Below are 144179 nucleotides of genomic sequence, written 5' to 3'. Positions count from 1 at the left end.
TAATGAACTCCTCCTACAAGCCATTATATACCATTATAACCATTATATACTTACATTACGCAGTATCACCTATTGGTGGAGGTTTTGATCTTGTTTTAAGAAAAATAAGACTTGAAGTCAGTTCTTGCTTGTCAATAAAGGTTTTTAAAGATAAAGGGCACTTAGGGCCTTTATGAGTAGTGCAACATATTGAAGATTAAAACAAAGTTGAAGAGCTATTTGGAAGCAGAGTGTGTTGTTGGCTTTGAAAACTTTCAGGTTTCTCTGCTTAGTTTTCAAGCTGTTCTTACAGTTTATTCACCACTTGTGACAAGAATCAAAATTTGTTGACGGAATATCCAAACTCCTTTTTTCTTTATGGACGAGGCCTCTTGCTCGGGAGCTTAAGATCCAGGTTTTTGGGCTCTGGCTATGACGGTGCAGGGTTTTGCAGAGAGGTGAGATGAGGGATACAAATTCAATTTAGGTGTTTCTGCCGATCAATGACAGCAATCCAACCTTGATCTCAGGTTATGAATACCTGAGCAGATGTTTCATGTAACGCATACAGATGACACGGGCTCGACAACTTCAGAAACAGAAATCCACCTCTTAGTTCAGTGATACAGTTCAATGAGCAGTGAGGCATTAATCTCTTTCTTTGTATTTAGATTTGTGATCACAAGACGGGACATTTGACCCCTTTAAGGACATTTGGCTGCAATACTAAATATCTCTACCATCTATTGGGTCATCTGCAAGATGGTGACCAACATAACTAACCTCATTGCATCTAATACATGCACTCAATTAAAGCATAATTTGGGAAATCACCGCCAAAGATGTGCTGTATTTCATTATTTAGAGCAGTAAAACAACACATTAATAGCTGTATTCAGTGATTGCGTGACAACGAAGAGTAAAGGAAATTGATCTGGTGACATATTGCTCATATTCCGAGCTGATGTTCCGTTTTCGCGAGGCGTTCATGTGAAGTTCCCTAGCTGGTAATTCATTTATCCAATTATTCCGACATCACATGAATGCAGCACGGATGCAGAACGTCTGCCTGGCACTGTTAACAAAAGTGAAAAATAATTTGTGTATCTTCCCCCGTGATTCAAATCACTTCAAAGTTTAACGGGGTTTTCCTCGGTCCATGCTAGGCCAGTAGATGTTCCATTATCCTGCTGACAAACAAGACAACAAACCGAACCCAAGAAATAAATAGAGGCTCTCCAAAAACACAGACTGTTTTACAAGTATTTAACATTTCTGGACAAGACACGGGTCGATAATGTACAACTTTGCCTGCTCCAATGCTGACATGTGAAAAGTCAAATAAAAGTCACTAAGTTATCTGGCCCGTATGGCTGGAAAGGAATACCAATAAAAAATGATTCTGAAGTAGATGTTTACTTCTCTCACATTAATGGCATTTTTCAGTGATTGATCGACTCAGAAGCATCTAAAAAACCCAAGAACGTGGAGGTGCAACTGCAATAACTGGACAAGACTCCTGAGAAACTATAGTCTTGATATATATATTCCAAAGTATTATGATACTTGACCTTAAAAATCATTATAAAAGTATTTGAAATGTGTTACCATTAACTATATGATCACAATTCATATTCAATAATGTACATAACATGTAAAGGCAGACTCAGTTTAATCTGATCAACACAGGTGTGTGTGCAGTTGAATCAAACTTCCTGCTTCCTCCATGTATAGGAACATGTGTCTGAACAGTCTCTACTGTGATATGTGGATTTTGGGCTGCATATGCTTCATGTTGCATGCTGCATCACACTTGTTGGCTAACACTCACACGATTGAATCTATGAGTTGAAAAAAAAAAAAGAAAAGTTTTTCCACAAAAAATCATGCAAAAGCATCACTTTAAATGTTGTGTTTATCAGAGAGGAGCTCATAAGTTTCTTGGAAATAAGTCATTCAGCAGGAAAAAAAAGCATAAAAAATGAGTTATTTACAATGCAATCTTAACTGACTAAAACCAAAAATGACTGATCTTTCATAAGCAGATTTTAAAGCCATCATTTGTAAAGATAAATAGTTTTAACCGACCTACCAGAATTCAAACAAACACTTTTTGGCATATTGTTATCAATACTTTTAATTTGACCTGTTTTATCTTTTACGACCGAGTCAGAGGCACAGATTGGACATTCTACATTTGATTAGTAATGAATCATCATTTTCAGGTCGTGATCTTCCTCCAGAGTGGACACCCAGAGTCGTTTTGGAACAGAACTCTTCATTTGTGTTTGTGAACATTTGTTAAATGTGCTGCACATAATCAGCACACAGCACCACATTCGGTCTGAGTGGATTCCTGCATACTGGAATCCGAGGCTTTGCCTTTTACAGCTGTCCCACCCTGCTGTCAGACTGGAGCAGGTAGCTTGCACTCCATTAAACAAACACTGTGGCCCCTCACTTTTATTTGACATTTTATTTGGCTGTGACAAACGAGCAGCAGTTGGATTATAACATAATTTGTCTCCTCTTTATTACCGGCACAAAGGACACCATTCATTAATTATTCTGCCGTTGCCGCTCAACACTAACTGGAAAGGTCCCTCTTTGGACAGATGGCGAGGACAATGTTATTTATATCAATCAGTCCAAAATGTTCAGCGAGGATTACTATTCCTTGGACCGCTTTGATTTATGTCTCTGCACCTCACCCCGTACCCAACCTCACCGGCTCCTGCAGGGACACTTTAATCGAATGGGAATTGAAAACAAACTCGCGAGGCAGGCAATGTGTTTCGCCATGTTTATTTATACATCTCGTTTTTTCTTTTTTTCTAACCCGCAAGACTTCTAAACTAAAGTTGTTTTGCTACTGTTGTTGTTGTTGTTGTTTTCAGGAAGGGAATTTAACTTGCTAGACTATGTCAGAGAAGAGTTCACGTGCAAAAACACTCCAGTTGCCATGCGTTGGTATTGATCATTGTCTAGTTTTTATTTCAATAGTTGTTGATTGAGCCTATGGACCTCTGATGGAAGCCTTTGCATTTGCAGTATTATGAACTGGGTGTCCGTGGTGACATTTCCTGCACACAGTTAGTGACCGTTTTCCATCAGCCAGCAGTGGTTGGTGTGCCAGCGAGGGTAGGTGGAGCTAACGCAACTGAAACACTCTTTTACACACTTGGTTTACTTGGTTTGTTCAGGTTTCTTCTATTGTTGCAAATAACTATGAACAGAAAAAGACAACAGACAATGGAATAATGCTAAATGCGATCCCAAAACCCACCTGCAGGTAGCGCTTATTGCTATAGCTTCTGCCAAAGAGAACAAAACAGAGATATTTTTTATGTTTTTGGATATTTTACCTTTTATATGTAAGTTTCTTAGTTTTCAACAGGTAGGACAAGAACACAAAACAAACAAACAAACATTTGGCTCTCTTACATATTCAAATCCAAATCCATACACACAGGCAGAAGATTCAGAGGTCACATCCTATACAAGTAAGAATAAATTCAAACAAATAAGCAAAATCAAGGTATACAGAAATAAAAGTAAATCGAATAAATGGTAAAGCAGACTGTCCCAATTGAGGCAGAGCATTTTGAGCATTGATACAAACCATCTTGTGAAAATGGTGAGATATTCAAACCGACATATGACAAAAAGGGTTCCCATGTTTTACGAAAGGTATCATCATTGATACCTTTCATAATCGTATTTTACCTTTTAAAGCAACGTTCTATCTTGAATTGCAAGTCAAAAGACTGGTCCTTGTTCTACTTTATTAGCGTATCTGCCAGGGCTGCAACAAGCCTTTTTGGGGGCCCTAGGCAAAGTGTCCCCCACTTCCCCCCCATTTTGCAAATGTGCACAGCAACAATTATCTATATTTGAAAGGGACAGTTCTCACCTCAAAATCAAAAATACATATTTTTCCTCTGATTTCTAGCCATTTTCCATGGTTTTCTTGATAATAACCAAAATTGCCTGGGTAAAAAAACATGAAAAAAAGGCTAGATATCAGCTCTTAAATTAAACTCGTATGAGCTATTTTTGTTTTTTATCATTATATTTGCCCAAACAAATGTACCTTTAGTTGTACCAGGCATTAAAATTAGCAAGAAATTGAAGAAAACAATGGTGGTCTTTTCCATGACTGTATGTTAATATAGATGTTTTTGTTGTTGTTGGAGAATTCAGCCATAGAGGTGTCTGCCTTCTCTTTCAAATAGTGGGAAATATACAAGAAAGAAAACAGTTCTGACATGAAACTGCTCAAAACAAAGTCTGAGGATTACCTTGAAATGGGTCATGATTTCTAGAAAGGGACACTGTTACCAAAATGGTGATTTTCATCCCCACAAAGGAAGGGCCCTCTATTTCCATTATATTCAAGAAAAACCAGACTCTCGGCTGATATCTTAAAAACTCATACCAAAACAACTAGACTGACAAATAGCACTACAGGAAGGAGAAGAAATATATATTTTGTTTTTTTGGGGGAGAACTGTCCCTTTTAAAGCCAATTACAGACCATTAAATGCATCTAGTCTTGTTGGTTTTGCATTTAAGGCAGCATTTCAGACATTTCTTTCAGTAGAGAATATCTGATTCAGTTTTACCTGCATTAAGCAGGTTAAATGCTACCTCAGAGTCTGTGCTGCAGTTTGTAGCAGTTAGAATAATGAATGTAAAGCTGCATAATGTGCTCGTTGAGTACAAACAGAGACAGGCAGGTCTGCCCCTGACACCGCCTCTAACAACTCATCATTACCTTTCTTCTCTGCATGCAAACCAGTCCCAGAGCAACACTCGGTAGCCGGGCGCTGCGATTTACGCGTCTGTGTGGAAAGAGAAAAAAATATATTTTGTAATGAATACCATTTACGATGTAATTAGTTTTATGCAAACTAGTGAAGATGAAAGCAAAAATCTTTATAAATTATGAATCATGTTATAACTTATCAGGGGTGCTTATCATCGAGTTAACGCACCTCCCCGTTAATTAAAAATGTTCACACAGAGTCAAAGGAGGGAGATAGTTCGCCGGCAGACTCATCAGGTAGCTCTGTCTCACAGAAAAGCAATTCTGAAGGAAGCCTTTGTTCTCGCTGCTCACTCTTCAAATCTCAGATCAGGGCCGGCACTCGGGCGAGAGAGGTAAACAACAATAAGGATGCAAGACGGGGAGAGAGAGGAAGGGAAACAAATACTGACAGGTGTAAGAACATCAGCGAACACTGGCAGGAATACAGCTACAGACAGTGGACAGAAATCACCCTGACAGAAGACATGAGCTCTAGGTAAAAACCACTCTGATTCCCCCTCTTCCCCCTTCCTGAATCTACATTCTTCCAAACGTTTGCCCATTGACTAGAAAAATCTCCCTGGGCCCCTGATGGTCCCTGGCTCGGCGCGAGGATGCCCAGGCGCTACAGCAACGCTCATAAAAACTCAATTCATCAAGACGAGCGTAATTTGCTCCGAACGGAAAGCGCCACAAAAGGGGGCGAGCTTGTCAGCGAGACAGGTGGCTGGAGATCTCGCTCTGATACTGAGCGATATGAATAATAGATTCTGCTAAATGTACGCCAGGACCCGGGCTGTAAACACAGCTGCCTCCTTTCCCTTCCAAAAGAACAGCTTGGCTGGATGAGAAGCCCGAGCGCTCTGCCTCCACCTGAGGACTGGAGGGGGAGGGGGGGGCGATTAACTAATCAAATGCACGGGCTAAATAGGAGGCAAGGAGAGAAAGAGGAGACAGACAAAGGGAGGGGGGAGAGGTGCAAGTCAGAAGGTTTACCCTCTCTGCTTTTGCTACAGCGCCTAGCTGCACAAAGGATGCTGATTAGTGGCAAATTGTTGTCAATCTAAACATTTGAAGAATGAGCGGTGACATTATTGAGCACGATCACTTAACTTAAACAAACCCTAGACTTTTGATATAAAGTGTGAGAGCTATTTTTGTGTAGAATTACAAAACCTCTCAATGTTTTTTTTTCAAATGAAGTAATCAAGTCTAATTCATTTATAGAGCACCAAATTCACATATTGTTCTCAGTGGCCTTCGTAGTCTGTATAACACATAACACCATCTATCCTGACACCTTTCATTTAGAAAAAAAAACCTTGATAAAGCCCATGTCTATAATGCATCATAAACATACTAATAATGCATTCAAAAATCATTGTAGCACTATGTTATCAGCACTCATCTAAATGCTTAAGAACAATACTTCTAACACATTAAAAAGCTTTTTATAATGACTTATAAGGTCAGATATCTTAACACTTTATAATTGATGGTCGCTAACTGTTATTGTTTTTGAAAGCCAACGTCTATGATGCATTATAAACATACTAATAATGCATCATAACTTTCTTATCGCACTGTATAATTATAATTTTAACCCATCTAAATGCTTAAAAACAATAGTTCTAACATATTAAACGTTTTTTATAATGACTTATGAGGTCAAGTATTTTAATACTTTATAATTGATGGTCTCGAGCTGTTAAGCCAATGTCTATGATGCATTATAATCATACTTATTATGTTTTATAGGATTCGTAGTACCCTAATCCTCTACCCTATCCTATAATCACATTATAATGCATTGCAGTGACTTTAGCGCATATTACAGCCATGAGAATCATGATACACTATGGTCCTTTGCAACAAAAAAAAAGTGATCAGTAATTCCAAAGCATTATGATATTTGACCTTATAAATCATTATAAACTAATTTTAAATGTGTTACGATTATTGCTTTAAAGCATTATAAGCATTTGAGTGCTTATAACTATAATTGTATAGTGTTATAAGCATATTATAGGTTTATAACATTGTGTAGGTTTATAACATTATAGACATGGACTTCATAGAAAGTCTTAACAGAACCATAAACATACAAAAAATAACTATACACAGACTAGACAACAGTTACACTAGTAGATTTACTATATGAAAAAACAGTAGTCACAATAGTCACATTCAATAACGTACATAACATATATTGTATGAATATTAAGTATAATAGGTTCTAAAGTAAAGGCAGACTCAGTTTAACCTGATCAGCACAAGTGTGTGTGCAGTTAAATTAAACTTCCTGCTTCCTCCATGTATAGGAACATGTGTCTGAACAGTCTCTGCTGTCATAGGTAGATTTTGAGCTTTTTGATGCTTCAAGCACTTATGAACTTGTTCTTAGTCACACTCGCTAACACAATTGAATCTATGAGTTGATTTCATCAGCAAATCTGTAAAATAAAGTTTTCCGACGAAGAATCATGCAAAAGCACCACTTTAATCTTGTGTTTATCAGAGATGAGCTCATAAGTTTCTTGGAAATAAGTCATTTGGCATGAAAAAAGCATAAAAAAATGACTTATTGACTATTTGAATTGACTAAGACCAAAATCGACTGATTAGTTGACTAGGAGTGGACAGCCCTAGTATGAGGACAGTCAGTGTAGTATAAACAGCTGAATGTTTGCTGTCTCTTTGGACTAAATCCGGGCCTTGAGCTAACGGTTTATATTTGCCATTCTCACATTCACATGATTTAGCGGTGGATCTTTCAAACCTTTGACATATAAAACCCACCTCTGGACACCCTAGAAGGTGTATTTTTATAATTTAGTTGAACTAACGCCTTAAGGTATATATCATTTATGGAACAGGCAGTAAACAGCCGTTAACTGCCAGGATTTAGTGAGGTTTGCAGGCCGAAAATCCGTTTTTCCATGCAGTGCCTGTGCTCCTCACTTGCATCATTGCAACATTTTTGTTCTCTTGTCCTTGTTTTTGTGTTTCTAAGTCAAATGCTCTGAATAATGCAGAGGCTATGAATGGTGTTTATTTTGGCAGAGACTTCGCGGGCTGCAGTTCTGCAGGATGAAGTCACACATTGCGAGGAACATCGTAGCGGTTTACTCACGGATGTGTTTACTCATGAATTATCACGTGCATCTCACCCGTTGACTCACGGAGCACTACACTTCCTTGCTGATGTAATTTTCCTGCGCCAACCACCACCACCACCACAACCACCACCACCACCACCACCACCCACTCTCTGACACTTCATCGACGGCTGCTCCTCTGCACATTTGATGACTCCCCAGATGAAATTTAGGAGGATTTTGCCCAGCCGAAGGTAATTAATTCTTCAATTAAAATGTTGTTAAACATTTTTAATGAGTAATTGGCACTGGGGAATCGGATACAAAACTATGTTTAACCAGAGACAGACAGACAACACGGATGTTTCAAAGTTGGTTTCTGCAAATCTGTTCATTGACCCACTTTTTTTTCTCCCTGAGTATTGCACAGCGCAGAAATATAAATAAAAAATCAAATGTGACGCGTCTCCTGGCACAGAGGATGTGTCCTTCATCTCAGGTGACTACTGCTTCATTTGGCTGCTTCTTTTTTTTTTCCATGCCGCCTAATTAGGGCACGAGACGGCACACAACAACCTGAGATACAGAGCTGCAGTGAAATATGACATCACAGTGGAGGAACACCATCCACTTAACCTGATTTCACTTCAGAGTGAACAAAGACAAGGACAGAGAGCATGTTTCATTCATCGCCAGCAAAATGACACAAATAAAAACATGCTCCCATTCCAACTTTTAATTAAAAGTTTAAAGGGCGGCTAATATTAAAAGAAGCATTTAAAACTCACTTAACTTGGACGTTTCAGTGACTGAGTGACTCAGATTTGTTGGAAATAAAACCTAGAGGCTTTAAGTTGCATATTTGACCAATGTTAGGCTTCCAACTTAGATGGGATGTCACAAAATAATGTTTGTGTGTTATTTAAGCATAGAAAAAGCTTTCCAAACTGCACTGTGAAGCTCAAACCTGCAAATATATTATAGTACCAATAAGTGAAACGCATGTTTGAATAGACAAGGGATTTTGAATTTGATGTATTGAGAAATTATGACATCAGATGAGGGCAAAGTAACAACAAAACTGACCACCACAAAAGGTCTTTTTTATTAGTCAATGCAAACTGCATACATGATGTAAAGAACAGACTAGAATCAATGGATATTGCTGTTTAATAACTTACTACAAGTTAGTATGGAAAAAAATATATATGACCAATAACAAGCACAACAACTAACCAACTAAATTATGTTTAACATAACTCTTGCACCCTGTGTTTAAATTCTGAGTTACAGGGGTGAGGATTAACTGACACGTAGACTCATTTCATTCTTTAAAAATGCATGTTTGACACTCTCATATCTCATAAATAGCAATCACTTACTTTAGGTTATAGCCCTAATTTACCTATTGATCACACCACCCAAAACTAGCTGTTAATCAATGGGCATTGAGATGTTGCTGTTTGTACACACAGTTCATAAAATAAGCAGAGCAAAATGTCAGATTGATCAGACAATTGTGTTTTATTATATATCTTTTAATGTGACAGTTACAGCTGAGAATTATGAGAAACAATCAGGTTTGCTACATATCTCTGCAATGTAAATCAAGCACCAAGTTGTCTACCAGCAAGTAATTATTGCTGTTATTTAGTCTAAATTTGTATGGGAAAACACCATTTTTTGCACCTGCCTGTCAGGTAATTACTACCTTGCAAGTCACAAGGAAGTTGACATGTTATCTGTAACAGATTGTATGTGTTTCTCAGTGACTTCTCACCATCAAACTAGCATGTTAATGCCTCTGTTTGACATGATTGTGGACACAAACTGACACATCCTCTTTTAGCAACTTGAATGAATGCACATGACTGGATTCTGCAGACCTCCTCTTTAGCTCTGCTTGTTAGTTGTCTGCTTCACATCATCCTCAAACACGTGTGCGTCTCAAGGAGTCCCTCTTCCTCTGCAGCAGGAGGAATCTGGAGAGCGTTTTGTTGCGTATTCACGGGCCGCAACGTTAGCTAATCATGAAGCTAGTTCAGGGAGCCTCAGTTCATTACAGCTCTGCACTCTGTAGGTTCCTGGCATTGTTCTCTCAATTAGAGACTTGTAAATGTGTTGCTTGCTTAATCACCCAAAAACTGGCCCCTAGGACTTCCCCTTAATGCAACCCCATTAAGAGGGGCCATCAAAACAAAAGATCTGCCTCTAATGGCAATAATCCCTCACTTCTGTCACGCCCAAGCCAAACTTGTATCTTAAATGAGCGATGATGGATGAGAGCAGGCCTCTGTGTCAAAGAGCTTTATTACTGGTGATGGATGCACCGGGCACGCCGCACACCAAACCTCGACCAAGGGGCCCGTCACCGTCAAAGCCGCTCCATCCCAAGTGTGTCTCACTTAACCCGGCGTCTCTGGAAGTCAGATGGCCGCTCGTGGCGCTGAGGGGAAACGGAGGGAGAAATAAGGGCTTATCCAAACAAGCTCATTAGCACAATTAGCGCTTGTTTCCTGCCGATGGACCCCCGGAGCTCTCCTAAAGTTTGACTACACGCTGTGGTGACTTGGACTTGGAGGCACATGGCCGGGGCGGAGTGACAAGAAGCTGCAATTACAAGCCAAAGACGGGATCTTAAAGCAGGTGGTGCAACTGAACCATGTGCAGAATAGTTCAGGACAGTTGATTCTGATGAGATTGGAGGAAAACGGTGAGTTTTTCACCTTTTGTGTCAGAGGTCTGTGTTTCGGGATGCACAAACTTTGCCTGTTATAACAACATCTAATCTCAATCAGAGGTGATTCAGCTGAATCTGTGGAAAAGGATAGTTTTACCTTGTCGGTTGATTTTTCAGGTCATCTCATGCACATGAACAGTAATGCACTCATACATTTCTTGTACTCTTTGCATATTCCTCCTACAGTTTCATGCTTTTGCATCAAGCTGTATCATTTATAGTGCAAAATTTATTGTAATAAATACTGTTTGATAAGTTTTATATATTTTTTTTTTTTCACCCCTTGGTCTTCCACTTTCCCACTGGCAGAATGCAGATTTTTTTTTGCGTTTTTCTTTCTTTCTAATGCTGTAGCGGGCTCTTAAGACTATCGAGAAAATCAAATTAGACTAGAAAATCTAAGGAATCCATGGGTACTAACCATGTCATGATATAATGTCAATATCATGAGGCTGAAATAACGCACCAGTGGAATTAGACTTCAGAAAGCCATACATTAATGTTCTGAACCTAATAGGTTCAAAGAGGTGATTAAATAAGTAATTTTTATGAGAGGTTTATGAGTTGAACAACGTGACACAGTGCTGAGCTGCATCTCAAATCAATCTTCCGATCCCCAGCTTTCACATGATGTACACTTCTATGTGGCATTTATTGTTGACCTGCTATCTCCCCCTAAATATTCACTGCCCATAACTCCCAATTCTCAATAAATGGAAACAATAAAGGGTTAAACTAAATTTCACATTGGCCTCACCCTGACTTTTGACCTGTGTTGGATTTTTTTTCCTGCCTGATGTATACCTGTTCCTCCATGACCTTTGAACTTTGGATCCTTCCTATTGGTTGCCTCTAACCATGTCCATCTAGGAGCTTCCTGTGTAGTTGTACTCCATGTTCTTGGAGTTTCTGTGTAAGAGCATCCTCTGAGGGAATACAATCTACAATGTCAATGTTGTCCATGTGAACATTTCTAAATAAAGCCGCCGCTTTCCCAGCACACCGCACGCCACGCCGCACCGCTGCAGCCATTAAGGTGCAGCACAAAGACACATAAACCCTCTAACGTCGTTTTCTTCTTAATTATATATGGAAGCCATTATATTCCCCAGACGGCCCGGTATATTTAAAGAAACCAGAGTCCTTCAAACACTTCTCCTCTCAGGGATCTCATACTTAACAGGAGATCTGCTCTTAAGGGAGCCTCCTTTGGGTACGCAGGCTAGGAAGAGCCAATCACAACCACAGTGTGCCAACGCCGCCCCAACACTCAAGCTCATTACATATATTTGAAGAACAACGTTTGCGGACGTATGTCTCAGTAGAGACAGGTTTTCATGTTCAACATTCGAGGCGGCAGGAGATAAATTAATATTTGACTGGAAATATCCTGGAAATAGGTTAAATTTATGGATTTTATCACATTAAAAACATCATTCTGCTTCTGCACAAAATACATGTGGATAAAGGTAAAATAAGTAACCATAAGTCAGCTTAATTTACACAAAGATTCAGTTTTTAAATCCATGAAGGAGCTCAGCTGTTGGGGTTGTGGTTAGAATTAGTCATCTATAATGGGAATTGGAACTTTACAATTATAGATAATGACACATGGGAAGATAAACATACTAAACGAAAAACATACAAAAAATTTACCAATTTTTGACTCCAAGAAATGCACCATTTTCAAAATAGTGGCCAACAGGTCTTTAAAATGACCATTACTCCTTTTAGTCAGGCAGCTGAGCTAAATAAAGGGGACATGTCGGACAAAAGCTCCAAATGTTTTCCACATAGTCTCTATTACCATAAGTTTCAATTTTTGATGGGAGCCACTTCATCAAGATTGTGGATTGGAGATGGCAGCCATATAAAATCTATGAGAACCAATATATCTTCCAAAACACTCAGAACATCAATCTTGGTGTCAAAATCTACATTTTCTGGGTCAAGGAGTCCATTAAAGCTGTTGAGAATATCACTAGATGATTATTTGATCAAATAGATATGTTCATTTTGGCCTTGTATTTACATAATTTTCAACTCATTAACACAGGTCATATACAGTACATATATTCTGAAAAATGAATAACATGCATATATTTAATTGAACTTTATTAGCTTCACTCGTATTATTTATTACATTTACAACCACTAAGATCTGTGCAGTTCCAGTGTTCCTTCCTGCTTGAGCACCTTGCACCACAGACACTTTACAATTTCCCTTCCATAATTACATATTTCACCTTTCTCATATGGCCTTGCCGAGTGTTGGCCGCTTCCTGCCCATCTTGGACGCCATCTTGAAAATGACACCTTTCTAGTGGTCAGATTTTGTTAAACTTTTCGTATGTTATTAAGGACATCTCATACTACAAAAAGAAGCTGAGAAACCTTTTGTTAGAATATTTTAGGGTTAGGTGTTGTCCTAGTAACCAATATATCTTTTTTTAATTTTAACCTATCATTAAGAACTGTGTGTGTGCGTTTGTATTTCTATTGTATTGTAATGCTAAAATTGCCTGCAACGTTTTATATGGGCAATAAAGTAAAAAAATAAAAGAATTAATCATCTATTAAACTGAGGATAGTTTCCCAGTTTCATGTACTACACATTCAAAGTGTAAAAGAAGCTGTTTTTCCCTTTTCACCTTTGAAATCAGGAGAGAGTTCATTGAAACCCAAACTTTGCAGGAAGACACACACCGGAGGAAAGGTACGAAAACACTGTGCTTCCAGCAGGAAGTGCCTCCACACCTCAGACTGTAATTAGAGGCGTTGCAGTGCGGCTCTCAGCTGCATTAGCAAGCGTTTCCAGTGACAGGTAATAAAGCAGATCGGTTAATTGCAAATGAATGCACACACCCCCGTTCCATTAGGCATAAATAATTTGGCCACTTGGGTATGTGCCTCCCAAATTACTTATTCTTTTTGTGTCTCAAATTACCTATTCTTTCTGATGTTGCCTTTAGTTGATTAGCGAGCTGTGCGCGACTAGCCATTGGCTTTTTCCAGGTTTTCAGCCTCTTTCCATTTTTCATAAGGTGAAGAAGTGTTCACATCGGGCTGTGGATTTGTTGTTGCAGTTGTTTTGTTTGTGCACATAAAAAGGAGACTTTCATTACTGGCACAGATCATAATTTATGCAGTTATTCCCAACTTTAGCATCTTTCAGCGTGACTCTTCTCCTCACACCTTGCATAGTTTTTGCTTGGGGATGTAGGATGAATATTAAATAATGTTGCAGTGGGCTTATTGCTTTGTTTTCATCTGGTATAGCCAGCACATATAAAGAACAATTTTTCACATTCATGAAAGATTTATTTTCCTTGCATGTGTCTAATATACATAAACATTTCCAAGACAAAGGGATAGTTGTTGTTGTTGGTTCCTTGCTGCTGATTGCGTGTGATCCTGGTGATCCCAAAGTTAAAGTTTATTCTGCTCTTGATCTCATTAGAAATTGTTTTCTGGCTGAGAGTGAACTGGAAGACCTGTAAATGTAGAGCAAGATGGGTTTCCTCATACATGCATATTATCATGTAAATCCCCTATGACATAATCAATTTTTAATTTCAAACAGCCCTATTTTTGAAATTCAGAGGAATGTTCTGCTGTTTCTTTTCTTACATGTACCTAAGTGACTCGAGATGTTTAATGAGTTTCATTTTTCAAAACTCTTCGTCTTTTTCTGCAGGCGGTTTTGTGCAGATTTCATGTTGTGTTAGAGCAAAAGAAGATATAAATTTTGTCCTTTTGATTTTTTATCACTTGATTTCACAATGTGCAAATAGCTTATAGTAACCTGCAGGCATGGCAGGGGATTGTCCAGGCTGCATGTCAGCACTGTGCATGCTTGTTATTCAGAGATGTTAGCGTTAGCTGTCTCCTTTATACTTTTATGGAACGTAGACATATTTTTTTTCCTCCCAAAAGGAAAGTTGCATCAGCCAATCCCATTGTTTTTCATATGCATTGTTTGATTGTTGAGATTTGGGAAGGGTGCACATCGCTGTCTTTGTCAACCTCTGCGACTTAAAGCCACCCTGATCTACAGAGATGTTTACTTTTATCTTCACAGAAATATAACGCTGCCTGAGGTTCAACATAAGTAAGAAGCATCTTTTATAACAAATAATCTGGACGACCTAATCTTCATGCAGCTTACTGTCTCACAATCTGATTCTTCTTCATCAGATGAAACACATTTCCTTATCATAACGAAAAGGCAGGAAGAGCCTGAAAAATAGCTTTGCTTTGGGTTTGTTTTTTTTGTCAAGTGTATTTTCCAAAATGCAGTTCATGTCATGTTCAGAGTTTTTCCTATGTAGAGGAGGGTTTGTGTTTTTAAACTGTTGAAGTCAGTTAAACAGGAGTGTAGTCTATCAGTTGCAAACAGGATTCGTAGTCAGCAGCATGTTTATAGCCGTTTTTATTCCCTGTAAAGTTTTATGTGGAATATTGTGCCGAAAACTCTTGACATGAAACCAAATGAAAACGATGTTATTAATTACATTTACATTTAGATTTAGTCATTTAGCAGACGCTTTTATCCAAAGTGACTTACAGAAAAAGGCAAACAATCAAGGTGTAGTGCGATAAGAGGCGTTAGTGCAGCAATAAGTGCTAGTGAGGATTCTTTAAGGAGTAGAGTTGTGGTGTGGTGCTAGGAGAGAAGGTCCTCTCTGAAGAGCTGGGTCATCGGGAGGTTTTTAAAGGTAGAGAGGGACGCCCCTGCTCTGGTAGGAACTGGCAGTGGTTCCACCAACGGGAACAACAAACGCAAAGAGTTTGGATTGCCTTGGAGGAACGGGTGGCAGAGCCAGGCGTTATTCATTGGAAGAGCGCAACAGTGGTGAGGTAGCATATGCCTGTATCAGGGCGTTCAAGTAGGTGGGTGCAATACCGGAGACAACTTTGTAGGCCAGCATTAGAGATTTGAATTTAATGCAAGCTGCAACAGGTAGCCAGTGGAGCTGGATGAGCAGCGGTGTGACATGTGACCTTCTGGCTGGTTGTAGACCGACGCGCGTAGTTATTCACATTTTATGTAACCAACTTAACTTTATCACTTCCGGTATTAACATTGTTTTTGCAACTACTTCACTTTTTACATTTATTTTTCTATTTATCTTCAATAACACCTTGCCACAATGTTTTTACCCTAATCTTAGAGATGTAGTTTTGTAGCCTGAACAAAACTGTGCTTAAATCTAACAAAAGTTAAATGTAATGAGACAGCCAGCGGCCATTGTATAGGCTGATAAAAACCTATTGTACTCCTTAAAGGTTTGTTGTCTGATAAACTATAAATTAATCATCATAGCCGCCAAAACTGTTAGTTTAATCAAAAATGGGATAGAAAAATTAGCGACCCACCAACCACACCACAACTTTCCCACAAAATTTCGAATGCTGTGACCGAAAAATGTTGCCACATTTTACAATATAACACTTGTAAATTGTCTTTGTCTTGGGATGACTTGAAGCATCTATCTTTCTTGTCTTTTTATTCATTTACGTAATAAAGCACCAAGTTGGATATAAATCTAAACGCAGCAGTCGATTTAGATTTAGATATTGATGCAACTGATACTTAACAAGTCCGAAGCTGATTAGTTACAGTACCTTAATGAAATACATCACAGCTTGACTTTGTCCTGATTGGCTCCTGTCACTGAAGATTGCCTGAAATCTGTCCAATCAGGTCAGCTTAACTCCACTTCACCTCGTTCTGGTCGCAGCAGGTGGCCAGTATTGTGACAACTTTGTGCAAAATTGAATAAAATGTGAAACTTTTTTTAGAATAAATCAAGCGTTTCCCTTCTGGTGAGCAAAGGAGGTTTCAAAATTGGATCATTTTAATGACATGTCATCATGGTAGAGCCCTCTATGCAGATTCAGTTTAATTTCCCCCTAAAAATGCAGCGAGACTTTTACCAGTCACTTTCACCAGAAGGAGGTGTGATGGTGACCAGACCCCCCTCCTGTCCTCTCTCTCACCCCCTGCCGAGCGAGCCCGCATGTCGTCCCCAGGTTGCGACAGCCCTAATTAAAATGTCCTTCCTCATTATCATCGATTGCCCCGCGCATTTTGGAAAACAACTGCAGTGCTGAGCTCTGGCAGCGGCGGCGACGGCGGCCAAATATAGACATGTGACACTGGTCTTTAGCCCCGTCAGATGGTCCCGGTCCGACATGAGAGCGAGAAAAGTGGGGCAGCAGCCGAGTCTCCCCAGTGAACGCTGGACCACAGCTCACACACACACGCACACACACTCACACTGAGACACACACACAAGACCGCAGATGGCCGGTGCCCCATTCCAGGGTTCATCAGCCACAAAAAGAGAAAAAACACACACAAGAAAAACAAACTTCCAGTCATTAATGGTATGATTTATTCATTAACAAGTGTGTGTTGTGAAGAAAGTTTCTCATTTATACAATCTGTGGCGATATTTCTAAGAGCTTCACTGGATGCAGAAACAGTCATGAATCCAACAAAACACCTTCAATTATTAATAATGTTGAAATGCTCCATCTAAATGAGAATATTTATGAAATAGACAACTTCTTCTTCTACTCCATTTTTATTTTCAAGGGCCAAATCTACTGGTTAGATAATGACATTTGTACATTTTAAAGTCATAATAAATCATCTGCAAGGTGTTTTACACGTACATTCACATCCAAAATGTGATTTAAACATGGTATACCATTGCTTTATTAATATGTAATGAATAACTTGAATAGTTAACACAGAAAACAGTAAAGTTTTGAGCCGTTAAACCAAAACAACAAGCTGAAAGTGGCTAAAATGCTCCGTATGAGTGAGAATATTTATTAAATACACAACTTCTTCTGCTTAGTTTTCATTCTCAAGGGCCAAATCTACTGGTTAAATAAAGACATTTGTACATTTGAAAGTCATAATAAATCATCAGCAAGGTGTTTTACACGTACATTCACATCTGAAATGTAATTTATACAATTGCTTTATTAATATATAAGTAAAGTTGTGAGCAGTTAAACCAAAACTACAAGCTGATAGTGGCTAAATGCTCCGACTTCTTCTACTCAATCTCCATTTTCAAAGGCGAAATCTACTGGTTAGATAAAGTCATTTGTAGATTTTAAAGTCATGTTAGATCATCTGTAAGGTGCTTTACACATCAGCTTATTAATAGTGAAGGTGTGAGTGGTTAAATCAAAAACAACAAGCTGAAAGTAGCTAAAATGCCCCATACACCTTAAGGGAACTGCAGAGTTTGATGGCAAATATTAGGTGATTAAAACTCAAAGCGACCTCTTCTTTAAATAATATGAGCCATTGTTCACATAAAAAAATAAGACTTTAATATTTGTTGAGTTACAGTGACCTGTCATTGACCTAAACATTAAAGTTCTACTTTGAATGGATCTAAACACAGGAAAAAGGCTCAGTACTGCAACATGTTGCCATCAATCATTCATCAGCCAATGTGGGCACTGAAACACGTCAGCCAATAAATGATTCATGGGAACATATTGCCTTCCATGAACCTTTTCTTCCTAATTTTAGATATTATTTCTTACACTGTGTGCATCCTATAGGGAGGCAAATAACTAACTCACTGCCACTTTAAATACCACTGTGCATTTTTATAATCAAGGCTTCGGGCTTTACCCGCTTGACGGACAGATGGACGGACGAATGGACAGACTGAGCGAGGCAGACAGACACACAGGCATGTCAGAGGAGGCACGTTGCCGGCTGGCGAGGCAGGAGAGAGGGAGCATCTGCCGGCGGGTTTGAGGAGCAGCCATGGCTTCTGTGAATCAGGATCTCCCCTGACGCCGGTGGCGGGCCAAGAAGGGCCACGGCGGTGCCAACGGGTCAGGGGAATCACAAATGGTTCAAAATATCATCACCTAAAAGGGTCGGGAATATCTAAACCTTCGTCCACCTTTACCAGAGCACCTGCACAGGACATGCACCCTCAAAATGTACCTTCTTCACACGTCACTGTCTGGATTTTTTGAAAGAGAGATCTCCTGTCAATCAAAGCGTGGAGGCAGGACTGTGACTGGTGAATAGTTTCTGTGGGTGTTTTCAGACATGGTGGCTACTACCCACTTCTTCTTCTTTTGGTTAGTCAAAACAAAGCTGAATGATAAAAATGCAGATGCAGAATGCTGCAAAGCTTCAGAACAAAACACTTCATAACATCATACTCGATAAATGCAGCTGAAAACCTAAAGCACAAACAAACAAGTTGTGCAAAATATTTCAGTTTTATTTATGAAGATTTTTTTTTTTTTTTTAAACTTGCTTGTAGTGTATCCAGCCAACACATACAGTCATAGAAAAAATGATTAGCCCACCCTTGTTTTCTTCACTTTCTTGTTCATTTTAATGCCTTGTACAACTAAAGGTACATTTGTTTGGACAAATATAATGATAACAACAAAAATGGCTCATAAGAGTTTAATTTAAGAGCTGATATCTAGACATTTTCCATGGTTTTCTTGATAATGATTTTGGTTATTATCAAGAAAATCATGGAAAATGTCTAGATATCAGCTCTTAAATTAAACTCTTATGAGCTATTTTTGTTGTTATTATATTTGTCCAGACAAATATTTGTCATTTAGTTGTACCAGGCATTAAAATGAACAAGAAAGTGAAGAAAACAAGGGTGGGCTAATATTTTTTCCATGACTGTATATTTTTGTCAGGCTGTTCTCATTCACTGTTAGAACATATAGATTAAGGCAATGTCCTCTTCTTGTAGCTAACCAAAGTGTTGCATCTTATTACGAACGATATTTAATTTTTTTGTGCGTCAGCAACATCTCGTGGCCAAAGTAATTATGACGGTAGCAAAGGAGGACTCCAAACAATATTGTGAAAGGTAAGAAAGTCAGAGTCGGCATGTTATGTTGTTATTATTTGAGTAACAATGTGCAAGTTAATTTGTAAGTTAATTTTACGATTTTTCACATTTTACATCATTTTTACCGATGTAACTAAGTCACCTAGTTAGGGAGAAAATAAGTTATGTTTAAGCCAAACCATCATCTTTTTTATTCTAAACTGAACCAAGTAGTTTAGCCATAATGAGGATATTTTGTTTTATGAGACCTTAAGCCACCACCTGAATAGAAAGCACAAAAAATTAATTTCGCTTGCAGTTCTGACTGAAATACTTAGCTAACTTGTGGTTACAATCGTTTTGAGTGGATAATCAGCAGGTCTTTCTAGTAACAGGTTGCAGTTTCTTCTCCCATAAAAATGACAAGGAAGAATCACCTTTTGGTAAAACTTTTCGATTATTCTAATCAAACACTCTCCAAAAGGAAGAAACATTATTAGCTTACCATGTCACAACTTGAATGAGTCGGAGTAGACCGAGCTTTAGTTCAGGGCTTGTAAGAAAAGGGGTTTATGAGCTCTGTCTTACAAATTATTACTTGAACCTTTAAGTGCATAAGTGAGTTTTGTTACAACAAAATCTGCACCAGTTGTGAGTTTTGACAGCCAGAACTCTCAGCAGGTGAAGTTTAGGCCATTCGATGGACCAGTGACCCCATCAACCTCCAACAGATACAATTCTGCTCATTTTGTCCTTCTGGGGGCAATAAAAATCGTTCATATCGCCCCTTTAATATGGGAGATTTTTTTTTTTCAAAGCCTTTAAAGGCAGAATGCAACACCACAGTCACACACGTCCGAATTCCCCAAACCCGATTGCCAGAGCTCGCCCGAGTGCTTCTCCTCCCCCCTGCTGGTTATCTTCGGAGAGCCCCAGAAACCAGAGCAGGGGGGGCTTACCAAACACAGCCGTGGCCCATTTGACCACAGGGGAGGCCTGTCAATGGCCCAGATAGTTCTGGTAATTTCTCAGCGTTGACTCTACTGCCGCTGCTGTGTTTTACATATTCAGAGAGGGAATCGAATATGGGGGGGGGGACTCCCTTTGTTCTGGTTTGTGTGTGTGTGTGTGTGTGTGTGTGTGTGTGTGTGTGTGTGTGTGTGTGTGTGTGTGTGTGTGTGTGTGTGTGTGTGTGTGCTGAATCGCCGGGGCAGGGGCCGCGTTCTCCTCTGCGTATACGCCTTGAAGTCGAGAAAAGGCGTAAGGTATATTTGAAATACTGAGGAGTGAGGAAAAGAGAAGTAAACAGGATTAGCGTTATCAGCTGCACTTGCAAGGGAATGCACACACAAACACACACACACATACATACTGTATATATTTGAGGATGCAAACACATACACTCACACAAGGCTTTGCAAATGAAACATGAATAAGTAAAGCAATAAAGAATTCTCTTGATATGCTAGCCTCAGTCAGAGGAATATTACTCTTCTCGGACCGTGTGGGCAAATAAGTGTTTTTCTTAATCTAAGTAGTCAAGCATGATTCTGAATGGAATGATAATTGACCCAAATGCTCCTCTTCTCTGAAGGCAGTGACAGCAAATGATGCCTCATAATGCCATGAAAGCGCGGGAGGTGAATATGAGGGAGGCGCCGATGCTTCAATTGCAACCAAACAGGCGATCAGTTAAAATAAAAACAGCGCGCTCGCCACTCAAAACGTCAAGAAAATGAGCGCGCGTGCGACTCCCCCCGCGGCGCGCTGAAGAATGAACGTGATTTTCTGAAACTTGTTTCTGCGTGTTTTCTGAATATCACATATCAGAAGGGCCGTTATTTTGAAAATCAACCCCCACCCCTCGCTCCATCCTCTCCTTCCTCCCCCCCAACCTCACCCACAATACAAGCGGCGGATGGTGCTAATTTCAAAAACATCATCTCCTCCACGCCGAGTTCAGGAAGTTGATTTATAGACGGTGCTCGTGGAGTTAATTGCAGTGCGCGACACCAATCAGTCTTTGGGGAGATTTCTAAGGCAAGCGGGGATTAAATCGACACCCAGCACAAACAAACAAACAAACATATTCATATCTCCCATATTTATTTATCAATGTTTTAGATTGCGGTCTGCCTCCAAGATTGCCCCCTTTTTCTGCCGAAGATTCAATAAGTTGACAGAAACATTGTCAGCACCGGGGTGTCGCTTTATATCGGTGCTGCCAACAAATCTGTCTTTGGGAAAATGGAAATGTATGTGTTAAGCACGCCCAAGTGATGCAGCCCCGCAGCCCTCCACCCTCCCGGCACCCCTCCCTTGTTAGATCCACAAGAGTTGCTCCTCCACAAAATGATCATCGTTGTGTTCGGAAGCATTCATCTTGATTATAGAGACAGAAATGCTTTGATAATGATCTGCGGGAGACGGTCGTCAGAAGTTTGTCAAAAAGCACTAAATGTCAAATCCCCGGCGGTGGTATCTAACTATCTGGTGGTGTGACACAGGCTGTCATGCACATACACACACACACACACAAATACACACACGCACACCTCCCCACCCAGACTTGGCCAATGAGACGTATGCCTCTTATTGCCTCCCATGCCTCCTCACTGTATTGCACTGAGAGAGATGGAGTGGAGAGCACGCAGCTGCAGACCAACAACAGCAGCAGCAGCACTGTTTCTGTGTGTGTTTCTGTGTGTGTGTGTGTGTGTGTGTGTGTGTGTGTGAGGTCGTCTGGCAGAACAAGTATGTTCAGGGACACAAAAGCACTGCAGGAAAATGGAAACAGGATTCGGCGCATTTGTTGCAAAGCTGTCAAAGCTGTTTGTGTACTAAGTGGTTGCGTGTTTTTAAATGTGTTTCCATCAAAGAAAGTAAAGAAATGTTTCAAGAGGATTAAAACAATGAATCAATCCAGGATTGATTTTGAGCTCTCAGCAGACAGCATGAAAGGTGTAGTGAACATTTTAACTTACTGGGAAGTAGAAAGTCTGAGAGATATTACTGCAAAAAGTGTACAACAGGTCACATGTTCAGAAAAGGTTGTAAGCAAGCCAACAATTAGCCCGTTTAAACGTGGATCCCTTATTGGGGGAAATCCTGAATCTGAAAATCAAAGGTCATCTCCTGACCTTGCATTGTTTTATACCTTTGTTTGTACTGTCTGCATGTTTTTAAGTTTTATTCTTGTGTATCACTTAGTTTTTGTGATAGGTGCCATACTAAATAAGTGTATTAATATTATTATGACAGATGATATTCGAAATAAACCCCTGGTCTGCCATTTATGTCAAGGATAATGCATGACTAAGTCAAAGCAAGAAGTTGGTCTGTTAACCGGCGATACAGACAGTTTACTGGTCGCCTGACCGCAGAGTACAAACAGTTCCTCCTAGTGATAAAAAAAACAACCTCAGAACAACTTTTCTAAGAATTTTCCATTCCAGTTAAAAAAGTTGCTCTGAGAATTTTCCTAAATCAATCAAGTTAGGACTGCTTGCTAGAACTGAATTGAACATGTTCCCCTGTTGTTTATCCCCATCGAACAAACGGTTTTATGTCATTGTTTGGCTTAAGGGGTTTGTTTGGGTTTTTTTAAAAGTGTTTTTTTTTTTTCTGTTCCAGCACAGAATGCACATAGCAACACATTGTTGATTTTGATTTTCAACTTTGAAAAGTCGAATGTGGATGTTATATTGTTTTCAAAGGACGATTTTGAAAAAGTATCAACACTTTTGACAACCTAAGGTTGAGTCTATGTCATGTTGTCATGTGAGCAAGTTCTTCCTACTTATTTTGTGTCTCTTTGTATTATTTCTCTCATATATTTCTATTAATATCCTATATATGTCGATATATTTTATTTTAAAAATTGAGTGTGAATGTTCCCATAATACATTTTCAACAACCTTTTTGTTGTCTTCCTATTTAGGTCATGTGATGACAGCTGAGCCGCCAAGTGGGTGAACTCCATTTGTTGATGAAGACCATGAGAAGCGACTGAAAGCTTTAGAAAAAGTAAGTGGACCTTTTTTTGTTTGTTTGATTTTAGTAAAAATACAAAAGTCGCATTTTATTAAAAAATTCTACCAATTTCTGTGTGAGATAATGCAGAGATAATTACATTCTTTGCTCAAACAAACCTTTTTTATCTTATTCAATCTTATTTAAGTAACTTTGAAACTCTTTGAAAATCCTTTTCAGGGTCAAACAGTCAAAACATTAGTGAAAGTGATGCTACATGCACACTTTTTAAATTCATACTGCTTCTCTAACTGACCTTCATTCAATTTATTGTAAGGGTTGTCACATAATTGAAAACTAAAAATAGATATTTTAATTTAGTTGATGACGTAATGTTATTTTTGGGGGGTCTTGATTGATTTCAGGAGGAAAATTTGAAATCCTCGTTGTCAAGGAGATTTTGAGTTTGTGCATGGAGAAGCAGGAAAGATCACTGGGGCCACAGGCTTATATATTTCTACACACAGAGCTCATTCTGTGGTAAAATACACCTCAATATGCTTTTTGTCTGCCTACAGAATCACTCTGACACACACACTTTACAATTTAAATGTTAATGACATCACAGGTTTCACTTCTGCAGTGTGTAGCTCTAGGAAGAGTCGATCAAGCTCACAAATGCCGACTGGCAGGTACTAAACGGTAAACGAGTGGAATTCCTCTTTAAAATGCTAATGAGGGCCGGCTGAAATCCTCAAATGTGTGTGTGTGTGTGTGTGTGTGTGTGTTTATATATGTGTTTGTGTGTGTGTGTGTGTGTGTGTGTGTGTGTGTGTGAATGCACTTCACAGCCAGGCGGCCACTGTATATGCATGAGCGATTGTGTATGTATTCGCAGCCACTAAATTAACTGCCAGCTTTCAATACGATTACGCTATGTGACCTTTTAAAGGAACTGACATAATACACAGGATTTAGTTCATTATTGAGCAACTTTGTGCAACACAGGCTTTTATTTTTGACAAGTGAGATCACAAGAAAGCTGGGAAAAAAGTCTCACATGAGGTTTTTTGTTACAAATCTGCACATTTTAGTAGATTTCAGGCAGTTTTCAGCTGTTAGAATTATGTCAGTTCCTTAAAAATCTCAAGTTTCCCGCCACCCGGTGTAGATTTTGTCTCCGCATATGGCCGGACTGCCCGCCGCCCACAACCCGCCACCACCGCTGACAGCCTCCCTGGCTTCCCAGAGAGCAGGCAAACATCTTGAGCGGGTACAAACGTGGACCGACCCTCCCTTTGGCTGACGTCCAAACTCCGTCTCGCGTCTTCTGGGAGAACAAGAGGAGAAATGGAACAACTGGTTTTAATGAAACAATTACAAGACACTAATTATTATGTTAATGTTTTGCTACTATCATCAGCCACCGCTAACAGCCTCCTGCACCTAGAGGTTCAGAGCCTGCCGTGTGTGTGTTCGTGTGTGTGTTTTCTTTTCAGCTAGGTGGGAAGATGGACGTTTTTCAATAGGCAGCCATGTGTACGGCAGGAATGTGTTGAAATGTAAAAAGGGCCACAAAGCGCCGGCTGTTGTCATTGAATGTCAGGTACATTAATTCCCATAATGCTCAGCGCAAATAAATTAGCAGCAGGGTTGCCAGTGATTCAAAGCCATCAGTTTTAGGTGTGTGTGTGTGTGTGTGTGTGTGTGTGTAGGAGGAGGAGGGGAGGTAAAGGGGGGCTCAGGAGACAGGCCTGGAGGCGAGAACACACACATGAAGCACAAAAACACACACACACACGAATAAACACATGCATCACTCAGACACATGAACACACACATGTAAACACATGCATCACAGGCCCGCTCTGCCTCCACACACACACACACACACACAGATGATAAGCAGCAGTGTACGGTAGAGGCCATTGTTAATGCAGCAGCAGTTGTACATGTGTTGTGCATTAAAGGATAATTCCACCTTCCTGCAGCTCGTGGAAGCACCAGGTACGACAGCGTTCTGTAAATACACACAAACCAGACGCTACTAAACTAAATTACTGCAACTAAAACAGTGCGTTTTTACGGTGCAGCTTCTGGAGAAACCTGACACGTTGCATTTCTCCAAAGGCTGGATGAGCTTTCTGTAGGTGCAGCAGTGGTAAACAAGAAAACAAGCTTTTCATCGTCTTTGACAGAATCATTTAGGCGTTCTTTTAGGCAGTAATCATTTACCTTAGTAACACTTTGAAGCCCATTTCCATAATGCATTATAAAAAAAATGTTTATAGAACTGTAAATTACGGTTTTAAGCATCTAAACATGCGTAATGCTTTATAACACACATTATAAAGCATTTTATGATGAATTATAAGCTTGAGTATCATATATTATAATTGCTGATCACTGACTGACATTATTTCACAAGCCAATGTCCATAATGCATTATAAGCATACATTGTAATGCACTATAAAAGTGATTATAATACTGTATAAAAAGTATTATAATGCATTACAACACTTGAAATTATAATAAACTATGATCATTAAAAAAAAACTGACCATCAGTCATTATAAAATGCTCTATAATGTGTTTTGATTATGGTCATGTGGTATTATTAATATTTTGAGTCGTATAACTACACAGCCCTTAAAGATTATAATGCATCAGAAGTAAGTTGTAATAGACAGTCATAAAAGAGTTAAATATATGTCTTTTTTTTAACTGTTGGTTGGGCAAATCAAGCAATTGGATCACTTTGCTTGGAACTCGTGATTTGCATTTACACATTTATAACACTTTAATTGATAGTAAAAAAAAAGAATAGTTCTTGAAACAAGTGGACTTGCATTAAAATAGTTTAGTATGTAGTCGTATTGTCCCACATGTTTTCAGGAAACACAAAGTTGAGGATTTAACTGTTGATCAAAATGTCTCAATCAAGCAGTTAGAGCTCAACAGGAACATTTTTGCTCCTGAAGACGACTTTTAAAATAACAATTTTCCAATAAAAGTGCAAAAGTCAGTGGGGTGAGATTATTACTAGTTTTATTAGTGTGTTGTGCACCTTATCCAGCTAATAATTTGTAAAACTTCGGGCAAAAAAATTCAGACGGTGTAACTGAAGGGTAACTACACCCCTTAATCATAAAAAAAAACTTTAATAAATATTTCCTGTGTGTACAGGTGCATCTCAATACATTAGAATATGATGGAAAAGTAAATTTCCAGTAGCCTCAACCAAGTATTGAGTTCATATAGACGGACATACTTTTCAGAGGCCAACATTTCCATATTAAACATACTTTTTAAAATTGGTCTTTTGTAAAATTAAAAATGTTTTGATATTTTTTAAAATTTTAGGTGTTCATTAAATGTAAGCCATAATCCTTATAATTATAAGAAATTAAATATATTAAGACATGAAATGTTTGATTCTGTGTGTAATGGATCTATATGATATGTTATTTCCAATTGCTGACATAAATAAACTTTTCTATGATATTCTAATTTATTGAGATGCACCTGTAGGTATAAAGCGAGCTGAAAACTGTTCACAGTGACAGAGTCACACTGTGACTCTATTTATCAATTTGTTTTGAATGACAAGTTGTTTTATTTTGACAAGATATTCCGTGCTATTAAGTTGGAGTGGTGGAACATTAGCAGATCAAATTATTAGCAAGGCCAGGCACCACTTAAAGAAAGTATCAGAATGTTATTTTGCAGTTTGAATTGACCCTTTAATTACCTCCTTTGATAACACTTGACTTTGAAGACGTTGGGTGTTTTTGTCTCCATTATCGCAGGCTGTTTGTTGTTGATGCCGCTCTCTCGGCCAGGTCTCTTTGTAAAATCGAGTTTTTATTCTCAGTGGGACTACCTGGCTGAATGATGGGTCAATGAAAGGAGTAACAATGTCCCAGACTGTCTGCCATAAGTCAGTGAAAGAGGTGATTCATGAACAGTGGGCACTAGGTCTTGGCTCGGACTCTTTGATTGAAACCTGTTTAGCAACAACTGCTAATTTCATTACATGGTGTCAGCGCACACTGAGCGGCTCCTAAAGGGCCCGCTTTGAACTCTCGGGGCCCAAACAATGACACGGGCCAGTCAGGGGGCCTGATGGGAGTGTGACGGGTCGGCGGTGGGAGGAAAAACAAAACCTCCCCAAAAAAAAAAGGACGGAGGTTTTTCATAATGCTGAAGTCTGTCAAATATTTTGATATGTCCCACACACCATGGTGCAGCTCCTCCTGGGCTTTTTGCCTTTCAGCGGGGAAACAATTGACTTTCTTCACGATCAAGTCGTTCGCCTCCCCGCCTCCAGGCAAAACCTTTCATGAGGAGCCATGGCTTGCCGTTGCAGCTGTTCTGCTGGGGTTCTTCCCATGGACACCGGGGATAAAAACTCTTTGAGGAAGCCACTTCAGTTGTGTGGCCTTGCAGGTTTCTCTTTTTTTTCCCTCGCTCGTCCAAAACTTGGCTCACAAGAAACTTTTTGGTTGTTTTTTCTTTGTTTGACTGGGTTTGATCTTTTTTTCCTTTTTGTCTTTGTTAGTGATGATGATTAACCAGCGCAACGATTAGTTCGGCCGACTCATCACACTCTAAATCCGAACATTGATGCGTCTCTAGCTGCTACGTGACAAAAAACACTTTGGCCTCTTCATTTTTCCCTTTAAACCTGGTTTATCTTAAATAAATAGTAAAAATCTACCAGTGTGGTCAGATAGTTTCACTTCTTTGCAGTGTTTCAAGCTTTTTCTAAAAACAAGTTGAAATTATAAAACAGGATTGCTGCTTTAGTTCAGAGAAAATACCACTCTAAAAATAGACTAAATGACCTGGTGAAATGGGCATTTTTTGCAGTGTGTACAACTTTTTACAGCGAGTGCACATCCTCTCGAGCAGAGAAAGAACAGCAGACTTTCAGAACATGCACCATGAAGGTAACTTTGTAAAGTTCACTGCGGATAGAGAAGGCATATGAATATTCATGAAAAATTACCCGAGCTCGCTGTGCCTGATAGCGGGCCCTTTTCTGCTGCGGTATTAGGCCTGTAAAAGAGATGAAAGGCTTGTGAACCATCCCCACTTCCTTGGCCTTATACTGGGACACAATGGCCAACCAGCCGCTCAATTAGTCTGCCATCTTAGACTGACTGTTTGACAGGTCTAGCTAATTGTTAATCCCGCCATAACTGTTGCTCGGAGTAATTAATCATGTAACAAAAGGGCTCTCAGCGAGGCAACCCCACCAGTGCGGATGTGTGTCAAACCAGGGAGCGAGAGCTGCGAGGAGAAAAAGCTGCAGTAAAGGTTGTCCAATTTACAGCTGAGGTTGATCAACAAATATTTAATCTTCATTTGCAGCACCTTTGCAGTGGCGAGCGCTTGTTTTTCACGGATGTAAACAAGTGCTGGGTGCGTGAGATCTCCTGGCTTATGTAAATGCGGCTCCGTGTGAGCCCCACAGGAGCGGGTTCCAGGGGTCAAGGACCATTCATCATGAGATGGAGTGTCATTTTCTCCACTTCATACGCAGGCAGCTGCTTAAGAGGAGGAAGAGAAAAGAAGGTATTCTTTGAGGGAGGAAAGAAAAGGCAGAGCCAGGCACAATCACGGCTTCAGAGAGGAGATGGCGGGGAGTTAGAGGGTGAATAGGAACACAAGGTGCCACTGTGTCAGAATTCAAATGTGAGCACAACCGGTGATGTCATTCACCTCCCCAACCCCACCTCGAGTCATAAGACGAACCACATTCCTGGGAACGGGAAACGGACACAAAGAGCCACCGTGTTTTGCACTTTTTGCAACACTGACTCATTTCGTTGTGACCCACAAGTGATTTTCTTTCCCTCGGTGTGTCCAAATGATGATTAATATCTGTTCTCTATCTCCATGCCGAATGGTCGCAGCAGCAAACAAGAGCACCTCTTGTTCTGATGAAAAAGGAATTTTAAGCTCCCAGGCTTTTGGATCTCATAAAGGCCAAATTGGATAATTTGATGGAAAATGGACAGAGGTCATATCTCATTTCCATCTCTGTCTTTTTTTGTGAGATTTAAAGATAGTCATGTAAAAGAGTTGGTGTCTATGGAAGGCTTCGGGATCCAGAAATGCGTTAGGTGTTTTTGTTTAATTTAACTCAACAATGAGGATCAAACTGCTCTAACAAAAGAAGAATCAGAAGTCAGGGCTGATCAACCATTATAATCACCTCTTGAAAGTCTTTCTATACCAAATATTTTCCCTTTGCAAGTAGCACACAAGAGCTGTGTTGTTGAAATGCCAAAAAGGAGAAAAGCATGCTGATGTGAGCAACAAAACAAGAGTCTCTGGGGAGCCACTAGCTGTCCCGTCGGTCAACCCACCTTCACCACCACGGCGCAGGACCAAAGCACAATACCACACACAAAACATGCAGACAATAAACAGAAACAGTAGGAATCCTTCCCTAATTTGACTTGCTCCACAGGTGGTCACCAGCTGCTTGCGAACAGGTTACTGGGGGCCCCAACGGAGAAGAGGGGATTTTCATTTTAAGTGGAACAATAGGCAACCGCTCAGGTCCCAAAACCAGGAGCTTGTTTCTTTCTCTTTTTTTATTTTTTATGTTTTATTTGGCAGTGCCTGGAGGTAAGACGCAGCTCCACGGCAGCAGACAGTGAGGTCTTTTGTCTCCACGTCTGTGCACCACGATGGGGGCTATCAGAAATTCCCCCTGTCTTAGTTCACATGATTCAATGAGAGCCCTGTGTGTCAGTCTGAGGACTGTTCTTGTCTATTCATGTCGTACACCGGAGGGGAAGACCCAGCTACGCTTACGGCTGGAGGCCTGCTTTTACTCATCCAACAGGACAACAAACTCCACAGAACTCTGAATTGATTTAACTCATAATTACACAGCTTCTCATGCTGAATGGTGATTCAGTCAAGCCAGAATTTTTGAAATAGGCAATGGTCATCCTCTTAAAATCCTTGAAATCCTATAACTTTGCCATCATACCTTAGCAAATCTCCATTTCCAGATTAATCTTATTACTTCTGTAGCAACAACGATGGACCAGATAAACAGATAAAAACAGACTTTTGTCTTTGGGGCTTGGCTGTAGATTTTGTGGCAGGCACATGGTCAGATGTGTGTAACTTCTCTTCACATGAGTGGAAGATGAATCTAAGAAGAGGATGTCTTGCATGTAGAGTGGCTTTTAATGCCTTGATCTTGGAGATGGAAACCCAGATTGCACACTGAGGCAGAAACAGACACCTGACCACCCAATAAGAGGACATTAGGTAACATAAGTAATTGTTGTTATGCAAATCCAAAGATGCAACGTCTCTCTCAAGAGAAGTTTAGGGAATAAAAAATGCTGGAAAGAGAGAAAAATGTGTCCAAGTCAAGATTTCCTAACCTAGAGATTGTCAGTGATGGTGTTATTTGAATCCACATTAAAAACTGCACAGCATTAAATAATCTAAGACTCCAAGACATTAAACTCTACTGGCGACCGTTGGGATTGCAACACCATCCGATCTCTGGCACACAGGCTAAAATGAACAACAATTTGTTTTATGCAAATGGAGGATGATATTGTCCAAAATTACAGGGAGAATTGTTGAATTTGTCATTGAAATAGCCTTGGAAAGAAACAGTTTTTCCTGGCAATGGCAGAAACGGTGGTTGCTGGCACACAGTGTGTTCATTGGACTCGCTAATGTCCATTCTGCTTGGTTTAGAACAGAGTTTCTGTCTAATCAAACCACACATCTTCCAAAAGAGAATTAAAACAAAAGTGAAATACAAGAACAATGACTTCATCTTATTCCGACTCACTTAATTTATCTGTAACGGTCCCATGGGAAAAACTAAATTGACTCTTTGTTAGTTTGGAACCAAATTTTGTTTGAAAGCAGTAGCAAGGAAAAGTTAGAGGCAAATCCTGACCTGAAAAATGCCTTAAAGTTCTGTTTTTGTGGAAATTATTTCGCAGGTTTTTAGAAATGGTGCAATTTGAGATCTCTTGTTTGAGTCAAATTTAGCAAAAAGTGAAGAAACCAACCTAAAATGATGTGCTTTTAATTTCCCAGATCATGTCAAGTAATGATTTTAGACTTTGGTCTGATTGAAAAGAATAAAAAATAGCATTACAAATTCTCCCAGAGAGGTGGAAACCTCCTGACTTTACCTCTATGTGATTTGCCAGTTTTCTCAGTCTGTTTTTCCGATCATCACAGCTGCTTTTGGGCATCAAATCAAACATCTAATCCGTGGGTTCCAAAGCATCATTTTATACACAATAACATTACATTTAGTCTAAAATATCTGCTATCACCGGAACAAAAAAAACTAAATGTAAAGGAATTCTAAATATGCTTGTTGCCTGTAACCACATGAGTTCCACCACCTATTAATTGATGTATTTTTGTCATTTTTTCATCCTCCCTGCTGAGTTCATTTTGCGCTGCAGTTGATGAGCTGTGATGGTGGCATGCTGTCCCTCAGGGTCACCTTAAACAGCAGCCAGGGTGCTCAGCTTCTCCTCTCAGCGCCCTAAAATAAAACTTTCATCTCCCTCGTCATCGCATCCTGAACTTGCCCTCATGTCCCTTCATTTAAATTCACACAGCTGATGTTTGTTGTGAACAGGCGCTGTCAGAGAGGATAAAGAAAGGTTACCTGGTGGCTGAGAGCGAGACGCTTTACACCAGCAGATTTATCCACACTGATGTTTTGATGTCACCACCGGCTCCTTCAGGCGCTTTGCTGTTGTAACGAACCAAACCCCAATCAAATCTTTGAAGTAGTCATGTATGCATAAGCGCCGTCTACCTTAATGCTAAATAATTAGCAAGCGAGCGCGCGGCTCACTGGGATTGCTACCTCAGGGCTAAACTTGCTTTTCCTGCTTTGATCATTACGTTAATTAAATCTGGCTCCCTTGACAGGTCGGGGGCTAAAAAACAGGTAGGTGTCATAGGCACCTCGGCGGAGACAGAAGCACCTGGTGTGTGTGAGCGCTCCAGCTGTCAGCGGCGATGCCTTAAGAGTCAGACGGCGGTGGCGTTAATTCGAACCGATGTCCCAAAAGGGGAGGGGAGGGGAACAACTCAATTGTAAGACACCCCGGTTCTCCGGTCTGGAGGCGGGCGAGGCTGCAGCTTTGCGGCAGCTTTGGCCAGAGGAGGAAAGAAGTCATGTTGTCAGACCTCAGTGTCAGCTCGCGTCATAACCAGCGCCTGAGGGACAAATTAGAAGTGTGTTTCCAGAGATGTGTCAAAAGTGTTCTCGGTCCACATCACAGCAGAGAAATCGTGCAAAGAGGGACCTAAACCAAAGTCAAATGCCAAGGGCAGCCAGAGGAGGAACTCACCTATGATTTATTTAAATCAAGATGGCTCCAACTATGAATAATTACACAACTGTGCATTCATGTGTAGTCTTTTAATGTCATTATTCATGTATGGCTTGTGCAGGAGGTCAGCATAAGACGGTAAACACCACATGGGAACTCTCACGTCACTAATCATGGTTAGTGTGCAAACACTGCAACGTGGGATTCTTTTAGAAGTGCACATTACAGGCAAAAAGAGCACAATTATTTCAAAAAAAGCCAAACCAGACCCGGCCAAACTCCAGGCTTTCTACAAAGAAAGGTCCAGAACACAATTGGGTCCCAAGAAAGCATCGGGTTCTGGTTTGGATTGCAAACCAAGAGCTGGCTGCTGCTCACACAGCTGTGAGTGCAGAACTGAAGACAACCTAGATGAATGTCTCTGCATTTGAATCCCCTCAGGCCTCATCTGAAACATCACAGCTCAAGAGAAGACACCATTTAGAACGATTTCACCAATTCCAGCTCAAATTTTACAAAAAATCTTGTCCCAATCCACTTAATAGGATCACAAGACAACTTAACGATCCTCTTTACTCCATCTGCAGGTGCATCAGTCCAAAAGTTGCTCTGATTATCAATATTTCAAGTCTGGAAAGTCCCTTTTTTCAAGCCTTTTAACCTTCATACTCAGGCTGGAAGTGGGTCTCTCCTCCACAGAAGCTGACACGGGCTGCAGGGCAGAAAAATATCCCTGTCCACGGTGAAAACAAGGCAAATGACATTAATTTCATATGAAATAATCTAGATTGTGTTTGTTGGATCAGCTCGAATTCAAAAACGAGTTTCTGCCTAAGCCCAGCGGCCTTTCCTCCACATCCTCATCCAGCGCCCCACACCACAGAGCGTTCAGTAGTAATTAGTGTCTTCAATATGTTTAACCATCCCACATACCTGTTTAATCAAACCATTTTCTGGGCATGTATTCAACCTTCAAAGGCAGCGTTTGAAAAGGACTCGGAAAACACAAAAGCGAGTCGTCTGTGAAGCTCCTTTTGATCTAGATCATTAACGTTTTGGAATCAGAAGTTGACATAAGGCCCGGTTTTGTTGCCGCACTCCTGGATCCGTTTCTGTGCGGTGGAAGTTGAAGATGTTTGGAAAATTGCTCCGATTATAGTGTTCATGTGCCATTTGATACCGGTTCCAAGAACAAGGAGAGCTGCAGCCAAACCAGACTACACCAATAAGAGCTGGCGGAACTGGCCGTCCTTTCATAGACCACATGGTCTCTTTACCGAGTGGACACATTTTATTATCATGGTAATCGACTTTGTAATTTCGGTGTGAACAGCCGCACCCTGCACCGTTTACAATGGAGGGATCTCAACACAATTATAGCCAAGTGTATCAAAGAACAATAGTTACTAGAAAGGACAAATAGACTGGTGTCTGAATGTTTAAAAGGCTACAAGTTTGCCATTGTCCAGCAAAAACTTCACATTCTGAGTGAATGTGTCAATAATTGCTTTACCTTCCTGCATAGAGCAGCTCATTACAAGTTGGATGAAACCTTCACTAAACTGATGCAACTTGTAAAACCTGCTTGCCATCAACATACTGTACATTAGCTCAAGGTTTGGCTGTATACATCAAAGATGCATTCCATCATGCAAAAGTTGTATCGCACTGAGGAAAGCGTTCAAAGCAAGCTGATGGGAGTTCTTCATCACTCTCCAACAGGAACATCAAATGACGACACAATACGTTCTTGGACTTCACAAAGACGGCTCGCAGAGATGGACGGGCCTCCCACACTGAAGCTCGCTCCATCTCCAAACCTTTTCAACGCGAGCCCGTCCTCGTCCAACCTCTTTGAGACCGATCCGGACGCATCAAAAACCCATGAAAAGCGCTCATCATCACATAAACTGACTCTCCTGTCTATTTCTGTCCTTCTCCTCGAGCCTTGAAGCGGCGGCGCCTGCGCCCACGGGCACCGTTTCTGAAAAATCACAAGAAATTCATTTCCTCCCTGGATGGAAAATAACAAAGGCATTCCTCATGACAGGCCCCTCTTCCTGTCATCTGCAGGCCACAAGTCAACTGATCTATTAATAGCAACCCCCTCCTCTTTGCTTCTTTATCACAACCAGACTGCAGAACTCTCATCAGGTGATTTGATTAACAAATTACAGACGGACAGGAAGTCTGTGAGGAGTTTAGGCAAAGGTAGAAACACAGAGATACAGAGATACAGTGTGGTTTTTTGGGGAAACTCGGTAGTATACATCATTAAATATTCAGTTTGATTACTCTTTACTCAGTAGCAGATTTCTGACCTAGTTCAGAGTAATTAGGTTTACACTGTTCAGCCACTTTAGTAAACAAGGATATTTTCCTGGTGAGATGGCTTCGTAGTAGCTCTCGATATCTCGGCGCAGAGCTTCAGCGGGGATTATCTTCGATCTGAACAAGATACCTATCTGCGATGGTGATATATCTGCTCTCTGTCCCAACAGAGAAGCACAGAAACAGCTCAGAGATTTTCTGCATATTTTTAGTGTCTTCAGTGTCACTCATACTGTACATTCTCACAGCAGGTGCTGTGTTTGGTTCATTTTACCTCCATTTGACGAATAATAGTTTCATACAGTATTTATTCATATATAAATGTTTAATCACATTAAATTTTAAGGTGTTCCTTTTCCCTCTCTTTGTCTGTTTTTCATAGTTCATCCTGAAACAGGCTGTCAGTTGGTTTAATACACAGAGCCATCTGAGAAGCCATCATTGAAAACAGTTTGGAAAAGGGCATATATTTTCAAAAAAATACTTGGCAGGTGATTGGATAAACCATCGTAATGTACGTCAATGTCGTTGTTTTTATTGTCATCTTGTGTCTTTACTAGTCGTCACACTAATCTAAACCACGCCCAGAGCTGCTTTGAGCTCCTCACAGCATGCTGATTGGGCGAACAACTGGCTTTTCTGGCACAAACTCATTACTTAAACCCTGACGAGATGGATTTACCATCTTGTGATCTTGTGATCTTGTGATATCATGAGAATCTAGGTGCTGAAAAGCTGTATGCAAATTACATTGAAAAGATGTCTCTCATTGTCCCAGAGTCAATATAATAGTGATGGTAAACTTGAACTTGTTTAGAGATATCATTCTTTAAAAGTATGTTTCTTTAACAGACAAATAACAAAAATTTGTTTTTTAGAAACTGGGGTCAGGTCTGAAAAAGACATTGTTGTTGAACTTGGACTATTCACCTCAGTTGTATAATGGTGGGGACTGAAATTCATTATAATACTAATTATTATTTGGAAGAAACAACATATTAACCAATCAAATTAAAGCAAATGATGCTGTGATTGGCTGCGTCGTGTCAAAGGGATGTTAACAAGCCAAATGCAGGTTTAGTAATCAAATCCAAATGTGAAATTAACCAAGCTTAGCAGAGTGTGTGTGCTTTCTAAATCCACACTCCTGCTCTGAAATAATAAATTACAATCTCTTTTCATTGAAGAAAAATACTTCTCATGGTCTAAGGACTTAAACTTTTTAGTTTCTGAACAAAAAAAGTTGATTGTGGCGAATGTATGCATGTCGTGATATATTTCTGTTAAATGATAAACTACTCTCTCATCGTGTCCAATACAAACACACATGAACATGACAAAGTCTGTGCTGCGAGACACTACAGTACATCCGTCACCCATCAGCGAGCGTGTGCAAACTCGCAGGCAGACAGACGGTCGGCCGGTCCATCACAACAGTCGATCGTACACTAATATCTCGGGGCATCAGCAGCTATTCCAGAAGCAGAACTAACAAGTTAAGCCCAAACATTGGGTTTGCATGGAGGTGGGGGGAGTTTATGAATGCGTGTGTATGTGGAGGAGGGGGGGGGGATGCATACATCAAACAGAGACGGTCGGTCAATATTGGGGTATGGAGAATCAACACGCTCTTTTAAAGGAGAGGCTTATGCTCAAACATCACAGTGCCAGTTGCCGGGCCTGAGCATTTCCCGAGGCCCGGATCGCCATTTCTCATTTGTTGCATTAGCAGCAAAGACGGCGTACAAATAAAATTTCCCTGAGCAAGGGAGGTATCTTTGCATACAAAACAAGGCTGTGTGTAATTTTCAACGGGGCGAGAGGGGAAATGAAAGTGCACGAGGGGGGGAGAAATATGCACCTCCATCAGTGCAGCGAAACACATTTAGGAAATTAGCATTTTTGAAATAGTGCGTTTTAAGAGCCAAACTGTTTTGCTGATATGAGAATGAGCAGTGTGAGGGTTAGAGGCGAAAGGTAGGACCAAGAAGGTGGAATTTGGCACATAATTTGATTATCTGGATGGTTTTTTATTTACCTCTCTGGGTTTGACTTCACCTGCAGGCACTTTCACAGAAAAGCCATTTTTTCTCTTTTTATCTGACCTGAACTGAAAGTTTTCATGGGCATTTATGTATGAAGTGAGCCTCATTAGGTGTAAATTTGGGAGCATGCACAGCAGCTTGTGCATTCACTATTAAGTGGAAGGATAAAATGTCTCCAGTCATTTCTGCGCAAAAACAGATTCTACTTTTACTCACACTTCATTTTTAGAAGCCCAATTGAGCTTTATTGGCCATTCTCCGAAGCGCAAACACACACAAACAGCCATTCCTCTTCAAAATATTAGAGTCTGCGCTGATTGCCACCACCTGCGTTATCACACAGGCGACTAAACAGATGCAGGAGAACGACTTTGGTGTAGAAAGCACAGCTGAGACGTGGCGTCAAATCTGGCAAAATGCTATAAGAATCTGTTTGATCAGCATGACAGAGAGAAGAATTCAGCACCGACTGTGAATGTGTCCCAGCTGAAGACATGAAAAAAAATCTCCAGTCCCTGCCCACAATGTAAGATGATAGAAGACACCTACAACCACTGCATGTGGCTCGGCCACAAAATAGCACACTGCTGGTCAAATATAGTCCCGTTAGCTGGAGAGTATTTTTGGTGTCGGGTGTGATGTGAACGTTCTGTTCTCAGCTTTCCTTTTGGGAAGATTTATGATGAAAACTGTACACGGCTGTTGTCTGTGTCAGATATGTGAATCCTGGATCAACAGGCGACACAAGACATGAGGTCATCTTTTATATCAGTCTTTTATTAGTCAAAACTTCATGCTGAAACAGAGCATTTTGCTTATTTTAAACTTTTTTCATGTCTAATGATTTTTTTTTACAAACAGATGAGATTTCAGTGTCTTTTTTTATGTGTTTAAAGCAGCTGTAAGGAACTTTTAACTGGTTAAGAATACTGATGCCTCTATGACCTACATAAGCAAACAGACCATCACTTAGAATATCAACTGTTTCTACATTTCTACAAATTCAATTTTTAAAGGGAGGCTGGTGCTTTTGAAAATACTTGCTTTTGTAGACAGGTGCTGCCAAACTCAACATAAAATAAAACTTTCTTGTAGCTGCTTTAATGGATCGGATGTATGCTTTGCTCATGTAGCTGCACAAAATCTACAACTAAAATGCAAAATCTACCCATGGTTTAAATATGTAGTTAAAATTGGCTTCATATTAAAATGTGATCTTTTTAAATTCCAACAGATTCCATTTTTTAACAGTCAAGGTTACTTTGTCAAAAGAGTATCATTGAGTAAACTTAATAACTTACTTAAAATAATAAGAAAGGTTAACGAATAACCATGTGTACATGTAACATGCCTCTGATTAAGTAAAATCTTTAATGTGAATGTTTTTGTGTAAATTTAACAAGCCAAGCTCAACAGCCATGTGCCAGTCCTAATTGTTTCCCATTGGCTTCCCTTGGTAACCCCGTGTTTTAATTTCACAATGCTATGAATTATGATTTGAAATCAGAGAGTCTGAGTGTGTGGAGACTGGGATTGGATCCTTAACTTTCCTGGTCCACCTACTCTCCTGAGGCACATTCAGTCTGAAAACAATGTGTACCATTTTGCTACAGTTTTACGTTTGATCGACATGTTTCCTTGAAATGGTGTGAAACACTGTGTAACAGGCTTTGGAATCAGTAGTGACATGTAGCCTTTATAAACCTGAATTGAAAAAATGTATACATTAATTTGCTAGTTTAATGACAGTGAGAATGTTGTTATAAGGTTTTTACCAGACATATAGTTGTCACTTCGTAGTAGGGCTGGGTGATATATCGATATAAAAAATATATCAATATATTTCTAAATGTGATATGGAATTAGACCGTATCGCAAAAATCGATATAGTTCGATTTTTCTATCTTCTTTTATATATAAATGCTGCCCTTACTAGGGTTTGTAATATTTAGTTATTTTGTAACGTTCGCTATTCTTTTCTCATATAAATATATTACTATTACTAAGGTACTACTGTTGTTATATGCAGTATTAATGTTCACTTAAATAAACAGTTTCAATAAAATAACATGTCATATTTGGCTTTGACTTTGCGATAAAAATATGGGGATATATATCGTATATCGATATTCCACTAAATATACAGCGATATGACTTTTGGTCCATATCGCCCAGCCCTACTTCGTTTTTTTGTGACTTTTTTTGTGCTTTTTTATATAATTTATTCAGTGTAATGTCTTGTATTTTATCTGGACCCTAAGTCTTTAAGGGAAGTTTGGATTAAGACCTGTGGTATTAAAAACAACAGTGTGTTTGCCTAAGACAACAGGCTGATCAACGCACCACAATTTCGTTTTTTACAAAACATTTTACTTGATCATAGTTGTCATGCGCTTTGTACCTTTGAGCCTTTTTGAGCCTCTCTTAACCTCTATATGCATGTCTGTAGGCATATACCACCATCCACAAATTATATATGTGACATCTAGACTAGATTTAAATATATTTTTTACATATATATGACATTAAGAAATTGATTCAGCATTATTTCCATGAGTTTCCACCTCCTTCACGCTGCAGCAAAGTCCTATAAATGCTGTTAAAACAACCAGCAATCGTGCCTTTCAACCTTTTTTCATGTGTGTCATTAATTTGTAATAACTGATAAGAAAGATGGTGTAAGGTCTTTGCACTGAAACCACTGAAACCCTTTTCCTTTATGTCTCTTAAAGACATGTCACTGTGCGTTCAGGTGTGAGGGAGAATAAGAGAGAATAAGTGGTGCAGCTTCGTGCTGGTTGGAGCTTCACTGCCCGTCTGAAAGGCACCACACTGCCATCAATGAAACACTCTCCCTCCACCTCTCCCTCTTGTCATGCCAAATTGTGTTTTACAGCATCTGTTCATTATAGATGGCCGACATGATGGATATGGTCATAATATTAATGTAAGACTGACACAGCAGAGACATGAATCATGGCCGACTTTATTTCAAAGCCGGCGTTTCATTGGCCCACCACTAAAAAGTGATATATAAATGTCAGGGAATGGCAGCCGTAAAGCATTATGAAGTACATTTGATGGTGCATTTTCACCGTTATCAACCCGCTGTTATTTACTAATGTGTCTTATTCATGTGACAGTCGATGTGGATGTCCATGTCAGAGTCTCTTTCAGATTGTGTGCTTAAAGAGACTCTACCTCTTGTCTCTACCAGGTGCTGTTCAGCAGGGAGAAGATGAAAAGCAGGAACAGGCAGAAAAAGGATGTTTTCATATGTAGTCTGTGCCTGTGGGTACGGATGTCCAGGAAGGACTTTAAATTGAAAGCATTCCATCAAATTGAAATTTAATTTCCCATATGTGTATATGATGTATGACAAGGGGTCATTATTCATTTCAAACCACGGCTTCAATGGTGTTTATTTTTGTTTGTAAAAGCAGGTGAAAATGGTTTTTAAAAATCACAAATATTTAGGTGAAAATGATGAAACAGTAGCTATTTAGTAAACACTCCATACATCCATTTTCTTTCCCTTGTCCGGGGCCGGGTCGCGTGGGCAGCAGACTAAGCAACGTTTTCCAGACGTCCCTCTTCCCAGCAATATTTTCCAAGGCGTTCCCAGGATAAATTAGATATATTATCTCCCCTGTGTGTTCTGGGTCGACCACAGGGCCTTTTACCAGTTGGACATGCCCTAAACATCTCTAAAGGGAGGCGCCCAGGAGGCCTACTGATCAGATGCCCAAACCACCTCAACTGGCTCCTTACGATGTGAAGGAGCAGCAGCTCTACTCTGAGCTCCTCACCCTATCTCTAAGGCTGAGCCCAGCCCCCCTTACGGATGAATTCATTTCCCTTGGGGGCCACAACCAGGAGCTCTGTTTTATTACTGTTTAGTTTGAGGAGGTTTATTGTCATCCAGGTTTTGATGTCTTGCAGGCAGTTGACTAGTGACTAGGGTGAAAGCTGAGAGGATTGAACTGTGCTGATGTAGAGTTGAGTGTTGTCGGCGCATGAGTGGAAATGGATACCATGTTGATGATCTGACCAAGGACGAGTATGTAGATGTTGAAAAGAAGGGGGCCAAGCACAGAACCTTGTGGCACACCTTGGTTGATTGATGTTAACAAACTGGCAACATTTTGTCTGCTTGTTCCTGCGATCTCATTCTATCAGTCACTACCCAAAGCTGAACCGTTGGAACATATCTGGTAAATCGAGATCTTCACCTTCATGCTTTGCTCCTTCTTCTCCACAACAGTCCGGTGCATCGCCCGGATCCTTAAACTCCGAGATACTTAAATTCCTACATTTGCAGTAACTAAGTTCCCAACCATGAGGGAGTAATCCACCATTTTCCCTTTTCATTTATTTAATTTGTTATCTTAATTTGCATTTTTCGTACCACTTTATTTTACAAAAAGCATATTTGATAAGCCGTGTTCACTGCTAGAAGATTTTGTTCACTGGAAAATATATTATTAACACTATCCCTTGTATGACAAAAGGAAAGTTAAAAAAAGTTTTAAAAAAAACTGACAATAAAATAAATATATATATGTGGTCACCATGTTATCACCCCTGACACTTCTCCACTAACTGAGAAAAAAAATCCCCACAAAAATATTCCTTTAAAAAGAATTTGTTTTTCAAACCAAAAGTGATTATATAATTAAAAAACAAAATACAGTTATCACGGTCATACTGGCGATATATATTTTCATTTAATTTGTGATAAAATAATTATCATAATAAATATATGCATTTTTAAAATAAAATTTTAGTCTTTTTTTAAATTTGGACATTGTTTTTGTTTTGTCTCCTCCGGACTTCCATATTAAGTGGAAGGAATAAAAAGCATGATGGGCTAATTGTTGCATCAGTGTCACATTAAAATTCTACATATTTTTTTTCCGTCCTGCAGTTTTAAAATATAGAAAACACACTGAGGCTGTAAGAGTCTATTCTGGCACTTTCCTGAAACATCAAGCATCAAATCAAACTGTTTCTGCTCAGAGATGCTCCAACAGCTTCAGTCCCCAATATTTGATGTAAACCTCTCAAAATAAATCCCCTCAGGCCCGCTTGACCTTTGCACCTTTGTTTTTTCAACTAATTCTGGTCTCGTTGTAAACAGTAGCACTGATAAACAACCTGTAACACATTCTACATAGTAAACACCTCCAGAGCTTCTTGCTGTGCCTCAGTGTGCTGCTCTCAGTATGAATCTGTGCAGATTAGTGACTACCTGCTCCTGGTTGTAAGCAGCATGTAATCATCTTAAATACAGAGACAGCCATGAAATGTGCAGATTTTAACAATTTAGTTTAATTAATTTAACAAAAAACAATGTATCATTCAGTTGATTCCCTGTGACAAAGTCCAAAAATTGACATAGAGACTTCAGGTGCATACGAGAAAACCATGTAATTTATTATGTCATTTATATTTACACTTTCAATGCAGTGAAGGGCACTTGATCAATAATATTTATGTAAATCAAGTGCTAGGACACTTCCAGCTTAAAGATTAACTAACTAGAGCTGAAACGATTTGTCGAATTGATCAACAAACAAACTTTAACTCTGTTTCGAAATTATTTATTTGTTGTTTAGCAAGAATTGTTATTTTCTCAGTGTGGTGTAATCGTCAGATGTTTTGGGGTTTTGGGCTGTTCGTCACACAAATGAAGATATTTGAGACGTAACCTCGGGTTCAAGAAATATGATTATGCCTCTTTGGGGGATATTTATGATACTGAGTAGCCCTTCCCCTTTCTTTGAAAAAAGTCTGGGCTGTAAAATTCCAAATTTGGTGTCCTCTGGCACATTATAATACCACTATTCCATTATATGTGCAGATCTTAATTATTGCATGTTTTAATAAGTTTACCTAATGTTTTAAACCAACATCTGAGTGAACAAAACTTTTGTTATTAACAATTATTAGATCTAATTTATTTTTTCATTTATTGACACCTTCACTGTAAGGTTTATCCAAACTTTATGACAATTATGACAATTGATGTTTTGTTTTACTAGAAAATAGATAAGATTAGATATTTCGATTTTTTTTTTCTGACGTATTAAAATAAATGTAAACAACAAGAACACAAAGTATCCAGCAAATGTATACATTCAACTCTCCACAAACAGCATAATTAACTATTTCATGTCTGAAAAGGAAGAAGTGAGCACACACTCCTCAATCAAATAATTTCAAAAGAAAACAATTTTTATGTCTTATCGAGCCAATTATTGCTTTTAAATGTATTTATTTATAAAAGGATGTTATATTTACATCGCCTGTGTTTGAATGCATCTGTGAGCCGCAGCCAAGACGAGCCGCATAGATTAAAACGAGAGTGTTGCCTGAGACGTTAAGTGAAAACACGTCTGATGTGGTCGAGACACTGGGTTAGAGATGTAAAAAGCGCAATGTGCTAAAAGATAATTCCTTCATTCATTCATTTAGCCTGAAAGCATTTTATAAAAATGTGGCGCCTTTCAGTGGACTTGTGCTCAATCTTCAAGTTGTTACTACCAATGCATTCCTGTTTTTTTTCTCGTATGAGGATGCAGTTGTTGAGGTGGTCTGGTATTGATTATTTTGTGAATATTTGTCACACTGAAGACGAGTCTCTACTCTGTGTGTGCAGGACACAACCTCTCAGCTGACATAAAGAGCATGTGAGGGCAGGACTCATGCAGATAGATAAGCACATTTCTCATCATCATGCTCTTATTGTTGGCCACATGTATAGTGAAAATGTTCAATCAAAACTATTTTATTACAATTAAAATGATTGTTATAAAGTAGCCGGATGGACTTAAATGAGTAGTCAGCTGTTTGGCCATTTACACTTATTTTATACTTTATTATATATTTATAGTTTCCTTATTTTGGAAATATTTATTTAAATTTGTCCAGAAGTCAATAGCATCAATGTGAAAAGTCATATTTTTTTTACTTTGTTTCTGATATTGTTGCATACAAGTGAGAAAGAATAAAACAGAGAGATAGAAATCTGTCGTCATATTCATCATCTGCTCTCTTATCCAAGTTGTTTAAAAACGGGTGCTCTGCATTCTTTCAAGGTTGATCCAGGCAATTTATAAATTGAATATTATAGAATATGATCTGGAGCTTTACCTATCATATCCTGATACGGCTAAAATATTTGACTAAATTACACTTGAAAGGGCACTTTTTTTGCATGAAATCTAAAATAGACTGATAACTTAAAAAGTGATAACATAGAGTTACATTTATATTTTTTTACTATGACCCAGCACATTTGGGTCTCTTTTGGGTTCAAATGATAAATTAATTCTGCTTCCTTCAGAACATATAGAGCATGTGAGGGCAGGACTCGTGCAGATAGATAAGCACATTTCTCATCATCATGCTCTCATTGTTATCCACATGCATAGTGAAACTTTTCAATCAAATCTCTTTTATTGCAATTAAAATGATTGTCATAAAGCAGCCAGATGGACTTAAATGAGTAGCTGTTTGGCCACTTAAACAAAGCTCTACTCCTTTGCTATTTTCTGACATTTTATAACTAAATAATAACTGATTCAGCAGTGGTGCTGTAGCTGCAGCCATACCGTTCACCCTAAACAGTTTGAGTCATCTGGAGCTGAGCATTTTGAGGCTTTCAGTGACAGTGTGGTCCAAACCTTTGACTCTCCACCCTCGTTTAATGACAGATCTGAAAAATTGAAGCCATATGGATCTCAGAAAATAAATCTTCCTTTACTGAGCAACTACAAGTACATTATATACAGCACAACAACATATGTTATCTGTGCAAATCACACAACAAATGCACAAGATTTAAAAGTGAATACAAAAGTAGCACAGTGCTCCTTCCCTGTTTACTTGGTCATGAAAAGTGGTGAAAGTAGTGAGAAGATCTTGTGTTTGATGTTTTAAAAAAAAGTAAAAGAGGAACTAAACGATTACAAAACCAATATGAAACTGATAAGACACAGAAAATCCACGCCTAAAGAAAGTGCAGTGAAAGAAAACATTTCTCTTCATGATTCCACTCAGCAGACTGGATGTGACGACGTCTACCTCGCCCCGCGATTGGCCGCTCCTCGTCTGTGACGCTGCGAATTGGCGGAAGGTTCATGTCAGTTAATGGCATAATCACTGCAACTTAAGTGGTCAAGTGGCCTGTTAGATATGTGTGGTGTTATGTGTGTGTGTGTGTGTGTGTGTGTGTGAACAAATTCCCATCCTGCACCGCTCGCCTGGATTCCCTCCGCCGTGTTACTGTCTGCGGATAAAAACAATCTTCATCTAATATTTTTCCATGACATCAAGTAATGTAAATTACGACGGGGTGTTGGTATGTAGTCTGTAATTACACATCACCCCCCTCTTTCGCTCCCTCCTCCTCTTCTTCACTGCGGAGCGTTAGTGGTTCTTGTGTTCAGGCCTCGATCTGCTCTGCCTCCTCCACCTCCAGCTCTGTGCTCGGCTCAGCTCCGCGGCTGCTTCCAGCTCGTCCTGTTTGAAAGACGACTGCTGCACCCTACAGTTTAAAATCCTTCTCTCACTGTGCCTGCACACACTGCTCACTCTCTCTGCTTTTCCACTCAAAAACTGACCAATCTGATTTTTTATATTAAATATAAGATACAAAGCACGCTTCTCTGGCACCATAGCAAGACGAAAACAGACCGTCTGATGATATTTTTAGTGTTTTTATTCAATTTAAGCTTGATTTTAACACAGTGAATGAATAAAGAGTGTCACTGTTATGCTGCAGCTTTAAAGTGCTTCCAACTCTTTAATAATTTCACCAGTCCGCTTTCAGTGGAGAGTTTTAGTGTCCTATGATGGTCTAAATGAAATATCAAAGACTTTTCTTCCTTAATGAGGAGAATATTCCGGGATATAAGCTGTGAGTATTCTGAATATTTAATCAAATCTAACAATACTTCACATTTACACAAAAAATAGACTAATAAATAAATAAAATCTAACATAGCTGTTCTGCTTTTAATTTAATTTCTGAATCATGTATCAAATATCCATGAATTGTGTTTTCTAATAAAGTATTTTTCCAACCAAAATTGTATGTAATTATATAAAATATTAGACATATAAACACGGTCATAAACTCAAAGTTCTGCATTAGGAGTGTATGTAAAATATTTTTTTTCAAAATCTGAGAAAATCAGCACACACACACTTTATTTTTAACTGTAGTCAACAATAACTTCCAAAATGTGTATACAAACATTTGCAGTGTACATATGTGAATTTCGGTATTTAGAAAGTATTAAAATATTAGTTTTCAATGTTTTCAAACAACATGATTAATTTTGCGTGTCCTTTCTTCTTCTGCCAATTTTTAATATGATACATTTCTGTGATTGTTCTGCTTTGATTCCTTATCTTGTAAATATTTATTTAAATTTGTCCAAAAGTCAATCTCATAATGTAATGAAAAGTCATATTTTTGACTATATTTTTGTTATTGTTGCATAAAAGTGAGAAAGAATAAAACCGAGAGAGAAATCTGTCGTCATATTCATCATCTGCTCTCGTGTCCAAGTTGTTTATAGACGGGTGCTCTGTATCCTTCATAGTTGATCCGGGCAATTTATTGATTAAATATTATAGAATATGATCTAGAGAAATACCTATCATCATGTTCTGATACGGCTAAAAAATTTGACTGATATACAGTAAAATTAGACTTTTTTTTGCATGAAATCAACAATAGAAACCAACTTATAAAGTGATGAAACATATTGTTCCATGTATTTACTTTTTTACTATGACCCAGCACTTTTGAGTCTTATTTGAGTTCAAATGATGAATTAATTCTGCTTCCTTTAAGGTCACCACATCTGACCTTTCAAAAAAAAAAAATTTTAGTTTTCACATTTTTCAGTAGGTGTGAGCGATGCAGTTAGAGAAGTACAAACATGAACATACACACATCTGAACACTGATTTCTTTTTCTTTTTTTTTGTGGAATTGAACACAACTCAAATCCCACACTGGTCAGTCCGCACAGTCTGGATTTACTCCCCACAGTGGCGCCATCAACAAGAGGCTTTGGCTTGTGAATCCCACTTGAGGTAGTGGAACCCCCCCTACTCACACACACACACACACACACAGATACACACAGATACAGAGACTCTTCCTGACAGCCAAGTCTGCTCTGGACAGTATTTCCAGAGCCCTAATTGTACTGTTCGACCATCAAAACGTAAATACGGCAGAAGAAGAAACGGCGTTAATTACCACAAACTCATTCAGTGGAAGATTTCAGGATTTTAACAGAACCTTAACAACCATCTTCTCTTTTGTATTTGTGTCTTTTTAATCTCCACCTTTTGTCACAATTTAGACTGAATTTAATGAGGGGTTTTCCAAGATGCAGATTTTGTTATAGACAGAGTAAGTAAAAATTCTGAAAAGTTAAATAAAATAAATAAAGCAGAAAAAAGGGGACTTATCACAGTGTGTTCTCACAGTTAAAGTGATAATGTGGTGTCCAGTTTTTTAAATTAAATGAATAAAATAAATATAATACATTATTTTAGTATTCAGTGTCTTTAAACTGGACATCTCAATGCCAAAAATGTTTTGAGGGAAACTCAAGTGTTAACCAACTCATTAAACAATCGACTTTTGGGCCATAATGTCTTTTTTTTAGACTAGTGGGAATAAAACACCTGAAATACGTATTTAGGTGTTTTTTTATGACATTTGTGCTGTAGATTCCACCTAAATACACCAAAGGTTAGCATTCAATAATGTCTCTATGCATATTTAAACACTATATTTCAGAAAACTTGTAGTGGGGAACTTTTACAGTGAAATCTACCCTCTTCACCTGCAGTGTCTCCCTTAAAATATGATCATTATCAAGCCATACTTTGATTGTATTCAGTTGCGCCCAAGGATTTTCTTAATGCAACATTCTTTAGTTAATCAACAAAAATATTAGATTTTTGTTGAAAAAATTGAAACTGCATCATATGTCAGAATTGGATGAGGCTGATTAACCATTTTCTGTTTTGTTTTTGTATTTTTTGTAATGGAAAGTATGGAATATCAGCTTATCTGTTTATTTTCTGAAACTAACTTGCTCAGTTGATAGTTTGCAGAAACTCAGGACAAAAACAGGGTCCATCAATCACTGTCAGTTTAATCTGAAAATCTGCATGTGGACTTCTTTAGTTACTTCCACATAAAGTTTTTAACATTTAAACATTTAAAGTCACAGCTTTTTTGCCTGAAACGACACTTAAACATTTTGTCGACACAGCGCCATAATGTATTCTGTACATGCTAAGATATCATATAAAATTATTCTTTTTTATTTTTGCAGTAATATGTACCCTCATATCTGTAAATATAGGTCATGTCTGCATATATTCAAAAATGTAAACATATAGTTTTAACTAATTATATTATCGGAAAATGCAAAATAACTATTTAAGTATATCTCTGACTTTCATTTAATGTGATCTCTATAATTAAACAATTTAAAACTCATCAGTACATTATAGTAATTGGATCATTATCATATAATATTCAAACCAATGACACTGGTTTATTATTATACTGGATAATGATCCATGAACTTATATAATGTACACACGTAATGACAATCTTTCACATATGAACTGCCTGCTTACAATACATCGTCACATTATGTGTAAACTACAGTTTAGAGCCACATACTGTATGCTGCATGTAATTGACTGCAGTGTAATTCTGACATTTAATTATATGCATAAGTACAATTAAACCATCTGTAATTCTGTATTCACTCAACAGCAGTGACAACCTCAATAATTCGTCAAAAATCTCACTGAAATACTTTCATTCTATTTCAGTAATATATGTATGAAAGGACATGACAAGTTCAGCGTCTTACCTGAGGTCCAGTTTACAGCAGAACTGAAACTGGGACCAAAACAGGCAGAGACCGGGCCAAAGATGGAAAGTTGCCACAACCACTGCTGATAGAGAAAACAAGACAATACGGTCTCATGAAAGCTTTTCATTTCTGCTGCTTCACATCGGGTCAAAACTGACACATTAACAGCTTGTAAAAAGTGAAATAAAGTCTTCAAAACCAGAAGTGACAGCATGAGATTTTACTGAGACCAGAGTCATTAGAAAAATAAACAGATTTTTAGTCTTCTATGAATTCAGTGCCGCCATGTTTTCCTAATCCTGCATGAGAAAGATGTCTGCAAGTTGATAAAAAAATAATAATAATAATGCACGAAACAGGTCAGTTTTATTAATCTTATCACAGTACTTAGCTGCTTTTCCAAAATGTTTCATACTGTCAAGGTTTTTGTTTTACTTTTTTTTTTCTTTTCTTACTTTTCTGAGTGAATATAGATATTTGCTGATCCCTTTAAGGGTGTAATTTTTGGTCCTTGCAGCTTCCTGTAGTGGTTGTTACAGTAATTATTGTCAAGAAAAACCACATTGTGAGGTTGCAGGTGTGTGTTTTCAGGGCCCCACATCCCTTGAAAGACTTAATTTGCAGCATTTTGCAGCTGAAATGGACAAAATGACGACAACCAGGCGGGTTTACAAGAAATTACAACATATGGCCCCAGATATATATGGGTCGAATAGTCTTTTGACACAGTAATTACTCATAAAGTTTAAGTGACAAGCTAAGATGCGAACACAGATTAAAATAAGTAAAAAGGAGCTTGGGTTTTTATATTCTGCTTCTTTTCAAAAGATGAGATCCATGCAGATTATCTCCAAAACATGCTCTTATTTTGTCAGAAGGGACTTAATTTAAGCAGTGATCTTTCATTTGTCTTCATTCTGTGTCTTAAATAGTTCCCTGAGATTACCTGTCACTTGTGTCAGCGGTTGAAGTTTAAGATTAAAACCCGGCGCTCACAAGAATATCTGATTGTGCTCAAGTTTGAATTTAATCCAGCTTTAGTGTCTGAGCACTACTGTGCAAACCAAATCTACTCAAGGAGAGAGCAAGGGGGGGTGAAAGTTGAAGCACCGAGATGGAGACGCTTTGACTTGACTTTTCTCTGGCTGCCTTAAGTGAAGCCGCTCGGAGATAGACGGAGTAAATAGAAAACAGCGATTGTCGTCTCGCTCTGCCTCCCTCTCCGTAATCTGATTGGGCACGTTCCCCCGAAACGAGGGCAACGCCAAAACAAAAGATCACCAATCAGATAGAAGGGGCTCCCACTGAAGTTCTTGGCATGGTATGAATGCTTTGCCCTCTCATGTGCGCTAGTATCTAGCAGCGAGATTCCCCGTGTCGCTTTTATGTGTTAATCGTCACCGCTCAGTGAGACTATTGTGCTGTCTGCATCGCCGGGGGAGGAAACCGCAAAAAAAGGGGGGAGTTTATATGGGGAATGAATGTGAGCGGCGGAGACTGCCAGCACCGTTTCACACGAGCTGAGAGCCGCCTCATCACCCCGTTGACGAAGGTCCAAGAGTGCAATGTGGTGCTCTGCCACCACAGACATCTCTAATTGGTGGGAAAGAGAATGGAGTTCATTTCTATATTCAGGGTGGGAGGACAATTATCACCTCAAGTTCATTTTTTAGCATCTTTAAGGTATAGAGAAGACAGGTGTTGAAAGCTCTGCCCACCACTGGCTGGATTTACCTCTGGTCCTTTAATCAGTTTCACATTGGCAGTTTTAATCACCTGGTCAAACTTCTTAAGCATCTTTGGGAAATTAGAAAGAAAAAATTGCTTTGTAGTAGAAACAGATAATTGGTGCATTAAAGACAGTTAAACAACTTTAAATCCCCCTTTGAAAGTCTGTTGGTAGAAATTCAAATTATGCAGACAAACTTTTTTGAATTACATGCAGATACTGTATCTTGAATTCCATTTTTTATCTTAAGATACCAATATTTCAGCTGAAAAACTAAACAAAGTTTAAACAATGTTTCGGAACAAGTAGATGCAGAAGTGTTTATACAAAATCATGCAATGTAAAAAGCTTCGCAAAGCTTAAAGGCACACTATGCAGGAAATGCTGCTTACTGTTTGTAAACAAAAACTTGGGCTCCTCCTCTCTGACTCAACCAAACTGATTCCCTTTCATTTTTAAATAATCCTCATTATATAGTGTGTTTTTCCACCACTGTGGCTGCAATTTTTGTAGCTTTGCGCCCAAAGAAACCAAGAAACATCCTAAACACAGTAGGGATGAGCGAAACCTTTCAACTCAAACATCTATGACATTAACGATCAATTAAACGATTATTTGCTATGCATACATGGGCAAAATAAAAGATAATAGATAGTACTGTGCAAAAGCCTGTTTTCATAACGGACGATTTTATTCTGAAAGGGTGGAAAGAGAATTGATCCTGTTGATCGTTAAACTAAATCAAGTGAGATTAAACTGTAAAGAAAACGTCAAGGAGTTCAATGTTTCATGTTTTAGCCCCCGAAGAGGCATGAGGTTAATTTTCACAGTAATCTTGCATATTTTAGTTTGTTTTGTGTTTAAATAATTTTTGAATAAGTTTAAAGCTAGTAATTCATGCTAGCAAGGTTTGATACAGTAAGATAGTTTTGCTCAAATTAATACTCTTGTGTTTCTGTGTGTTTTATAATTGTTATTGCAACTTTCAGTTTGCAAACTGTAGCTTTATCCAACATAAATCTCATCTCATTGTCTTATTGAAGTACGGCCGCAGAGCTGAGCGATCGGCCGTGTTTCAGTTCAGTGTGTACTAATACACAGTCAGAGATAAAATTAAAAAATACACAGATCGATTAAAAATTCCATGTGATCGACCAAATTCTTAACGACCATTAATCAATCATCTATTCATTATTCCCATCCCTAAACCACAGTAAGGTAGAAAGATAAGACAAAATACAGGCAGAGGGAACAGTCTGCAGATACAGACACACAAGACATGATGGAGAGAGATTGTTCTTATATGAGTCTATATGCTGCTTTGTAGGAAAGTCTTGCATAGTATACCTTTACTGTTCTTATCCATTGTATGTAAGAAAACCTGTCACTTTCAGTTTTTAGTTATGTGCTTTTGATGACTTTCAAATATCCATTTCAAACAACTCCCACTGCCCCCGTATCCTTTACTTTGGCATTGATGATTAACAGTATATCCACTAGAGGGCAGCTTAGCTCAGGGTCAAAGGTCATGTCAACAACAAACGTGGCAACAGTGGAGGAGGTCGTAATAATGTTATTCAGCAGATATTACTAATATCTGCTCAAAAATTTCAGCCATTTCTATAATTTCCTCTCCATGTCCTATGTCTCGCTTGAACTATTCACACACTATGTCGGTAAGCTTTCTGAAAACAAACACAAATATGGATGAAATGAATGCAGTGTAAAGACACAAGGCTCCATTGGTATCTGTATATGTATCTAAGGTTAAGCATAAGTGAGGCCTTAGTTTCTAAACTTTACTGAAACCATATCCAAGATCATAGTCCAATTTGTAGAAAGTCTAATTGTGCAGACAAGCCAAAATGTTCTTGTACGTGTCCCAGCGTTTCCAAAAATACCACATGAGCCAAATAATTTGAATCAAATGTTGCAGATGACATCTACATTTTTCCATTTGAAACAATAATGCCACTGTCACTGTAGCTCATTGGGTTGAATATTAACCTTGATGTAATTATGCGAAATTAATTTACTGCACTTGGCATGTAAATCAATGTGGAAAACCCCGTTTTCCTCTCATTATAAAATTATGTATCAGACAAGTAATATCAATCATTACATCAATATCAGATCAGCATGTCAAAAACATGTAAATCACTCAGCTTCCTTAAAGGGGGATTCCACTGATTTAGTGCTGGTTTCTTTAAAGGGTCTAGTTTAAAAAATGGTAAAAATAATATTATTCACTAACGTGGGTCAGCCTCCAAAAACACTGGATCCTTCATTACCCATAATGCAAGTTAGTAGCATCTTTTTATTAAATTAATAAGTTTGTAAGTTTGACCCGACACAGGGTGATGACCTCACCAGGGTCATGTTCTAACAATATTTTTTCTCTGCAAAATCGATGATGTATGATTATTATGCATCCTTTATTCCACTTTAGACTATTACATTTAAACTGCATAGCACAGATGCACAATTTTGCAGTTTGTTCATTTAATTGATTGGAATTTCTGACTTATATACCACAGTGAACTAATATTTCTCTTAACTCCTATTCATTTCACCATGGAAACTATTTTTACTGGATATACTTAGCCTTTTGGGAACAGAAACGGGGATGAATAAGTGTATGTATCAACATGCTTCATTGCTTTAAATAATCAAAATTCACTAACCAAGACAAATTTAATGCTGCTGTATTGTTTCAAATGTAACATTAAGATGAAATGAAACATTTTTATACACTCCAAAGTTCAGCTTGATGTATTTTTTGTTTTTGTTTTAAACTTTAACATCAAATAAAGATGTAAAAGTTTGAGCAGTGCACAGTGTGAGATTGTAATGATGGAGCTGCTGAGGAGTCAAAGAGCTGGAGAGGTTAAGGGGAATTTACAGTGTCAAGTTAAATGAGTTTGCTCCCGAGCTGCTTAAAAAAAGAACAAATACACAGAAAATCTGCTCAGTTGCAGCTCTGCTCTGAATACTAATATCTCAGCAGTGTGTGTGTGAGTGTGTGTGGTTATATGTGTGTGTGGGTGTGTAAAGCAGATGCCATTCTGCTGATCTCAGTCCACATCCATCCGTCTACAACCCAAATCTTCCCGAAGGCCACCGGGACGAGCCGTCCTCTCCGCAGCCTTTTCCCTCCGCAGGTCAGGCGGCGTCCAGACTGTTTCATCTCGTCTCGCAGGTCGACCAACGCCTGACGAAGAACATCTGCCCGCCAAAAATTCACAAGCTGCCACAGAAACGACATCAACAGTCGGTTTGTGTTTCTGCTGCCACACAGTGTCATCGACAGTGTTGAATGTTGACGCATCTGTTGTGCTGTTGAGTTAGCTGCGTTTCAACAAGTTTCCATGTGATCTCTGCGGATTAAAACGACAGCACGGGATTCAAATTTGGACTCAGGTGTGGGGGAAAATCTATTACAGTCTGAAATAAATTTAACCTATGTGATATTTAATTTATATGGAGTAGCAATTATCTTTTTTTTTTTTTTCAAATATAATTTTTATTGTCCTTTTCTTGTGAGAAAGAAATTCATGAAATGGAATGAATTAATGAAATTTAATTTAAAAAATGTTATGATTACATGGAAAATTGAAATATTAAATTCTAATAAAGATATAATAAAATAATATATATGACAAGTTAAATGTTAATGTGACAAAATTTAAGATTAAGATACATAAATGTAAATGTAATATTTTTAAATGAAATATATTACACTTAAAACATTAGAAAACAAAAAAAAATTTTTAAATATGGACGGAATTATTATCACATGTAGAACATTTTGACTGGTGAAAGATTAAGAGGACAAAATGTCCTAAAATGAAAAGAAAACCATCCAAAATAAAATTTAAATAAATTTTATTTTTTTATCTTTTTTTTTTTTTTTTTTTTAGATTAATAATTGAAAAAAATGTAATTTTGACCTGTACTGTTGTGGGAGGTTTTTCACACTAAATAAAACTTAAATGAAATTTCTGTAGATTCTTCAACAAAAGAGCACTTTAACCCTGAGCCACTGTATCTGAAACCCCTAATAATCATTTGGTTTTCCAAAAACACCATAATGTTTTGGAAATGAGCTCTAAAAGTTTGTTTGCAGCCGCCTCACAAAGACAAGTTTGGAGAGGTGTAAAGGTTGCATGGACTGTGTGGAGAGAGCAGCTCGTTACGACTCAAACTGCGAGCGTTCTCATTTGCAGAAACAAGTGTGCAGAAGGTTTAAAGGTTGCATACATTGAGCAGAAATGCAGTGAAACCGTTTGACTTTGCTGGAAAAGTACAGTCAATATTGTGCGAGGCTTTAATGGTCAAACATATGCATATTTTCTGCTCGAGTCCTCCTGCTTTGATAAAGCTCAAATACATTCGGTTTCATCTATCAAACATGGGGGGGAGGAGGGGGAGCCGGCGGGGGGTGAGGAGGGGAGGCTGGAGAACAGAAGTTAGGTTTTGCCACGGTACCGAGCAGTTATTTTATTGACGTGGGAAGACACAGGAAACGAGCTGCTTTCACTCTTGCATGTCGAGTCCTTCTGTTGGCGCGTGAATCCAAAACAATTTCAGATTTTGAGAAATACGGGGGCAGCTGGCGTTCCCACAGCCGTGCCGGAATTAGCCGTTTACGCGCTGCAACCCTATCTGCTCTGCACCTGGGCAGCTAGCATGGCAGCCCTGCACCTTTGACTCGGGCACACAGGCCACCACTGCAGTGTGTGTGTATGTGTGTGAGAGAGAGAAAGAGAGAGAGAGAGAATGTGTGTCATTGCAAAGGAAAAAGTGACTTTCTGCATTCCCTTCTTCCATGTGCGACATTTTCTCCCTTTTTTTCTGGGAGTTTATTTTGTGTCATTTAGAGTTTCACAACCATCAGGCACTTTAAAGCCTTGTAAAAACACAATTAAAAGTCACAGGAGAAGTGGTACTTCCCTGAATGAATTTGAAGTTTGCAGTTCCCTTTAGAGCTAAGTGACATTTTTTGAGTGAGAAAAGAACTATAATAAAATAAAGACAACAAAACAATGAGCAATATTGGGGCAACAGAATACACAGCAGTTACAGATATGCAATACTTTTTCTTCAGCCCATTAAAGGGAGTTGTAGTTATTACCTTTTTGCTCAAGCATCTAACATTATTCATTAGTGGATGGAATAACTGTACAACCACATGTCCAAAAAAGTAGGTGCAGTGAAAAATGTAATTTAAAAAAGCAATGATTTGCTAATCCCTAGCAGCCTACATTTAACTGAATACAAAGACAAGATATCTCATGCACAAACTGGGAAACTTTTGTTCTATTGCAAATGCATGCATTCTCCTTTTATTTGTGCATTCTCCAACTTTCTTGGAATCAGGGTTGAAGCTGTCCTAAATCGCTTCTGTTTTTTTCCTCTGCTGGAGCACCTGCTTCTGAGCTACAAAATTGCACATTTCAGTCATTTTTTTGTTGGATTAAAACATATTTTCTATGTAACCTCTTATCCTCTTTGTCATTGACATCTAATAAAAAGACACACACTTTTATAGGTTGGATACACTTGATCAGTCCAAGTCCGTGTCAACACTTCTGGACACCTGTTGTGCTAAAACCATTGCTGCTTATTTTATATCCAAAGACATTTCACCTTCTAGTTCTTGACCTTTCCATCCTGTCTGAATCTCTTCGATGGAAAAAGTTCATGAACAAAAAGCAAAACATTTCAACAATTCAATAAGTACAGTCCAGACAGTACACATACAGGTGCATCTCAATACATTAGAATATGATGGAAAAGTCAATTTCCAGTAGTTCAAGTCAAATAGTCCCAACCAAGTATTGAGTCATATAGATGGACATACTTTTCAGAGGCCAACATTTCCATATTAAACATACTTTTTAAAATTGGTCTTTTGTAATATTAAAACATTTCTGAGACACTGAATTTTAGGTCTTCATTAAATGTAAGCCATAATCATAATTAGAAGAAATTGAATAAATTAAGACATTAAATGTTTCATTCTGTGTGTAATGGATCTATATAATGTGTTATTTCCACTTTTTGAATTGAATTACTGACATAAATACACTTTTCTATGATATTCTAATTTATTGAGATGCACCTGTAAAATGGCCTTAAATGTCACATGAACATAAATGTTGCAGGTAATATGTGTATGTTTCATTATTTCTCTAAATTCAGATTAAACAAAATTCAATAGTCACACAGTGTGGTCTAGAAGGATCCTCCCTGACTGCAGCTCCACTGAAAGTCTATAAAACCTGCAATGAGTTAATGTTTAATCAGCAGGACTTCATTAGTTTGGGTTTTGCAAGAGAGATTTTGCATCGTAAATGCAGTTTGCGAGGCTTTTCCAGACGGCCAGAAACCAAAGTTAGCGGTGAGATCACGAGTGGACTATCTGCAGAGAAATATCTAGCGGAGCTGAGAGCCAGGCGCGGTGAACAGCGGTGAGGAGCGAACATGTTGTCGCTCGTGTTGAACATCTGACCTGGCTGGAACCTGCAGCGAGCGGCACAGCTGAACAGGAGGCCGTCTGGATGGGAGAGGAAGGGGAGAGGCAGAGAGGTGGAGGGGAGGGAGGGGGAGGGAGGCTTGGCTGTACATGCTTGGCTACTTGCCCCGGTCCCATTGACCAGACAGCTGAACTAGCGAGGAAGGGAGGGAGGGAGGGAAGGAGGAAAGCAGGAAATGGATGAAGCCTCTGTTTTTTTGTACATTACAAAATAATAATGTGCACAGTTACAATCATTTAACCTCTCAGTCTCCGCTCATCAGCACCGAGACGTTTTTATCTACTGTTTACTCACTGAGCACCTGTCAATCACATCAAACCCACGTGAACAAGACGGAGATAAAGAAATCTGCTTATTTTCCTGATTTCTGATTGGAATAAGAGTGTGTGTGTGTCTGCGTGTGTGTGTGTGTGTGTGTGTGTGTTACATGTGTGCTGTGTTTCACAGATACATATTGAAAAACAAATGGAGATTCAGCTTTGTGTATGCAAAAACAAAAATTTAAAACACTTTTCTTTAAATTTAGAGAAATTTAAGGTGATACATTACAGGCAAAAAAACAAAACGGTCATTCACTGGTCAATATCAAGATTTTGGGCTATTTTGCTTCCATAAAATGTCTTCCTTTTTCTCTTAGATTTGCCACTTTTTTTCTCATAAATCTGCGACTTTTTTCTTGCAGATTTGCCACTTTAAATCTCGTAAAGCTGCATCTTTTTTTTCTCGTAGATTTACAACTTTAATCTTGTAAATTTTGCGACTTTTTTCTCGAAATATTACCCGCCCCCCCCCCCCTTTTCATATTTGTCCCTAATACGGCGTCGTACTTCTTATACATATTAAGTGGTTTAGTGTATTTCTCTCTTTCTATTTGTGTCTGTAGATTTCTCCTAAATCCTTAATGTCAACTGGGTAGTTTCATGGTGATATTCTATTCTTTTTACCCACCAAAAGTTTGCATTTGCGTGACCTGCTTTCACAACATTCATACAACTCCATCTCAAAACTGCAAAGTTTCCAGACAAAAAAGTTGCAGCTCAGGTTTAAGTCTGGCCCTTTGCTGCACAGCATACTCTCCTGCGTTTACCATGTGTCTGTCTACAACGGCGTATTAGGGCCAAGTATGAAAAAAAATTAAATAAATACAGATCCAGGAGAGGGGGGTAATATTTTGAGAAAAAACTCGCAAATTTACGAGATTAAAGTGTCAAATCTACCAAAAATCACCAATTTACGAGATTAAATTAAAGGGATTTTTTTCATACTTGGCCCTAATACGCCGCCATAGTCTATCTATGAATTAAATCTAGAAATTTAAAAAAAAATTACCTGTGGGAGCAGTAACATGAGAAATTGCATTCCTGTCAAACTTATTTTGACTCGTTTTTTTAATCTAGATATGTATTCACTTGTGAATTTGAATTTGAGTGTATGCATTTGGTCATAAAAAAACCCAAAGTGTCCTTTAAAAAGCAACTATAATGTATGAAAAGCTTTCATTTTGTGTTGATTTTGGCGCCACCTGTGGACATAAGCGGCAGTGTTTTCATCACCACCACCACTTCCCGTCATTAACATCTTGATTGTGCATTTTTTAAATATTTTTCTCTTTTTTAAACACAAAGTAAACTTTCTCTCAAGTTAAAGGTAACCTTTGTTTCAGCCACCAACTTAAATTCATATATTGATGTAAAATCACGTCTCGTGATGTATTTCATTAATAAATTAGACATTGCGTACCTGTCTAGGAGAAAGGGGGCTGATTCAGGATAATATTTGAATCCTATAAATCACAATTCTGTACATCTGTTGAATGAGCAACAAAGGTTGACCTGTTGACCACAAAATAGAAGAAAAGTCTCCTGCCTTCATATAACTAGCAATCATACGACTCACTGCTAAACTTTTGCTGGGAAAATGAGAATATCGGCTCTTCTGGTCTGCATTTCATATATAATGGTATATTTACGTCACAGGTATTAATAACAACTATATAGTAACAACCAATCTCCTTATTTGATGGTCTTGGTTGTAGGTCATATAGAAGCATATAAACCGCTTGAATCATCTTGTAGCTGCTTTAAAAATGAATGTATTTCACAATGTATACACATAATTACAGTTAAAAAAAAAACAAGAAAAAAACACAGAAAAACAAACAAAAATCAATTACAAATTAATTGAAGAGTGCAGGTAGACAAGCTATTCCATATTCACCACATATACACTTACTTACTCACACATGTGCACTCACTCCCACAGCCACACATGCACACAGTTCAACCAAATGCTGTAGAGAAAAGAGAGGTTTTTAATCTGTGTTTAAAAATGGCTACTGATGTGGCATGTTTAACTGTGTCAGGCAGGGTGTTCCCCTTTCGTGGGGCATAAATACTAAAAGCTGCTTCTCCTTCTTTGGATCTGGTGTGAGGGATGAGTAAGTTGCCACTGCCTGTTGACTGAAGTGTTCTTGCTGGGGTGTAGGTGATGAGCATATCTGTGATAAACATCATCTGAAATGTGCAATACTTAGTTTTTACCTCATAATTTCTCTGCTTCAACATACAAACCTCGATGACACATTGTCAGTTACTGTCCATGCTCGTGTGTGTGCGGTGTCGTCGTGGTCACGTGTGCATGTCGTCCCTTTTACTCCTCTGACTGTCAGTGTGTCCGCATGTGACTGCCTCCGCTGGGTCCCAGTGGGGGGCCTGCGGGTGGCCCCGCCCACCCCGGGGCCGGTTCCAGCCAATCAGGTGCTAATGTGCGAGAACAGGAGAGGGCTGCGCTGACAGATGGCGGGCTGACCTGGAAAACCTGCCCCCTTTTCAGGGTTCAGCAGTCGGCAGATGACAGGTATTATTTCATAACCCGGAGACTGAAGAGGGCTCGGTAGTGGGACACACACACACACACACACACACTTTTGTTATCAGTTTAAATCAGTTACTAGTTGCTGAGTGACTTCCTGTTTAGTTTGGTTCAGTTTCAGCAGTTTTTAAGTCTGGGAAAGTTTTTGTTGCATTTTCTTGGGTTGGGGATCATACAGTCATTGAAAAAAATATTAGACCACCTTTGTTTTCTTCAATTTCTTGTTCTTTTTATTGCCTGGTACAACTAAAGGTACATTTGTTTGGACAAATATAATAATAACAACAGCAATAGCTCATAAGAGTTTAATTTAAGAGCTAATATCTAGACATTTTCCATGGTTTTCTTGATCATGATTTTAATGATGATCAAAAAAATAATTTGACTGTAGATGATGCAGACTTTAATTTTTTTTAATCCACTGATTACCTTCATAAAAACTATTTTTTTGTCATTATTATTATTTTTATTATTTCGTGTTATTTCAAGTAAAACTTTTCTTTTTTTATAACCTAAAATTTGTAAATGATCAAAAATCTTAATTACCTCAATTTATAACCTTTAAATATATAGAAAGTAGAAGTATTATAATGTTTTATGGAGCACAGTCTCATCCATTCACATGTGAATAATTAATATCCTGTATTTATTTTGCCATTTATTTCCTTTATTTTGTGGTCCTAAATTCTCAGTTTCACCAAAACAGTCTTTGCTTTGGTTTTCTGGGACTGCAAATTCCCTGAATCCAAGCAGACGCACACACACACACACACACTGGTGTACCAGCTCGCAGTACACATAATTTCACACTTAGCCATTGACACACACACACACACACACACACACACACACACATTTATCTGAGGCTCCAACCAGCCATGTAACTCTGATGTCAGGGCAAATCTGTCTGGCAGAAAGTGCTTTTTGATGAAGTCGTTCATAAATTTTAATACAACATGTCAGCGAACATGATGTATAGACTGGCTGCTCATTCATATTTCAAACAGTCTGCCGTTGAGCAAACAGCAGGGGTGTACCTTGCTCTACCTTAGAGTGCTGTGTGGTTGTGGCTGTCAGAGTGTGAGCGGAGCAGAGACACGCTGCTCGCATGTCTGTTACACTTCTGATTCGTAGGTGCAGGGATTTTATTACAAATCAACCATGTCGGGCTGCATCATGGAGGATTATTATGTAAACAGAGAGTAAACTGGAATAAATTTCAAATACATTTTAAAATTCTGATACATATTGTCACGTGTGATATCTTTTACGGTATAAATCATTTATTCGTACTTCATAATTTAATACTTTTAAGAGCTGGAAAGTCATTAACATCGTAATTCACACAATGCAGCCTGATGCTAGCTTTTACATCTTAGCTTGTGTTTTTATTCAATGTGTGAGCAGTAAGATAGTGACTGTTAGCTGTAAGTTACTCAGGGTGGCTCATGTGTTAATCATCAATATGTGATTGTTGCTCTTGAAGCAGCTTGGCATTGTCCTTTTTTAGAAAATGTTACATTGCAGATTATAGAGCAGGAAATTAAAAAGATTCTGTCTATCAACAGTAATAGTAACCCTTTATATTTACTACTGGTATATCTGATATGTCCATCATTGACAAGTTTAAAAGAACATTTTATCAGATGCTAGCTTTCTGTGCTAGAAAGAGTATTCTTTTGAATTGGATCACAGATAAAACTCCATCTAAGGCTCAGTTGCAAAGGGTTATACTTGAATATGATGTGTTGGAATATTTGACATGTAAACTTCACAGCACAATGATGCCATTCGTAAAACATGGGAAGCCTTTTTGTCATTTGTCGGTTTGAATATTTCCACCATTCTCACAAGAGGGTTTGTATCATAGCACAGAATGCTCTGCCACAGTTGGGACAGTCTGCTCTATCATTTCTTTGATTTACTTTTATTTATGTATACCTTTTATTTTACTTATTTGTTTTGAATTTATTCTTATTTGTATAGGAAGTGACCCCTGAATCTTCTGTCTGTATGTATGGATTTGGAGTTGAATATGTATGTGAGCCAAATGTTTGTTTGTTTGCTTGTTTGTTTTGTGTTGTTGTCCTCCCTGTTCAAAACGAATATATACGTATGTATGTATGTGTGTATGTGTGTGTGTATGTATGTGTGTATGTGTATGTATATATATGTGTATGTATATATATATATATATATATATATATATATATAATGTTACTTTACCCTGTAAACGCTGCAACCCACTGGTGTCAAAGCATGTTTTATCTATAAAAAATTGTCAAATTACATTATGATTATCATAGACAGAATATGTACAAACTGACTTTAGGATATCCAACAGATTTTGAACAAGTTATGTGTAACAAATACTTTTAATAAATAAATGAAAATAAAATCAACCAAATAGTGAGATTTTGTTAAAATCACTGTATTACATATGTTATTGGTAATGCTAGATGCTAAATGCTAAAAAAAAAAAAAAACTGTTTAAAAATATAATTTCAATTTTAAATTTGTATTGAATTTTTTCTCTTATACAGTCATGGAAAAAAATATTCTTTCTTGCTCATTTTCATGACTGGTACAACTAAAGATACGTTTGTTCGGACAAATATAATGATAACAACAAAAATAGCTCATAAGAGTTGAATTTAAGAGCTGATATCTAGACATTTCCCATGGTTTTCTTAATAATAACCAAATCATTAAAACTCTCATCATCAAAAAAAGGGTTGTCTAATATTTTTTCCCTGACTGTTTACAGGCCACAGTGAGTGAAATGTGACAGGAGCAAAAAACAACTGCGGCCCTGAAACTGCTTATTTGTTGGGGACTATTTTCAGTGGCGGATTAATGCACATTTGGTGCTATTGTGACTATTTGGTATAGCAGGATGTGTATGTGTATGTGTGATTGAGTCAAAATAACTCTAGTTTTTGGGCAACAGTTGAGCTCTGTGGCACAGAGGAATGAGCTATATCAGGCTTTGATACACAAAGTTTTCAACCAAAGGATCGCAGTGCCACTTTTTGAATCCCAGTTGAAATATTTCAAACACTGACTGTTAAAAGATGTTAAGGAGAAATAAAAGCCAGACAAAAAATATTCATTCTGCGATTCTGCTCTGAACAGCTGAGCATCATATCGAATTCCCCTTCACATAATTCCAAGTGATTTTCGCCTCACTGAGTCGAAGGTGGCCGATATCTGATTTTTCCCAACCTAAGACTCTCGCCTTGTATGAAAATGAGACACATTACCGGTCCATTAATTGATCGGGGCGCTGCTTTGAAATGTGGACCTCCCTGAGAATCAGGAATTAGGGCAGACTCCGGGGCCAATTAGGTGAGTCTTCGCCGTGTCTCCGCCGGCTCCTCCGGCGCATCTCAATGAATCCGGACCCTCCGCAGGTGAAATGCCAGACGGAGTCGCCAGTCGCCGTCGTGAATGCTAAAGGCGTCCAGGCGATAATGCTATTCATGTCCAAATCATGCCATGCATACAGCACAGGGGCCAGAGGCTAATAGTCTCTCATTGGCTGGTTTTACCTTTCATGATCCTCATGATGCTCTTCACTCAATATGTGAAAGCAGCTTTTACCTTCCTTTTTCATCTCCGCCAATAATAGCAGCAGCACGTCTATGAATAGCAAAGAAGAAGAGATGGAGAGGTAATTATCCCTCAGGGAGGAACCCCCTCTCCCTCACTTCACAGATTTTTAGATGTAATACACAATGACTGACAAGTTATAGCTTTGATAAGAGTTACGTCGTGTGTTGTTGACCTAGTATTCTACTCTTTTGTGTCCTCCATAGAGAGGTCAAAGGTCACAGCCAGAGGTTTGGAGTAGGGCTGGGCGATAAGGACCAAAAGTCATATCCTGATATATTAATATACGATATATATCCTGATATTTTTATCGCAAGTGAGAGCAAATGTTCAGTCAAAGTCAAAGCCAAATATGACATGTCACAAGTAGTTTTATTGAAACTGTTTATGTAAGTGCACATAAATACTGTATAACAACAGGAGTACTTTAAAAAAAATCAAAGCTCCATAAAGTGCACATTTAAATTAAAACAAATATCTTAAATAGAAATAGCCTTTGAAAAAAAAAGTAGGCCAATCTTTTTCTGAAATAAATGTATTTATATGAGAAAAGAATAATGAACATTACAAAAGAAGAAAATATGACAAACCCTAGTAAGGGCAGCATTTATATATAAAGCAACTTGCCTGGATCAAGGATCACAGCGCAAATTTGAACTATATTGATACATGTAGTATGATCTAATTCCATATCACATTTAAAAATATATTGATATATTTTTTATATCAATATTTCGCCCATCCCTTGTTCAGAGTTTTGCTTCACATGAAGTAACAGCATGAAAAAGTGCATTTCCACTTGTAACTTATTTGGGATTACTCTTTTATTTATCAAGTTTATTCTCAAACTGTATTTTTCAGTAGAACAGATCACTCATTAATGGTAGAGTCAGTGGTTTGGTCAGTCCTGGAGAAGACACTGAACCCAAAGTAGAGGTCAAGTTGGACAAAAGTGTTACATGTAATGTCATGCTTTGCAGCCAATGTTTGCCCTGATATACTGGCACTGATGATAACCATCAGTGGTGGGAAAAGGGTTCAGATCCCTTATTTAAGTAAAAGTAGTAATACCAGACTGTGAAATGACTCCACTCCAAGTAAAAGTCCTGCATTCAAAACGTACAATGTAAAGTACAAAAGTATCAAAACGTACTTAAAGTATCAAAAGTAAAAGTACTCGTTATGCAGAATGCATCCACACATATTGTTTTGTATGTTCCAAATATATTACTTGATTATTTGTATTGATGCATTTATGCAAGCAGTGTTTTAGCAGTTTATGTTATAAAGACAGGGATCATTTTAACTACTTAAAATACTGTTATGAGGTTTAATTTTTTTAAAGTTTATTCACTTTCAATTTTTAATGTTTTTCATGTTATATCTCAACCCAAAAAGTAACTAAAGCTGTCACTTAAATGTAGTGGAGTAAAAAGTAAATTTTTTACCTAAAAAAATGTAGAAGTATAAAGTTGTTTTTTTAGTTTAAAGAATGAAAGTAAAATACCTAAAAATTTGACTTAAGTACAGTACTTGAGTAAATGTACTTATATACATTCCTCCACTGATAAGCATGATATTTAAAAGGAAAATAACATTATGTTAATATTACATGTATAATGTGTAAGAAAAAACACTTTTTTTGCAGACTTTGCACAGTTTTGGTTACAGACTCTCTCTCTCGAGCTCCCTACACTTATCTTTTGAGTGAAATTAATTTCCCCCCAAAAATTAAAATAATGCACAATTGCCAAAGTTAAAGATTGTAATAATTATTTTCTAATGATAGGGCAATAAAATCATTTTTGAGAACTCTTTTACCACATTAATCGTGCAGTGTAAATCTGATTTGTGCAGTTAAAACCCCAGAACTTCATTCTAATTGAAGAAAGGATTTCAGATATGTCAGACTGAATCTAGAATATCTCCAGATGATAAAACAGTTTAGCCAAATGAAAAATGGAGTTTGCATATTTTACTCAATTTCATATAGCGACACTGAAGAGCTGGACTAACATAATACTTAAGTTAAAGAAGTTTAAGTTTCTTTCTTAGCAATAATCAGGATCCAGATCAACTTTATTGGCTCAGTAAGTTTCCTCTTAGTTTCAATCTAATTACTCATTGAGGCAAGAGTGAATATACTGCAGGATGCACATAGACATACAGCAAAAAGAACAACAAAGCTAAACTTTCTCTTTGTTAACCCTATATACAGGTCACATTGTTACTGTAGACGATGTATACAGGGCGTCAAACAGTGCAACAATGTGTTGGACAAGTAAGAGTGTGTGGGAGTGCAAAGAGTGCTGAAATACATATTAATTTTCTTGAAATAAAAGGGAAAACTTGATGTGAAAGGATTAATTTAACACTTTGAAGACAACTCAGAGGTTACGGGTCAAATTTGTTTCCAAAAGACTCATTTTCAGTGCAAGAATAATGAAGCGATACTTGGAATACAGACACATCATCCCACTTTTAATTATTGCTGCAATATATTGCTATTTATTTCTAATATAAATAAATTTTCAGACCCACAAAAACGATTGAAGAAACTGTAATAATGTTATATCAATTTTCATTTAAGACAGACCTGCCAAATACCGAAGTAATTTTCAAATTAAATATATTAAAATTATAATTAAGAAATAAAACTGAACTGTAATAAGTTGCAGATTTCAAATCAACAGCGAGTCAGGACACTTTTTTGGGTGCTTATGGGCACTGTAACAAAATTAGGGTGCAAAATTAAAGTGGTAAATAAAAAATATTTTTAAAAAAACATATTATTGGATTATTTGTATTTATGCATTTATGGGCTAAGATAGGGCTCATTTGAACTACTTAATATACTGTTATGAGGTTTAATTGTTTTTAAAGTATAAACACTTTTTTCATGTTTTTCATGTTAAGTCTCAACCTGAAAGTAGAAGTATATAGTTATATGAAATAGAAATACTCAAGTAAAGTACCTCAAAATTTGACATAAGTACAGTACTTATGTCAAGTAAATGTAATTAATAATAATAATTATATTATAATGAATAATAATAATTAAACTAATAAAAAATAACATTTTTAAAAATATATATTTAATAGAAAATTACTTCTCTTTGAAAATGATTTAAATATAGGGTGGATTCGGGTAATGTGGGACACTTAAGGTTTGGCTGGTTTATTTCCTGCTTAAAGTAAATATAGTCATCAAAACCTTTACTATTGGTCTACCATGGGTGTCATGTGACTGAAATTACATAAAATATTTTTAAATTTGGAAAAATATAACAAAGTCAAAATTGCAAAAAGTGTCCCACATTACCCGAATTCACCCTATATATTAAAAAAGAAAAAGAATAAAAAAAGAATATTTTAAAAATAATTAAATAGCCCGATTAACTGATAAAAAAAAAAGATGAAAATAGTATGCAACCTCAAAAAATCAGTATTTATAGAAAGTGACTTCTCTTTGTCCCAGTGTTAATCATAATTATGAGTGGCTGTCTGTCACATTTGAGCCATATAATCCGTGGGGGCCGACTGTCTGACCATGTGCTGTGTTCAGATGTGTCCTGCCCCTCTAAACCCCGTTGTAATCCCGCGTTCAGCCAGCGTGAGCCTTAATTGAAATAATCCCTGCCGATGAGCGGGGCGGTGCTGCCCGGCCCTGCAGCCCGAGCCAGTGTCATGATGGGTCCAGTTTAACCCACTGTGTGACTCTGACCTTTCCCTCGCTGCTCGCTGGGACCATCTGAACCCGTCCCAGTAAGGACATCTGGTCGGATACTGGGGAGGTCGTTTGATCCGCCTGGCTGGTCCCAGAGGCCTTTCAGACCCTCTCAGACTTACTGTACAACGCTGAGTGCTGCTGCAGGGGGACATGACACCAGCTCACTCTAATAACTGATTTTTATCCGATTACTCATTTTTTGAACAATTTATTTATTGAAATTTTCAAACAAAGTACCACATTTCAGAGTCAGTACAATTAACATTAGGTATTAAACCCCCCGCCCCTCCCCATGGACAAGAGTGGGAAGAAAACGGATAATAGTAATAATTATAATAATAAAAAAAAATTTAAAAAGAAAGGAGAGAAAAAAACAAAATAAGAAATAGATAACAAGAACGACAATAATAATAATAATAATAATAAAAACAATAAAGATGAGGAAAAGATAAATAAATAAACAAAAATATATAACAATAAAAAAGAAAAGAAAATGAAGTTACTAAAAACCCATACTCACACCGATTACTCATTTTTAAACAGTTTTACTCGAATGTTGGATGCAGTGTGCATCCCTACATTTTTAAGATACAATCCCAAATACAAATGTGAAAAAAGAGGTCATCATTTCTGAAAAATTATGAGATTTTTAGCACAGGCTGATGCACAAAACAACAGCTAAATGTATTTTTTTGTAATTATTTTCTTTTGATAATTAAAAGAAACTGCCTCAACAGGACCTATATACATTTTTATTGTCATAATAATTCAAAGAAATTGTTTTTCTATCAAAATGTCTATGATTAACATGTATACTTTTTAATAATCTGCATTAACATCAAGAAAATATATAAAACAATTTAAAAAAAAACCTGCCTCAACATGGCCTATAGACATTTTTACTGTCATAATAATTTAAGAAAAGTGTTGTTTTCTATCAACATTTCTATGATTAACATGTATACTTTTATTAAGTCTGTATTAACATAAAGAATTTTTTTCTCTTAAAAGGATAATAATTTCAGTATTAATACTATTTTCCAGGGAGTTCACTGTTAACAGTTTGCACATGCTGTCAATCAAGTGCCTATTTATTTATTTATTTTTGCTTGTAGCATTCTAGCCTGTTAATTCAGCTAGCAAGGGAGACACCATGTTTAAATGTATTTATTGTTCATTAAATAATAATAAAAATACCTTTTTTATCAGTACTGTTAATAATATACAATGTATTTAATTGCCCCTGTGTTGCAAGCATATCCATGTGTGGATTTATTTCAAAAAAGAAAAAAACAGAATCTAGGTGAGTAATTTCACTGATGTGTGGTAAAAAAAAAAAAAAAAAAAAAGTTTTGGCAAAGTTGCTAATATTTAGTATTGTAGGATATTTTTCCGTCCCTGTAATCCTAATGAAAACAGAGGTCATCTAGTTAAAATATTCGCCATAATCAGGCGAGAGGGTCACTTATTGTCATAAACAATTGAAATCAGCTATTTTTCCAGAATTAACTATAAAGAATAGACAGTATTTTCAAATGGTTCAAACTAAATATATGCATTGCATTCAAACAAATAGAAATTACTTTAATTACATCCAGTTGTCCTAAACAGTATAATGTACTGAATATACTATAAATAAATATAATCCCTTACTTTCACTTGTTTTCAGGCCTCAAAGACCCTTGAGATGATAACAATAGATATGAAATTTGATATAGCAAAAGGTCAACACTACAAATGTCCATTTACTGTGCCTGTGTTGGGGAAAAAACAACTTCTGTGACTCTGAATGTCTTAAACTCAAAGACCTAAGTAATGAACTGTGCGTCCGAAGTCAAAGCTACATATTGTCTGTTTCTGAAGATTTCAAACATACCCACTGTGTTTAACAGCACTGTTTATAATGCATCACCTCTGAATTATTATACACCGTGTGTTCTTCACTAATGAATGTGTTTCTCTCTGTATTTAGTTATTCTGCGTCTGAATGGGTCCGTCTCTGCCTCTTTTTCCTGCCACTGTATCTAAAACAGTGCATTAACATCTGCAGCCCATTTAGTGCTGCTGACACCAGGCTAATAACAGTGTGTGTGTGTGTGTGTGTGTCCGTCTGTGTGTGTGTGTGTGTGTGTGTGTGTGTGTGTGTGTGTGTGTGTGTGTGTAGCGTGTAGCTTAAGCACCAGCCAACAAGCACAGCTGAAAGGTGTCACCGAGGCTCCTACGCCTCCTCTAACAGTTACTGATTCAGGGGGCGCTTGTTTTTTTTTTCTTCTTCTTCTTTTTTCTATTTTTTTCTGTGCTGCCTCAAGCTGCCGGCTTTAAAGGAACATTCAACAGAAATGCTGTATGTGTTCAACATCCAGCTTCAGTGGCTGCAATGTCCGAGTTATTAGAAGCAATCAAACGCCTCAGAAGGTGGACGCCGCCAACACCTGGGGGACCAGTTCTAGTTGTGTAGGTGAAAGAGGGAGGGATTGGTGCGTGCAGATGGAGAGGAGGGGCGGGTGTTAAAAATAAAAAAAACATGTAACGCAGCGTCCACACCCCTCGCTTATTCTTCCACTCTCTCTTTCCCTGCATTGTTATTTGTCCATTTCAAATTATTGATCTTTTACAAATATTTTTCAAGGTATCTTAATTACTCGCAAAAGAAGCGGCGCCTTGGCCGGCGGACAACACAAATAAGTTAATTTGCATTTCTGTGTTGTGAGTGTTTTGGCAGGCGCTGCGCCGGTCCAGATTGTAACCCCTATTTCTGCCTCCAAAAACCTGCCTTGGAGGAGCGTCCACGGAGGGATTAGGGATTTAGTGGGGAAGGTAAGTGTGACTACAAGCTTTGGCTCGCCATCTGCTCCCCAGCAGAGTTGAGGCCAACCTGTGCAGCCTGCAGCAAAGACCTGGGCACTGTGCTAACTCTGGTTTGAGCCAACCTGGCGCCCGCGGCCCCAATCACCAACAGTCTGCTGATTAGTTGTAAGAAGCACTCCATATGTAGCAAAGTTTTTTTCCTCCTCTCTTTCTGTCTGTCTGTCTCCTTCCCTTCCTTCCTCTCCTCCTTATGTATTCCCTCGCCGCATTAAATAAATATGGATGTATGGAATTTTTTTTTCCCACAAATGGCGGATCGCCTTCGGTTGTCTGGCAAAACAAGCCTCTTCTTCTAGCTCTTTCTCCCTCTCACCTCTGACAGAATACCAAGCCAGGAAAGAAAAAGATGAAGAAGAAGAAATCCTGGCTGTCCTCCTCTCTTCTTCTCTTTCCCTCCCTTGCTCTCTTTTGCCTGGCAGCGCCGGGAGACAGATGACAAGGGTTTGTGGCCGTCTGATCACCCCTGGGTGGGTATTTTCTAATTTATTTAACGGCAGCTTATTAAAGAAAAAACAAGATGAAGAAGAGGAGGAGGAGGAAGAATAGAGAACACAGGCGGAAGGCAGGTCTCTCGCCCCAGTGGCCAGGGGAGTCAACCCAGCCAAGGAAGAACCAACGAAGAAGAAGGAGAGGATGCGCCGACTCCCCTGGTAGAGATACCCGAGAAGATCAAACGACACCGGAGGAAGAGGAGGAGGAGGAGAGAAAGGAGAGGAGGGAAAAAAAACACAAGAAACATAATGCTCATTATTTAATTGCAGCCATTCCTGTTGCCAGGAACCTATTTCTCAGTATTAATTATTCATATTTTATTTCAGTAATCCAATACTCAGGTGAGAGCGGCTGCTCTTGATAGAACATGTAATTTGGAAGCTTAATGGCAGCAGGGCGGCCTGAGCAAGGGATTAGAAACACAGTATAAATCACTAATGGCTGTGCGAACGTACGGCGGCTTGAATCCGTCTTGCTTTGTGTTTACTTGTGTTTTATTGCGCTACGTTGCTCCGAGGGAAACACTTTGCCGTGACCTTTCTCCACGAAGTGAGAGAGAGAGGGTGGAGAAAAATAAAAAATCACACTTTCCAGGCAAAATAAGACAGTGTAATTTCCTGATTTGTCTAAACAAAGAGTTCATCAGCATCTTTCTCTGGCTGACAATGAATATACAAAAAGCAGAGAGCAGCGCAGGCCTGACATGTTTGCAAATGCACACATGGCCTGATTCATACAAATTATGTTTTTCAAGCAGAATAGCACCATCACTTACTTTTGATCCGATTAGTTTTATTCTCTTTTCTGCTCGTTTTCCCTCCTGCTGCATAAAATCCATCTCATCTTCACCCCAACACCTCCATTTGTCTGCTTGATGAAACACTTCATGATAATAACAATTTATGGACCTGCAGGAATTTGGGGAAGATTATAAACATACAGCGTTTTTGTCAGCTGACTGTGCAGCCCGAGGCCGTGCCTTTCTCTATTTTATGCTCCCACATAAATGTCTCTGTCACCCCCTGCCCATCGCTCAGACAGGCTGACAGTGCAGGAGGCGTTCGCTCCCTCTCACCCATCCATATTCTCTGCTGTGGACATGAAAATAAAATAAAACACATGATGATGAGGGGCAGACATGTTGGATTTTTAGCGTATTGTAGTACAATGACTGAGGACAGGTATACTATGCAGGATTTTCCTTTAGAAAATAACAATTTATATATTTATACAGAAAAAAATCCTGTGGTGCCGTCTGTATCTGCAGAGACCCTGTCAACCTGTATTTTCTCTTTCTTTTCATTCTGCTCTGTTTGGGATGTTTCTGGGAGTCGCCTGTTGGATGTGAAGCTATGAAAATGGTGGACACAACGCAGAATAAATGTTAGTGAAGCAGGTGAAACACCATGTGGGTGAATCTGGGGACTGCTTTTAGTTTTGGAGAAGGAGGAAAGTCAGTAAATTCCTGCCTTTAATGTTATGAAATGTTGCTTAATCGCGAATGAAACTACCTGGTTAGGGTTAGGCACCAAAACTACTTGGTTATGTTCAGAAAGATCATGGTTTAGGTTAAAATAACTACTATTGCGTGTCGTAGAAAGTGATTTTTTTATGAATGCAACTTCACATAACAGTGTTAACTAAGTTCTTGTGTTAGTTTTCCCTATCCATCTACCCCGGCCTCCTCTCTTTGCAGACTTATTGACTTTTGACTTTATACTCTTCTGCCGTCTTCCTCTTTTGCTCCTGTCATAATTACTGCGGCCACTAGAGGTCGTCTATCTGGTGAAAAAACTGCTTCACGATTATATGACTTAGATAGGAAATATAGTGTGTTACCTTTTGTAGATAAAACTTCAGAAAAACAGCTTCTGCTTTTATCTACTGTAATGTTTCTTTCAGTACAAAAACACATTAATATGTAATTTGATTATTCCTGCTTTTTTACAACATTTTTACATCACATTTACTTTAGAGGTGCTCTGAGGTGGATTTTGTTACCTTTAGGCCAGATCTAAGTTAGATGTTTCCTGTTGTGTCCAGTCTTTATGCTAGGCTAAGCTAACTGTCTGCTTGCTGTAGCCTCATATTCACAGACAGACATGAGAGTGGTATCAATCTTCTCATCTAATGCTAAGAAAGAAAGCAAAACACTGAAGCCATCCTGAAATAACAACAGACTCCTCAGCTCCCATGCAGTAGACACGTCTGTGTTGTCCTGTAAGCTTTAAATGCACATGTGATAAGCTGATTTTTGACATCCCACGTTGTCGGGGAGAAAAGGTGCTCACAGCATTTAGCCATACAAGAAAAAAGACAATTAGGTCATAGAATATGCACACATCTTGCATGCTCTCTGGTCTCCCGCAATTTGGGCTAAAAAAAGTAAAGGTCAGCCACGTTAGTCAGATTGCGCTCGACAAATTCTAAAAAGGCTCGCTGGTCACGCCGAATGTATTCCCTGCAACATAATTAGCCCCCTCAATTCCCTGTCGTGCCAGGCTACCGGGTGTCTCAAAAGCCCCACCTCTTCCCCCAAAATGCCTTTCACCTCTGCTTGCTCTGCAGTGATGCCCCCCCTCCTCTTCTCTTCCCCTTCCCTTCCTCTCTCCCCTCTCACCGCTCTATCACACATTGTTGCTACCCTAAACTTGCTGCAGATGCGGTCGGCTGATGCATAAATTAGTCATCAACATTAGCATTAGCCGGCGCGTGGCACCCGGTGCCAACTGCTCTCCGAACGGCCATAAAAGGTCATGTTTTGATGACTGAATGCCACACAGGCACCTTGGCTCCCCGGAGGAGGGTTCCCCAGGTGCACGTGAAAGGTTAAAAATTACCTACCCGCCGCCGCCTGTCTCTGGCGAAGGAAATAATTAGGGGGTTTTTAGGGAGCGGCAGAATGCCTCGCTGTCAGATGACAGAGCGTTACCTAATGGTCGTATCTGGGGAAGAGTCAACCGGCCTGTCATTCTCTTGACAGGACAAATGAGCATAATGGTGGCAGGGAAATGGGCGCCTGTTCCCCCTTTTTTCAGCCAGGGAGGTGGGGGGGAGGAAGAGGGGGGGTAAAATGGCAGCGCCTGAGCAGAATAACACAAGGACGTTAACCTTTTACATAAATCTGTTAACACGTGTATGAGTGCTGTTTAAAAGTGCGGCTTGATGCTCTCCTCCTCCAAGGTGGGCTGAGCCTGTCTGACTTTTCTCCTGCTATTTTCTGCTTGACACAGTTAAAATGTATTTTCATGTTATTGCTGCACCGAACTAGACCTCTGTCATGTTAACTTACATCTGTTCTGGAGCTGCAGAAAGAGCGTAGAATTGCTCCATTTAAGCAAGAAAAAAAAGCAATTCAAAGTAGAATTAGATTATGATGAAATCTTCTCTAGAGTCAGTAAAGAAAAATACACATTTTCAGAGTTATTATGCCTCAGATTACTTCCTAAATAATTCATCATTTTTCTTTACAAGGATGGCTTTCCAATCCAACATTTCCTGTAGATATTTCATATTAAAAGCCTTGCAGTAAGGACAAATGATTATGGCTTTTAGCTTGAAGCAGAGAAAATTTAGTAAAATTGGAAGTTAGAGCAACAACAACAACAACAACTGTGAAGTTGTAAATGTAGCAGGTTTGTCTTTGCATTTAATTTGCCAGAGAAGATTAATTGGTAGAGTTTGTGTACCCTCCTAAGCAGAGGGGGGCAGTAGTGCGTCTCAAATGTTCAAAATGAATAGTAGAAGAAGAAAAAAGAGGAAGTGGTGGGATCATGCCAGAAAAATGCACAGGTGTATAAACTGGTGTAATCAAAGAAGTTTGAATGAACACATGACACATAATCTAGGTAAGAAACACTTTTCCATCTTCCATTTCTCTTCAAACATTTTCTTGCATCTAAAGTTAAAAACACACAATAACAAAACAGTTAAAGCAGATTGAGATGTGTTAACTCACCTGTAAACACACCTTGGTTTCTCTCAGTAGATTAGATGGTGAAACCTGAGCAAAACACAAACAAATAAAGAAACAAGCTTCAGGCAAAGGTAAGAAGTGTTTTTTTCCCCTGCTGTTTGTGTTTCTATATGTTCATAAAAACCTGCAGTGACAATATAAAAGATCCCTTAATGCTTTTACCCTGAGGTAGAAAAGTGCAATGTATCTGTGTAATTTATACTCCCTCATGAGAGGGTTGGTAATGTTTAAATATTTGGCAACTGTGTTCATTTGACAGGCTTTAAATTAATGCTGCAACAAAATTATACTTTAACTCTATGGAGTCTTGCGCCATTTTTGGATCCTTTTCACCCTGCCTGTATACACCACTTAAAAATGTTTAAATGTAATGTTGGTATATTTTCTTTCAGCACAACCTCTCCTACATGACCTACTAATACTTGATTTTTTTTGTGTGTGTCTTTTTTGGTCATTTTGTGTCTTTTGTGTGTCTTTTTTTAGTCATTTTGTGTCTACTTTTGGTCATTTTGTGTCTTTTGTGTCTTTTGTTGTCTTTTTTTAGTCATTTTGTGTCTACTTTTGGTCATTTTGTGTCTTTTTTAGTCCAACATAAAATGTGATTTTGAATCTTTTTTTTTTACTTTCAAAACATATCAACATATCATGCTCAATAAAGAATTTTAAATGTTGCAATTGTGAACAAAGGTTGCAAATATAACATATAAGAGGGTTACATCCAGTTCTATATTTTATACAAAATATATTTGACCTTGTCTCCAGTTTTACTTGGCATATCATCAAATTGAAACTTTTTTTTGGTGACTCCAGATGGTTAAGGAGATAATGTAAACAACAGCATTGGATATCAATTTGTTTTTCACATAAGATAAGATGGTATTAACTTCACTGACGCCATATAAAACTATTTATAAAACAGATCAATGTTAATAGCTGCTCAATGAAAATCTTTCTTCATCAGAGGTTTGGATAGTGACTCAGCTCAACCCTAGAAAAAAGTGAAACTTTTAAAAAAAAAAGTAGTTACTATATACAAGATAAAATCCAGGCAATTTATATATTAAATAAATAAACCACATACAGTATATTAGAGGTGTGAATCATCAGAGGCCCCACGATACGATTTTATCCCGATACTTGAGTCACAATACGATAATATTGCGATTTTAAGCATTTTGCGATATGGTGAGTATTGTGATACAATATATTGTGATTTTACTGTTTAACTTTAAATTCAATCAAGAATTGTTTTCTCAAATAGGAGAAAATTATCAGTCTATTCATCTCATTTCAGTCTTTTTATTTCTCCACAATGAGAGTCAATATACTGATGGCTGCCGGAACTTTAAATATCAATGTTGGCAGCCATAAATTCATATAATATTGCCACGCAAAATATCACCATACTATGCTGTATCTATTTTTTAAAGTTTTCTATATATCGGGTAGTTCTATTAACTGAGTGGTAGTTTATGAACCATAAGTCCTGTGTACAAGGTTCTACAATGAGATGGTGTTGGCTGTTATTGACTATAAAATCAAGGACACATAAGAGAATATTAAGATTCAGACTGTCTGTATACATCCACACATATAGCATCAGTTCAAAGTGAAATGCATGAATCCTGATGTGTTAGAGGCTTAAATCCCTGAGAGGCAAGGCACTAACACCAAACATAGGCACAAATACTTCACTGGGACCACTTCTATTAAAATGCATACAGTACTTTGATGTATTTATGTAGTTTTTTAAAGTCTGTCAACCTCTGTGTTTCCCTCAGAGGTTGATCACTGCTGTCTGCAGCTGCATCACATCACTTGACCAGATATTAGTCTGCTGTGACGTCGAAGCTTCCCAAAGTTTCACCACTCAGATGCTGTTTGGGTGAGTGACGTCACGTTGGATGTTTATTTAACTCTGCTGCACAACTTTCTCCTGGTTCTCCGTCACTGTTAAAGTACTTGTATATGAGCTTTAAAGGGGTTAGAGTGTCTGTAGATAAAATGTATTTATTTTAAAGTTTATTTCTGGTGGCGACTAGTGAGGATAGCAACGTTTAAACAACTTGCAACTTCATGCATTCCAATTTCAGACGATAAATAACAATAATATTTGCTTATTTTATACTGACCTACAAAGCACTGCAGTAACTACATTTTTGGTTGAAATTGAGTTATAACCAAAAATGAACTCCTTGATGTCTATTTTATCTTGTGACAAAGTTTTAGATCTCAATTGCTTTATTTCAAAGAAATACTGATTCAAAAAATTAAATACACTTATCACAAAATCAATTTGAACTTGTTTATTCACTGAAAACAAAATATAGAAGCTGAAAGAAGACAACATCATTGTAGTTACTGCATTTTTTTTGCATGACTATTACTACCATTACTACCTTTTACAGCAATGCAAACCCAGAATGCATTAAGAACATTTTTGGGGTCAAAGGTCAAATAAATCGTCATGATTTTTGAGCATAAAAATTACATTATTAATACATGTAGAAATAAATGCAATATTACTGACCCATTTGCCTGGCCAGTGAAAAAAAACAAAAAAACTTTAAAGCAGTTTTCTCAGTTTTACCCTTTTTATATTTATGTTATATATGCTATTTGTTATACTACCCTTGTTTATACTAATCCTTATTTCTTTTGTCTACTTGCTACTGTAATGGTGCAATGTTCCCCATCATGGGACTAATAAAGGTTTATCTTAAAGAGTCGTGCTGTTGAGGTATTTTCGAAAATGAGCTGACTGCAGCTGATTACATTTGTCTGTTGCTCAGCGCTACGTCATGCCTTGTTGCTCTGATTGGTTCTAGGCTACGACACAATATTGTCATTATCTAAGTAATATCTTAATGCTAGACATTATTACGTTAGGGATTCCAAAGATGGCACACCATTAATGACATTAAATCCTATAATTATAATAACTCCTTACACCTTTATCTGAGAATGTAAGTCATAAATACAGCAGCTCAACTTCCAAACCTGCAGTACTCTGAATTAACCAGCAGGAAACTCACTCTTCTGCCCTAAAATCTGTGTACAAAACAAGATGATTTCTGTGTTAAATCAGGGTTTACTAAATAGATTAATTTCTGATTAAGCTTTAATTTGAAATAAGGCTCATTTTAAGGTGTAGCTGAGAGCTGAGGTGGATCCTGGATTAGGCTCAGCCTGCCGTGCTCCGTCTCATCTAAACTGATCTCCTGTCAGCTCCTCACACCTCTGCTCAGCCTCAGAGGTTCACAGAGGCTCTGAGGTGCAGTTTAACTCTCTGCTGCAGTGCAGTTTAATTCTTCCTGTGCCACCTCCTGCATGTTAACAGAGGGGTTATTAACATAACAAACTTAAATGCCCTATATAAATAATATGTTCGCAGAAATGCAAACCGGCTCAGCTGACACTGTTTAGGCAGCGCCTCCAACATCTGTTTATGAGCACTTTGCCTAATGATATCATCCGATATCATTAACTGTGGCAGTGCGCGCCGCAGCAGCAGGTGCAGCTGTTTATGCCCCCCCAACACCTCCCCAACACACACACACACACTTGAAGAGAAAAGACTTTCACAGTCTCCTCCAACACCAGCACCAACCCTTCCCTCCCTTCCACCCCACGAATCGCCAAACCGCTCATTAGGACAATTTTCCTCAACAAAAAAGCGGCCCCTATGATTTCAATCTGTATATCACCTGTAATTGTAGTTTTTAGCGAGTGCCTGATTCCATACATTTAGCGGGAGTAAACTGCGACTGCGGGTGCGAGCACTGAAAGCACGCCTCTCGCTGCGGCCGCCAGCTGCAGAGGCTGTTTTTAGATGGCAGCCGCTTTCCGTAGGGAGGCTCTCATAGGCCTACGTGTGTGTGTGTGTTTGTGACTGTGTTTTCCTGGGGGAGGTGGAGGCGGAGCTTGGCTGGGCCCCTGCTTTGTTTCCTGACTTGATTTGCTCTGTTTAGATGCTGGAAATTATAGAAAATTATTGAAATTATTATTTCTGGCAGCAACAATGAGGCTGCTTCCCCTTTCTGACCGGAAGGTCACACTCAGGGTCTTCACAGGTTCTCTGCAGCCTGATCTGATCGTACGCTGCTGTAATTAGTCAGATGGTGGATTCGAATGTTGTGCGACACACAGCTATCTGTTGCATTAGCATTAAACTCCAGGCGAATACAGTATTTATGGATCCAAAACAAACAATGCATGTGGCAAAATGTTAACTGGCAACAGAAAAAGCAGTTAGGTGCTCAATTAAAATTCAGTTTTTTATAAGGATGCTAGGGCTGGGCGATATGGACCAAAAGTCATATCCCGATATATTTAGGTTAAATATTGACATACGATATATATCCCGGTATTTTTATTCGCATTTTATCGTATTTTTATATAAGAGAGAGTGAATGTTCAGTAAAAGTCAAAGCCAAATATGACATGTCACAAGTAGTTTTATTGAAATGCTTATTTAAGTGAACATAAATACTGTATAACAGGAGTACCTTATTTTAAAATCAAAGCTCCATAAAGTGCACATTTAAATAAAAAACAAAAATTTAAATAAAGAAAGCCTATGAAATAAAATATCCCAATCTTTTTCTGAAATACATATGTTTATTTGAAAAAAGAATAACGAACATTACAAAAGAACTAAATATGGCAAACCCTAGTAAGGACAGCAAAGAAAAAAAATTGAAGTATATTGATATATGCCGCATGGTCTAATTCCATATCACATTTAAAAAATATATTGATATATTTTCTTTACATCGATATATTGCCCAGCCTAAAGGATACACCGTCTACTTTTTTAAAGTTCCTACCCGATTCAGATACATGAATTGAATATCTGCCAATATCGATATTGATTGGTGAAACAAGAGCTCTCTTTACACTCTCTCTCTTTGTTTTAACAAACTAAATCAAATCAAGTGCACAGCAATATTTATTCAAATAAGTAGATATGTATTCATGACTTCTTAAGTAGTAGGGACTTCAAAGAGTTCTAGTGCAAATTGACTCCTCATTCATGAGATTTTTCAAAGTGAGCAAGAACTGTGCAGAGAAATAGGTTAAAAAATGAGTTAAAAACAAGACTGTACGTGGCTGCACCTACACTCAACGATACGTCAAAACAAATTAGTTTAATGCTAAAGTTATGTTAATGTTACGGTGCACCAGTGCCGTAAGCTTCATCTTTGTTACTCTGTTGAGAAAATGTTGCAGAAAATGGCATTTCCACTCTGCAATAGCAAGGAGGCTAACCTGAGCCCATTTATACCCTTTTATTATGAGTAAAATGTGCCCAGAATGAATCACTCCAAATTCTTCCAAAGACCAAATAGAGTTCTCAAAAGAAGTTTTTGCACCTTACATTAATAATCATCTCAGCATCACATCCACTAATGTTGGAAAAAGAAAATGTGAGAAGTTAAATCCAGACATGCAGGAGAGTTTATTTTTGATGCTGTATGTATAGATCATGGGATGAAATAGCACCGTTTCTACTGTGTTGAGATTTAATTTCAAAAGTGAGATTCTGCATTTAAGGGTCAAAGGTTTGTGTAATCCTTTAATAGATTCCAAACTAATGGTACTGATTTATGTTATACTTTGTGATGTAATTGTTCAGTTACTCTTTGATACTTTAGAACTGTAAATATCACTGCTGCGTTTCTTCATCTGCAAATGTGAGATTCCTCGCTCTGACAGTTCAACCCAAAGACGAGCATGTTGGCACCCAGAGGAGGAGTTTTATTTGCAGGCAAAGACCCCGACACTGAACCCGCTCTGAGCTCTGAGGGCCAGCAGGGAATAAACACCGACCACACACACACACACACACACACACATAATGATGCCATTCACAAGCTCATATCTGCACTTGTAAATGCCGTAGTAGCCGTTTACATGCACACACACAAAGTGAAAACACACATACGACAGATCAAATATATCCGAACGTGAGAAAACACACATGTACACAACAAACACACACACGCCTCCTCCTTCCAGCTGTTCTCTAAATGTTGATTACACAAGACACCGGGGGGAGCCTCCTCCTCCTCCTCCTCCTCCTCTTCCCTCCGTCCTGCTCAATCCGGTAGCCGGGCGATTCCCCCACAAGGAGGCTGAGCGGGACCGGCTGACCCGAGGTGCTCAGTGACCCGGGGTTGGGGGTCCAGAGAGGGCCGTGGCCCCGGGGCCTCTTGGCTGGGCTCTACTTCCCCCTTTCCTTCCCTCAGCTCTATGAGCCGCACATCTCAGAACGGGAGACATGGGCAGAGACAGCAACGGCCCGGGGACAACTGGCCGAGGAGCAAAAAATAAAAAATTTAAATCATAAAACTCCTCCACTGTCGAGATGCTCGGGTAACTTTGTGTCAAGTGAAACGGAGACGGGGAATTAGAGTGAGATGATTTTTATCCGACGTGAACATTTTCAGGCTTTGGAGGCTCTTATCCAGCAGGAAAATAAGATTAGAGTGCATCAGGCAACATGTTTGAAGAAAATACTTTTTATCAGTCCAGATCACCAAGTGGAGATTCACTTTTTGGCAGTACTTGAAGCTGCAACAAGAGTGTTTAGATTCACTTTAAAATCTTTTTTATTAAAAAAGTAAAATCAAAAGGTGGGTTTTGATTGGTCCAGGGCCAATGTGACATGTCTGTTCTATCACTGGCTATATCTACGTGTGATTTAAGACAAAACTCGGAGGAATCTAATAAGAAAAGTGCAATCTAATCTTATCTACAGGTGCATCTCAATACATTAGAATATGATGGAAAAGTCAATTTCCAGTAGTTCAAGTCAAATAGTCACAACCAAGTACTGAGTCATATAGATGGACATACTTTTCAGAGGCCAACATTTCCATATTAAACATACTTTTTAAAATTGGTGTTTTGTAATATTACATTTTTTTGAGACACTGAATTTTAGGTCTTCATTAAATGTAAGCCATAATCATAATTAGTAGAAATTAAATAAATTAAGACATAAAATGTTTCATTCTGTGTGTAATGGATCTATATAATGGTATAAAAGTGTTATGCCACTTTTTTTAATTGAATTACTGACATAAATAAACTTTTCAATGATATTCAAATTTATTGAGATGCACCTGTATAGTCCATTATATTTCCATTATGATCAGTGGTCCCTAACCAACATTTTTGTGCCATTACACAGACAAACTTTATGGAAGTGTATGCTTTATTCAGGATATTTAAACCACTTCATCAGACAGCGGCTGTGGTAACTCTACATTCTATACTCTTCGCAAAACCACCAGACTCCATTGACAAAAAACGTTATTTTATCTCACGGTAGATGGGAGTTGCTGGTTTACCACTGCCTCACTCGGTTAGTTTTTGTCTTGTTCTGTGACAACTGTCTGAGAACTAAGCCTTTAAAACACTAAAGTCACACAATGACATGACGACAAACTGAACGGATGATGCAGCAGAATGCCAGAAACTGCTTTGTTCTGCAAGGCAAAATTACTGTTTTTTCATTGGCTTAAGTTCCCACCATGTAAACTTAATTATGGCTGTCTGACGGCTATGTTAAGTGGTGAAAATATTCAAAATTTAGCCTATATTTAAACTGATACTGATTTTTTTTTCACTGTACACAATTGCATTAGAAATAGAGCGTAAAATAAAAAATTGAATATCACAGTAGTAGATGCTTTTAATTACCGTAAATCAAGGAATAGTACAAAACTTTAAACAGTTTTTTCATGTAAATTAAAGGAGAAATACCACCATAACCTTAAAATAAAGGGACTTTTCAGTCAAAATTACAGTTTTTGATAATATGTACATATAAATTTACAGTAGAAAACCCTCTCACTGTATTTTTTTACTGTGAAGTTCTGGCAACCACAGCTGCTGGTATTTTATCGTAAATGAAAGAGATTTTTTTTTTTTTTTTTTACAGTGGAAGTAATACATTGCCTTTGGAAGTACCTAGTACAACCATACCTCAAGAAATCCCTTTAGCAGCAATTTAAAAGATAGGTGAAAAAAGTGGAAGTGAGAGGATTTTGATGCAGCAAAGATAACGACCGTGGCACCTGGCGATGCCGTCACTGAACTGTGACGTTCGGTTGTTTAGTTTCTTCTGCCCACTCCTGAGTTTAAACACTTCCTCCTCTCTGTATATAAAGTTGTGCAGTGAACATCTTGGCACAAGGGCATGAAGGAGCTTAATTTTCACTTCACAAATTTCCTAATGGGGAAACTAAAGAGATCTCTGTGCTTTAGCACCCTTAGGCACGAGACAGCGGAGCTAACGCTCAACTTAATGATCGACCGAGTACTGTTGTCAGAGTGCAAGGAGAAAAAAAAGGAAAAAAGGAAGACATCGGCATGCAGAGAGGAGCTACTCATGGATTCATCCCTAATTCTGCAGGGAATCTGCAGCATTGTTTTTGAAGCTTACTTGTGCTCTTTTTTAAGTAAATTATTGTAGTGAAAGTGAGTTTCAGAGTGCATAAAAGTGGACTTACTTCATTTGATGAATCCATTAAAATAGAAGGAGACATTGCTGAAAAAAGATTTAAAAAAGCAGTTACTGATAGAAAACCATCTCATGGCAACAAAAAGTGAGTATATTAAGAAGCACAAGTCCATTTAATTTATAGATGGTATGACGGAAGTGAACAAAACAGACCCTTTGGTTTATTGACTACCATGTTGGAGGCTCGAGTTTGCCATTTTGGCTTGGCTTTTTTTCAGCCAGAAAATATGATAACACATGTAATAAGCCTGCCTGGGCTCTGTACCATTTGTATTGAAAATACTATGTAACCGACTCATTCTAGTACTAGAAAAACAGGCCTTGAAAATGTACCTACTGGAAAAAGTGAACAGCTTACTCCTTTTCTTCCAACCGAATGCTAAACAAGATTTTTTAGGCAACCAACATTTTTGCAACTTGCATGACAATGCACCAAATCAAGTTCATGGCTATTGAAATGTACACCAATCAAGTTGGTAGAAACTTGACAATCACAATGTACCCCCATCCTAAATCATACCATGCTTTATCTTTATCTTCTATTATTTTTAATCTAAACGGGACTAAAATGTGTTGAAGAAGACTTAAAAGTATAGATTGAGGCAAGAACATTTTTACTGAGTCAAGTGGAAAGTTGGGTCATTTTGTCATAGACTTCTATACAATCTGACTTCTTTTTGAAACCAGTGGAGTCGCCCCCTGCTGGCCATTTGAAAGAATGCTGTTTCAAGGCACTTTAAGGCACGTTTAAGGATTTACTTTGCAGCCTGATCTAATCCATTAAAAAACTAGACAAAAGTTTTCAGAAATTGGCCATTAAATTTAAATGAAACCCTTCTGCTTTATGCAAACGCTCTGCATCTCAATATATGTATTTAACATATTGTTTCGTTCATTATATGGCAGAATCATGGCAACATGACATTTATGTCTTTGCAGATTGTCATCTTGTCGATCACGGTGCAGAGAGGCAGACCAGATGTTCAACTCCAGTCTGTCAGCTTTCACTCTGTGTGATGTACAAAGGTGCAGGACAGACATTTGTGTTCAGTTATGTGAAAAACTGGTGTCCAAAGTGTCATGGAGTGTAGTCAAACATACATACAAACTAATTCTGACATGATTGTGTTTCTGTTGGAGCCTCGTGAGGCATCCGAGATGCAGAATTGCTTTTCTTCCTCACTTTCTCACACTGCATGAGCTAGAACAAAAAACACTGGCTGGTTGGTATTCAAGCCTTGATGCCACAACCATACCGCCGACTGAACGTTTTCCTTTAATTTGGGTATATACAAATATCCTGTTACTTGTTTAACACAAATTCGGCAAATGTCAGCTTAAAAACAAGGCTGATTTAGGAGATTACACAACTCTTGAAAGGCCAAAAAGAGAAAAAGCAGCAGGAGATATTCACATTTTTCCAAAAAACAACCAGAGTAAGCAGTCAAACAGCATTTTGCTCTTGATTCCTTTGTGGTACACGTAAAAAAAATGTTAAAAGTTGTTTTGAGTGGACAGAATTTGCATTTACATTCATTCAGCATTCAGTTCCTGCATCAGCTGTCTCTTATCCTGAACTTCCTGCTGGTTAATGTATGCTCACTGTGCGTTTGCACGACCTGTCTGAAGTGATTTCTGACGGCCTTGTTTAATTAGCCGCATGTGTGTGTACTTTTATACATATTCATCGGCCGCAGATTTCAGCCCGATTGATGTTGTAATTGATTCAGAAGGTTTTATAATTCCTGCAAAAGCAGACCAAGAATTTCAATGACTTTGCAATTTGAGGGAACAGGAGAGGAGGGGGGGGGGGGGGGGGGGGGGGGGGGCAGCGGGTGAGGAGATCTGAGGCTGCTGCGTCTCCACCTGAGGACGGTGTGATCGTTTTACAGAGGAAAAGACAGCCAGAGAGGAATGTCAGCTGCTTTGTTGTGCCTCTTTCTCAAGTAAATTACACATTTAGGATTTATTAAGACAAGAAACAATTTTCAAATAGTGAATCCGTGAAGCCTCCATGGAGATGTGCTCATTACTCTGTAGCCCCGGGCCATGTTCACCGCCTCGAATGCATCCTTTTTTTCCCCTTTTCCTCTTCCCCTCTGTCTGTGTTTTTCGGCGCTGCGTTGCCATGCCTGATGCCGTAATGTCACAGCAGTTTGTTCAAAGCTGCGACGATGATTTGGGCTCCCAGCAGGTGCCGCCCCGATGTCTGTTCAATTATTAAAGTGAGGGCCACATGGATGCATTACAGCCGCCGCACCCATTAGATAAAAAGACGACGGCTTTTGACATGGCGCATATTTCCTCTCTGCCTCACAAAGACGCCGCTGCTGCAGCCCTTTCTTGTTGCTTCTTTTTGTTTTATTCATCACCGTTGTCATGATTTTTTTTCTTCTTTTAGTATGCATGGAAATATTAAAGAGCCATTTGTTCCCTTTCAGTGTTGTGGGCACAAGAGCTATCGTGATCTTTTTGATTCCCTCTCGTCAAACTGAGGTCATGTATGCTCCTTGTAGCTCCCTCTACTCTTTTTAACTTCCCAGCAGCCCCCCCGTCGCCCCAATCTAACCATGAAAACGGCCGTCGCGTTGATAAATAAATCATGTGGTGGACACAAAGTTAAACCTCGACACAATCACTTCCAGCAGCCGCCTTCCTTCTCTTTCTCCTCTTCCTCAAGCGCTCAGAAGTTCATACTTTGTTCAGGCGCTGATTGGTCATTACAGCGTCATCAAAGTCCGTGGCGGTTGTTGGCATCGGACCCTTTTGTGGCAACATCAGCTCAACACTAAAAGATGTAACCGATGAATTATTTATCTGTTATTTCTTCTCTCCTCATTCAAAAAATCCCCTTCAACTTTCTTTTTTTTTTTTTTTGTCAAAGTCTGAGTGGCAGCAGAAAATGAAATGCAGGGTCAGATCCACACGAGAAGATCTGTTTTTTTAAGCGGAAGGGTTTAAGTGGAAACCTATGCGTATTAAAGCAGCGTGTTTTCAGAGGAAGGTGAACAGGGAACAGATTCTGTATTGTTGTCTTTGTTTTATTAGCACATGGCGTTGCCATGTGTGTGTAAATGAAAACTGTATGTTTTTGTATGAAAAAAATGACTCAAGTGTGAGAAAGATAGTGCTGGAGTGAGTGTATTAGTTTGTAAATTTGTGTCTCCTGGGGTACATATATGCACGTTTGTGTGCTATTAGATCGTATTCCAGGAGCTGATGGACTGACACAAAGTGATAGGATTGTAAATTAACAAATGGGAAATTCATTTTTACCGAGCTGTAAAAATCTCCAAGTTGCTGTTGTGCCGTAGTGTTCGTGCAACAAGACATTTATCAGGATTCAAATCTGTTCTCCATCTAAAGTATTCACATAGATGCCACTAAAAAAAACCAAGTAAATATGCCAGGTCCTGATCAAAACCAAAACCTGATCCATTGTTCTACTTTGGCTCAAGTCATATCTGGCCACCAAATGTGAGTTTTGAGACTGTATTCCCCCAAAAAACAACCGCAGGGTTTGTTTATACATGCAGCTAATTGCGACCAATTTTGATGTATATTATGGCCTCTAGTTGCTTTGGTAATTATGACAGGAGCAAGGAAGTCAGGTGAAAAAGTATAATCGACAAAGGAGAATGCCGTTTGTGTCCTTTTTCAAACCAAAACAATAACTACATATATTTAACATATAGTGCATTCAGAAAGTATTCAGATCCCTTCACTTTTGGCTTTGTCAGTATGGTGTATTGAATGCTGCAACATAACAAAATGTGAAAAAAAGTGAATAGCTCTGAATGCACTGTAACTATTCATCGCTGACATTAAAACGTGTCTCATGGTCATATTGTATTTACATATTTTTTTACTTGATACATTTACAATTGGTAATAATATGTGTCATCAGTGTACACATTATGGTCCGTATGATAATCAAGCATTCTTCTATCCCGTCTACTCCCAAGTGATATAACAAACATACTTATTTTAACCCAAACCACAATCTTTTTCCAAAGAAACCAAACACAACCAACACTGTCTCAATGTTTAAAGTGTAACAGTTTACAGTATGATTAGGTAACACGAATAGCCTTTTCAATCAAGGCAAGTCTTAAACCATGAAGCACTAACTACATCAGGGGTTGAGGACGGGATTATTGTGACCAACTAAGACGTGCACCTTTTTATTTGATTTGTTTAACTGCAATGTGATTGATACGGGCTTGCCTTAGATATCGGGCTAGCGTTAGTGAGTTAGCGTTAGCAAGTAAGGGTTATCTTAAAACAAAGTCTAACATTAACGTCCTCCATTCAGTGCTAATAACACCGTAATCGCCGGCCATATCGATCCAGGCGAGGAGAAAAAATGTGTTGTACATGTTGTTTGGAACCCAATGTAGGCTCCCAAAGCTATGGAGCAACATTTGTAAAGAGACAATGTAGTCCGCAATTGTTATTATAGTCGTGAAGAGCAGAGACGTATACAGTGACATAATGACTTGGCTCTCTAGCCTGTGGAAAAGTATACAGGTTCTGAGACGGTTTGCAAGTTGAACCAACTGCAAACCAGCAAAAGAACTAGGTTCACATTGGTCAAAAAGGAGTAAAAGGTAGCAGAGCTTCGCTTAACATAAAGACTTGACATCATTCTATCATATTATATGTGGTTAAATCTTTAAAATAAATCGTCAAAAACATTTTTTTGCCAAAAATATGTATATATAATATATATGTTTTTGATAACTGATGTCTGAGCCATTCTTCCTCTTCTGTTCGCTGGTCACTATTTAGCAACTTGAGATGCAAGTTTGGAGTTGAGAGATGTCTGGATTGTTTGTCTGAATATGAGTGCAGGTTTTTTTTTATTTTAATTTGTAATTAATTTAACTCGCTAAGCTACTAAAAAAAAGCTAAATTGGTGGAGATAATAGCCAATGGGTTCTGAGGTTGAGTTTTCGACCAATGCATTCATGCTTTTCTCTCCTCACCTGTTTACCTGCATGCAACCAAAGCACACATGCGATTGGTCAATATTACTCAAACGACAAACATAGATTATTTTTCTACAGATTCTAAATCCATATGCAAATGCTTATTTATAGAGGTTGTGAACAGGTTTAGTCAAGTATAACATTTTGAAATGAACCCTTGTTCCAGCTGTGCTTACCTCTGCGCCATAAACTATACTCTTCCATTCAAATGCTGCATCAAATTCAAATGCATCATGTTTTTGATGTTATGTGAAATATCATTTAAACAGATTTATTTCAAATTCAAACAGAAGTCATTTTTTCCAAATATGCAAATGATTCTCTCCCAAGTGAAAGAAAAAAAAAGTATAGTAGAGTAGTATCAGGCCACACATGCATCTTCACTCCAACACCAACGCACCCCAACCTCTCTTCCTCTTCCTCCTCCTCCTCCTCCTCCTTGTTTGATTCTTTGCTGTGTGTTCTGTACATGCCAACAAATCCTAATTGCACCCCACACTCTTTTCTTCCCACCGATGCTGCACGATTCGTGCCACCAAATTCCTTGTGTGCTAATTAGGCACGCAACCACGGTGGATACACTCCTGACAGGTGCTGCTGGCCTGCCGGGGTCACACACACACATACACACACACACACACAAACACACGACGAGAGAGACAGAGAGAGAACGAGAGACGCTCGTGCTCACAGCATTAAAAATAAATGGAGAGAGGAGAATAACGAGAGAGGCAAGACGTGTTAATTTCTAGCTTCCATCTGTTATTACATAAGCACTGCCAACAACTACGCATCTCTGGAAGAACGGCGAAAAGAGAAAGAGAGGAGGAGAGGAAGACGGAGAGCTGCAAAAGCAGAACAGCCATAACTGAAGTCCTCCTGCATGGAAGAAGAATTCCTCAGGGAGGCCGGCGGAGTACAAATCAAATTGATCGAGCAAATGCAAACTTGAAGATTCGTTTGAAGGTTTCGCTTCCAAAACAGTTTGAACACATAACCTGGTGTTCCTTGCTCGAAATGTGGCAAAAAAAACAAAAATGTGTCATCTGAAATGTTTGCTGTTTCATAAGTTAAGGCCTCCAGAGAGTTGCAATTCTAAGAAATGTTTAAAAATGAGTTTTTAAATTTCTTTTGCAAGTTTGTAGTAAAAGAAAGAAACAAAGAAACCAACTGAGTCGTTTGTGGATTAGTACCGGCATGAATTTCCAAAATGATATAGATTTATAGAAAAAACTAAGCTGATCACAACAACAGAGCCATGTAGCATGATTTATCAGGTGAATTCACATTAATATGCTATGTCATTTTATACTGTACAGTAAATATGAAGCTTCAGCCAGCAGCTGGTTAGCTTAGCTTAGCATTAAAACTGGAATCCGGTACTGTCTCAAATTGCATTCTTCTGTTCTTACATATACTATTTTGATTGTGTAAATGTGTTCACACCAGCTCATATTTTTGGTGACTCATTTGTGTTCATTATCAACTCCAACCATTCTTTTTTTTTAAACATTTTTTTATTAAAATAGAAGATTTAGAAACGACTTTACATTGTTTCTGGTTTCTATTTCAAGCTGATCCTAGACTTACAAAATAAATCTGTATAAGACAGAAAAGAAAAGGGGTCAGTTTTAAAATGTACGTGTCTGCCCTTAAAATATGTTATTACCAAAATTATGATTTTGGTGGGTAAACTTGTAAGTCTGTCTGTCAGAATAAGTTATGAAGGTTTGCCAAACAGAAAATAATTTGTCGACACTGTTTTTGACCTCTTCAAGCTGAAGATAAAGCATTGCATCACTAATCCAGGAGAAGGAGAGTTTGACAGGCAGTGTGAGGTGTATATATCAATACAAATCACCTCAAACTTCAACCATTAATGTAGTTTATAACGAGCAACCACAGACACTTTCGGTTAACATGGTAATTCCATCTTACATTTTCATGTGGAAGTTGTACTTGCCAGATCTGAAAAACAATTCTGCCACAGCAGCGACAAATTTGAAACGACACAAAATATCAACTATTTCACATTGTATTTCAACATTTGTTTTGTTTTTTGCTTCAACTTGATGTGACTGTGAACTATAGTAATGTTAACCTGTGTGAACTGAACGTTGAGCTAGCTTTTGTGGAATGTGAACCTGCAGGAACACTGGTTCACACTGGCAAGTACGGCAAAATGCAGTGCACTACGAGTGTCTGGATGAGTGTAGAACGCTGGACACTTGTCTTGTAAAAGTAATATTAACTTCATTCAGTTTAAATACAGTGGAGGTACAGAAGAGATTATGGCGAGCTACAATCATGGTCAAATGTTGGCGCTAATTTTCCGTCCAGTTGCGTGTACCGTTAAGAAGAAGAAGTGGTTAAATGTCGCATTCATGATTTCTGGAAAGTGCAAAACAGACCATGCACTGTGTTCATAAGTATATAGTTTACACAATGTACTACTGTACAAAGTGTATTAATGAGAGTATCTGAATTGAGACGCTGCAGGGGAGACATGGCTAGCGTGGCGTTGACTAGTTGTAACAAACTCTGTCTGCCGGCACCTTGAAAGTAAATGGTACCAGCCAAGATTTACTACAGACTCTGGCCCTCATTTTAACATATGGAACTATATATTTCAGTGTCTGCAGAAAAAACCCTCCTAATTTTGACAAGTGTGATCTACTTCTGCTGTGAGTTAGTGATGTTTTCTTCCAGCTCAACATTTTCCCCCGGCTCTTTCCCGCTGAATGTGTCCTGTAAAAATAATCCAGTGACAGTGAAGACGTACCGTTTGTCATCTAACAAAAACACTTCCCCATCTGAGGAACAATGGGACGAGCTGAAAACAAAGAGGTCCGCCGAGTGACAAGCACCTCGAAGGGCCGCTCGGATCTCTGCTGCGTGTTTGGGTTCGGGATCTTTTTCCACCACCAAGGCGTTGAGGCCCGAGACGTGTTGATGTCCTGAGGTGGCGTTTGTTTCCTGTCAGCCGTGGTGAGCGAGGTGCAGCAGACAGGAACTCTGCCTTTGTTTTTCTGGATGGAAAGACATCAGGAGAGGCTGCAAATGTCTCACATGTTTGCAGGGACGGTGCAGATTCTTTCCCAGGGCGGAGGGACGGTACTGTCAAGACACTCGCTGCCAGAATACACACGAGTCGAACGTAGATCTTTGCAGCATTTCAACACTCCTACAGTGATATATTTTGGACTGGAGGGAAGCTAAACAGCACAAACGCCTGTAGCTGCTCTGTCTCTAACCAGCAGTGTGGGAACACATTATAATTGTTTGTTCAATTATTTTTCTTGGATGCCGCACCTGCACTTCACCAAGTGAACTCCTGAGACCGAATTGCAATTAAGCCCCACAGAGCAGCGCTGACGCCTGTTTAAACAGCGAGGAGGGAGTCAGATAAATACCTTTTTAGTGCTCAAGGTAACAAGCAAAGGGTGACAGTGAGAAGGCTCGCAGGGAGCAATTTCCTATTTATTTGTCTTCTGATTTGACCTCTCTCTTGACAAGGTTCCAGAGCTTATTACTGTGTCTGTCCTGCACTCTAATCGAGGCCCATTACAAATGTTCAGCAGGCTGGAAGTGCCAGATGTGGGCGAAGGATAAAGGAGGCAGCTCGTTGCGCTGACCGGTGTTGACGCCCTCTGAATTGTTTTGTGAGGTTCGAAATTTTACGGATAAGTAGCTCAGATGTTTGCAGGAATTGTAAATTGTGTTTTCTGTCCTCCACTGGCTGCTTTTAATGATAATTTTTCTGCAAAGCGAAGAGCAGAGGTGTGAAGCTGTTTCATGGGAGGAGAAAAAGTTTACACTCTGTTTCTGTTGGGAGAGTCCTGCAAAGCCTAAAGCACAAGAAGAGCTGGAGTATTTCATGTTAACTGTTACTGTGTAGCATTTATCACTTCCATTTATTAGAAAATAACTCCCCAACATTAGCTTGTTCCAGCTCCCCCAATGAGAGGATTAACTGCTTTTTTCTGTTTCATATTGTTGTAATTTAAAGAAACTTTTAGATTTTTTGTCAGAAAAAATATGGCTTTCAAAATCCAACTCAAAAGCATATTTTTCCTCTAACCTGTAAAAAACACCCAAGGAGAGCTGGTCCAGATGATTCTTAATGCTGAAACATTGTAGTGACGAACCACATTTCCCATCATACCGTGTGTTGGACCAAGTTGTTAATTAAGTTTTCTGTTTTACTGACAGCAGATGTAACAAATGTGCCTGTGGGATCATGTTTGTGTCTGTTCAGAGCATGCTGGTTTGGTAATCATCATCTTTATGCTGGTTTTTAGTTTAAAACATTAGTTATTTTTAGACACCAGGTAGCTTATTACTCTGTAATTTGCCAGTGAGTGCGCACCATGTGATGTTCTTGTCCTTAACTCTGGATAGGGGTGTAAAGCAAGAGGTCCCAGGACTGTGACCTGATGTACCCCCCTGTTGGTGTCCCTGATCAGGATTATTGTGAATTCCTCATGAGTGCCTTGAAAAAGCTGTCTATCTCCCTAATACAGGATTAGACCTACAGTCATGGAAAAATTATTAGACCACCCTTTGTCTTTAATTTCTTGTCTATTTTAATGCCTGGTACAACTAAAGGTACATTTGTTTTTTCCATAGTTTTGATAATAACCAAAATCATTATCAAGAAAACCATGGAAAATGTCTAGATATCAGCTCTTAAATGAAACTCTATATCAGCTATTTTTGTTATCATCACATTTGTCCAAACAAATGTACCTTTAGTTGTACCGGGCATTAAAATAGACAAGAAATTAAAGAAAAAGGGTGGTCTAATAATTTTTTCCATGACTGTACAATCATTACCTGAGCCTGCATCTTTCTGGTCATTATAAAAACCTCAAATTGTTTCTTAACAGAAATTAAAGTGTTTCCAGTATGTTGTATGATGTTTTTTTGAGCACATTTAGTTGTTGATCATATGAGGATATTTCGGTGAATCACAATTATTTGGCCCAGGGTAATCGTGATGGGAAATCTTTATATCAAGGTCTTGTATGGTCTTGAGAATCTGGGTCATGATTTCTGGAAAGAAACATTGCTGTTAAGGATTTCAAATGTGTTTTTTAAGTACTTTGAGCACAAACAAAGCGGCATCTTGTTCCGTTATATTTGACAGATATCTCAATGGTCAATTTCTCCAACACTCTTGTACTACAGAGGAAAAATCTGTCTCTTTGATTTTGGAGTGAATTGTCCCTTAAAAGACAGATTATTCTATTTTAAAAACAACTTCAGTTTATTCTGATCAGTTAAGTGTTCTGCATTACAAACAGTCCCTTTCTGTTTTATTTTGGCGATCGCTCACATCACAGCTAAACTCTTGCTGTTCAACTCTGTCACATTGATGTCTGTTGGTGTCTTTGGAAGTGACCATTTACATTCACAGCATATTTACAATTGGCAGTCAGCTCATTCTGCACATAGATGCCAGTCAGTGTGTTACAGCTTGCTCTGTCTTCAGTCACACAGCTATCATCCCAGCCATGCATACCTCCCTCTATGCTTTCCATGCTCACCGCCCTGCATGCATTATTCACAGCCAAATTAAAATACCGGGCCGAGAGTGAGAGTTGCATGTTAAGGCAGCTGAATCGGGGAGGTGCCGTCACAACAGCTGAAAGTGTCTGTCACAGAGTTATAACTTTTTTTTTTTCCCATAGTTCCCCGGCAGTGCAGCTGCCTAAATGAGAGGGATTAAGTTAACTCCCTGCTTAGAGGAAGAGCAGGCCCTGGATTAGGGCACTGGGCATGGACACAGAGAGCATTCAAGCAAGAGCCACAGCTTTTTAAAAAAGAGACGTGGGGGAGAGAGGAGGCAGCGGTGCACAGCCCTCGCAGGGACCCACGGCCGAGTTGCTTGAACAAATACATTGACAAGTGTAACGCCGCACCCGCAACATGGAAAAGTGTGTCAGAGCAGAGAGGGGGAACACTGGCGGACACGCCGACAATCACAAAGGCTTTTTTCTTCTTCTTCTTCTTCTTTCAGCCCGCACTCACTCTCCATCTCCTGTCATGACCTAAAACACTCTTCGGGACACACAACAACTATCTCCTCTCATCCACAGCTGGGCAACAGTAAATAGCAATATTGATAAGATTTGATAACAAAGGAGCAGTGGCTGTTTGATAATTAGTTTTGTAGCTACAGGTGCATCTCAATAACTTTGAATATCATAGAAAGTTTGTTTATGTCAGTAATTCAATTCAAAAAGTGGAAATAACACATGATATGTTTCATTCTGTGTGTAATGGATTTATGTCTTAATTTATTTAATCTATTCTAATAATGATTATGGCTTACATTTAATAAAGACCTAAAATTCAGTGTCTCAAAAAATGTTAATATTACAAAAGACCAATTTTAACAAGTATGTTTAATATGGAAATGTTGGCCTCTGAAAAGTATGTCCATCTATATGACTCAATACTCGGTTGGGACTATTTGACTTGAACTACTTGAAAATTACTTTTCCATCATATTCTAGTGTATTGAGATGCACCTGTATGGTAATATTGATACAATTTAATAACAAAGGAGCAGTGGCTTTTTGAGAATTACTTTTGTAGCTACATTAGACCCTGGCAGGTGCTTCAACACAGAGACAATTCATTAAAATTTCAGTTATTAAAGCCTAATTTTGCGGCTTTATTGAAATAATTTATAATATTCATCGGCAATGTTATGGCATGCAGTTCTCTATTCTGACACACACTGGTCACTAGGGCCCAGCAGGGTAGCCAGTCCTGATGATCAAAGATGAAGCAAAAGATGAACTTTTCATCAATAATTGTCACAGGTTTTATTAGCAGATGAGGCTAATGAGACTGTCGGCAAATGGAGTTCGGCAGGGATAAAGTATTTTTGCAGGCAAACCGGGGCATTAACAAAGCTCTGGTCACCTCAACAAAAGTTCAATGGAATATTTCCACTGGAGTTTATGATATTTACATGTTTTGGCAAAATATTCTTCACAAATCAACACCACTGGTATATTTGTTGTTGCCAGAAGTGAAAAGCTTTCCACACACATGACCCCAACATCACTACTAAACTGATGGTGACATTTAATGTTCCTCACAACTTCTGCATTTAGCCACTTGTTAGCGACCAACTCTTTTAAGACACCTAAAAGCTTCAAATTGTTACCAATGTCATATAACAAAATATTAAAACATATTTAAGCTTGTGTTAACCACAGACTTTATTTCAGGCATTTAATCAAAAAACCCAGTGGCTTTGAGATGAGGGAACAGGGAGTGCAAACTGTTAGTTAATTTCAGTTTTTTAGCACACACTCCTGCAGCACTCTTAAATTAAGCTGCAAATGTTTTTGCTGCATCTTTATGTGGAAATAATATCCTTCCTGCTGTATACAAAGATTTTTTACTGCTGCGTAGCAAATTATACAACGTTCTGTACTGTTTACAACAAACTCATCCTCGTCCTGCATGTGCAAGAAAAAACAATGTTTTAAAAGAAAAAAAGCTTTATTTAGTTTGCCTATGTGCTAATGTAAATCCTTAAGTGATACAGAAATATATTTACACATTATTTTTCTGAGGTTAAATGTCTTCTATCGTCTTCACTCAGTGTGTTGTTTTTACCTGGTACAGTAATAGTCCAAGCTAAATGAATGCACACTCTGCTCTCTGAGGTCTGAAAAACCCTTCATGAAGAGAGAAAAAAAAACCTGGGAAGGAGTGGAGATGAGAACAGGTGGTGAAACAGTGTGAGAAACACGAGGGAGAAAAACAACAGACACCTGCTCGTGAAACCCAACCTGGTTCCTCCATCACATTCCAGCAGAGTTCAGCTGACTGAGCTGCTCAGACAGCGGCTGGAGAGGATACACTCAATCTCCTGCACTAAATTATACCGCTGACAGTGAGACCATATGAGTGGAATAGCAGTCGTAAGGCAGATATATGTGTATACTTTAGAGGACAGACACTACTCTCTTTATAGTGGTGGCTCTATTCCTAAATACCTCCTTTTTAAGGTGGCGTTTAATCGCTCACTGAAACTCTGTCATTTTTTAAAAAACAAGTTCTCCAACAGAAACGGCACAAGAGGTCGTATGTCAGTACCACAAATTACGGCACGTAGGCATGTATTGCAGCTCGCGTTTCAGGGCACATGTACGTATCGCGGCGCGGGCCGTATTGCGGCACTTTCCAAAAATAGCACACGTACGGTCTGGGGTTGTAAAGAAGGCTGCAGTTTCTGTGGATTTATGTTGTAAAACCACTGACCTAGGTTTAGGGCAAGAAAACGTCTGGTAAGGTGTTATAACAGACAGTTTAAACAGTAAATAAATGTACATACATGCTGGAAATTAGGTCATTTTAAGGGTCAAGTGTCTGCCGCAATTTACATAAAACACGTAAGTCACGTTCAAAAACGTGATTCGTGTAACTTACTTAAAAAACGTAACTTAAGTTAAAATCGGTTTACTTTTGTTTTCACATGGGACGCTAACCCCGCTCTCCTGGCTGAAAGTTCGCCGCTCGTTGTGCAACCCATCCACCACCCCAACGTATAGGTGTTAGTGGACATTACACTAATACAACTGGCTTCTAAGGCAACATTTTTAAGTTATTACTATGAAGACGTACGAAATGTTGATGTATTTATTCCTCTCAACAACAGAACTATTTGCGAGCCCTTGAATGTATTAGTAGTAGGGTTATATATATGTAACCTCAGTGTCTGAACGGTACTCTTTGTTCATCATTGTCATCTTATAGTATTAATCATATAAAGCAAGAAATAGATACATCAATTCATAGCTATGCATCCTGCATTGTAAGTTACATTTTTTAAATCACATTTTTATGATTGACTTTTTATTTACATATATTTTATACTTGAAATATATTTTATTGTAATTTTGTTTATCCTTTTTGTATGAAACTTTTGAAAGGTTTTTTTTCTAATATGTTGTCTCACGATTATTTCTTAGTTTTATTAGCATCTTGAACCTGCACCAACCTTAACGAAAGGTGCTATACAAATACATTTTGATTGATTTGATTCATTTAAAAAAAAAAAACAAGTTGCTTTTTATTTCTCACTTCGACACAAAATGAAAGTTCCTTATTGTTGCTTTTGGGCACTTTTTACACCAGGGACATTTTTTAAAGAAGCATTTTCACTGAATCATCTGAATAATTTTGCTGATAAAAACCAGCATTGACTCACCATTTTACTCGACAAACTAAACCCAGAGATAAGGAATCCCTCACAGTTGTCTGGTTGAATCATGTGATTTACGTTTCAATCATTTTCAAGTATCAGGTAAGACAAAGCCTAGTGGGTCTAGAGTGGATTAAAGTCAGGTGTTAAAATACAACCAAGCAGGATCAGTGAGGTCTAGTTATAATTTTGGGCATCACTTGTCCAAAGACCTGCCATGTAGCTTCAGAATCAGCGACATCAAACTGGATATTTGACTAAATAATGAGCCACCCCTGATATTGTCTGTCTTCTTCTTCTGTCTTTTTCTCGCTGCAGGGAGAGAAACCTCAGTCACGTCAGCTCCGTGACATCAAAGCGACCGTGACACCGCAGCAAACCGGCGATGACGGATGCCTTTTTGTCTTCTGCAGTCAGGCCGGATCGTCTGGCCCGCAGACGACTGTAATTGCACCGACAGGTGACACATATGTGGAAACCAGAAGATGATGTGGGAGACTACTTAAATCATGTGACCTGCACCTCACATGCCTCCTCCGAGTACAGTAAGTGTCTAAGGAGCTTCACTCTGACATTACGTGACATTTAGGAAACAAAATCGTGTCCTTAAAATGATAATCTTCCATTGTTTATAGAATGCTGCTTATTGTTGATATGTTGACTGATAAATGATTAATAGTTTGAAAAGAAACCACATAATTGGGAATTAAAGGAATAGTTTTATCTGATACAGTCATGGAAAAAATTATTAGACCATAGTTTTCTTCAATTTCTTGTTCATTTTAATGACTGGTACAACTAAAGGTACATTTGTTTGAACAAATATAATGATAAAATATCTCATAAGAGATTATTTTAAGAGCTGATATTTAGACATTTTCCATGGTTTTCGTGATAATAACCAAAATCATAATCAAGAAAAACATGGAAAATGTCTATATATCAGCTGTTAAAATAAACTCTTATGAGCTATTTTTGTTATCATTATTTTTGTCTAAATAAATGTACCTCTAGTTGTACCAGGCATTAAAATGAAAAAGAAATTGAAGAAACAATGGTCTAATAATTTTTCCATGAGTGTATTTACGCCATATTCAGAATATTTTCAGTGCTTTACCTTGCTGTCAGACAGCCTCGTTTAAGTTGATCCCGGGGGAACTAAAGCCTGTCTATGCTCAGGTCAAAGCCACCAGACTCCATTGAGAAATACAGCAATTTTACCTCACCGAACACAGTAGTTGCTGGACTTCTGCTGCTTCGATCAGTTAGTTTGTTTGTGTTATTGTGTGTAAAGTTTGCACTATAAAGCACATTTTGATCATTTGGGAGGTTATATATATTTATATATAAAAGTCCCCACTCTCTTGTGGCAACAGTGCTGTTCATTTTTCTCTCATTTAAGACCAAGTTAAGCATCTGCAATCATCAGTGGAAATTTTGACACATCTTGTTCTGTCAGACCGCAACTTTGTCCTGTTTTGTGCAATATAGCAGATACAATTAATACCAGTGGATTATGATGTAAACTGCAGGATAAATGGCCAATAGTGGCTCTGTTAATTGCAATTTCACCTAATTATCATAGTTAATATAGTAATATTCATCCAGGTTTAACAAACAATTTAAATACAAATTGTGGTAAAATTTTGGCAGCAGAATGTTTTTAAAACTTTTAATCATTATATTGTGATTGATTGAACTTTGGAGCAATCTGGAACAAGAATTTCCTTAGGGATAAATAAAGTTCGACCTTATCTTATCAGAAATGGTTTGAGCTACAAAGAGTCATCACTGCTGTAAAATGCAAAACTGTCGTCTCATTATTAAAACTGTCATACAGTCGTATTTATATCAAATCTGATTTGTCTGCAAAGTCTTCAAATGAAGCAAACTTCTTCTGTGGTATTTTGTCTGCTAGAGATGCTGTCACACTTTTTATCTTTTATTTAAAATTAACAGTATATTTTTGGCTGCTACAAGCCCCAAAGCAGAAGCTAAAAGCTGTACATATGGTTATATAAACATGTAAAAACAGAGAACATTTACATTTGACCTTGATATACTTTTTCTTGTTTTGGACATTAATCTGCTGGCATCGCTCAAGCTCACTCCCTTGAAGAGTCACATTTTGTTATGTATGTGCAGCCTAATTATGAACACTTCCCCTTGATTTATTATTTGAACCTTGACAGCAGGGTGGTGGTGTAAAGTGCGCTGTTTGAAGCAGATATTTGTATTTTGCTCCATAAACTTCAGAGAAACTTTGTAGATTTCTTTGTCATCTGTGGCCCAATTAGCCAACAAATTCCTCAGCAAACAGTAAAAGTGAAAAGACATAAGTTGTCGTAGGTAGATCATTAGCTGGAAATAAATGAAAATCCCCCTCAGTGCTGTGTCCTCGCACCCCGACTGTTTCAAAGAGCTTGTTTTGTGCTGTCGAATCCCCTCGTTGTTTATTAGTCGGGGCGAACTCGATGGGCGCCGCAGAACCGAATCTCAAATCTTTGCCCCGGCTCCTCGTCTCAAACACATCTAAGCCGGCGAAGCTTGTGATAGCCCTCTTTTCCTCCAAACAGAGCAAAAGACCCACAGGCCGAAAAACGAGATGCAGCTCGGTTTGAGCCCTGGGGAGGCGGGATCTGGTCCTATTTGTCAGAGCTTTCCATCGTCACTTTTCATCGACGGGCAGGCGGGGAGGCGGCGGGGGGCTCTAATGTACTAGCGCCGTCTTCCTCCCCGCATGAGTGTTTTCTGTTTGGCTGCTGTCACTGAGAAAAGACACATAAGTACTCGCCCTGTATCTTTTCACACACACTTTCTCTCTCAAACACACACTCTGCGGACGGAGCGATGTGCTCTCCAGGGCTGAGAATTTTCCCCTCTCTGTCTTTATCTGCTGGTAAATGTTGACAGACCACTGAACCTTGATGTCGGACTGTGACAGGCTTAGCTGTTTGTAAAGTGTTGGGCTGAGAGAAAAGAGGAACAAAGGGGCCTCTGGTGTGGTGGTTAGCCATCATGGCTGCTCAGCTCGCAGTGAAAGGACCTCTAACACCATCCCTGCTCCGGCGCCGAGGCGAGCGCTCGGCTGCGCCCGGGTCGGCCGGCTTGCAGACCATTAGGGAAATGGCTGAAGGGTTCTCGTGTTTCAAACCCGACTGCACCGTTCAAATTAATGAGGGGATTGTCAGCATATCAGAGCTGATGGGTGTGACGAGCGAGGCCCCAGTACGGATCCCGAAAACAAGAACACTCAGGACAACATTTACTTCAGTGCAAAGCTAAAGGGACTGTTGTCTTTGGCCTAGTTAGTCCTGCAGTTATAAACTTAAAGGGACAGTTCAGACCAAAATCAAAAAATAGCACTACAGGTAAGATATTTGTTTAAATGTGGGAGTGAACTGCCCCTTTTAAGTTTATTGTTTTGGATGCAAAAGCATGCTGTGCTTTTTTGAAACACTTTTTAATCACATAGTTTGGGTTTTAGATGCATATGGAGGGATATTAAGGATATGAGTAACTCAACTGTGGCTTTAGATTGGCTTTTTATGGTGGACAACCATATACATACTGAAAGAATAAAGTTGCTTATATTTGTGTTTTGTTATAAAGATAATGCCCAAACTATACAGACCCTATTAACGCATAATACAAAACATAATCATTAATTAATTGAGTGCAGATTTAATGTCTAATGAGTAGGCAAAGTCCCTGGGGAGTTTCTTTGTTAACAGGGGCATCCATTCATTCCAGAAACTTAACAGCTAGCACTTTATAATACCCATCATTAATATACTGTAAATTGATAGTTAAATAAACTTTATTTAGCAGAAGTTTTGCTGTGAAATGATGGTTTTCTTGATAGTGATTTTGGTTATTATCAATAAAACCATGGAAATTGTCTAGATATCAGCTCTTAAATTAAACTCTTATGAGCTAGTTTTGTTATTATATTTGTCCAAACAAATGTACCTTTAGCTGTACCAGGCATTAAAATGAACAAGAAAATGTAGATACTGTAGATACTGTAGATAGTGTTTAACATATACAGCTTGAATTTAACAGATGTTCGTTTCCATGTAAAAGTCGTTCACTCTAGCTTTAATAAGCAGTTGGATAAAGCACACAGACTAATCAAATTCAACATGAACCTAGTGTGTTTTTTTTTTGTTTTTTTAAACCCACCAGCTGCAGCTCAGCTGCTGGCAGTGTCACGGGCACTCACCTCTCCTTGTTTGATATGCTTCCCCTGCATCTTTCTTTCCCCCTCTTGTAACTTCCTGTGGGAACAGCGTTTGTCAAGCGGTCACGTCTGAACAACCCGCCGATGCGACAGTCCATAAAGACACAAAGACACAAAGGTGAGGACAGACAATGAGGTGCGGAGCTCGCGGGGTCTCGACCCCACCGGGGCCACCGAGCGTTGCCGGTGACAGCGTCTTCCGTTTGAGGATGTCGCCCTGACACATGGGGAGAAACAATGGAGGCCGAGCCAGGAGGATGTAACTAAGCAGATTGAATTGGAGTCATGTGGGTTTCTTTGAATGAAGATGAAAATGTGTCACACACCTCTGTGGCACCAACACATTCTACAGGGTCTGAAGAGAGAAGATTAGATTTCAGCTGCAGATAGATGAGAGGAGGCCAATTTAAAAGTGTCCTTGGTGTCCATCCCTGCCGACGTGCCATTAAGCAAGAGACGGTGAAAAGTGTTCAAAAGAAACAAACCTGGCTAAACAACTTCATTAGCTGAACTAAACAGTATTACCAGGCAAAATGGTGATATGAAACTCTGCATTTTGAGAATGTTAGAAATGCTGCCAATTAAAGAGTGCAAAGATTGAAAGTATATTTGTGGATCGCCTACACTGCAGGGAGAGCATGTCTGCTTCTCTCCTCTCATAATCTGCTACCTGTTGTCTCAGTAGAACAAACTGCAGCTTGCAGAGGAAAGACAAGTTCAGTGTTCCCTGTTTGCTTCATACAGTAGTTGGCATGAACAGATGTTTCGACTGCAGAAAGATTCATAAGATCTAATGCTCAAATACAAATTGCAGCCACGGCTGATTTGCACCAGGAAGTTAATGTAATAGACTACCCATATCCATTATGTGGTTTTGTATATTTTTAAGGTCATTTTGCATCTCTTTATAGTCATTTAGCACCTATTCGCAGATGGTTTGCTTCTCTGTAGTTTTTTTTTAGTCTCAATTGTTTTGCATCCCTTTATAGTTTGTTTGTCTCTTTGTAGTCATTTTGTGTCTTTGTAGCTGTTCTGCAGATCTTTGTAGTTTTTTAGCCTCTGTGTGGTCATTTTTCATCCCTTTATAGTTGCTTTTTATCTCCTTGTAGTCATTTTGTGTCTCTTTGTAGTTTTACATCTTTGTAGTTGCTTCATGTCTCTTGTAATCATTCTGTTTCTTTGTAATCATTTTGTTTCTTTGTAGTCATTTTGTATCTCTTTATAGTCAGTTTGCATCTCTTCGTTGTTGCTTTGTCTCACTGCGTTCATTTTGCATCTCAAAGTTTTTTTAGTCTTAGTGTTTTGTGTCTCCTTGTAGTATTTTTTTGTCTCTTTGTAATTGTTTTGCATCTCTTTGTAGTTTTCTAGTTGCAGTGTAGTTGTGAAACACCCCTTTGTAGTTGCTGTGTGTCTCTTTGTAGTTGTTTCGCGTCTCACATTGGTCATTTTGCATCTCTTTGTAGTTGTTGGTTTTCTCTTTCTGATGATCAACATTCCTGATTCCAAAAAGTTGGTACGCTGTTTGAAAGAAACAGAAAAACATGATGCATCGAATTCAGCAACACTGTTTATATATATTTTTTAAACATCGAAAGGATTTCAGTTTTTATTGTGTTTTTAATATGTTTTCACAGCATCTCCACTTTTTGTTTTAATTGGCTTTGTAGTCATTTTATGTTTTTGGTAGTTGGGTGAAGGCCAGTGGGGCCCTTGACCCTTTTGGCCCCTGGGCCTGTCCCTGATAGACCTGTCCAGTAATTCACCAGTGCCTGAATCCACCTGCAGTTATGTTTCTATCCAAATATAAGTGTGCAAAGCCATGCTAAAAATTGAAAATAATTTATTTATAGCTATTTTTTTACATTGTCTCAGCACTAGTATCAGGTACTGTACCGCAGCATTGTCCTTCATTAAACCTGTTTATCAGTCACCATCTCCCGTTCTCTTAATCGATGCTGCAACTTTCCAACTCAGCCAAGCAACCAATCTTTTCTGTGAACTTTAGTGGAATTTCTGCTGCTTCCTGATCATTATTTCAACATGTAAATTTACACTTTTTTTTCACAGTAGTGACTCCTGACCCTGTTTGATCTAAACTCAGCTCTCATGCACACTGAGTGGAAAAACATCCCGGTCTTTAGATAGCTTTCACAACGCTGATTAAACCAGAGCTGAGGTCATCGTTTCTCCTCCACATCCTGAAGGAAGCTGCTTTCTCTTCTCGTCCTCACACACATTTCCAGGCCTGTCCACTTGTTTTTTTTCTTTTCTCTCTCTCTCTCTCTCTCTCTCTCTCTCCTTTCCCCCCTCCATCTCAGGGAATTCACTTCACTTTAATTGTTTGACAGTCTTTTCCTGCCTTTATGCCACGGCCGCAGAAGGTGCCGAGGATTTTTTCCTCCTTTTTTGAGGCATTAATAACATTCCGCTCGACTGATTCCCCGGGGCACAACCTCATTATGGCTTATAGGCAGAAAAAATAAACTGTCTGTACCGAGCTGGCAGCTTTTTTCCCTCCTTTTCTCAGAGAAATGAGGAGTTGGTGTAAAGTGCCTGCTTATAAAACAGTCTTCTTGTTGCAAACTAAAACACATGTCCAGGGTGTTATCTGTTTCCATGACAGAAAGTGACTGCCGGCTGCTGAGAGACGGCTGCTGTTGACGGCAGTCTGCACTGGGTGGCAGCACTGTGGGTGAGATGAGAGAGGAGACGGGCTCAGGACTGAAATGTGTGAGCCTGCATGTAAAATAGGTGGATTTAAAAGGGAAGATCTTTGTTTTAGTTGACACTAACACTTCACTTCACCCTCCTCCCCTATTTAGCATTTATAAGCATTATAAAACCACTTACTGAATGCATTATAACACACTTTAACCTGCTATAAATTAGTTGAGCTGATAAAAGCATATTGTAAGTGTTAATGTATTCGTCAACAATCTTGACACAGTCCTTATCAGCATCCATCTCCATGACAACTGAGCTGAAGATGGAGATGGATGCATGTCAACAGAATAATCTCAGTGACAAGTGAGCTTCTGTGATAGTCGGAAAATTTAGGAAAGGCAAAAAAGAAACAAAAAAACATTTTTTTATTATGCAATTTTTAGATTTTGGGCTATTTTGCTTTTGTATCATGTTTTTCGGACGAGTGGGAAGAAAACATCAAAAATACATTCACACGCAATAGCATTTAGGTGTTTCTTTTATTGCAATTTGTCTTATTTTGTCTGTAGATTATTTCTAAATTAGTTAAAGTTAAAGCATTAGATGCATATGCATGCATATTTAAAATTTAGTTCATGGTGATAATACTTAGTTTATATCTTTGCCTATATAGTGTTTTATATGGAAAATGTATTGAAATGTACAATGCATTTATTTAATCTCAGATTTTTTTTGTTAAACTCTGAACACCAAACCTCCACACCAAACCTTCTAGTTTCATACCAATCAATATTATTTTTAATAAACATTATTCAGTTGTAATTATCCTATAACTTGTAGTTAGTAGTAGTATTAACAAAACATATCACAGATAATAATAATTACTTAAATATAAATAGTTACAAAATAGAAAATAGTTACTTAAATATAAATATGTAAGATGTTAAATAAATAAGTAAATATTAGATAGTTTAAAAATAACATGTTGGAACATGTTGAAAATGTATTATATTTTTCTGACTTATAGAGTTAAAAGTGACAAATATCCTCTGAACAAAAAAGAAAATAAATTTAATTTGAACCAAAAATAACAAAACAATAAATAAGGTTATGATTTTTAATGTCAGTAATTAATTGGGGAAGTTTCATCGTGAAATATATTAAATAACTCACTTGTGTTGGTATAAAACTACTGTTCACTTCTATTAGACTATTATTTTGAAAGTCCAGGATTAACTTGCATGCTTCAAATAGTATATTCCTCATCAAATTATTAGCCCCACTTTTTAAAATGAATTTGAAGCTACAATAATTTAAAGAACACAGTATTTCCTTTGAAGTTAAACAGAAACAGGACTTGTACATGAAGTTCTCCAAACTCCTCAGATGTAAAGTGAGCCTTCAGAAAAGTCAAGTGAACAATTTTAAAAGCATCAAATCATCTGAGGATTGAGAAAGCCCATCAGTATTTTCATCTCATACAGTTTATTCAAACTGGAAGCCGGCCAGTCCTCCGCTGCCGGACACGCAGCAGCCTGGGGTCAAGTGCCTTGCCCAGGGGCAGCCGGGCTGCAGGAGGTTGAGTCAGAGAGTACGTCCTCATTGACACGGAGCATGTGTGCAAATGTGCCCATGTTACTCTAGAAAGGCCAGACGTGCAGTCGGCTGACAGCAGCTTTGAATTTCACAAGTGGAGTATTTTAACTTTCAAGACGTCACCTCTGTGACTTTCTGCAGAATCCGCCGACATCCGCTGACCTTCACCGCGACCCTCATGTTATAAACCTGCTTCTTCTCATGCTCCAGTTAGAAGCACTTTATTAAACAACAACATTTCTCTTGTTTTAGTGCAAGAAAGTGATGGATTTCTGCACACTGTCAGCACTGCGTTATAGAGAATAAACACTTAAAAGTCCAATTATTAGTCCAAGGCTGCAATAACCGATTACAAAAGGATTCAAATACCAATAATCATCAATAGTCAATGACAAACCTGCCTCAAATGAGCTCTTAGGATCCGTAGAAACAAACTGCAGCTTAAAAAAAGTCACTTAGCAATGTACAATGAGGGAAGAGGGAGAAAGATTGGACAACAATTATTTAAAATCTCATATCCAGGATGGAAAAGAACCTTGTACACACTCACATAATGTGCTGGAAAATATAGGAACCCTTTTGGTCCTGAAAAGAACATTATTTTTGAGTGTAACCATAAAGAAAAACAAATAATATGTAGATAATTAGCTTCTAATATATTTAAATGCAGACAGATACAAAAACTGCATTTAATCAACTACAATGTATCAAGAATTTCAATTCTTCTATTATGTACTGAAGGAAATTTGGTGTTTCCTGTCATGGTGAGACATGAAGTAGGCGGCGACCTGCTTCATATTCAAGACGCAAGGCCTTGTGGGAACTCAAACTGTGAACTTAACTCTGGTGACACCATGTGGGAGGGGAACATGTATAGAAGTGAGCTCTGTCCTGATGTGATGTACAGGGCAGAAGGTTAGGGCCACATTGCCTCTTGCTGAAGAGATAATGCTGGAAAGTGCAACAACCACAAGTTGAGCGATGTACGGGACTTTGTTGTTTTGTCAAATAACTGTGATTCTCTGAAAAATTCACATTTACTACTAATATAAATGATCATGTTATGCTTCCAATTGATTAAATGGAATCAAATACCATTTCCTTATTTGCAACAAGAAGACTGTTTTATAAGCAGGCACTTTACACCAACTCCTCATTTCTCTGAGAAAAGGAGGGAAAAAAGCTGCCAGCTCGGTACAGTTTATTATCCGTGACTGAGCGGTCTATTGGAGTACAGATGTGTTAATAAAACCTGGAGAACTAAGCATTGTGTGCTTCTTGTTTGGCTAGCTCACCCGTTAACTTAGTGCAATTGTCAAAATAGCCACGACAAGACACATGCAAATAAAGTCAACCTGAATAACCTGCAACTATTCAACTATTCCCAGCAGTGGAAGTTGTTCTTCTGACTTCAGGGTGTTGTTCATGAGCTTTAAGTCGTAATGTGGGTCTGGGCGATATATCCATATAAAAGATATCTTAATATTTTTTTAAATGTGATATGGAATTAGACCATATCGCATATATCGATATAGTGGTCCATATCGCCCAGCCCTAGCTCAAAGCATTGATAGCTGTTTCCAGTATTTGTGTGACAGTAAAAAGCACAACAAATAGATCGGGTGAGACTCTGCTGTTGAAATATTGCCAGGAAACACCTTTTTCCAATTATTATGAGTACACAATATTGCAGCATGAATGCACTTTTAGGTAATGTTGACAAACGTGAAAATTAAATCTGCTCTAAGGGGTTCTTCCTTTGCCCAATCTGCACCTTTTCACCAAGTTTCATGAAAATGGGGAGAGTAGTTGGTCTGTAAATCTGCACACAAACAAACAAACCAAACCTCAATTTGACAAATACTTTAACTCTCTTAATTATAATTTAAAAAAACACTTCATCTAGATCACATCATTTATGTGTTAATGACACATTTTCATTTTACAGTTGCAGCTGTTTAAAAAAAAAAAATGACTTTAGGACATTAAATCTTTCAAAGATAAGGTTCTGAGTATGAATTTCTGCTCACATTTGGAACAAAATGTGGCCTCATTGTCTAGAGAACTATATAAAAAAATACATTTTATCCAGATGTGTGCCCCTAAATATGAAATTTTATATTTTTGTCGTGCTGACTTTATTCTCATCCATGTTTCCACCTGACAGCACTAACACAAAATGACTGATCTGATGCAAAGCATAAAAGTCTGAACTCTCCTCCTCCTCAGCAGACACACTTTGTTGCTGCCTGAATGCACACAGTGATTGAATATTCAATATAAAGCAGATTTATCATATATATTTATATATATGCTATATGAGTCATGTACAGGCTGTCTTTTTGCTGTCCGTCCTCCGTGTACTGTCACTATTTTAGTCGTCTCTGCTTCTTCTTCCCTGAGACAAATTCCTGAACGCTAAATGTAGATTCTGTTTTCTAAAAGCTTTTCTTGCACTCAATTTATATTCATTCAGTTAACTTAAGGGTTCGGTTTGTTGGAGAGGAGTTAAGCGTCAATACGGCTTCAATCACATGAATTTCAGGGAGCATCCAGGCAAGGTCTGCATCAAATCCCACTAATGTGCCTCCCAAACAGATTTTAGCGTTGCTGTTATTGAGTGAAGGGTTGTAATTAAAGGCAGGTTCACATCGATGAATATGGGTTATTTAGCTCAAAAGATAATTTCTGGTGATGCTTTACATAATCCTTAAAATACACAAGGAAGCCCTGCTCTAGAGGAAAAAAATATAAATTAATAGGAAAGCTAATGGACATGTTGATGGCATTTCGGTAAACCTAATAAGAATTGATTCTTGCTTGTGAGAACATTTTCATTCCTCAAACCTCCCCCGTGCTTTACATGTGTAATGAACCTGCCTGAGCATTGATCAAAAACAAAAATTGGAGGAGTAAATCTGCTTAAAAAGCCCGTCTCCCCCTCGTCTGCCTGGGCTTTGTCCTGGCAGCGGGCTGGCCAGCACTTACAGAGGTGCTATATGTCTCTTAAATTACTAAATTGCCTTCTGGCCCCCGTGCTCTTTTTCTCCCCCCACGATGGTTTGCGGGCATTAGTCGAAAGTTTTTCCCGCAAATATTTAATCCTTGCCGTGACTGACAATGTTGTCAGACCTCCGGACGGGTTTTACGCCGTTATTACAAGCGCTCCTCCGTCCGTGGCACTTTGGATTATTCAAGATTATGTTGTAATCCCTTTAATCCTCATTGCATTAAGATTTCAGTCAAAATACGGCAACAGTAAAGTAGCACTCAGAAGCAATGAGGTCTTAAGCAGGCGTCATGATTGGGCAGCCGCCTTCATTTCCTCCCTTTTTCTCTTTATTTATTCTCCGGTCTCTCTACATTGTCAATAAGCTGAGCAACAGATATGTATTTGCTTTTGAGAAGCCACAATGATTTATTCCAGGCAGTGAAACCCATCTCCAATCACTGCGGAGGAAAACACATATTTACCAGCTCGCAGTGTCAAGGCGAAGCAAAGACAAACTGAGGGCCGGGTGCGTTCACAAGCACACTGAGCATCCCAGTCTCCTCCAGTCTGTATCTGGGAAGTTTTCTGATGAAATATTTGTCTCCGGCAGTGCGTCCTGTGGTTACTGTTCAACTATTTTTCCTCTAACTGATGTTCTCCTGCTGCTCTATATAGCCCTTATCTCTCCTCGCTTGACTTCCCGCCATGCCACAGAGCTTCCAGCTGACTCCTCTGTCCATGAATAAAACAACCTCCAACTTTGAAACTATGGCTTGTTTCATCGTGTGTCTTTATGTATCTATGAAAAAACAAAACCGCGTCTTGCAGCTGCGTGAGTCTTGACAGAATGCAAATCCATTGAAATATAGCTGGTTTTGGGATGAGCTGAAGCCACTTTATTTACAAATCACAATAAAAGCATGTGGCTCCTGATGTAATATTCAGCAGAGACTGGATCAGATGGCTGAGGTCTGGGTCCACCCCCTCTGCCACCGCCGGGTGTCTCATAAGTACCAGACATTTAATTAATGTCACTTTTCTCTCGTTGTTTAGGACTAAACTTTGAATTACTCTGTCGCACCTTGTATATAATTTCTCAACTCGCATTTGAATAATCTTTTTATTTCCCTCCTCTCTGTGGATTTTTAGTTTTAGAGCAGCTTTGTTGCACTTTGCATTCACAGTTTTCTGTTGTGTTTAACAGAAACAATATGGAAGCCCTAAGAGGCAAGTGATCCAATTTTTCAGTCTAATCTAAATTGGTTTATTTCATGTGTTTATGACTTAAGAACAGGAGAGAAAAAATGTTTTAGCTAGTGGAAAACTTTACACAAATGCAAACAAAAATTCTGTTTTCACAGAAATTGGATCATTCTTTTCACTCGCTCCTGAAGGCTTCAGTAGGATCACTCTGGTGCCATTGAAACTTCTCCTGGTCTGGTGGTGGAGGTGTTCGGATGCAGGTTGGGAACCACAAACAAACAAAGGACTTTCACAAAGCAGACCTGTGTCTCGAGTGAAACTAAAAGTTATTTAAAGTTATGTAACTTATCTTCCCTTTGTATCCCGTGCATATGGCATTCATGGTCAGTTCTGGCAGATATGTCCATTTATTTTATTGTTTTAACTATCTTTTGCTGTGTCTTAATCTTCAGCAAGTAGTTTTGTTGGCGATCGTTATTTTTTTAGGTGTGAGGACATGTTTTTTTTTCCTGCAAGAAGTAGGAGCACTGATTCTGAAAACACTCCTGTGGGTCAAATTTGATCAAACATACTGTAGGCCTATGATTTGTAGGACTTGATAGTATTTCAATCAGATGGAGCAGTGCAGAGATACAAACTAAAAATGTTGGGCTTTGGGTTTTCACAAGATTGGGATAATGTTAATCTATCTATCTATTAAATCTAACTTATAGGCTGGTAAACCATGACAGGAAATTAAAAAAAAAGGATTTAAGTAATAAATGTAAGCATGCACAGCCAGTGTTGGAGGAAGTATGGTGGAGTTAAATGGATGTATGATAGTTGAATGACATGCAAAAAAAAAGCACAAATTCTCTCACTTTACTGACATTTTACTCCTTTCATCCATGGTAAATGAAAACCCTAGGTTTTTAAAAAAAAAAATTGAAGTATTTATCCCTCCTGTATCACTTTAATTCACTACCCTTGAAGGCCATTAAGGACAAAAATGTCCACTTCCAAAAAAAGCTACAAAAACTTTACAGATATTTTTTTCCACTTTTTTCTGCATAAACCTCTCAAACAACTTCCACCCTGCTCAAAACTAACAACTACCAAACATTTTGGGCATTTTAACCCTTTAAATGCCAGTTTGATTACACATGTCATTGATGTTTTTTATGAATAAAACACACAAAAAATTATTTTCCACATGATAAATCATTTTTGCCTGGGGCATTGGTCTTTATCACAGTCTTGGATATGTCAAAGATTAAGAACAAAATAGATTTTGATGCATTTTTAGTTTTTGTGTAGTGTCAGATTTAAAATGTACTACCCTTTAAGGCCATTAAAGCCAAAAAAATGCTATAAAACTTTAAAGATGAATCATTTTTTCTACATTTTTCTGCATAAACCTCTTAACCAACTTCTGCCCTGCTCAAAACTACCAAATGTTTAAACATTTTTGGCATTTTAAATATTAAAAGACAGCACTGAATAAGAGTTTTTATTCTCAAAGTCTGTGAAAGGACAAGATATTCAGCTTGAACACAAGATTGAATATAAAATAAGGGTCACTTTTCCATCTTCCTCTCTGACTGACCGCTTGCTGCAAACAGCTCTGCAGTTTCTGATGCATCCACAGAAACTAGATAAAAGAATCTGAGTAGTGAGTTTTTTATCCATCCTGACATGTTTTTACCGGTATGAAAGAGCTTCAAGGCCCAAGAAAAAGAGGATGATCAGGTCTGAGGGAGATTTTTAACAGCATCATGCTTAATGTGATCACTGACGCTCCACTGATCCTTACCAAGCACAAAAAGAAACCATTCGTGCCTCCTGGAGATGTTCTGTGTTTTTCCTTCCTTTTGCTTGATCTGGAAGATGCCTGACGATTCAGTTGCTTTGTTTCTGGTGGTAGAAACGCTGCGAGGTGAAAGGAGAAGCGGGTACTTGTCGGTGCCGCGGCTCTCAACTTCAAACCCTATAAGATCTCTAACGCGCCTCAGAGTCAGACTTCAAACTCGCAGCGAGTCGCTGAGAGAAGACGAGCAGGGTGATCCTGAGTGGAGCAGATCTGGTTCTCGGTGCTACGGGCCAGCCGTGTGTCTGTGTGTGTTCATGTTGGGGAGTCTGAATCCACTGGATGCTGCAGCGAGGTTAGCAGGAGGGTCGGCAGCCTGCGGGGCGGCACGCAGAACAGAAACAGAACAACCTTGTCTCCCAGAAAATGCTTTTATATATCGCTAATTTGATTTGCCAAATATGACTTGGAATCATTTCTGCCTCAAAATACAGAAAGTGTGACATTCTCAGAAGTTGTGGGGAAGTGGTTGAGGTGATGGGGTGGTCCAATCAGGTGCCGAACACATAATACAATTCAGGCTTTAGTTGTCAACTGTTTAATTTAATTTTTCTACTTTTTTCTGCATAAACCTCCTAAACAACTTCCGCCCTGCTCAATACTACTAAATGTTTAAACATTTTTTGCATTTTAACCCTTTAAATGCCAGTTTGATTACACTATGCCATTGATGTTTTTATGGGGGGGAAACACACACAAAAATGTAGTTATTTTCCACATAATAAATCATTTTTGGCTGGTGCATTGGTTTTTATCACAGTCTTGGATATGTCAAAGATTAAGAACGAGAATAGGTTTTGATGCATTTTTAGTTTTGTGTAGAGTCAGATTTAAAATGCGCTACCCTTCAATGCCATTAAAGCCAAAGATGTCAACTACCGTGGCGGCACACAGAACAGAAACAGAACAACCCTGTCTCTCAGAAAATGCTTCTATATATCACTAATTTGATTTGCCCAATAGGATTTGGAAGAAACATAATTTCGGCCTTAAAATTTTTCTCAAAATACAGAAAGTGTGACATTCTCAGAAGTTGTGGGGAAGTGGTTGAGGTGACGGGGTGACGAACAAATGATAAAAACAATCAGGCTTTAGTTGTCAACTGTTTAATTAGTTAGCATATTATGATTATTGATTCACTGGTTTGAGAAAAAAACACACATTTTAAGATCACAGAAAAACAATCCTAACCCAAACAATTTCTCAGACTCTCGTATATGAAAGCAGATTTTTGTGTACAACTATTTATTTGACATGCAAATGTTTAACATTATGAGTACGAATGGTCAGAATCATGCACACATCTTTATGATAGCTATCTGACTCCATATGGGGCCTTTTGCTGGTCTGTGCCCAGGGCCTGTTGTATGTCTCTGTCCCCCTTTAACAAGTCAGAATGATCCGTCTTTGTAGTCGTAGTTTTGGGACAGTAGGTGTCATGCTTTTCTTCAGTTTCTCCCTCATATGTAAGAAATGCTCTTTTCAAACTTAAAACTGCTTCTGCAGTGCAACATTTCATCATCTTAGTATCTAAAATATATACTTTAGCTGCAGTTATGCAAATGACAGCAGCACTGCAGGGCTGAGGGATTGGAGCCACCCACACTGAAACCAACGGCACTCTGGGAACTCAGAGGCACTTTGGTAGATGCCCCAAAGTTTTTGGTGAACTACCTCTTCTCTCTTGTGGCCTTTTGACTTTGCAAATCAGAAGAGAGTGGACTCCGTGGCAGGATGTCTGCCTGGCTCACTGTGGTGTGTATGTGTGGGGTGAAAGTAGGTTACAGTTTGCTTTTAGGACATGTAGCTAACCCTGTGACCCTGGCTTGGATCCCGCTCCCAGACCCCTTCAGCAGCAACAAACACGCACTTCTCTCTGACGGTCGAGGCCTCTAGGACTTGGCTACTGGTGTCAAAGTGCACGGGCAGCCCGGAGAAGCTTTCACATAGTGGCAACACTCAAACAGCCGCGCGTCCCTTCCTCCTCTTCTTCCAAACCGCCGCCCTACAGATGTGTTTTTCTCCGGCTTGTCCCCAAACTCCGTCCTGGTAACGACCATCATGGTTGTCGTCTCTGTTGCGTCGCGGCAGATGAGCGGCCGCTCTCCGCCGGTTGAAGCTGAAACAGTTTGAGTCTGGTTGAGTCAGAGCTGCGGCGAAGCCTCCGACGCCCCTGATCTTTCGCCTGTGGATAACCCGCATCGTGTTTACAAAAACAACAGCGGCGGTTGCACCTCAGAGACACATAAATCACTCTGAAAATGTCCCCACAATTACGCTCAAGGGTTAATGTGACATGAAGACGATCAGAGTGTTTTTGTCCGCCATGTGTCCAACTGTATACAGTTGTAGCTTCCATTTATCTTCTGTTATGCCAGTTTTGTTAAAGTCTTGCCTCGTGTATTCCTCCATCTTTAAATTACAACTTTGTTATTCATCTTTCTTATCCAGTAAAGCCAGGATGTTCTCTGTAAGATCTAAGGACAGTTAATCTGCTTCAAATAGGATGATTTAATGTGTTTTAAAAAATATTTTATGAATTAATGTTTTTCATGGTTTGCATCGACGTAGTAAGAATAAATTGAACTTAATTTTTTCCTGAAACTAATTTCTTTAAATGTCTGGAGCATATTAAATCTGTTTAAGACAACAATTAATTTGTAAAATCAAAACTACATTTTTTGTTGATTTGAGCAGTAAATCTTCAATCAAACCGCTTTTATTTTTTCCTTAAATATTGTACTTAAAAGTTAGATGGGAAATCGTTTTGTTTTTTAAATTGAGTCTTGAAAGTTTTGCTGACAGTTTTATTTTTTTTTAATTAACAATCTGCAAGTTAAGTCAAGTGATTTGGAAAAGGGAGGAGATGCTTTGTATCAGATAAAGCTGACATCTAGTAAAAGGAAATAATAAAACAAGGAAGAATATCATCTCCACTTTAGATTTCTAGTGAAGTGTTGGGAAACCTATTCCAATACAGATTACTGAATACTTACCCAAAAATGAAATGTCTTACATCTTCCTTATGTTACTCAAATTAAGTAACATACTCTAAATACTTTAGATTTACTTTAAAGTCGTCCTGCTGAGGTCACTTGACAGGGTTTTAGTTCCTTTAAAAAAAAATCCATTTCATGCTACTGTGTACTTAAACTCCACAACTTTCAGTTGGAAATATTGTACTTTTTATTCCTTTTTATCAAATGCTTAAACATTTGATTTGTTTATCTTTATAAAATAACTATAAAATGGTGTTGTTATAGATTTGACTAAGACAACTTTAAAGTGCTGCATACAAGTAAAAAGATCAGTAATAATATTCAAGTAATTTATGACAAATATAACTCTCTAAATGGGGACACGCTGCATATGAGTGTGTTTCTTTAATGCATTCACCTCTCACTACTTTTGCAATTTCAATGCATGCATTTTACTTATAATAGCATCTTTACATTTTTGTGTTGTTACCTTTAATGAGCCTAAAACATATCTTAGTTATTCCAACAAGGCCTCTGTCATGGTCCTGTGGCAGGTGCACTGCATGCACACAAATTGTTGTACTTTAAAAAAAAAAAAAAAATGGTTTATGGGAGATGCATTCCTTGTGATATTGCAGACATCTGCCAAGGCCATGCCCTATCTCACAATGTTAACAAAAGTGAAGTATAAATCCAGCACGTATTCGGATCCGCTCCAAAATTTAGTGGGTTCTCTCAACTAAGTTTTTCTGTAATTCTGCTGACAGACAGATAAAAACCGAACTGGAAAAAAAACCTATTTGGCAAACAAAAAACAACTTTAAGTAATTATTAACTATGTTTAAAGATGGTAACAGATTGTAGTTATTAATATTTTGTTTTTTAAATCTCTAATTCCATTAATTGTATTTTGTTTCTTCCAAACTAAAAGCAGGTTAAGGTATTTTTAACTTGCTTAAAGAAAATAAGACTTCTAAACACTTAAATTACTTTACAGGTGCATCTCAATAAATTAGAATATGATGGAAAAGTCCATTTCCAGTAGTTCAAGTCAAATAGCACCAACCAAGTATTGAGTCATATAGATGGAAATACTTTTCAGAGGCCAACATTTCCATATTAAACATACTTCAAATTGAAAAATAAAAAATAAAAATTGGTCTTTTATAATATTAAACTTTTTTTGAGACACTGAATTTTAGTTCTTCATTAAATGTAAGCCATAATCATTATAATTAGAAGAAATTAAATACATTAAAACATGAAATGTTTCATTCTGTGTGTAATGGATTTATATAATGTGTTATTTACACTTTTTAAATTAAATTACTGACATTAATAAACGTTCTATGATATTCTAATTTATTGAGATGTACCTGTATAAGATAGTGATTTTTTATTTTGTAATCTGCATTAAAACAGACATTGCATTAATTCTCTTAATTATCATCATACTATCCGATCAAATTAGTCCTGATATTAATCATCAGTTTCTTCATCCAGGCTGTATTTAAAACTGATTCTTTTGAAGCTTCATCTCTTATAGAAAGAGTCAAAAGTGCAGCAATAGTGTGATAAGTTGTAACCAAAGGTGAGAGTGAGTTCTGCCTGGTTTGCAGTGAAGGAAACGCAGGTCGTCAGTGTGTTTTAAGCCGGTATCCGGAGAGCTTTCCAGGGAGCACTTGCATGAAATGGACGCGATGTTCCCGCCAGCACACTCGTGTTTCTTTTCCAGTTTATACGAGTCGCAGTATACACATGCCATAACACAGAAATATTTTGTCAATAGGAATATACAAAGCACTCTTTGGGCCACAGGAGAGCCATGAGAGAGTGTCCAATGTTTTTAAGAGGTCGATTCTGTGTTAAAAACAATGGGCAGTAAAAAAATCCCCTCGCTGGAGGAAAATAGCCACTTTCACCGCGGCTCCCAGGATGAGTGTTTACACATGCTCAGCTGGATCCGTCGGACCCCACCTCGCTGTCGACCTGCGCCGCCGTACAAATAAACAGGAAGGCCACAGGCACTTGGATGAAGGCCACACTCATAATTCACCAAAAGCAGTATATTTTACAGAGGGCCGGGGCGCTTTGGTGTGGCTCCAGCAAAAGGAATAAACTGTTAATCCATAAAAAGGCACGCTGGTTATGCGATACAGCACTTAGGTGCCATCTGAAAGCTCCATATCCTTTTAGCACTGGCCCTCTGTGAGCAGCGCCAGTTGATTTGGATGGAGGCTAAAAGAGAACTGTTAACAATAGGGATCGTATAACATGGATGTTATGGTTGTTTGTTAGAAGCATATTTATGTGGAAGGGGAACGCTGCAGTTATGAAAGAAGCTGGACACTTTATTGCCGGGTTCAGAAAATGCATGAATGTAAAAATGTCCAAAACATCTGGCAGCTCAATGAACTTCTCTCCACAAAATTACTATTTCCATCAAGCCGCTGACTGTTACCACATGTAATTCTGCACGATGTTGAAATCTGACACCTTTGGAAGACGCTCTGATTGACAGAAAGTGTTTATCTCGTTAGTGTGAAACAATAGCAGGAAATTGCCTCTAAAGCCGCCGTTTTCAGACGCTTCAAGTTGTCTCAGAGCTGAGTGACTTCTTTTTTTTCCTCCATTTAAGAAGCCGAACCGCGCCACAAAAGAGAAAACCGTCCAGATCTCCTCCGCTACACTTAGACAAACGTGGCGAACATGAAAAGCAATCTTCAAAAGCTATCTTTATCCCTCTGCAGTTTGAAGTGCTGAAATTAAAGTTGCATATGGATGCCATCGAGACGCGAGCCACTCTGGGAGATTAACGACAAGGCGAGGCATCTGTGCATTCCTAAACCATGTGTGTCCTGCTCGTATCCACACACAGCTGACAGCGACCGGGGGCCCACACATCCACAGATCAGGCCGTGATAATCTCAAATTGCCTCTTTTCAAAGATCTCTAAGTCCAGAACGGGTTACAGTAGAAAGCGTCATGTGGTCGACGTTACATGGAAGCTCTCTGAATTATCCCGCCAATCAGCATCAGAGCAGCTCCTACTGAGCTAAGTCAAGGCCATCGACATAAATCTGAAGAGTCGCTGCAAAGTTTTGAGGAAGTTTGAGTCATAATTTGCGTTAAAATATAATTCATTGATGCTTTATCGATCAGTGATAAACTTTAATAGGTTTAAATCAATGTTAAAATGTAATTTTGTATATGCTTTTTAGATTAGTAATGATCTGTTTGTAGGTTGCCAGCTGGTAAAATATCTTTAAAAGATAACTTCTTCAGTTTATTCATTTCCTTTATTTATGACATATCTGCAGAACAAAAGAATTATTATAAAAGCATATAAATGTAATTAAGTAATAAATTAATGTTTTTGACTTTCTAATCATCCATCATGTGTGAAGTTGTAAATGGTAATAAGTTGTTTATTAATAGATTTTGGTGTTAATGTGTCCTTCTGACCTCTACTACTTATCACGTAAAAAGCAAAAACATAATAAGATGCTGAAGAAACATATATTGTGTATCTTCAAAAAGGCTTTTTCACAAACTGGCAATAAAATTTAAATCAAAGTGAATTTTGAAGCGAAATTTAGAAATGTTGCATTAAAGAAAATGCGAATTAGGGACTGTCCATCTACTGGTGTAGAATAAACAAAGCTGCATGAAGGTACTTTATTCAGAAGATGGCAGTGTTATTAATTGCTGAAGGCTAATCTGTCAGTAAACAGTAGAAGAAGTAGCAATTATACAATTCTATAAATACCGCAAAAAAGCAAATTTGAGACCCTCCCAAAAAAACTTTCTTGGAGACGAAGAAATCTTAAATTGATTTGAAAATGTTTTCTTTTCTTTTTTTCTTTTTTTCTTTTTTACACCTTTTTCGATAGTGGTAGATACAGATTGAAAGGGGGAGAAAGCAGTGGTGGTTCTAGACCAGTTTTACTGTGGGGGCCAAGGAGGGGCCAGCGTTTAATCAGAGGGGCCCATTCAAAAACAGCAAAGATGATATTTAAGCATTCAAAACCTTTATTTTAGCTCATTTAAAAATCTCTAAGTATATTTGGAAGATAAAAATATATTGATTGAAACAATGAAACTTACCAACAATAACAATTATTTTTGTACGACAATGACATTTCTCATTTTTTTGCTAAATTACTTTTTTTGTTTTTGTTGTTGAAAGTGCAGTACAGTGAGAATGACCTTTTTTATATACACAAGCTTTTATTGCACAATGAAACTATGATACAATGTTTCTGGGTTCATTTTGTGTACAATGAGATATTGTTTAGACAAAAAAATAAAATGGGTAACATTTGTTCCGTCATTCATCATTACAAATTGATCATTTTATTATTTATTTGACACAGGGGCCACAGCAGGGGCCAAGGGCTTCTTCACAGGGGCAGTGGCCCCTGGAGGCCCCTGTGTTGAACCGCCACTGAGAGAAAGGGCTCTGGGCCTGATTTGAACCTGGGCCTGCTGCATTGCAAGGCTTAAGCCTTAATGGCACTCGCTCTACTGATAAGGCCCCAAAAATGGTTTTTGTTTTTTTTTAAATGCGAAACAGCAATTCTTAATTTTTAATCTTCAGAACCCAAACACCAGATAATTCAGTTGAGATGCAGGACCACACACTTGTCATTTATACTAAACGATTTCAGAGGGATTCAAGGTACTTGGGATTTCAAAGAAACTTGTACGATCAGACAGATAAAATCAAATATGGCAGAGGATTGTCATCATCAGCTGCTTACACTTGGCTGCGCTCTATTTTTTCCCTGGGGAAAAAAATGGAAAACACCTGTATTTTGTAGTGCAAGCTGGAGATAAAGTCATTGTTAGTCTCGTGGAAGCTAATGCTACAAGCTAACACAAAGGTGACACTTCCTGGTCAGCTTGCTCCCTTGATATTTACAACTTACATCTTGTAGCATCAAGCATGTTTGTTTGACACTACAGGACCAGACTTGAATCAGGAAAGCACCACAGTTGTTAGAGGGAAAATTAGACCCAGAATTGGAAAAATTACCCTTCAAGTTAAGTGCCTTTTGTTAAAGGAAATGTGAAAACCCTCAGGTCCAAAATGCTCCTGATCAGAAGCAGAGCTGTGGAAAATCAACTGAAACCAAAAAACACAAATCAATTTTCTTAAAAAAGGAACAAAATCTGAAAAAGATTCAAGGATGGTTTAGCAGAGGAGAAAATATGCTTGACATAATTAGACCAAATCCAAAACATTAGCCTACTGACCCAACAGAGAGAGAGCACCAACACTGACAGCAGCCGATGATACACCAGTTAACAGACAGCAGCAGTCAAGTGGAGGAGCAATGTTTTTGACGTTTTTCCAGCATTTCACAGTTCAAACTTTCTGTCTCTCCTCTAATGGGAACAGAATGGGACCTAAGACCCCTACAAGACATATGAATGGATATAAGTATTCAAAGTATTTATATATCTGCCCCTGTGACATAATTTTTTTAAAATGCATGATAGTAGGTCTCTGTTTTCCGGGGCCTGGTGGTCCCATGGTGCCATGATATGGTTTATGATTTCTCCAATAGTCTGAATAATTTCCCATTTCTCTGAAGCCAGATTCTAAAAAGGACGTTAAATTAAACAAAATGCGATACTTTGCAAATTCTTTTTGACAAACAGTATATTCAATTTAAAACTTTACCAAGGAAATGTGTTAAAAATTCATATAAACTTATTTTTTTGTCAATAAAACTTTGATGCAATCTCTTTTTACTTAGTGTATTTGGACGTACAGGTGATGGTTTTAAACCAAACCATAATCTTTCCCTAACTTTAACCTAATGGTTTTTGTGACTAAACCCAACCATTCATTCACCGCAATGTTGTTGCACCATAAAACACAATTATTTCATTTAGTTTTCAACAACTCGAGTGTGTACGGTTGGATTATTGGGCCTTCTTTTTTCTTTCTTTTTTCGTTTTTGGGATAATGGCCTGACATTTATGGGAGATTGGGCCAATGGGAAATATGTGAAACTAATGAGCAGATGTGTAGACATCTACCTTAAGAAAACAAAAATATCATCCAGGTTATCAGTAAAAAATGTTTTTTTTCTTTCGAACTTTTGACTTTGAACTGTCAAAAGATAAATACAAGCAACAATTCTATTCATATTGATTAATTCAGTAACACCCTCATAAGTAACAAAATTAGGCTCTTGGCTAATCTAAAAAGACATCCTAATAATTTATTTATTTTAAATAAATCCATAATATATTACTTGCAATCCCTTAATAAAGCATGTAGGAAAGTGCTACCCAATGTCCTAACATATGAGTCCACAGCTGAAGGTGCATTGTGGGATGTATGAGGCCATCAGGACACACCGGCCGGGCCGTAACAGGGCGGCAGGAAATATTTCACAATTAAATATACAGCTCGATGGGGGGAAAGGGCTTACAAAATACACCTCTTTTGCAATATAAACAGGATTTTCATCTAAATTGTGTACACAGCCGCAATAGTTCAGCTGGAGAGTCTCAGGTCTTAGCTCACTAATATGGCAAACAGCATCAATGCGGATATCACTCACGCAGACCCCAAAGTAAATACAACCCGGCGATTCGTCCAAGGTAACAATTGAGGTTGTGTACGATATGATGGAATGCACAAAACCCCCCATTAAACGCTAGTTCAAATATTTATATTTCTTTTTGGTATAAATATAACACAAAGTTTCACAGTTCTGGCATTGTTTGGAAGGGCAAGGAACCCGCTCGTGTTATAAATGAGAGCTCGGTGACAGGTGGCGATGCAAAAATGAAGAGCGTCGGGGCCTGAAGGTAAACAGAGTGCTGTAACAATACGGACTGATGTGTTTGGAAGCGGAGCAGCGGACCGCATCGACGCGGCAGCATATTTCACGAGACTGAGTCAGAGTTTTATTGCCTCGGTCAGGCTGTGAGGGAGCAGCTCTCCTGTCCTGGATGGATTTCACTATTTCACTGTGTTTTATTTTTGTTCTCTCTCCACGTCTGCAGACTTAAACATTTCCAAAGGGATAAATGTGTGTGAGATCCCTGCAGATGCACACACACGTACAGTCACAAACTCTGCAACTCAATCACTCTCCACTTCTCTTGATGTGAACTGTACACACCAGAGGCGCACACACACACACACTTCTCACCCACACTGACACAAACACACGGATCCATTTCATTATAAATGCGCAGCATTTAGAAAACACGCTGAAAAGACCACAAAACAACACAATCAGAAAAAGCGCTGCAAATAGACGAGAACACAACAGAAGTGTTTCCAGAGGATGCACACGTCTGGACACATGTGATATTATCATTATTCATTATTTCAAGATAATGATAATTTCACGTTATAACGATCACACCGTGCTAACGTCAGCGGCCGATCAATAGCATGCTAACGTTAGCCGGCGATCGATATCGTGCTAGCAAGACCAAGACCAACCTGGCGCCGTTGAGAGAGACCAACTTAAGCGTGTATCATTCATTTATTTTATTTGTTTAACTGCAATGTGATTGATACGGGCTAGCAGGCTAACGCTGTACATCACGTTTTAACACGAAAATATCAGCATGAAATAACGTTATTTCATTATCTTGAAATAACGTTATTTCATTATCTTGAAATAACGTGATAATATCACAAGCGTGTCCAGATGTGTGCATCACTTTTAAGTGTCCTCTAGAAACACTTCTGTTCTGTTGTGGTCTATTTGCAGCGCTTTTTCTTATTGTGTTGTTCTGTGGTCAGTGCATTTTCTAAATGCTGTGTTGTCAAATTGATGAAGATGTTTTCTCAATTTACTGGTGTCTTGTGTGTTTGCAAGTGTTTTCTTAAGTTGCAGCGCTGTGAGCTCTCAGGGCCACCGCAGGTCTCTCCTAAAAAACGTCAATATAAGGCGTTTGTATACAGTAACGATTGACATAATGCAGAGTTTAAATGGCGGATATCACAAACAAATCTCAACAAAGGGCAGACTTTCACCCAGGAGAACGGGTTTGTGTCCCGTGTGAAAACAAAAGTAAATTACATTTTATCTAACTTGTATTTTTACGTAACTTCCGTGGCTCAAGTCACCTTTGTAACCACTTCACATACGGCATTTACGTACATTTATTTACTGTTTAAATTTCTTTTATAACGCCTTACCAGGAAGTTTTTTGCCCTAAACCTATGTCACTGGTTTTGTAGTTTAAATACACAGAAACTGCAGCCTTTTTTACAACCATGAACCTTACGTGTATGTATGTATGTGTGCTATTTTTAGATTTTTTTTTCTTTTTTTTTTTTATGTGTACTGATTTTAACCCACTCTGCAAATGTACCTTACTACTTTCTCCATCATAAATCTTTATTAAATAATGTTTTACAGTGTTATACATTATTATAAATTATACAAACATTGAATTAAATTGTCAGCTAATATATAATAACTGAGAAAATAAAGAATAAATAGGAATAAAATAAATGGCTAAATACAAATCATTACTATACAGTTTCATTCAAATGCTGTCTATTTATTAAAAACATTTGTTTTAGAAATATGGTTATCACTATATCTAAATCAAGCTACGTTCTCTGCATTATATATTGTGTAAAAAAAGTTTTTTTTATAACTGCACATATCGGACTGCACACTCCCTGAACTCTAACCTGAATCTGACCCTCAAATATTTAAATCCTTATAAATCCCCTTAAAGAAGCGAGAACTTTCACACTCTTCTCACTTTTTCTCACCTCTCCCTTCTTGTGAGAATATCCTGACCTTTATAAATACAAACACGATCAGATCTGGTAAAACCCACATGGCGAAACCACCTCAAATGACATTCTGACATGCTTTTTCATGGTGCTGGGTCCTAATAATGAACTAGAGCTGGGAAAAAGCGACATAAAAATGTGGCGTTTGGCTGGCCGACCTCACACAAGAGCAGAGATCAATAGGAGGCACTTTGATAATTGCTCAGCGCTTCATTAAAAGCACAGTGAGCTCGTCGAGGATGCCCCCTCTTCTCACCACGGACAGGGCCACGTCACATCAGAGGCCAGATTAAAAAAGAAAAAAGAAACAGAAACACACACTTAAACTTCTTCTTCTTCTCTGGCCGTGATGGTAAACATGCTCTGATTGGCTTTAGGAGGAGATGAGCGAGGTATCAAAGCCAGTTAATTTGCCCGGTTAGGAAAATCTGTCAGCGCTTAAAAAACCTTAAGGAGGAGGACACTGTCGGCTTAAATACGACATGACGTGTCCAAAAGCCATGACCGACCATCTCCATCTCATACAACACACACACACACTATAGAAATATTCTTTTTATGGCTCAAACACACCAGCAGAATCACTTTAATCAGCGCCCGTTTCTCTTGAATTCTTTAAAAAATAGATTTCATTTGTAAAGAAAAAAAAAACCTACTTGCTGCTAGTGAAATGAGGTTCATTAAGGTTTTGATGTGACTGGATAATCACCCTTCAAAATATAACCAGCGCTGGTAAACATGAATTATCAGGGGAGGAGGAGGAGGGGAGGAAAACCCAGCAGCAGCAGCAGGACCTCATTGGTAATGCAAAACTTTAATACTGGCGACTGAAGAGGCTTGACGTGCCGAGGTGTAATGTCAGCTATCGATTGATCGGCGGTCGGGTGTCTCAGTGTCAGGCCCCATTGACATTCTCTCATCTTACGATGGAGGGAACTTGTTATATCTGTTTACGGCCACGTGGATGTGCCAGGAATTCCTCGTCTCAGCTCACTCTTCTTCTTCTCCCCTTTTTCTGGGAAGAAATCGTAACAGATCTTCCAGTGTGTTAGCCACGGCTCAGGCTGTTGACTGTAAGTGCAAAGGCAATTGATCAACCTCCTCCTCCCCCTCACACACACACACACACACACGACACATAATCACACATACAAACATACACAGTACAGTTTCCCCTTACAACAGCAGCCTTTCTAAAGAGCGGGTAAAACTGAAAAGTCACTGGTTTTTGTTCTGGTAAAGAAAAGCCACAGCTGATATATTTAGACTGAAGTCTTTAGGTTTTATGTGTGGAAGTCTAGTCCCATCAAGAATACATAAAGGACAGAACTCTATCAATCTCTATCTATCTAAATTACATAGACTTAGTATTTCCTCATTTTAGTTAGTTTCAATGCAGAGGTGGTGTACTTTCCCTACACCCGCTCCAATACTACATTTCCCATGATGCAACTTAAAAGAAGATTCTCTTTTAATGCCCATCTAACTACTTTAAACAGATAACTGCATTTGATTGCAGAATCTGGAATAAATGGGACAAACAAAGTTTGGGAATTGGAAGCGTTCTTGTTTCTGTTTGTAGTTAATTTGTAGTCTGAGGAGTATTGACCAATCATGTTTGAGCAGACTGTGGTTGTATGCCTGGAAACCAGGGGCCTCATGTATCAAAGTGTGCGTAGCTTTCATACTGAAAGATGGCGTACTCCCAAAACTAGAAAAGTACGTACGCAAACTCACCTCCACATGTATCAAACTGTGCTTACGCCAGGTCGTGCTCACCTTTCCTTGATACATCCCAACCAGCGTGGAACTGAGCGCACATGCACGAGCCACCAGCCACGCCCCGGCTCCCCCCGAAAATGAATACGCAGATGGCATACCCGCTAATTATCGACAAAACAATGACAAATCAACGTACTGCCACATGTTTTTTCTCCGGGGAGAGGAATCTGTGCATCATGGATTGCTGTGCACCTGCAGCGTTAACATCTGTTAAACCAAAGGGCAAAAAATCTGCGATCGGGTCTCTGACAGTGATTAAGGCAGGTTATCTGTGAAAAATATATGCGCTCCATAATCAAAATCAGAAGTACTTTATTGATCCCCAGAGGGAAATTCAGTGTACATGTATGAAAAATAGTGGAAATAGCAAAATATGTAGACTTAAGAAAATATACAATCTTAAAAACATATAGACTTCGACATTCTATTATTGCACAAGTAAGCAGCAATACGCAGGTGAAATCTAAAATATAGCCTAATAATGGTTGGGGAAAAAAAACACCTATCCCCCCATATTTAGAACGGGTTATTGAGGGTGGAAAACGGCATTTTCCTCCATTGTCCGAGAGCTATAAACTGCAAACGCAATGCCAGTTGTGTGTAGTTTGAGTTTAGATATGAAACACGTTTTAAATAGAGCATAAAAGACAGTACTTTCCTATATGTGGCGTGTGCGGGAAAATATGCGTTTTTGTGCCTAAGCAGTGTTGATACCTAAAGCCCCAGCCGAAACGGCCAAGCTCATGTTTATTTGCTCTGGGAATTGGTTTCAACTCAATGTGGACTCCGCCGGCCCAATCACAACCTTTTATCTCATATAAAAGTGGGTTTGATCCAACACAACTCACAGATCAAACTGTTGTCTGTTTCTCACCTTAAATCTTTATAAAATAACAGTGTTTGTTTAGCTGATCAAGAAAGTTCTTGACCTCGCCGCCATGTTTTTCCTGCTTGAATATGGACCAAGCATTGCCCCAACTTGCATATGTCCCTCAGCACTAGAGTGTAGACTACATTGTATGCTTTGTTGTGTATATTGTTGTTGTGCTCCAATTGGTTGGTTTGTCAATCGAACAATTGTATGTCTATTCAAGGGCATTTTGGTCTGATGATTTAGTTTTTTATTAGCATTCATATACAGAGAAACAGTCCAGACGTAGTCATTGTCTCCTATATCCGCTGGTCATATTAGAACCACAAAAAATTTGTCTCTTGCACCCAGAGGCTATAATAAACTATAATAGGACCAAATGTTGATGGGTTCTGAGATTGTTGCCCACGTCCATTGCCCTATGTGCTCCAGTTTGTAACCTACACTTACTGTAAAAATAAGTATCCTATATAGCAACTGGTTGAGAAATGAGATGATTCTGTGGGAAACAAAGAATTTCTGTAATGATTCACTATTAATTTGTCAAGATATTTTACAATCAGTCTTACTATAATCCCTCTCCACTGCACCCAGACCTGCCACTCTGTTGCCTCTCCCCTTCTTTCCTCCTTTATTTCTTTCCCTCCCCACCCCTCCAAACGCCAACCTACAGTTTATCACATCACGTATCACACCTCCAAAACTCGCTCTTCATGCATGCATGCACGCCTGCACACGGCGCATATGTATTTTCTCAAAACAAACTCCCAAAGACCCGGAGCGAGTGTGTGTTGTTAGGTGACAAGTCAGCGCCACCACCACCCACCCCTGCCACCACGCCCTCCCCCTCTGTACAAAAATAAAAACACACAGAGAGGTGACGGGGAGCGTCTACACCCCCCCGGTCCATCGCTCGCAGCAGGGGTTATTGATTGTGACGTGCGCTCGCAGTGCACCTTCCCAGTCGCCTGTCAGCCAGATGCATGCTGGCAGGTCCGGTCCTCCCCCCTTGACAGCTCCCGCGCGGCAGGGAGGTTGTTGGGGTGGCGATGGTGTCGGAGGTGGGGGGTGGTGTTTGTCAGAGAGCCAAACAGAGGGAGAAAGACAGCTGGCGGGGCCCTGGCTCTTGATTTCTCCCCTCTCTGCTCTCCCTGAGCCTGCAGAAGGTGAACCTCGACCCCCTCAGCCTCGCTCTTATTTGCGTCGTTGTCATCGTCGCTACAAGGTGAGTGCAGCTGCCTGAGCGGGTTAGCCTCCGTTTGAGGATACCCAGGTCTGTCACAGTGCATTTTTTCCGGTTTTTCACCCCAAAAGGCCCCTCAGGATAAAGGACAAACCATTTCAGTCTGTTCTCCACATTACTGTCGCCTTTCACTGCCACGTTTAGTACGACAAATCCTCCCCTCCCCTTCCTGCCCGACCAACCAACCCCCACCTGCGCAGCTTGTTTAACGCCAGCGTATCCAGAAGGTGCATCCTGTGCACGCTCGGTGGCTGAAACAGGTAATGAGTTAGCTCGGGGGAGGCCGACATGACTGCACGCGTGTGAGAGTGTGAAATTACCTGACACAGCTTTCATCGGCACAAGGTGCTTCCCCCGTCTGTGTGTTCGCAGCCGTGGGATTTGTACACACATGTTCACAGAGAGAGAGTGGAGGGAAGGAGGTGGGAGAACGTAACATATGCCACTTGGTGAACGCTTTAATCCAAACCGCCTAATGGCGCTGTTCCTGTCTGAAGCTCCACTGGCAGTGTGATAGTGCCCCGTTCACATCAGCACTGAAACATGCAGAACATGAAAATGCTCTGTAGGTTAAACAGGTAGCGTTGAAACTATGGTTTGCTTTGTGGACAAGTGGACACATTTACATTTAGCTGATGACAGATTTATCTCTTAACTCTAGGGCTCTTGACTAGGGCTGCAACAATGAATCGATAAAATTCGACTATTAAAAGTGTTGGCAACGATTTTCATTATCGATACATTGTGTCACGCAACTTTGTATTTCAATTTTGACCAACATTGCAGCTTTCTACCAAATTTCAAGTGCATTTTCTCATGAACTAAACATTATAGTGCTGACACTAAAACTGTAAAAATGTGTAAACCATGAACAAAATAAAATGACACACACTTTATGCTGCTGACATATATTCTCAATTAGGGCTGGGCGATATATATATAATGATATATTTTTAAATGTGATATGGTATTAGACCATATTATATATCGATATAGTTAAATTTTTTCAAATGTCATTTTCTTTCTTTTTATATAAATGCTGCCCTTACTAGGGTTGGTTTGTTGGATATATATCGTATATTGATATTCAGCCTAAATATATCGGGATATGACTTTTGGTCCATATCGCCCAGCCCTACTCTCAATGCTAAGACATTTAATTAAATGAACACCTCTGACTTTACAACAGAGCAGTTATATTGGACTGCATTAGATCGTTCAGGTGAATCTAATAAAGTGGCCAGTGAGTATAAAATCCACTTTCTGTGAACAACACGTAATAAACATTGAGCTCATTTAACTAAACTTTTTTATTAGAGCTGCACAGTGTGAGCCAGTATTAACTCGACTCTGCAGCATCACAGAAAGGTGGACTGAGAGTAATAACCAGCACGTGTCGGGACAAGCCCGAAATACTAAATGGATCATAAGTAATAATCACCCCAGGGTTCCAGACAATAACCCCCCTCCCTCCCCCCCTCAGTATCTCAATCCATTTGTCTTGGAAAAGGAAATTACTAAATCCAATACAGTTCGATAAAAATCTGGCCTGTCTGGATCGGCTGCTGGAGGATAATGCGGCCTGATAAAGGCGCTCGTTTCCGGCCGCACGCCATCCGTCATCCGGGGGTTGCTCCCCTGGTCAAGCTGTCTGCTGCTCCAATAGATGACTGCAGCAGTTCAGCTGCTCGTTCCGCCGCCTCGTGGCCTCCCCTGCCGAGGTTACAAAGTTTAGTTGTTTGTAAGAGACCACTCTGTGCTTGTCACAGGCGGGATCATAAGAACAGGCAGGATGTAGAACTGTAACACACTTCCTTACTTTGTCCCTGCAAGCTGAACTGTTGGTGGATGGTATTGTCGGCAATGCAAAAATGGAAGCTTTTTCTACTGTTGTGGTCATTGTGCATTCTTCTCTATACAGTACCAGCGTATTAGTGTAATGAGTCAGTGGGTCACAACCTTTTTATGCTTGTTTTTAGCAAAGTGATGTCGACTGGACGAAGCACTCAGATCTTTTGTGTAACTATAAGTAGATAAACCACACTGTAGTTATACTCTTTACTGAAGTTTAAGTCCTGCATTGGCATTTTAAGTTAAAGTACAAAAGTATTGGCATCAAAATAATCTTAAATTAAAAAGTGCTCATGATGCAGAATGGCCCCTTTCAAAATAATATATTCTAAATTATTGGATTATAGTTATTGATGCATTATTGTTGAAGCTGGTTAAGGTGGAGCACATTATTCGATTTATTTATATATATATATATATATATATATATATATATATAATATGTTACTTTACATGCTGCTGTGTAACTTGTAAATTTCCCTGTGACAGCCAATCAAGCATTTTTGCTAGATTAATCTCATTAAATTTTTTTATGTTTTGTTATTCTGATCCTGAAAATTAACACATTTTCAGGATGTCAGATGTCAGTGTTGCCAACTTAGCGACTTTGTTGCTAGATTTAGTGACTTTTCAGACCCCCCTAGCGACTATTTTTCATAAAAGCGACTCGCGACAAATCTAGCAACTTTTTCGCCCCAAAGCACTCACAAGCGGCCCAGTCCTCCTGCAGGAGTCTCTCCCAGCTGCAGTCACAGAGCTGGAGGGGATGTTAACGCCTTAGCGTCCAGTCTGCAAATCGCGCATGTGCAAAGTCGCCGCTGGCTGGTTTACAGTCAGTGTCTGTTTTGGGTCACGAGGCCGGATAAAGGAGGAGAATTGGAATTGTGACAGAAGACAGGGCACTTGCAGTTCTAAACATATTTAGGGTGTTTTTTACTCTCTTTTTGTCTCTCCCACAACATTATTCCTCTCTCCTACAGCATCCATTACAAGTACATGCACATGGTAAATTATGCAAATTAGGTGATGACATCATTTAGCACCTTCTAGCGACATTTTGAACAGCCAATAGCTACTTTTCTTACTGAGGAGTTGGCAATACTGGATAAATATAGTGTGAGAGTAAAAACTATGATTGACTAAAACTATGACTATGATTCAGGTAAAGTACCTCAAATGTGTACTTAAGTACAGTATTTTCATTGCACTTAGTTACTTTCCACCACTGCATGTTACACTGCATATCCAAGTTATGAGCAGCAGAATTGAAGTGTTTTCACTATTGCAAAACTGCAAAAAAAAAAAATAAGTAGATTCAATAAATACCTTTATTTTTGTTTAGTTGTGTTCAGGTATCTCTTGCGAGCCTAATTCCCTGAAATATAAATGTAATTTTTGACTTTTTATCATCCCTGATGTTCTGTCACTTTAACTGTTGGGTAGTACCATGACCTCTGACCTTTCTAGCGTTGATTTTACAGTTTACATTCCAGAAATGTGAGTATATCTCAGCATTGCAGCAGTTTAAGTGTCTCTGGATGAGAGCTCCGGCTGAATACCTGAGATGTAATGTAATCGAATATGCTGTGTGTCCTGCAGGCTGACCTCGCAGCTGTAGGCATGTGTTGTTGGCAGGAAAGCTGTGTGAACACCGACAGAGAGCACAAAGGGGCTGTACACTCTTATAAGAGTACAGTTTAATCAGGGTTAAGAGAGCCTCTTTACACTTGTAAGTTAAATCATTGTTGACAGATTCCTCAAGGAAGCTCTGGATGTTGTTGGGTTCTTTTGACTGAAGAACCTGTAAATATTGAAGTCCTTTTGCCTTTTTCAGAGAATTCTGAGTAACCCTAATCACTATGAAGTCATACACAGATTCAGTGTGTAGAAATAGGACACAGAAATGAATACTAATCGCCTATTACGATGCAGATTTGCTTAACAACTTGCTCTTTGTGGCCTGAGGGAGAACAGGATGCATCGTCTTTTACTTAAGGTGCTGCCTGACCTCGGCACGACTCGCTATTAAAGAGGGACAAATGTTGCTGCTGTTAATGAGCAAAGAGCAGCGGAGCTCATAAAAAGGTGTAAATATTGGGACTCTGTTACAGATGGAAAGAAGAAAGAGAAGAAAATGTAGTTTTAGTGTAGTGTAGATTCACTTTATGGAATTAAGAAGTGAAGGGAAGCAGAGAAAGGGTGGAATTGTTCAGCCTAAATTCATTTATAAGGAGAATTAAGTCAGCAGATAAAAGATGCATGGAGAGGAAGTCGACATTTGTGTGTAAGTTGTTTAGCGATGACTTCAGTTTAGCAGTTTGGTGTAGGATAAGGTGACACTCATCAGGAAATATCTCAACAACTATTGTATGGATTGTCATGACATTTTGCACAGAGGATGAATATTATTGACTTTGATCATATCATTTTTGACTAGATGATAGCATGAGATGAAAAACAGTGCAGCCTTCAAGTCATCACTTTTGTTTAGACTGATCTCCCCTCAAAAACATCAATATAAGGCGTTTTACATGCAGCAAAACACAACTCATATTCATGTTTTAGACTGTTCTCCGCCACCAACTTGCAGATGTAGTAAAGTAATGTAACTTCCGTTGTTTACATATCTTCCGTCAACACTGCACCAAACACTCATATGAGTCGTTATAGGTGGTATTGACGAAATCGAAGGTACAGAGGGTCCGGGGGCTGGTGTAGACTGAGTGACAGCAGTGATGGCCCTGCCCTGGGTGGTGGTGACCATGCCAGTAGATGCAGTGGTGGAGGCTGCTTCTGTGGAGCCTATTCTTTCATTAAGGTTTGAGATCTTATTGTTGTTTTTATCTATCAAACGTTTTGCAATTTCTTCTGTCTTCTATAAAGTTGTACTTTCTGAAACAAGTTGTTTTGTATCAGTGCATAGTCTTGGGATTTAAACACACAATATGTAATTTGTCTGTGTCAAGCGGTCTCTCAATAATTGTAATTAAAAAATGACTGAAGTAGCATAAGATCATGGGTTGTTTTCCTGTCCTGGTTAGGATTGCCTCAGTATTCATCATTTAGGATGTTTTTTCACCAGGAGACAAATTATCCACTCAAAATATACAACAGGAGTCGTTTTTTATTTTAATGTGGAAAAGTTACACATTCTATCTTTAAATGTGCAGGTGTTTTCTTAATTCCTAACCTTGATTTATTTTATTTATTTTTAGAAATGTTTAAACAGTAGGACATGTAAAAGTGGATAAAAACACACCTAAGCTACTGAGATGAGACCAGCGTTATTCATATTTACACCAATTCTTTTTAACTTCGCATTAAGTCACATTTCACCTTCAGGTCTTTCAGTCTGTTAAAATCTGCATGTTTCACTGAGGTGTTCCTGCAGTCCGCCTTGTTTCAGTCAATATGGACAAACTGAGTGATTTGACTCGAGAGGCCACTCTGGTCACCCACCAACCCTTCTAAAGACTGAATAATATGAGCGCCTCAATTCGATTCACGTCCCTGCCGCAGCATTTCAAAGACACTTAATTTCATACTTGTTTACGGCTCTCTCCAGAGATCTAAAGTTCAAAATCGCATGCATTTTTAATTCCAAATTAAGCCAGGAAAGAAGAAGAAGGAGAAGGAGGAGGGGGGAGAAAAATTCCGTGTTCACTTCGCCACATTTTGACAAACATGACCTCCCCTCGCTGGGGTGGAGGGATTATGTGGAACAAAAGTTGGCCCACTCGCCATACCAGGGCTTAAGGCTATTGGGGCGACAGATTAGAATATCTTTCACCCTTTCAAGGAGATAAGAGAGACACAACGATCAGAAAACGGTGCAAAACATAATGAACCCGTGATCTCCCACCACCAAAGAGCATGTGTGAAGTTGAGATTCATAAATCTTCAAAACAGTAAGGCAGATTTGTGGATTTTTTCCCCCACTACTTATGGGTCTCCTAATGCTTAAAACATGATCTGCGTTATCAAAGGTTGGAAGAATCTTCCTGCTCATTGTCTTTCCCTCGAGGAGTCAACTTCCAGCCATAACTATCACCCTCAGCGCGGCTGTTTTGTTGCTGTATTTCATTTCTTATTATCCCAGATAATTACAAATATGTCAGACGTGTCACCCTATGACGTCTGCTGACGCCGGCACGTTGGCGAGCCGTGCGGCTGAAATGACACGGTGATATATCTCACCCTCTCCCGCTCTCAATTAGCTCCTGGTGCTCCAGGTTAATGGAACTTTTGATTGGGGAAAACTCTGGTTTCCTGGACGCCCGGTTCCCTTGGAGCTGGGATGTATGGGGGGTCGACCCCGTGCTTATCTGCTGTTGCAGAAAGACGAGTTACTCGTTTGTGTGTTTTCCACTCTGTCGGAGTACCTAAGTGTACTACCATGCTTTGTATTTGGCTTCCTTTACATATAACAAGCTGGAAATACACTAAAAAAAGAATACTGTAATAAAGTTTAGGCAATAAATAAATAATAAACATCACAAATGTAATGAACCTGCTACTTGAATATAATCTCGTGAACTAAATAATTGCATTAAACAGTTATTACCTCACACGGATGATGTCATTAATATATAACTGTTCAGAAATATCACAGCCCTTTATGATGTCATAATAACCATATAATGATATTACAATCAAGTGTTAACCTTTCCATCTAAATAGTGAAGCCAATACAGAAATGCTTTAAACCTGACCATCTTTTCAATGGTCAGCAGGGGGCGACTCAACTGGCTGTAAAACGAAGTCAGATTGTATAGAAGTATATAAGAAAACGATGCTACTTCTCACTTGAACATGCAAAACCTTCGGGTGGTCTTGCTTTTAGCCTTTTACCCATTGCAGCTGTTGTCACTTTCATTTGCACCAAAGCAGATGAAATTGATTCATATATATAAATATATAAGAGCAGTGGCGGTTCTACACAGGGGCCTACAGGTGCCACTGCCCCTGTGAAGAAGCCTTTGGCCCCTGCTGTGGCCCCTGTGTCAAATTAATAATAACATTATCATAACAATGAACAATGGAACAATTCTAACCTTTCTTTTTTTTGTTCAAACAACATCTCATTTTACACAAAAGGAACCCAGAATGTGTACATTGTATAATAGTTTAACTCTATGGAGTCTTATAGGGCTATTTTGTCCATTTTTTAATCCCTTTCATGTCTTTACGTGTCTTTGTAAGTCATTTGTGTCTTTTTTTTAGTTACTTTGTCTTTTTTTAGTCATTTTGTGTCTTTTTTTGTCATTGGTGTCATTTGTGTCTTTTTTGTGTCTGTTTTAGTTATTTTGTGTCTTTTTTTGGTAATTTTGTGTCTTTTTTGTCATTTTTATGTCTTCTGTGGGGTTTTTTTTATTCTGTCTTCTCATTTTGTGTCTTTTTTGGTCATTTTGTGTCTTTTTCAAGACATTCAAAGATTTTGAATGCTTAAATATCATCTTTGCCATTTTTTCATGTGCTAATGTGCCCCTCTGATTAAACACTGGCCCCTCCTTGGCCCCCACAGTAAAATTGGTCTAGAACCGCCACTGTATAAGAGGCATTACTCTGGCTAGAGAACATCATTACGAGACATTATCACAATTGCATCCCATTTTTACTTCTTATTAAAAACAGCATCAACCAATGGCAACCATTCGTGTTGGATTGCATTAAAAATATAATAGTTTAGATTTTTCTTAATTTACCACTGTTGAAGACATGTGTCTTTTTTAAAATGCTGTGTGACTGTGTGAGAGTTTTGGATTAAAGTACATCTCAGCTCCCCTAAATGACCAGCAGAGAGCGGCGAGTGCAGCGACTCGGCCTCACACTGTGTTCCCTACTCGCCGACTAGGCAGAGAGGTCAGTGAGATTACTGGACACACAGTCAGCCTCGCGTTCAGCATCCCTCTGCACAAACCTCCTCCGGCCAAACAAAATCCGCTATCAGAGGATGACACAAACACCAGCCCACCAGGCATCTTTCTCCTCCTTCTCCTCCTGCCTTTCTTCCTCCTTCCTCCACCGCTCTGGAGCAAACGCATCAGTGAGTTTCACTTTAGCTTGTTTGCGGCCATGTTGGAGGCAAGGTGACAAGAGCAATACAAGAGAAACATTCCTGTAATTTCCAAAAACAGCTTTAGGTGGAATTGTTCTCCAAGGGGGGAAAGCTGCCACCTCTCCTTCTCCTCCCCCCTCCTTCCTCTCAGTTTACCTAACTCACCCAAAAAAGGGGGGGTATTTATCCACACACACGCACAAACACACACACAACCCTCCTGAGGAATGGCTGGCGAGCAGAGAAGAAATGCGCCCTGACAATCTCCCCTTCCCTCCGGCGGCTGGATGCCAGAAACAAGCGCTGATTCTTCTGAGAGATCTTTTACCGAAGATGCCAGGGATTAAGAAAGAAAAGACTGCAGGACACTGCTGTGTCACCTAGCATTAAACAGCCCTAAACTCTCCGGTTATGAGATACTCTGCGCAAAATAGGCCAGGATAGAAAGAAGGGAGAAAAGAGAGGTTTTGATTTCTTATCTTCTTTTTTTCCTCTGAGCCCTGATGCCCCTGGACTTTTCTCTTGGTGGTTGGTGCCTTCACACACAAAAACACACGCTTAAACACATACAAAAAAATCAAAAATTACTTTATTTATCCCCCAGGGGAAATTCAGTAATCAGTACGCACATCAGAATCAGTTTTACTGGCTAACTATTTATATGAAGAAAGGGGAAGAAGAATCATTTAAATAAGTTCATGCGAAAAAGATTTATTAAAGGAAACTAGCAAATGTTTGTGTTTCAAGGAAGGAAACAGAGGAAAAAGGTTTAGAATTTTCAATTAAAAGTTTAAGATACATATATTTAATAGCTACAATACATCTGAGTGTAAAACTGTCTAATGTCAAGTCTTTTCTTTTCATAGGTGTCAGAAGTTGAGAGGAATATTCTGACACATGAGAAAGAAATCAGCACATAAACGGGACTCGAGTCAAGGCAGGTAAGAACAGGAAAAGAATCACTTTATTTAGGTTAGGGTTACATTTTACCAAAGTTACCAATGACATTACTAACTGCAGTGTGCTCGGCATCTTATTTTATAGTGAAAAATTGTGTCAAAAAATTTACATTTGAGGTATTTACAGATTAATACTACTATATTTATAAGTTATCCTCTTTAAAATCAGCTCATCAGAAGTGTGCTTTTTGTTGAAGTTAGTTAAAATGTAATTTTTCAGGTTCAGGCTGATTCATTTACACAAAAGAAGGACTAAACAGTGTCGGGTCTCTTGCAATAGCATCAGCTACTTCTGATTTGATGAAAACAAAAATGTAAGAAGAACATTTTTGAGTGACCTGCCTTATGGCATGGGTTTGAGTTTGGTTTCTCTGTGGGGTGTACCTGCAGTTATGCTTCAATTAAATTGATATTTTTTTGTGATTTACTGTGAGACTGGTTTAAAAGTGCAACTTCAATCTGCTTCCTTTCTTGCTGTTTGTAAAATTCATGTTTCCCATGTTTCCGCTTCCTGCTCTAAGGCTGAAACAAGTGCTATTTTCATTTTGATTCATTTGAGGATTATTTCCTCAATTAATTAATTGATTAATGAATCAATTGATCAATAAAAATGATCTGGAGAAACACAAGAAAACGTGAAAAAGCCTGTGGCCATAGGTATCATTTACACTTGGGTAATTGGGGACATGTCTGCATCAAAATATATGATAAAATATAGATAGCTGATTTTTCAAAAATGATCTGAAAAATAGCTTGTACCCAGAAATATGCGACTTACCAAGAGAACGATGTCTGAAAACAACACAAAAAAATGCATGCCCGTCACCTGCAGCTATGAATATGATGCATGTGACGACTGTTACATGTTACACACATTTTATGTTGAATGTTATGCTGACAGTTCCAGATAGTTGACTCTGTCTTAGCATGCCCTATTGATGCACCGCAATGCAATATTTTTCCCAAACTGCCATAAATATATTCTGCTCATGACTTCATGGCCATCCCACCATCACATTACCCAAAATCACATCAACGTTGAACGCTGAATTTTTTTTTTCATCTGAGCCAACACTTTTAACCCTCAGCTCACAGTAACGTCATCAAATACTACTTTTTCCAACCATCAGTCGAAAATCCAAAGAGAATTATTTTATTAATTTGAAATAATTATTAAAAAAAACACACATTCTCAAATTTCAGAGCCCGGAGCCATCAAATAGTTTAGCAGTTTTTCTATAAAAATGACCTTTTCAGCTCACTGTTGCTTCTATTCTTGAATACTGCTCATTTTTTAGAAGCAAACCCTCTATCACTGAGGTTAATGAAAGCTTTGAAAGTGTCAATCCACCTGCTCCACCTGCATCAGATGAGGAGATAGCTGAGGGTTTGACACCACAAACAGCCATTATGACCTGATACAGTTAAAGTTTTTCCAGTTTGGGTTCTATTGATTTTACAAAAACAGCTTGTAATTTTTTTCAGTTTGGAATTTTACAAAACTTGATGAATGAATTAAAGGAGCGTTCTGGAATAGAACTTTGGTGCCTACAGCATCTGCCTGAAGTGACACCATGAGTTTGACTTAAATCTTTTACACTTTTGGTATTTTTACCTCTTTTAGCAAGTTGACAGTTTTGAGACTGCCAGGAAACATGGGGCTAAAAGAGCAGTAAGTCATGCAACAAAGATCCACCGCCACAGACGCCAAACTGTTGCAGTCATAGTATGTTTCTTAACCACTGGGCCACCAGGATGCCCTAAAACAAAACTTGGTCGTCACAAAGAGTGTTGTTCTTTCAGGAAAACGTCTGGTCCTGCATTCTGAAAGAAAAAAGCGTCCAAAAGTTTCCCGTCGTCTTTGTCATCTTTTGGAAGCGGCTTGGCCCGCTCTGAATAATTCAGCGGCTGCCTGGTCGAATGCAAACAAACGGAATAAAACATAGATAGTTATGAGGCATAAATATGAACAAACAGCATCTAAAAGCATTAAGGAAACACAGAGTGTCTGGGGTTTGGAGCGACAGATGAGGACAGTGTGTTTGACTGGCTGGACGAGCCGTTACCCCCCCTACACATCTCGTTCACCCCCCTAATGATGTGTGGCCTGTCAGAGAAACGCAGCCAAATTACATTCAGGACTACAAAGCCTCCGTCCGAGGTTTTCTCTCTCTGTGCAACACCCTGCAAAACAATAACTGGGATTCAGCAGCTGCAAATTGCACTAAAATTTCCCATTCTCTCTCTGTGAATTATTAATGAGAGCCAAACCAAAAAAGACAAAAAAAAAAAAAAAAAAAAGGAGGGGGGGAGAGAAATATCTACAGCATGCCCGAGCAGTGGAGAATGCTATAAAGCCGTAATTATGCCAGAGAATGAGAAATGGAACAAAGTTGTTGGAGCCAGAAAAGGCGAGGCAGAAAGTGAAACTAAGAGCTGGAAATTTAGAGCTCAGAGGGTGAAAAAGAAAAGTAGTTTTATTACAAATGCAAAACGCCAAAGCTGCAGGATCGACACACAATTAAAACGGGGATGAACAACAGCATTTGCATCCGTCTCTGTCAGGTTTGTTCTGCAAGAGAGTGAAGAAATGTGTAAAGGGAGGAGAGGAGGTCAAAATGCTAGAATATACAGGATCTGTTTTGGAATGAAAACCTTATAACTCCGAATGTGTTGACTTCGTAGGAAATATGAAAACCAGCCTTGTTTCTCAGCTCCAGTTTGAAACCATTTCATAAACGAAAGCATTGTGTAACAAAAAGCGAATGCATAGAGCAATAAGAAAAAAAATATATGAAAATGTAAGATGAAGAAGTGTTGCATCTTTTAGAAATACTTGGGCACTGCTCGACTTTTGGATAAATCCAAATCAGATAGATAGATAGATAGATAGATAGATAGATAGATAGATAGATAGATAGATAGTTTATTGCACTAAAAAAGAAAAACACTATAATAAATTATCTGCTTATATGCACTTAGAATTGTTCATATAGTCTTTTATAATGCATTATAATCACTTATGTGTTATTAATGTAATTTTAGCAATTATAAACTATTGTGATACTTAGACAATATGACTCATTATATCCAATTCATGCTTTCAAAAGTGTTATTACTATATATATTGTCATAAAGTATCAGAAATACTTATGAGTGCTTAGAACTGTAACTATACTGTGCTATAAGCAGAGTATGATGCATTATAAGTATGTTTTTAATGCATTAAAGACACGAGCTTCATAGAAAGCGTTACCAGTAAAAGTATAAATCTAGCATTTTATGAATACTATGTTGCAAGTTAAAGTGAGACATTAAAATGTTGTATAAGTTCTGAGTAAAATGTACGTTTAATGTTTGAAAAGTAACACTGCTCGCTTTGCAGGAAAGTGCTATAAGTTTTTTTTTTTTTAAATATTACAGTAATATGAGAGCAGATTTCTATGTTTTACTAAATATTGCAACTCAGAATTGTGTGTTTTAAAAGCTTTTGATAATTTTATGATAAGATTTGAGTTTGTTCAACTTATGGGAGAGTTTTGTACCAATGATGGTCAGTATAAGTAAATTAAGTGAGTTGATATCTACAGAAAGCATGTTATCTATACAAAGCTAATAAATGAAGTAAGAATAATTGTGAAAGCCAGCAAATCATCAAATAAATGTTAAAAAGATAATATTTCCATCTTAATTGTAACCGAAAAACATAGAACACCTTTAAGTTGTGCCTTTTAGAAAGTTTCTATCATTAAATATGTTCTATACAATAATATGCTACTGTAAAAGAGCTAGATGATGTTTTCAAATAGTGAACTTTGTTTAGTTGATTGATTTGAAGGATGCAATGTCTCACTGCTTTATATTTATAATTTATACTTTCAGTTTCATGGAAATGTGATTATATCTGTTTTACAAGCCATTTTAAAGGAACTTTAATTGGCATCACTTTACAAATCTATAAATTTCAGTCTACAGTTTTAGTATTACAACACACTATTCCACCTAAAAGATGCTGTTTTATTCTAGACAAAAAGAAAATATGTTTAGCCGTAGAAATGTTTAATTTCAGGATTGGTTTCAGACTTTGGAACTTTTAATATCAAACCTGTTAATTTATTATCAGTCCAAAGACAACTTCTGGAGAACTGGACAAAGCTAAATGTGTTTTAAAGCCGAGAACAGGTTTCTGATGATCACATCTACATAAAACCAGTCTGGGAAACCTGGAACATGTTGTGAAATAGGTTAATGATGTTTTCTGAGAAGCACTGGTGTATGTGTGCTCATAGGACAGAATATTTGTAATCTTTTTTTAGCTTTAAAATATTGAAATTACTATATGATTATATCAGGAGTCTGTCTTTTAATATGGTGTTTAATTTAACTTTCAATAAACACACATCTTTGCTGTTGTCGTCTTTTGGCGCATGTTTGAGAAAGTGCCAGACAGAGAGAGATCCCTCTCTCACTCTCTCTCACTCTCTCACACACACACACACACACGCACACACACGGTTCGACCAAGGGCCTGGCATGGATCCTCTGCTCACAGGAGGCAGCAGCGTCCCTCAGGGATCCATAACCAACCAAATAGCTCTGAGAGAGAGAGAGAGAGGGTGCAGCTAGCTCGCCCAGCTGGACCTCAGCACTCTCTCCTTCAGTGTGTGTGTGTGTGTGTCTGTTTGTGTGTGTGTCTGTGTGTGTGTGTGTGTGTGTGTGATAGAGGACCAGATGACACAGGCGACTTCGAGCACAGTGTGGGTGACATGATTGTAAAATTAGACTGTAAAGAGTACACTAAATTCATTTTTTAAAGAATTTAGAGATCTATTGATGGAACCCTTGTCAGACATGTTAAATCATTATTGGTTACTGGCAGCCTATCCCAATTTTTAAGAGAGGGTAATATTTCCGTAACCCTTGTGTTGTCCTAAGGGTTAAAAATGACACCAAACAAACACTAAATGATCTTTATTCATGTCGGAATTTGATGACTTTTCCTTTATTTATTTGTTATTGTTATTTGTTGTGTTTATTTATTTTTTCTATTCTATTTATTGTTGCTGTCTATACACCTTGAAGATAAGATCTGTATAACTACAGGTGCATCTCAATACATTAGAATATGATGGAAAAGTCCAGTATTTCTAGTAGTTCAAGTCAAATAGCCCCAGCCAAGTATTGAGTCATATAGAAGGACATACTTTTCAGAGGTCAACATTTCCATATTAAACATGCTTTTTAATATTTTTCGTTTGTAATATTACATTTTTTTGAGACACTGAATTTTAGGTCGTCATTAAATGTAAGCCATAATCATTATAATTAGATGAAACTAAATCAAGACGTGAAATGTTTCATTCTGTTTGTAATGGATCTATATAATGTGTTATTTCCACTTTTTTAATTGAATTACTGGCATAAATAAACTTTTCTATGATATTCTAATTTATTGAGATGCACCTGTATAATGCCAAAGTAGTTCAAGATATTCACAAAGTTTTTGACGAAAGACAGGTTGTTTCTTTGTTGGAAAATAGATTTGGGGTTTTAAATACAATAATGCTTATTTATTTTAGGAGTTAAGTTAGCAATGGTGGGTCATTTTTTACCCTTAAGACAAAGGGAGTACATAAAATATTAAGACTACACAAGGGTAAACTCTTAAAAGGGGAACATTCCCAGATAACTTTACCTCCTTTCGACCCATCTCATTGCTTCATGTTGACCTCAAAATTCTATCCAAAGTTCAGGGGACTAGCTGGGAAAAACTGCTGTCTCACATAATTAAACAGAACCAAACAGGTTTCATTAAAGGCTGTAACTCACCCAAATATTGCACCCATTGCACATGATCTCTGAACACCTTTTTTCCCAAAATCATGAGCTTTAATCTGCTGCTTTAACAGTCTTAATCTTTCTGGTTCCAGGTTTTCCAGGTTGGACCCTGGTGCTGTGTCCCAGTTCATCCTCAGGTGTTGAACAGGTTTGAAGGTCACACCAAACTGGAAAAACACACAACCTTTACTTTGTGCATGGGAGAATTATTATTATCACAGTATGAGACTATTGTCATCTTAGATTTTGTATATTATAATATCATAAGTGGTTTCAAAGGCTTGTTATAATAAAATTATTCTTTCTTTCTGTACTTATCTTAGCTGCTCTATTTGGCATGGCACTTAGTCATTATATCCACATTACTGGCGATTATTTATCAGAAATAAATAAATTCATTATCAATATTGACATATTTGGTCCAAAATATCTCCATCTCTAATTTTCTCCATTTTGCCCAGCCCTAGTTCTGTTCTGTTGAACAGGAAAGGGACAAATGTCTAAATAAAACTGTTAACATGTTTAGCAAGGCTGTCCACAAACCGTTTTGTGATTTATTCAATTTAATGCCTGAAGTGTTGACAGGAGCTATTTTGTCAAGGTTTTTGCAGACAAAAACATGCAGCAGAGGAAAAGAAATCAATGTCCTTTAAAAAATGGAACCAATGTTAGCAGATCAACTTTTTTCCCTTAGTATAACTTTGGAATCATTTAATAATGCTTCACATGAATCACTACAGCGCGGGGGGAAAAAGAGTCAGTGTTGTTTGTTGTCAAATGAAACAATCTGCCAGCAGACTGATTTCATGTTCATGCTGAGAAACACGTTTGATCATTTTTTATCAAATAAGGATGACAAAGTTTAAAAGAAAAGACTGAGCCCCACAGCCAGAGACAATCATTTGCTTTTAAGAATAAATTAGGTTTTCATTTTTGAGGGACAATGTTAAAAAAATGTTTGTTTTTGTCACAAAACTTCTGGACTAAAAGGTCATATTTTATTCAGTCATAACATGTTATGAGATATTGTTATCTTCACGATTGTGATATGAAGACATTTAGCAGTATCTGATTGATTTTCTTCACTTTTTTGTTTCTCCTGTCTGCAGGGAACAAAAAGTTCAACAATTTGTTCCACGATTCTCTCACTCAGGTAAATGACCCAGACTTTTTGTTACTGACATATTACCTGGCCGGGGTTAAAGGTCATGTGTGCTTTTGTGACTCAGGATTGAAAAGTGTTTGGTGGATGCTGCTGCTGGGTGAGATGTATTTGTGTGTTTCCTGGTACTGTTCTGCCCCCTACTGGCTGCTCAGAGGAAGATACAGCAGCAGGTTTAGAGGAAATAATGTTTAAAACATGAAATCTTACTTATTTGTTTGTTTCTAACCACATTTTGCTGTCTTTCAGGAACTTTTATTTAATCTTGATTTTTTTTTTTTTTTTACACATTTTCATGTTCGCCTTTAAGTCTGGAGTGAATGGAGCCTGCTAATAGGTTCATTTACAGAAACAGTTTTCCATTTTTAATCTTTTTTTTGTGTTGTTCTTTTTTGTTGCACTCC

General features: G+C 38.5%; 1 long non-coding RNA gene across 1 annotated transcript; it reads left to right on the top strand.

Annotated features, from left to right (window-relative positions):
- The first annotated feature begins 74579 nt into the window (after positions 1–74579).
- LOC131962897 (uncharacterized) lies at positions 74580–143182 on the top strand. Its single transcript, XR_009389976.1, has 5 exons — positions 74580–75010; positions 76721–76824; positions 98014–98240; positions 136683–136757; positions 142706–143182. It is a non-coding gene; the product is annotated as an uncharacterized LOC131962897 (long non-coding RNA).
- The last annotated feature ends 997 nt before the right edge of the window (positions 143183–144179 follow it).

Source organism: Centropristis striata, chromosome 24, assembly GCF_030273125.1.
Source record: "Centropristis striata isolate RG_2023a ecotype Rhode Island chromosome 24, C.striata_1.0, whole genome shotgun sequence".
Classification (NCBI taxonomy): Eukaryota; Metazoa; Chordata; class Actinopteri; order Perciformes; family Serranidae; genus Centropristis; species Centropristis striata.
Note: the sequence above shows the minus strand (reverse complement) of the source record. Positions and strands in the feature narration are given on the sequence as shown.